This window comes from Hevea brasiliensis, chromosome 5 (assembly GCF_030052815.1).
Source record: "Hevea brasiliensis isolate MT/VB/25A 57/8 chromosome 5, ASM3005281v1, whole genome shotgun sequence".
In the NCBI taxonomy this organism is placed as follows: Eukaryota; Viridiplantae; Streptophyta; class Magnoliopsida; order Malpighiales; family Euphorbiaceae; genus Hevea; species Hevea brasiliensis.
The window spans coordinates 1154205-1292724 of NC_079497.1; the positions used below are offsets into that span (position 1 = coordinate 1154205).

General features: G+C 34.0%; 18 protein-coding genes, 2 long non-coding RNA genes and 1 pseudogene across 29 annotated transcripts; 8 read left to right on the forward strand and 13 right to left on the reverse strand.

The window, feature by feature from the left end:
• Window positions 1-3595: 3595 nt before the first annotated feature.
• LOC110667656 (probable membrane-associated kinase regulator 1) lies at window positions 3596-5618 on the reverse strand. Its single transcript, XM_021828568.2, has 2 exons — window positions 4822-5618; window positions 3596-4272 (listed from the first exon to the last, which is right to left on the reverse strand). The coding sequence occupies exons 1-2, from the start codon at window positions 5400-5402 to the stop codon at window positions 3789-3791; spliced, it is 1065 nt and encodes a 354-aa protein (XP_021684260.2). The 5' UTR covers window positions 5403-5618; the 3' UTR covers window positions 3596-3788.
• Window positions 5619-6432: 814 nt separating this feature from the next.
• On the reverse strand, window positions 6433-7551 carry LOC110667655 (probable calcium-binding protein CML43). The gene has a single exon (XM_021828567.2). The coding sequence runs from the start codon at window positions 7218-7220 to the stop codon at window positions 6624-6626; it is 597 nt and encodes a 198-aa protein (XP_021684259.2). The 5' UTR covers window positions 7221-7551; the 3' UTR covers window positions 6433-6623.
• A 4892-nt stretch (window positions 7552-12443) lies between these two features.
• Window positions 12444-13064, reverse strand: LOC110667645 (uncharacterized). Its single transcript, XM_058147613.1, has one exon. It carries the CDS (start codon window positions 13062-13064, stop codon window positions 12444-12446), a length of 621 nt encoding a protein of 206 aa, XP_058003596.1.
• Window positions 13065-13825: 761 nt separating this feature from the next.
• LOC110667644 (uncharacterized) lies at window positions 13826-15087 on the reverse strand. The gene has a single exon (XM_058146498.1). The coding sequence runs from the start codon at window positions 14723-14725 to the stop codon at window positions 14063-14065; it is 663 nt and encodes a 220-aa protein (XP_058002481.1). The 5' UTR covers window positions 14726-15087; the 3' UTR covers window positions 13826-14062.
• Window positions 15088-17598: 2511 nt separating this feature from the next.
• LOC110667709 (uncharacterized) lies at window positions 17599-21468 on the forward strand. The gene is made up of 8 exons (XM_021828642.2): window positions 17599-18201; window positions 18632-18779; window positions 18895-19045; window positions 19191-19316; window positions 19406-19486; window positions 19891-20083; window positions 20161-20431; window positions 20797-21468. The coding sequence occupies exons 1-8, from the start codon at window positions 18010-18012 to the stop codon at window positions 21033-21035; spliced, it is 1401 nt and encodes a 466-aa protein (XP_021684334.2). The 5' UTR covers window positions 17599-18009; the 3' UTR covers window positions 21036-21468.
• Window positions 21469-22162: 694 nt separating this feature from the next.
• LOC110667710 (serine/threonine-protein phosphatase PP1 isozyme 1) lies at window positions 22163-25979 on the reverse strand. Of its 2 annotated transcripts, none has more exons than XM_021828643.2 (3): window positions 25527-25979; window positions 22744-23303; window positions 22163-22543 (listed from the first exon to the last, which is right to left on the reverse strand). In XM_021828643.2, the coding sequence occupies exons 1-3, from the start codon at window positions 25693-25695 to the stop codon at window positions 22268-22270; spliced, it is 1005 nt and encodes a 334-aa protein (XP_021684335.2). In that variant the 5' UTR covers window positions 25696-25979; the 3' UTR covers window positions 22163-22267. The 2 variants fall into 2 exon arrangements, with proteins under 2 accessions (XP_021684335.2, XP_021684336.2); XM_021828644.2 differs by having other exon boundaries at window positions 22163-22574; window positions 25527-25976.
• A 597-nt stretch (window positions 25980-26576) lies between these two features.
• Window positions 26577-31584, reverse strand: LOC110667708 (cyclin-dependent kinase B1-2). 2 transcript variants are annotated; one of them, XM_058146499.1, is made up of 4 exons: window positions 30972-31584; window positions 27951-28020; window positions 27452-27590; window positions 26577-27134 (listed from the first exon to the last, which is right to left on the reverse strand). In XM_058146499.1, the coding sequence occupies exons 1-4, from the start codon at window positions 31582-31584 to the stop codon at window positions 27042-27044; spliced, it is 915 nt and encodes a 304-aa protein (XP_058002482.1). In that variant the 3' UTR covers window positions 26577-27041. The 2 variants fall into 2 exon arrangements, with proteins under 2 accessions (XP_058002482.1, XP_021684333.1); XM_021828641.2 differs by lacking the exon at window positions 30972-31584 and adding an exon at window positions 28221-29031.
• An 835-nt stretch (window positions 31585-32419) lies between these two features.
• LOC110667706 (2,3-bisphosphoglycerate-independent phosphoglycerate mutase) lies at window positions 32420-36602 on the reverse strand. Its single transcript, XM_058146500.1, has 10 exons — window positions 36408-36602; window positions 36091-36276; window positions 35848-35975; window positions 35107-35257; window positions 34802-35005; window positions 34249-34673; window positions 33782-33974; window positions 33593-33688; window positions 33113-33268; window positions 32420-32787 (listed from the first exon to the last, which is right to left on the reverse strand). Exons 2-10 carry the CDS (start codon window positions 36253-36255, stop codon window positions 32626-32628), a joined length of 1680 nt encoding a protein of 559 aa, XP_058002483.1. The 5' UTR covers window positions 36256-36276; window positions 36408-36602; the 3' UTR covers window positions 32420-32625.
• Window positions 36603-38225: 1623 nt separating this feature from the next.
• LOC110667639 (protein LURP-one-related 8) lies at window positions 38226-39510 on the reverse strand. Its single transcript, XM_021828548.2, has 2 exons — window positions 39147-39510; window positions 38226-39065 (listed from the first exon to the last, which is right to left on the reverse strand). Exons 1-2 carry the CDS (start codon window positions 39420-39422, stop codon window positions 38679-38681), a joined length of 663 nt encoding a protein of 220 aa, XP_021684240.2. The 5' UTR covers window positions 39423-39510; the 3' UTR covers window positions 38226-38678.
• A 3941-nt stretch (window positions 39511-43451) lies between these two features.
• On the reverse strand, window positions 43452-46857 carry LOC110667705 (50S ribosomal protein L17, chloroplastic). Its single transcript, XM_021828635.2, has 3 exons — window positions 46522-46857; window positions 45958-46367; window positions 43452-44019 (listed from the first exon to the last, which is right to left on the reverse strand). Exons 1-2 carry the CDS (start codon window positions 46760-46762, stop codon window positions 45958-45960), a joined length of 651 nt encoding a protein of 216 aa, XP_021684327.2. The 5' UTR covers window positions 46763-46857; the 3' UTR covers window positions 43452-44019.
• Window positions 46858-48200: 1343 nt separating this feature from the next.
• LOC110667703 (probable serine/threonine-protein kinase PBL8) lies at window positions 48201-53207 on the forward strand. The gene is made up of 6 exons (XM_021828633.2): window positions 48201-48653; window positions 48840-49195; window positions 49283-49418; window positions 51027-51163; window positions 51264-51387; window positions 52472-53207. Exons 1-6 carry the CDS (start codon window positions 48602-48604, stop codon window positions 52963-52965), a joined length of 1299 nt encoding a protein of 432 aa, XP_021684325.2. The 5' UTR covers window positions 48201-48601; the 3' UTR covers window positions 52966-53207.
• A 453-nt stretch (window positions 53208-53660) lies between these two features.
• On the forward strand, window positions 53661-54852 carry LOC110667704 (uncharacterized). Its single transcript, XM_021828634.2, has 3 exons — window positions 53661-54011; window positions 54098-54315; window positions 54655-54852. The coding sequence occupies exons 1-3, from the start codon at window positions 53897-53899 to the stop codon at window positions 54718-54720; spliced, it is 399 nt and encodes a 132-aa protein (XP_021684326.2). The 5' UTR covers window positions 53661-53896; the 3' UTR covers window positions 54721-54852.
• A 4471-nt stretch (window positions 54853-59323) lies between these two features.
• Window positions 59324-60680, forward strand: LOC110667702 (protein LURP-one-related 5). Its single transcript, XM_021828631.2, has 2 exons — window positions 59324-60076; window positions 60172-60680. Exons 1-2 carry the CDS (start codon window positions 59780-59782, stop codon window positions 60568-60570), a joined length of 696 nt encoding a protein of 231 aa, XP_021684323.2. The 5' UTR covers window positions 59324-59779; the 3' UTR covers window positions 60571-60680.
• A 411-nt stretch (window positions 60681-61091) lies between these two features.
• LOC110667701 (ethanolamine-phosphate cytidylyltransferase) lies at window positions 61092-66678 on the reverse strand. The gene is made up of 8 exons (XM_021828630.2): window positions 65895-66678; window positions 65610-65797; window positions 65292-65363; window positions 63660-63727; window positions 62904-63024; window positions 61960-62025; window positions 61735-61857; window positions 61092-61538 (listed from the first exon to the last, which is right to left on the reverse strand). The coding sequence occupies exons 1-8, from the start codon at window positions 66439-66441 to the stop codon at window positions 61467-61469; spliced, it is 1257 nt and encodes a 418-aa protein (XP_021684322.2). The 5' UTR covers window positions 66442-66678; the 3' UTR covers window positions 61092-61466.
• A 567-nt stretch (window positions 66679-67245) lies between these two features.
• Window positions 67246-78024, forward strand: LOC110667750 (uncharacterized). Its single transcript, XM_021828713.2, has 15 exons — window positions 67246-67535; window positions 67667-67794; window positions 67920-68052; window positions 69201-69357; window positions 69441-69519; window positions 69840-69880; window positions 70020-70136; window positions 70289-70369; window positions 74927-74989; window positions 75062-75113; window positions 75919-75993; window positions 77120-77167; window positions 77341-77376; window positions 77470-77544; window positions 77679-78024. The coding sequence occupies exons 1-15, from the start codon at window positions 67376-67378 to the stop codon at window positions 77751-77753; spliced, it is 1320 nt and encodes a 439-aa protein (XP_021684405.2). The 5' UTR covers window positions 67246-67375; the 3' UTR covers window positions 77754-78024.
• A 26453-nt stretch (window positions 78025-104477) lies between these two features.
• Window positions 104478-108236, forward strand: LOC110667700 (protein SCARECROW-like; annotated as a pseudogene).
• Window positions 108237-110452: 2216 nt separating this feature from the next.
• On the reverse strand, window positions 110453-120690 carry LOC110667698 (probable galacturonosyltransferase 7). Of its 4 annotated transcripts, XM_021828623.2 has the most exons (11): window positions 120350-120690; window positions 120122-120165; window positions 119985-120029; window positions 119725-119787; window positions 119609-119644; window positions 118112-118196; window positions 117971-118026; window positions 117554-117852; window positions 115547-115904; window positions 114910-115455; window positions 110453-111364 (listed from the first exon to the last, which is right to left on the reverse strand). In XM_021828623.2, exons 1-11 carry the CDS (start codon window positions 120486-120488, stop codon window positions 111089-111091), a joined length of 1947 nt encoding a protein of 648 aa, XP_021684315.2. In that variant the 5' UTR covers window positions 120489-120690; the 3' UTR covers window positions 110453-111088. The 4 variants fall into 4 exon arrangements, with proteins under 4 accessions (XP_021684315.2, XP_058002485.1, XP_021684317.2 ...); XM_058146502.1 differs by lacking the exon at window positions 119985-120029 and having other exon boundaries at window positions 120350-120689; XM_021828625.2 differs by lacking the exon at window positions 119609-119644 and having other exon boundaries at window positions 120350-120689.
• Window positions 120691-122862: 2172 nt separating this feature from the next.
• LOC110667695 (leucine-rich repeat receptor protein kinase HPCA1) lies at window positions 122863-128661 on the reverse strand. Its single transcript, XM_021828621.2, has 19 exons — window positions 128373-128661; window positions 127866-127986; window positions 127666-127737; window positions 127435-127509; window positions 127260-127331; window positions 127013-127174; window positions 126824-126898; window positions 126643-126714; window positions 126471-126542; window positions 126287-126355; window positions 126114-126188; window positions 125947-126018; window positions 125715-125849; window positions 125160-125629; window positions 124914-125066; window positions 124667-124806; window positions 124365-124584; window positions 123901-124136; window positions 122863-123771 (listed from the first exon to the last, which is right to left on the reverse strand). The coding sequence occupies exons 1-19, from the start codon at window positions 128458-128460 to the stop codon at window positions 123265-123267; spliced, it is 2886 nt and encodes a 961-aa protein (XP_021684313.2). The 5' UTR covers window positions 128461-128661; the 3' UTR covers window positions 122863-123264.
• Window positions 128662-131263: 2602 nt separating this feature from the next.
• LOC110667696 (uncharacterized) lies at window positions 131264-133572 on the forward strand. 2 transcript variants are annotated; one of them, XR_009148726.1, is made up of 2 exons: window positions 131264-132842; window positions 133113-133572. It is a non-coding gene; the product is annotated as an uncharacterized LOC110667696 (long non-coding RNA). The 2 variants fall into 2 exon arrangements; XR_009148727.1 differs by having other exon boundaries at window positions 133147-133572.
• A 1136-nt stretch (window positions 133573-134708) lies between these two features.
• LOC110667697 (uncharacterized) lies at window positions 134709-135827 on the forward strand. Its single transcript, XR_002497330.2, has 2 exons — window positions 134709-134831; window positions 135331-135827. It is a non-coding gene; the product is annotated as an uncharacterized LOC110667697 (long non-coding RNA).
• Window positions 134808-137282, reverse strand: LOC131179833 (uncharacterized). 4 transcript variants are annotated; one of them, XM_058146506.1, is made up of 7 exons: window positions 136861-137282; window positions 136587-136754; window positions 135957-136118; window positions 135477-135843; window positions 135261-135374; window positions 135067-135168; window positions 134808-134992 (listed from the first exon to the last, which is right to left on the reverse strand). In XM_058146506.1, the coding sequence occupies exons 1-7, from the start codon at window positions 136936-136938 to the stop codon at window positions 134820-134822; spliced, it is 1164 nt and encodes a 387-aa protein (XP_058002489.1). In that variant the 5' UTR covers window positions 136939-137282; the 3' UTR covers window positions 134808-134819. The 4 variants fall into 4 exon arrangements, with proteins under 4 accessions (XP_058002489.1, XP_058002488.1, XP_058002487.1 ...); XM_058146505.1 differs by having other exon boundaries at window positions 135957-136112; window positions 136587-136763; XM_058146504.1 differs by having other exon boundaries at window positions 136587-136763.
• Between the last annotated feature and the right edge of the window lie 1238 nt (window positions 137283-138520).

A 138520-nucleotide genomic window follows, 5' to 3' on the forward strand; every position in this document is an offset into this window, starting at 1 on the left:
TGTAGTATCAATCATAACATATGGGAGCTGATCCCTATCTGACTCTCTTAAATCCAACACAGTGCCGGTAATTACTCAAGCTCGGACTTCCACTTAATAACCAAATCGAGGGTCCCAGCGAATTACTCAAGCCGTGACTACCCCTCGAAGGAACGGGTCCCAGCGAATTACTCAAGCCGTGACTACCCCGTCCTATCCATAGTCCACACCACATCACACGCACGCTAACGCACGCACACTGCTCCAAATTACCACAACAACATTCATGGCACATTAACAGTTATGAATGCAACATAATTCGTGCCTAGAGTTTAACTACATAAATATATGCATATAAGTGATGCATGGGCATGCTGAACATATAATAATATCGAAATTACAATTAAAATTAATATTTTACTCACCGACTTGACGACAAATTACTTTGTGGCGGGCGGAGGAAGAAGGCTGTCGGCTCACGACAATCATATTACATTTATTTAATACAATCGACTTAATACAAATAAAGAAAAAGACCAATTACGTCCTAAGTCGTGCGAAAATCCGTGAGTCTCCCTATACCTAGGACCTACCAAAACTGAAAAAGGGCTAAAAACGCACTTCTATACTCACAATCCATACATCAACAGTTCAATCATATCACACAGCCCCTCATGGGCCCATCAAATCAATCATTCATCACAATATGTAAAATTTCAATTTAGTCCTTATAATTGATCATTTTTTGCAAAAACTGCTCAAATAAGCTCTAAAAATTATAAAACTCTGCCCCGCGGTCCTTAGAAATATTACTAAGCTATTGCAAAAAGAATCGTAATTTTCTAAACTACCACGAATATTTTATGGATTTTCAATCCTATTTAAGCACTAGAAAATTATGAAAAAGAAAGGTTCGGGTTTACCTTTGCCGATTCCGACTTCGGGAACGCGCTCGGGATGCCTGATAATGGTGGGGTAGCCAAAACCTCGATCCAATTCGGAGACTTTTCCGGTAGCTGGTCTGTCTGGCCGGAAATTCACAGATCCGGACAACTGTCGAATTTCCGCGAATTGAGGATACCTACACGAAGCCCAATAATAATATATAAAAAAATCAGGGGTGTTACAATTATTAATTGATTTTTTAACAAAATTTAAAATACTATTGAATTCAATTGAAATTTAGAGAAAATCAAACCTAATCAAAATATAAAATTTTCAATTGAATATCGATTTATACGAATTAATAAAAAAATGTAATATACATTTTTATATTATTAATTAATTAATTTGTAAATATATTTATACTTTGTAAATATATTTATACTCATTTTATTTATAAAAAATAATAAAAAAATCAGTTAGCAAAGTATTATATAAAATGTTGGTATAAAATTTATAATAAACCTTAAATAGCTATAATACATGGCATAATAATATAAAATTAAAAAATAATAATTATTAAAATCAAAGAGATATGAAAATTAGATATTAGTAACCCAACAAAATAAACATATCAAATAAGAATAAATGTGTAGTTAAATTAATTAATTCAAAATTTGCATAATAATTGAGATTACTAGTTTTCTCTAACTTTACATATATAAAAATAATAAATTTTGAATTTAAATAATATAAAAGATAAAAACCTAAATAAAATGAAAGACAAAGAAAAAAAATTATAATATACCTATAAAAAGAGAGGCAAAACAAAAATATAAATCAAAAAATTTTCACATAATTTGAGATTTTATGTAAAAAATTATTAAATTAATTTATATTTATTTTTCAAATAACAACTACTAATGAAATATAAAAATTTAAATAATTAATTTTTTATTAAACTTTTGTATTCATTTAATGGTAACCATGTAACTTTGATGTTTGAATTTAAATCATAATAGATGAATTATAAATTATTAGGTAGCAATAAAAAAAAATTTTAACAGGCCAATTAACAAAAAATTATCTGCTTAAAAAATTTTTGTAAATATTTGAATGGCCAATCAAAAATTTAAGAGACTAATTAATATAAAAAATAATTTTTTTTTTCATTGATGTGTTATTAATGGTCATAATTAAGAACGGATTGATGTGTTTAGCAAGCAAGAAAAATATGAATATATATATATATATATAAAATTTTTTTGGAACGAATTTGGACTAGAGTTTATGATGAACAGAAGTTCTCCAAAACAGTGCATAAGCATCCAACGCCTACGGACACCAATGACCACCCGAGGGAGGAGCACCAACGCTGTTGATGCGGAATTCGTAAGCCCATTTTGAACCCTTCAACATGGCTTAGTGGGTTTTGAGCTGGGCATTCCATCTACTCTTCTCTATGTGCATTATGTGTAGCCCAATACAAACGTAGGCCGAATTCTCATTTTTCATTCATTCAATTAATTTCTTGGGTTTTTAGTGTGAATTGGTTGAACTGGTCCAGATTACTTTAATAAGAACATAATTGCGACTACCATAGAGTCGCAGCGCAACATCAGCTGCAATTGAAAAGTTCAAGAATGAAGCTTTAGTGCAAGTGAATGTTTTCTCTGCTTTCTGTGATCAAGAACAAAATGGGAGCTCAATTACCCTCTTCATGCTGATGAAATTAGTCCAAGTCTAGCAAGCATTCATGGATCCTCTCACTGCAGACCTCCACAATCCCGGCTATCAGGGCTTGGTTTGGACGTGCTTCTTGGAGGGCTCTCAACTTTGCAAAGATTTGACAAAACAAGTTTTTGAGATGATATCTGCAGAAACGCTTTTCAAATCTCTGTCAACAGTTATTTCTGCAAATCCTCCATTACTTTCAACCTGGCTCTGCCATTTTCTTATCACATAGTATAGTAGACTCCTCCTATAGCCAGTGACACTCATCAGAAGACTTCACATTCTCAAAAGGCAATCAACTTCTTGGAGTGCCCATAATTAACATGTACCTTAGCTTTGTGGGGGAAGAACTCAGGAGCAATGAGCTTCCTCTGATGAGCCCAGTTGAGGGTCATTACCTCTTACGATGCCATTGCCAAGGATTGGCTTCTTGGGTAGGCTTACCCAAATCCAAGGATTTGTAGAGGTTCAGGGGCTTCATCAACTCTGGTTGGCCTGCATACAGATGTTGCTTGTTGCCAGTTACATTACACACATATGTTGCGCCCATCTTTTGAGTTTTAGGGTAGGGGAAGGTGGATTTGGCCCAAGCATTTTGGGACACAGCAGGTTTGGATGCGATTGGGATGTCTTAACCATCGATATGTGTGTAATGTAACTGGCAACAAGAAAGAATGTTAATTTACCTGGCAAACTCTCCTTTTATAATTTTCTACTAAATATTTTTTCTTATAAAATTCTTCTGATTCAATTAAATTTAATTATCCTCAATATTGTTGTTAAATTTTCATATATTAACTTATTTCAAAAATTATTCTATTAAGTTACAAATATTTAATAATATGCTAATGTAGGAAGTTTGAAAATTAAGTATTCTTCAATTTTTTAATATGCTAATGTGGGAAGTTTGAAGTGTTAATCACACTAAACATCAGAAGATTTACTAATTATCCCAGAAAAAAAATCTTTTTTCCCATATCAATTAACGCATTAAAAACAATTAAGAGCAAGCAAATTTTGATTAATTGTTGGCATACAAGAGTTCAAACTTGAGCTAATAAGAGAATTCAGGGCAATTAATTGGGAGGGCAGAACACAATGCATGTCAAAACTCTCATTGTAATGGATTTTAATTTATTGAGAGCATTTGTAATGGAAATTATATATAATAGAGAAGCTAAAAAAATAAAACATTAATCATCTGGGCCGAATGATCTCTTACAATGAGCAATAGCTGCCTGAATATTGTTATCAGTGGCAGCTGATGAACTTGTATAATTTTCAGAGGGAAATCGCTGGTGAATTGGAGAGGACTTAGTTGAACCAGGGCAGCTTTTTGTTCTTCTTTCTCTGCGACCAATGTTCCTAATATTCATGGCTTCCAAGACCCTTCTAATGGAGTCCAAGTTCAGTTCTAACACTCTTGATCTCTTTCCTTGCTTCGTTTCCATTGAACCCTTGTCCATTGTTGGCTTGGTTAGGCTCTGGTTATAGCTCCAGATCATTGTCTTTTCTCGTATTTTTCCCTTGTCATTCGTAGACTTTGCCTTGGAGGCCTTGAGAAATGATGCTAGTAATGTTCTGACTTTCAGCGCTCGAAATATTGTAAAGAAGTTCATCATGGCGCCATTGTTTATTGTTATTGTAGTTGTTGTTATCTTTGATGGTTTGCTTGTGCTATTGGTTCAAAACAAGAATTGAAAGTGAACACTCTGCATGATCAAAGTATAATCAAATATGCAATGCAATACCGTTAACAAGGCTTGAACGAGTGAAAATTATAATGGTTTCTAGTTATTCACCTATCATGATCATGATCATGATCAAATTTTATTATGATAAATAAACCTTATAATAAGAATAAAGAGCCTCAACTATTGTTTTAAAGATGCCCATTTAAAAAACCCCAACCTAATCTTTCCTTAAATTTTTTTTTTTTTACTTTTCCTACCCAACCCAAAGACAATGGCATTTAGTTTTGAAACGTAACAAAGACCCAAAATTAAGAGAGCTTTCAAATGTCAAAATTCTCATTTCTTAGTTCATACTTCATACCTACTTATCTTCTCACATATAATAATTAATAATAAAAACTCCATTAAAGAGGTAATTTCTCATGAAGGAGAGTAAAAATAAAAATTAGAAAAACACTTTTCTTTTACTGAATTGGCTGGATTAATTCACGCGGAAAAGAAATAATATTTTTTAAAAAGAAAGTGCAAATACCTGCTGGCTGCGAGGTCCAACTGGTTGGCGTCTGGCAAACGGCCATCTCCTTGGTCAATCTCCGACGATTCCCTGAAACTGGAAGTGAACGTATTGACGAAGCGGTTGACTGCCGGAAACAATACCTTGCTTCTAATAGTCTTCTGCATTCTAGAATTACAAAGCTTCGACTCCACCTGTGAATTCCGCTGACTTTCTTCTTCCGTGGAGGAAGAGCTGAAAGTATACACCGACGAAGACGACGACGACAAAGACGATGTACAGGAAGTTACAGACTCGCATAACTCCGAGGTTTTTGTTTCGGTGGGAAGGAAAACGCCGGATGAAAACGATCTAAGATGCTCCATTTCATCATCATCGCAGTCCTCTACTCCACGGCCGCCACCAAGATCACCATCGCCGAGATGTGCGGGGTCAAGAGAAATTTCGATAAACGAGTCTTCATCGTCATCGTCTGTCTGATCGTTATCGGATAAGATAGTGAGAGAGGAAGAGGAGTTGAAATCGTAGCAGCTGCTAAATGAGAAACTGTCTTCCAGCTTTGGATCTCGAGATTCAAAGGTTTTGCTTTCCATGATCATAAAGATCAGAGTTCGTCTTGGTTTGGAGATAGGGATTGCATGTATAGTTAAGCTAAAGCATATTGATGCCTACAAAATTCTCGGACCTGAGAAGTGAGACGACTCCCTCGTGAAGGCCGATTATTGGCCGGTTACAATTTAGTTTCGGGTTGGTTTTGATTCAAAGATTTAAAAGTATTGGAACTTTTCCAAGAGAGTTTTCTCAATTTTGGTTTGATTCGATTTAATTTTTTTAATTTTGATTAAATTTAATAAATCAACCTAAATAATCATTGAATTATATTAAAATCAAACCAAATCAAATATAAAATCTTATAACTCGGAGGTCCGATTCCATTTTTTTTAAACCTTTAAATCAAAATTGAATTAGACCGAGCCGGAGAAAAATCTACATGAATTTCCTTAATCTCTCGTGGTTCAATATTGGCGTCTTAGAAGTTGGAATTTAATCTTCTGATTGATAGTGACAGCTATGGCGACATATAGCTATTAGAATTTATGATTATTGAACTACGCTGGATTAAAAATGACTAATTAAAGAGATGGAAATTAAAACAAGTTGAACTAATTAACAATGACCTTGCCCTTCGCCCTCGGCCACTTTATTTTCTTGTTTGTTGAGAAACTTTTGCAGATAAAATCTATCTTCATTTATCCAGCTGAAATTATTTAGCATGTAGCGACATTTAATCACAATTGCAGATGTCAAAGAGAAGAGCCCACATAATTTCATCTCATTAAGTTGACGTAGAACACCAAATCAACCCTGAATTTTAGGTAATTTCATGGGAGGTTCCAAGATCTTCAAGGGATTGGCTTAGACTATAATAACTTAGTAGCTGATAAATTTATTTATTTATTTAACTTTAATTAAAAATTTGCTATTCTTATAACTCAATTTATATCGTAAATTAGTAAAATAAATAAATAAATAAATAAATATATTCAATTTTTAATGAAATTTAATATAATTTTAAATAATGTATGAATTATAAATCGTTACCCACAACAATGGAGAATAGACTGCTACTTACGCACAAAGATGGTTTTTAGCAAAAACTGAAGATGTGTGGATCCTTTCACAATCATAGATTAACATATACATGCATGCATGAAGCCTTACCATCACTACATCAATGGATTCTCTCTCCATGCGTGCCTACTACTCACTACCAAGAAAAGAAAATCCAGAAAGAAAACGAGAGAGAGAGGTTTAATTAATTAAGAGCTGCGAACGATAACGCTTCTCATCATGTCCTTAAATTCGAAGAAATCGACACGGCCATCGTGATTACGATCAACAGAGCAGATCATCTGTTGAACTCTGTCGATCTCCTTAGCTTCGGGCATTCCAAGTTTATTCAACACTACTTGAAGTTCATGTGCAGAAATGTAGCCATCGCCGTCTTCATCAAACACCTTGAAAGCCTCCGACAGATCAGATTCTTCCTGCGTCATTGCATCCTGTCCATCCTCCGTATTCTCCTCGTCGTAGGTAAAGAAGGTTTCATCCAGCGATTGGTGAAGTGATACAAAATCTTCAAACAAAAGGCCATCATTGCCAGGCCTAATGTGAGATCTGATGGTAGATTCAAGTTCGGAGAAGTCAGCATCGAGGCCAAGAAGGCTGAGCGCTTGGCTAAGGTCCTGGACTGTGATCATTCCATCGCCATTCTTGTCGAAGAGGTCAAAGATGCGGCGGAGACGGAGGGAATTGAGGCTAGGGCTACGTAGGCGGAAGGAGGAGCAGGATGAAGATTTCCTGGAGAGGGAGGGCTTGGGTTTTTCAGAGAACGGTGGTGATGCTTGTGCTTCCATAGGGTGCTGTTGGGCACAAGTGGGAACGTGGTTTAGGAATTAAAAGAAAGAAAAGGGGCAGATGTTGGATCTGATCTTACACGTTTTGTGAAATTTCACATTTTCTGAGTGCTATATTATGAGGGATGAAGCGTGTTTAGCGTAGTTGAGAGACTCTTTTGCCAGCCATCCACGACTTTTTCTCATTGGGAGACTTCTGCACCTTTGCCAATTGCCAATTGCCAATCAATTTGCAGTCATTCACTTAAAGTCGAAGCAAAAGCCTAACTAGTGCTGGCCACGGCCGGTTTCAAATGTGGAATCGGTGATTTCGATGGGTATAAATCTGAATCTTATCCTTATCTGTTTCGGTTCCAAATTAATCCAATTTTGATAATAAATTTAATTTTGGCTCGAAATGAATCAATTAATTTTCATCGATTCAATAATAATTTAATTCAATTTCACTTTTAATTGATATTATCCAATTTGAGTAAGTCTGATTCTGATTGTGGTCCTGACGTGAAATTTACCTATCGATTATGTATATATTCATTTAATAAATAATTAATGTTTACTGTCAATATCATAAAGTTTTATGTTATGTTAGAACTTAGAAAGTTCTTTGTGCGAAGACTTTTTTTTTTCCCCCAAAGAACTTTCAAGTTGCGTATACGTTGGTGGCCACGCGTCCACGCTATAAAGCTCCCCATGGGGAAAAGTACATAGTCAACCTTTTTTGTTAATCAGTAATTTTAATTGAAATTAGAAATTAAAATAATACTATTAATATTTTTACAAATGTACTATTCGTTATTATTCTAATAAAGCTCATTTGTTATTCCGACTATAATTTGAAATTTTATGTAATATTAATTTCAAAAATATATGAATATGGTTTTTTTTTTCTCTATAAAAAATGTGATTTTTTTTTTATATAATATGTAGAATAAACATTACGTGATTATGAAAAAGAACAAATGTGCACCAAAAGTAAGCTGCCCTAATTGGTTGATTATTCCATGTTCTAGCTGCCCTAATTCTAGAATATTAAGGCTAATTGTATGACTTTGCGGCTGCAAATACCTTTGAATGCTTTTGAAAACGGGCGTCCAGTTTGAATATGATTGGAAAAGTCAATTGATTATCATCATTTTTTTTTTATGGGATTCTAATATAAGTTTGTTATCGTATAAGAACAATTTTAATAATTATTAAATTATATATTTTATATTAAAATTTATATAAAAATAATTAAAAAATATATAATAAATACATAAATTTAAATATAAATATTTAACTTGTTAACTATTATGAGTTTAAACTTTCTATAACTACACTCTTCTTCATAACTTATTTATTAATTAGAAGATTATTAATTTACTCAATATTTATTCCCGTCAACATTTTTTTAAGAGCTCACAAACTTAATATATGTTTTAAATATTAATACATTAAAATTTATTTGATTTTTAGATTTGGTGGCTAGAAATCACAATACACAATTTTCATGTCATGGATAGAGATTATACCCATATCAATTTTATTAAATCTTTATTAGTTTTTATTCTAATTTAATTTTAATTTCAATTTAAATTTATTATAATTTTAGTTAAATTTAATAATTTAGATTTTTAATGAAAAATTTATGTTAGCTCATAATCACACTAGATTAAATAATTAATTTTTTATTAATTTAGTTTTAATTGATTTTAGTTTAACTTTGAATTAGATAGATTAAATTTTAATTATACTCTATTTGAAACTAAATCATCACTAAATTTATTAATATCTATGAATAAGTATCGTAAAGATATAAATGTTAAGATCGAAAATATATTATATTATAATGACAATAAATGCATAAGAATATCAATTAAAATAATTTGATCACGTGTAAAATAAATAATTAAATATTATAATATAAAAATATAATAAATTAATGATGAAAAAAAGTGAAAAAAAAATAACAAGACTTAAAATGATGCGTAAAGTATAATTATTTTTATATAATATATATTTTTTAAAAGAATATAAATATAAATATATTATATTATGCAAATAACATTTCACTTGTGCGGGTGACAAGAGCGCCCACACAAATGTCATGTGACATCGCATTCAGTTCTGCTTCAGCCTTTAGCAGTTACAGCTTGAAAAGCTCTAATTCCTGAAAACTAGCCTAATTCTGAAGATTCGCATACACGCTGCCGTTTTATTCTCTTTCTATTCTCCTTTTACTCCCTTGTTCCTGTCGCCGCCACCGCAGCCGCCGCTGCTGCAAGTTTTCTATTTCTCCCGTCAACTTAGGTTTCGTTTTTTTTTTTTTTAAATTTCGTTGAGTTCTTTTAGTATTTCATTGTAAGGTCTGGCTACTCTCTTAGTTATGTGGCTAAAGTTTTATACTTTAACTCTTGATTTTAGGGTTCTATCGACTTACTCTCTTTGTGTATGTGGCTAAATCAATTGTGTTGTATTTTTAATTGGCGTTTCTAGTTTTCTTGTGCAAATTGTACTAACATGATGTTTTCTATTTGATTTGGACTTGCAAAATCTCTAACTGTAGGATTCTGTATATTTCAATTGGATTAATTTTCTTTTCCTCCCAAAAAACAACTGATTTTAGCGCATGTTTACTGTTTGGAATAGGTTTACTAATAGCTGTGATTGATTGCTTCTCTATAGTTATATTTTGTTTCTATCATCTTTGTCATCACTATCAGCAATTGTTGTTTTCGTTAATAAGTCTTATGGGTTCTGAGATTTGTATGGATGAAATGGGAAAAGTCAAGATTTATCCCTAAAATCCACAGAAAGTTTGGATGAAACTTATGGTGAAGAAGCTAATATGGCAAAAGTTGACCCATCTCTTAGGCCTATCACTCCTGATGCAAACAAAGAGAATGGGGATTTCCTCTTGGAGCCTAGTTCTTCTCTCACTATGGTGACAAAAATGCCGACTTTGCTAACCTTTGCATCTAAAACCAATAGAAATCAGGACCAGTTCCCCTATATTGATAATTCTAGCAGCCCCAAAACACCTAAAGATGTTGTTTTTGACCCATTTGCTCCAAGTCCTGATGACAAAGTCTTGGCTCCCCAGTCTAAGAAATACTTTGATGAGGCAAGGATCAGTGTTGCTCGAAGACTTAACTTTGAATCTTCCCTCAAAGGTTTGGACCATGCAAGTCCTGGTAATGGTATGGAGTCCATTTTAGATGTGGAGATGTTCAAATCAGTATATGAAAATCTCTTGGAGGCTATTGTTTCTAAGCAAACAGAGAGTGCTCTTGCTGAACTATCAAATATGGAATGGGATTGTGATGCTTGCAGGACACCTCCCTCAGCTTCTCGGCTAAATGTAATTGTTGAAACTTGCCCTGGTGCTCCTTTAGAGCCAACTGGTAAATCAAGGATTATTGATTTGGGCTTATGCAAAAAGCTTGAATTCTAACGGTATTGGACATTATCTGTGCTATTTAGAATATGACACTACACTGCCAACTAATTTTGCAAGTGTGGGTTATGAATTAGTTAAAGGCGTAACTTTTGTGCCTCATATGTTTTCTTAAAGATTTAATTTAGAAGGGAAATTGCTGTCTGACCAAGATTACAGTATAGTAGTAGCGTTGTATAGGAATTTTTGATGCTTTATACCCTTGGAAATTATCAGTTTTTTATTTTCTTAGACAGCAATAAGAGTTCTTTGTTTATGTGCATGTTGTGTAAGCAATATGTTAGCTTGTACATCCGTGAATATGAATGTCTTCCTTTTTCTGTCTGGTGGCATTATGTATAAACCAAATTAATAATGATCTAATACCTTTTTGACTGAAATTGATGATTGTCTATATGTGATTGATTAGAGTGAAGTAATAAGGTAAATGGTGAAGATAACCAACAAATTGTTCAAGAAAGGGGTTCTTTAATCAGAGGGATGTTCAGTTGGGTCCATCATGAACTCAAGATTCAACCTTTTACCACCAGCATAGTTAATTGACAATTACAGAGAGTCAATGCAATGAGATACTGATCAGAAAGACACCTAACAGCTCCTATATAGTATATATCTAGTTTTCTATATGATGTACTTTGATCTCTGAGACTTTGAGAACACTCAAATCAGGTTTAGATTGAGACCTTCATCTCCATTTCTCAAATAAAACGTAAGAACAGTACCATTGTTCAACTATTTGTTTTCCACATTAATGCAATATCTACAGCCTTTCTAAGTCAGTCAACCCAAATCAGTTATGAAAAGACCGCATGATTTGTTTTCTCTGATTATACCATGTTTATGGTCATATACCTAAAGAGTTGCAAAGTGAATATGAAGCTCTCCCTTTCCATACAGAAACTTGGTAGAGGACATAAGAAAAACACTCTCTTTTGTTCTTTCTTATTTTATTTTCCATTTTATCCCGTTAGGCGATGTATTGACAACGCAAACATAAATGCACAATGCGCCAATTTGAAGAATTTCCTTCTCCCAATGTCGAGCATGCACAATGCATCGTTGCAGGTTTAGATGCCTTATTGTTCAATTTACTAGCAAAGCAATAAGCATGAGGCTTCTCTTGATCCACAATGCACCAATCTCTAGTGTTGTTGCCTCCGAAGTGGACTTCAAAATTATTTCGACTTCAAAATTATTTCTTCCAAGAGAGGTGCTTTACATTATTACTACTAAACGGGAAAAACTTACTTTAATTTAATTTATCATATATTCAAAATATACATTTAGATCTCATTTATTTGACATATGATCCCATTTTATATGAATTCATGATAAATTGGATCTACATAAGAATTCCTTTTAGAATATGCTATAGAATTATTAACTCATCTTCATCTTGTTTAAACAGCCATTGTGATAGACAAGATGATTGGCATTTCTAATGCATTTGCACCTTTTAGTTGCGGATATGCAATTCGGCAGCTATAGACATATGCTTGGATTAACAAAAAGAGAAAGAAGAAAATTTTGTTTGCATATGTACAAGAAGTTGTATCTTCTTTAGGTGAGGAACATTCAGCTTTCTGCATCTCTGCACAACTGTACAAGACAAATTGAGCTGGATATTCTAAGAAACTCTATAATACTGAAACCAAATCGGCTTAAAAGGAAAACATTAAGCTATTCTTAATTGACCTCTTTACCATGCCGGGAGGCATAATTGGGATCTAAAACCTGCAGGTATAGATTCTTCAACCAAAGTCACACGCATGTAGCCCTTGTGAGATTTACTCTCGTAACTTGCTCTTGCTCTTGCACTTCTGGTTTTGAATCTTCATGGCAGGAAAAGCAATAGTAAACCTGCATGCAGAAGTAGCAACGGCATGCTTCTTGAATATCCCCAGGAAATTAATCCGACCTGGAATCGTTGTGTGTGTTTCCACTTCAAGCTGTCCGGCCAATATGTCACTAATCAAGCTTTTCTGATTTGATGCTGACTCATCCACCTCTACTGTAAGCCTGCAAGGAATCGTTACTGTCCCCCTGGAGGGTACAAAACCAGGGTACAGATCGGCTTCTCCCACCTGGTTGCCTTGGTATAGAAGCAAACTCTTTCCAGGACCATGCTTGAAGCTGGCGTGATTTGGGTTGTGGACGCGAAGCGTGAGGTTTTGGGTGATATTCAGTTCAGTATTGATAACTGGGAAAGAGATACGAGGGGAGACGCCAACGAGGGAATCTGAGATAAGTTGGACCTTAGGTTCTTTAACCTTGAACACTGTCGAATTCAATGCTGGGATGAGAATGATTAGGAATAGGATGAAAAAGAAGAAGAGAATCGACCCACCAACGATGATGCAGCAACGCCTCCCTGGGTTAGGGAGTCGCTGATCGCCAGTTTCTGTCATTGTTGACATTGAATAGGAGAGTGGTATAATCTTGTTGTGGGTTGCAGGGGAAGAGATGGGAAACAGTTACAGAATTACAAGGTCAGGAATGGGTGGGAGAAGTGGAAGCCATAAATTCGCCGATGGGTCAGATACAGAGAAAGATAGCTTAATGCTTTAAACACTGATTTTTCTTCTTCACATCCAACATATCATGAATTTAAAATAAAATAAAAAATTATAAAATTTAAATAAATTTTATATATTTATATTTTAAATTTATAATAAATCCAATTTAAATAAAAACTCCCCCTTTAAAGATCATTGGTCATGGATTGGTTATTTGGTTGTAAGCAGGCTGCAAGTAATGCCATGGCCATATTTCACAACTGCTATTCCATGAGGAATTTACGGTTGAAGCCCATATAATTTATCAGCCCTATTCCAGAAAATACACCAAGCCTTGCAATTTTGGGGAGCATTGCACTTGCTATACGCAAGTGATATTCGCACAGAACAAAACAAGAATAGAATTGCCATGGCATTGGCCTCATCTTGCTGGAGAGGAAATATTTTCTGAGGCTATTACTTGCTTAATTACCATTTCTTTCTCCTCATTTAAACATTTCGGACATCCTTATTTTGCAAAAAAGTGCAATTACTATAAGCTCCATCCCATGTAATGACAAGTTTTTAATAAAGGAAGTGCATTCAATCGGATCGATTTTGAATCGAACCGGTTAAGAAAAACTAAAAAATGTTAAAATTCAAATTAAAGTGTATATAGAAATTATTTTAATATTATTAATTAAATTTTATTGATTTTAATATGGAAGTTTTTCGATTATATAATGATGTGTTATGTTGCTCTAATAATACAGAATCATCTCATGAACAAGAAAATCTCTACCCTCACGACCAGTAATCAACATGCATCAGGTGTTAAGCTAAATGGCAGAATCTGAACCAGACTTTAATTGATTAATAATCTTAAAATATCCAAATAATATAAGCTTGTTCTACAGCTTCGCCTTATACTTGCAGTCCAGTTCTCCAATCGTGGAATTGGAAAGAAAGACACTGACGTCGCAGGTTGTAGTGGTGTCCGCGCTCACTTTAAATATATTAAAAATCAAAACTTTACCAGAAATCTTGATCACTGCGTTCATAATCAAGACCCCCGACGAAACATCTGTATAGAGCTGGGGATTGTTGAGCAAGCGATCCGCCATCACCGTGACGGTTACATTCATGGGCTTGGTATCGTCGGAGCTAATCTTGCCGGCTGCAATTGGAACTTCCCCAAAAAGTTCGTTTTTGTAATACATCAAAGCAGAACCGTTTTTGTACTTGAAGCCCACCTTGTTTGGGTTGGTGATGGTGAGATCCACGTCCAAGGTCATATTCAGATTGACGCCCATCCTGGAAGGGTCTAAGGAGAAACGCAGGCCATCTAAAGTGATTGAGTCGATGGTGGTGGAAGGATCTTTGGCTTTGAACACTGTAAAAGCTAAGATCACCACCACTAGAACGAAAACGACGATGACGGCCGCTGTTACCCCAAGACAAATGTTTCTACGCCTGTGTTTGCTCTTGGGTTTAGGTAGAGTTTGAGCTTCGGCATCTCTCGTCTCTTTTGCTACCTTTGATGGATTTAAAGCGGTTTCCTCCGCCTTCTGCATCTTTTCTACTCAGGCCTTTTGGTGCGACTCTGGTATCTGTATCCTTCTACAGAACAAAGTTTGAACTCGAGTTTGATGATGGGGTGGGGTTGTGACTTGCTGAATTCTAGGCTATAAATATATGATGTCCTATGACCAAGTGGGCTTAAATTTTTTATACTGTTGCAGGCAGGTGTCATAAGTTGAATCTAGAAAGGGTGTTAATCAAGTCTGATTCAATTTCCTCAGGACTTGGGAAGTCTTAAATAGACTACAACATTAATTGTTGTGTTTAAAATGGGTTTTTGCTCTTGGTCCTATTTTGAAGCAGTAAATGGTATTTTCTTGTGCCCAAAAGCCTCTTCTTAGGAAGATGATGATACTCGGCTGAAACTCGAACCATGGAATTAGGTATAACTGAGGATAGTTAGAAAAGTATAATATCAGAGAATTGAAAGGGATGGAATTGGACAGATCCAATTTGCTGGGAGCATGACTTGGTCTTATGCAAATGTGCGCATTCATCCTCAGTAATAAAAGTTAGGCTCTGTGTTTGATTTTTGGTTTTTTAGTTTCCCACATTTCAAAGTGTTTTACTGATAACTACAACCTTAATAACATCACGTTTCTAATTTTAATTTTAATATTAAAAAATTTATTATTTTTTAAAAATATTTTACAGGTATCTTCAATTTAATACATAATCAATCCGCTAAGAAGTAAAATATTCTTAATAAATATCTTTCCATCACGAGATTAATTTTTTTTTTTTTAATTATATGTGAAATGGTGTAAAAAAAAACTACAAAAATCCACTTATTTTTAGACATTAGGCTCATCGTTGACGCATGAAACCGTGTAAATGAAAAATTATACAACACAATAATATAACTTATGTGAAATACTAAATTAGTAAATAATCTATTATTATTATTTGAATTTAAGTTCATTGAATTGTGTTTGGTCAGATTGGCTGTGCTTCCAGAAGCACCGGTTTCCGGTTCGCTCGGGGCGCTCATCACTTTCTTAATATTTTCGCAAACAAGGTGATGGTTCCTAGTAGTTTGCTGCGCATAGACGATGATGTGACTCAAGACCCTAACCTCCCTAATTTTATATCATAACATAATTTATAAATTATTATCTGATATAAAAAAATAACATATATAATAATATTAATATTATTATTATTATTATAATAAATAAGATAATTATCATATATTAATTTATTTTAATAATATTATTTTTTTAAGAAGTAAAGTAACTGTAAAAAAAAAATAATGATATAAAATGAAATTAAACAGTTCATATAGAAAAAATAAAATTAATATCATTACTAACTAGATTATTTAATCTTTTTATTTTTATTTACTTTATATTAAATTAAAATTAAAATAAAAAAATTAAATTAAAACTACATCGAAAATTTTAATTTTGGTAGTTTTTGTTTAATTTATTTATATATGCTTATTTTTTAAGAAATAAAATTTTTGATCTTTGTATTAATCAACTTAAAGAAAATTAGTATAAATTATTTGATAAAAATGTAAAAAAAAAAAAGTTAAATTCCATAATTGAACTTTGAAGTGGAATAATTTCGTCCTTGGAAAATGATGGAAATCATTCCACATTAAAATACAAAACCAAAGACCTCGGAAAATGATATATCTGTCTTAATTTTATATTTACAAATGCTTAAACGCGTTGCCTTGGAATAATTACAAGTGTTTAAATAATAATTAATGAATGTTTTCTGGTGGGTCCATCTGAGATTTAACATATATTTTTGACTTTAACTATGTCATCTGAATCTCCAAATTCAATTTTATCTAGATGGTTTCTTAAATAAATTATTGTAATCTTTATTTCAATTATAAAAAAAAAATCAATAATTGAGAGTTTATATATATTTTAATATAAATATGGCTGCCTTATGAGTGAGCCTTGTTTAACATAGCAAGCTGCAGTTGGGCCAGCCATGGAGAATTATGCATCTGGTTGACCTAGGCCTAGTGTTCCTATAATAGGCTCTCTGTGGGCCTAAAAGGCCCGTCCCTAGCATGATTGTATATAGACTTTGGGGGGCGAGGTCCAATTCCGACCTGAAACTAAAACTGCACCGACAGTTCCGATTCGAATAGTTGGAAATCATTGTTGAAGGACAATTATACTGCACAGGATATTCAATATGTGAATGGCGTGATCACAAGTCTCGTAGGAGAGCATGCTGATGCTAGAAAATCAGCTGAAAGATGGGCAAGCGCAAACTCCTCTCGCTTGAAGCTGCCAAGGGATATGTGAACTAAAGCAAAGGCGTCCTCCTCTCTTGAAAGCAAAGTTGCGAAAAGATATCAATTATGGAATGCAAGCAGGGCCATGTGCTTTGTTTGGCAACAGCATTCAAAAGCAATAGATGAAGATTCAATAATAGGAAAAGAAATTAAAAAAAAAAGTAAAAAATAAAAAAGTTAATTATTAAATACAAAAGGGATCGACCCAAAAACCAAACCATGATTTTAGTAATTAATCATCCTTTTCTATATAGAGTGAGGGATAAAAAAGCAAATTTTCTAAGAATTTTTTATTTTTATGCTGAAATTATACTTCAAAATCAAATATTTTAAGAAGGGTATTTTCAATGTAAGTTAAGGCTCGCCACTGAAACACTTATAACCATTTTACACGATTTAATCGTATTTTATTTGTTAATAATTTTTTTAAAATATATTTTTTATAAATATTTTATTCTCTTTAAATTTTATTTTTTTAATAAATAATATAACAACTAAAAAAATTAATTTTAAAAAATAGATATTGAAATATAAGTAATCTTAAAAAAAATTCTTTATAATGCTTTTTTTAAATGAAACTTTAAATTTAAATCAAAAGTTTAAATTGAATGAAAAAAAAGGAATATATCAATGGCTCCTCCCTCGATTTTTTTCACTTCTTGTGTGTCGAGATACTCATCTTCCTCTTCCTCCTCCTCACAGTCATCTCGTCTCTCACAGGCACAGTGACTGACCCCAACAGCAAGAGAGAGAAAGAGAGTGGCGTTTTTGCTCAAGCAATTGAATCGATTTCTCTGCTTTTTATATTTCTATAATTTAGGGTTTCTCTCCAGTTTGAGGAGTTGAGTGCCTTTCTTTCTTTCTTTCTTTTTTTGTTTTAGGGTTTCATTATTTGGATCGAATTATAATTGAAGGTGGAGAGAGAGAGAGAGAGAGAGAGAGTGAGAGAGAAGGGGGTGTTGATTTCTTCTCCATCTCTTGGGTGTGGCGGTTAAATACAAGTAGCATAGTGGGATGGAAGGGAGGAGAATATCGGCGAGTCCAAGGCCGTGCTCCGGAAGGAGGATATTAGCTAAGAAGAGGCCTTGCACAAATGGATTTGTCAACACTGTTAAGAAGTTGCAGAGACGCGAGATTTCGTCTAAGCGAGATCGTGCTTTCAGTATGAGCAATGCCCAGGAGAGGTTTCGCAATATGCGTTTGATGGTATCTTATCTCTTTCTATCTCTACCTTTCGGCTTGCATTTTTCACCAGTCTCCGTTTTTCTGTTTTAATCATTCTTAATTCAAATTCTGTATGTCCATTATCATGGGGAAAAGAAAAGAAGCTGAATTGTTGCTTTGCAATTTTTTAAGCTGTTCAAATTTCATTATAATTGTACCTTTTGTTTCAGATTTCTGGGCTATTCCTTGTTTGTTGTTGTGACAAGCTGGTGCCTCTTTTATGAGCCGAAAATGTTACTGATTCATGTTCATTTAATGGTTTTTGTTATTCATATTTAGGTGCATCAGAAAACAAAGTTGTAAGTTATGATCTGGTGCATCTCTTTGAGATGGCGATGGAATGCTCAGTATTATTATTTTTATGTTTAGTTGCAACAAAAATTTTTTTATGTGTTTGGTTTACTTTGATTAGGAAGAGTATGATACTCATGATCCCAAGGGCCATTGTTCGGTAGTGCTGCCCTTTTTGATGAAGAGAACAAAAGTCATTGAGATTGTAGCTGCACGTGATATTGTCTTTGCTCTTGCACATTCTGGTGTTTGTGCAGCTTTTAGTAGAGGTAATAACTGAAATTATGATATTGCAAAGAGATAATAAGTATCATTAAGTTTCCTCATTTGTACTTCATTTTCATGTTAAGGAAGATTACTCTATCTTGCTTTTGATGATTGCAGAGACAAATCAGAGGATATGTTTTTTGAATGTTAGTCCTGATGAAGTCATTCGAAGCTTGTTCTATAATAAGAACAATGATTCACTCATCACAGTTTCAGTTTATGCTTCAGACAACTTTAGCTCCTTAAAGTGCAGATCAACTAGAATCGAGTATGCCAATATCTTCTCATCTTTATATATATATATATATATATATATATATATATATATATATATATATATATATATATTATTGTCATTCTTGTTATTGTATGTATTAAATTGTGAAATTTGTGACTTTGATTTAAATTGTTAGGTATATAAGGAGGGGCAAGCCAGATGCTGGTTTTGCTCTTTTTGAGTCTGAGTCCTTGAAGTGGCCGGGGTTTGTAGAGTTTGATGATGTTAATGGAAAGGTCCTAACCTACTCTGCCCAAGACAGGTACCTTTCCAGTCTTCTTACTTTGTGATTGCAAAATGTTTATTTTTTGAATTCTAACATTATCTTTCTTAATAAACTGTTGTGGTCAGTGTTTACAAGGTTTTTGACCTTAAAAACTATACAATGCTGTACTCTATATCAGACAAACATGTGCAAGAAATCAAAATCAGGTAATCTCTCTCTCTCTCTCTCTCTCTCTCTCTCTCTCTCTCTCTCCTTGGGGGTGTGCATTTCTGTAGTGGTGTGATGCACTTACTCATTTGAAAGACTCATGCTTGGTCTCATTATAATTGTAATGGAGCTTTTAATTATAGGAACTTGTTACTATAATGGAACACTCAGTCTCTAAGGCCTTTGCACGTAGATACTTGGCAACAAACCTTATACATAATGTCTTTCCATATATGTGGCCATTTTCTTGTGATGTTTTTCAGATACTAATGCCTTGTAATTGTCATTCGGTTGCCTGATTGAACGAGTTCTGAATTGTGTGCCACGTTTTGGCCCTTGTTTTGTTCTCTCTGCCTTATATTTGGTCCTCTTACTCGCAAATGTGCTACATTATTTGAAACAGTCCAGGAATAATGTTGTTGATATTCAATAGAGCAAGTAGCCATGTTCCTCTTAAAATTTTATCGATAGAAGATGGCACAGTTCTAAAAGCCTTCAACCATCTGCTTCATCGAAATAAGAAGGTGGACTTCATTGAACAATTTAATGAAAAGCTCCTTGTTAAGCAGGAAAATGAGAATCTTCAGATCCTTGATGTGAGTTATCTATGTCTTTCCTGTTTGCGGCCATTATCATTTCTATGCCAGTAATTATATGTTCTTCCTTTATGCAGGTTCGAAATGCAGAGCTAATGGAAGTTAGCAGGACTGAGTTCATGACTCCCTCAGCATTTATCTTTCTTTATGAGAACCAGCTGTTCCTAACTTTCAGAAATAGAACTGTTGCTGTTTGGAATTTTCGTGGGGAGCTTGTAACTTCATTTGAGGATCACTTGTTATGGCATCCTGACTGTAATACAAATAACATATACATAACAAGCGATCAGGATCTTATTATTTCTTACTGCAAAGCTGAATCTGAAGATCAGTGGATGGAAGGAAACGGTAACTTTTCCTGCTGCCTTTTTGGTTGACAGCTATATCAAGTATTTAAACAGCTTATGATTTGAGCTGGCAGAGTTTGAGAATCTTGCTAACTTATAATTGTTTCAAACTATCAGATTTGTTATCCTCTTTTCCATATAATTCTGAGTGTTATTCTAAAGGAGACGATCATTAGATAATAAAGAGGAACAAGTCTATGTGGCAGAAGTCTATCTGGATAACCTGGTGGTTGCTAAATTTTTGTATCTTAATAGATATTTTGAACTCATTCTGATTGTGTTTTTGTTTGGCTTGTCTTTTTTTGAGATGTACCATGTTAGCACAAGGGAAGTTATTTTATCTCATAATTTGTTTTTTTGATGCAGCTGGTTCTATCAATGTCAGCAATATCTTGACAGGAAAGTGCTTAGCCAAAATAAATGCTGGCAATGGCAATCCCAAAGGTGATGAGTGCAGTGGCAGTAGGTCAAAGCAGAGTCACTCTCCTATAAGAAGTACAGTTGCAGAGGCTTTGGAAGACATAACTGCACTTTTCTATGATGAAGAGCGGAATGAGATCTACACTGGTAATAGGCATGGATTGGTTCATGTGTGGTCTAACTGAAATGGAGCAAGTTCCGTTTGCTCTGAAGATGAATCTGCTATTAAAAGATATTCTGACATTCCTGCAAATGTTAATAGACATAGTCTGGATCATGTATGGCAAATTCAAGAGCTGGTTTCATCATTTCGATCTAGCTGCAATGATTCCTTAATCATGGGATGTTACATCATTATGCCTGCATTACTTCAGCTGATTGGTGGGCTTCAGCGCACTCTATTATTGATTTACTTCAGAGTGAATTGTACCATTAGATATTTTATCTTCTTGTGTAGCAAATTGTAGATCTACTTTTGGGAGTTCGTAGGGTGTCTGATTGAGATGCAAGTTAAATTTGTTTACTTCTTAACATTTTTCAAGATTACGTAACATGTAACATTCACATTAGTTTGTATCGTTTTTGTGTCTGCCAAGTAAAAAAGATGTTTGCTTATTATTATCAGTCTCTACCATTACTGGGCTAACGCCCCGGAAGTTAGATGTTCGGGCAAAGAAGTCTAATTAAGTTGAAGTTACTGCAAACGATATTGTTTTTCCAATTAGTAAGACATCAGAAGGAATGAAAATGAGCAGCAAGGAATTAATATGCCTTTGCAATCTCATTTATGATTGAATTTTGGGCTATGTGCTATGTTCATCTTGGTTATTAGTTGCCTCTTTTTTGTCTCTGTTTTTCTAGGAATTAGATAGTTCTTAAGACGGTTTGCATTAATTCAGTTGGTACTGTACCATGAAACATTCCATTTATTTCTAGTATTAACATACGAGTTGATTCCTCTCCCCCAATTGGCATCAGGAGCATGGCCATATGGTATGAAATTTATTCTCATTGCCTGGCGCCCTAAACTGGAGAAGAGAAGATGGAGTAAGAACAACAATATTCAAGAATTTCCCTTCTCACAAATGGTCTAATTTAAAGTAAAGGCTGTATTAGCAAGATGAATTATTCAGCTGGTGAAACCTTATAGGTGAACAGATGAGAATGGGGGATATTCATGAAATGGAAATGTATTCAAGAAAAGGGTGAAGGACGAAAATGGCAGAGGAAGAAGAAAAAGTGAATGCAGTGCACACTTGGAAGCTTTTGCACCGAGAATGCTGTAAGCAGGTGATCAACTTGGAGGAACAAATATAGGGAATATGCACCCACTTGTTTGTTTCAAAGGTACAAACCAACAGTTGCACATATAAGGGATTATATACACTACACAGCTTTCTTTCTAAAATCATCTCGATTACATGAAGTAACCTATGATACAGAGGCTTATTTTGAATTGGAAGATGAATATTGTACATGTCAAAAGAGACAGAGCACTAGCTAATTTGACTACGGTGGAGAAGAGGTGCTTCCCTCTCGCACAGGAACTATTCCAGTTTTTCTGCTTTTCCTTTCCAGGGCTTGAGAATCTGAAATGAGCAGAGCAAACTTTCATTGACGCACATGAGTGCACCTGCATTGTTAAACTCTCCACAGTAGTTTGGTGCTGAGAATATAGTAACCAACTGTCTGTCTGCAAAGAATTCATATCCATCTTCAACTACCTGTCGATCATTTTCAACAGAAAAAAAAATTTTTTTCGCCCTTCTTTTAGCCATTGTTTTAAAGTGAAAGTTAAGCAGCAAGAATCAAAAACAAATTCGCCCTCAAAAAGAAATTCTTGAACAAAAACATAAGCTAGCAACTAGTTCAGAAATGAAAGAGAATGTAGACCTGGTGAGCTCGGCATATGAGATCAAGATCATGTTTCTTCAAGAATTCAGCTACTTTATCAACTCCAAAGGTATAGGAGATACCCCTATCATTCTCACCCCACCCTTTGATGTCTTTATCAGGATCAGCCCATAGGAGATCACATAGAAGGCCCTGGTCAGGCACATCCACTGGCCTTTCTATTGCTCTGATCTGATCCAAGCTGTCCATTTCTGGTGAGAGTCCACCATGCATGCATAGAATTTTGTAATCGACCACTGCTGCTACAGGTAAACAATTGAAGCATTCAGTAAAAGTTTTCCACAGACGGATGCTGAAACGGCGCTTGCACTCATCATAAAAGCCATATATTCTGTTGATAGAAGCACATTCATGATTCCCTCGGAGGAGGAAAAAGTTGTCTGGGAACTTTATCTTGTAAGCTAGGAGAAGACATATAGTTTCTATACTTTGCTTTCCTCTATCCACATAATCTCCAAGAAAGAGGTAGTTGGAATCTGGTGGAAACCCACCATATTCAAACAGTCGCAAGAGATCTGGATATTGGCCGTGTACGTCTCCTGCATACCCAAAAAAATTCCAGATGGTAACAAGCAATTTGGAGAGGAAAGCACTTATTTTCAACTATCAAAACTGTAACATATATGCCATCTTAAATATCATTCTCGAAGGGGTGATGCTTCACATGAAACATGAATGGCATGCAATTCTTGCAGAGACATGACTTCCCTAGAACTGTACTTGGATGTTGGCATCCATTATCAAATTTTCCTATTTGTCTAAATTATCAATTGAATTTGCAAGTCAAGTTTGTAAGTATCAAGTCATGAACTGGGTTTAGCTCTGTTGAGAGTTCGAGTTTTTTTCTATGTAGATATTGGGAAAACAAAAAGGTACTTGAAAGTGTATTTTGTAACCTATAAAAGGAGCTTTCTGCTGTAATGAAAAGTAAGATGAATTTCCAAAAAATGTGAATATAGCGTGAATATAAACTATAGAGCAATAGAAAAAAAATGTGAATTATACTAGAAGTATTAGCTCTTCAGAAGTAAAGAAAGCACTTAAGAAAATGAAAGTGTGTAAAACCTGTAGACTCGATGGAATACCAATTGAAGTGTGGAAGTGTTTGGGAGAGATGGGAGTGACATGGTTAACTAAACTATTTAATAAGATTCTGAACTCAAAGAAAATGTCTGATGAATGAAAGAGGAGTATTTTAATACTTATTTTTAAAAATAAATGAGACATACAGAGTTGCTCAAACTATAGGGGAATTAAACTCATGAGCCATACTATGAAATTGTGGCAGAGAATTGTGGAACATCGATTACGTCATGACACTTCTATCTCTCCCAATCAATTTGGCTTAATGCCCGGTCGTTCAACTATAGAAGCTTGACAGAAAAATATAGAGATGTGAAGAAAGATCTACATATAGTTTTTATCAATTTAGAGAAGGTTTATGATAGTGTTCCAAGAGATATCTTAAGGTAAGTATTAGAACAAAAGAAGGTATCTATTAGGTACATACAAGTGTTGAAAGATATGTATGAAGAAGTAACTATTGTGCACACAGTGGGAGGGGACACAAGAGACTTTCCTATCTCAGTTGGATTACACTAAGGTTCAGCTGTAAGCCCCTACCTTTTTACATTAGTTCTAGATGAATTGACAAAACACATACAAGAGAGTATCCCTTGGTGCATGATGTTTGCGAATGATATAGTTTTAATAAATGAGACGCGAGAAGGAGTCAACAGAAAGCTAGAGCTTTGGAGAAGTATTCTAGAGTCGAAGGGCTTTAAGTTAAGTAGAACGAAAACAGAACACATGCATTGCAAGTTCAGTAAAGGCCGAACTGGTGATAGGGAAGGAATTAGTTTGGATGAAGTGATATTACCCAAAACTAATCACTTTAAATATCTCAGTTTAATCTTTCAAGTAGATGGGAGATTTAAGAAGAATATTAGTCATAATTAAAGCCGGATGGTTGAAGTGGAGACGTGGCATGAGAGTTTTACTTGATCATAAGATTCCCAGTGAGTTGAAAAAAAAATTTTACCGTAAAGCCACATGACCGGCCATATTATATGTCAACGAGTGTTAGGTAATGAAGGAGTCATAGAATGTTTAGACAAGCAGAGCAGGTTGGGTTGGGTCAGGATAGAAAGAAAAGGATTAGATTTAAACTTACTTAGAGGAGACTAGTAGAACGTAACCTAACCTAAAGTATTACCCATTTCTAAGTATTTAGGTAAAATCATTTAGAGGGGAGAAAGAAAATACATGACCCTACTAAATGTTTTGGATAAAGGATGTTTTGGATAAAGGTTTATATGAGTTGAGTTTTGGATAAATGCTTAGTTGAGTTGAGTTGAGTTATTCCTACAGCTCAATTAGCAAGTTTATTGTTGAGAATGCAAGTAATTACAGGTGAGATCATAGGTTCAATGCTTTCTTCAAACAACCAAGCTAAAAATACGGAAATCAAGTAAAAAATGATGAACAATAACACACATTCTGCTTACTGTCCTACGATTTCAACATATTTGGAGCCTCAAATGTCCTAGCAGATTTTCTCAGCAAAGGTTAGGGAGTCCCGAACCCATTGCTCCCACATACAGTTCAATTTGTGAGGCATTTCCTACGGATAATCATACAAGGAAAACCGAAAAGAGGGGCAAAGGAGCAAGTGACAATGAGAAAGAAGCGCATATGAACAAGACAGGAGAAAAAGGAAAAATAAGGGAAAAAGCAAAAGAATGAAAGTAGATACTACATACCACAGATGTTGATGGGAGCTTCTAGTTCAAGAAAAACAGGCTGGGCGAGGAAGACTTGCTTGGCAGCGAGACAAAGGTTTCGAATTTCAGGCTCAGTAAGCTGAATGCGTTTACCTCTGTTATTCCTTCCTTCCAACAACCTCTGTATTATCCCTTCTAATCCTTCCATTCGACCCAAGAGGAGACTACTTCACTCCTCTTGCTCTTTCTTTCCTTCTCACTTCTAATCTTGATGATGGGTTCTTGCTGTCTGGTTATTTCCCCTTCCTTCTTGACATATTGGCATCTCTGATCCAAGAAATGAGGGTAGAAAGAACTCAGAAAAGTGAAAAAGACAAAGCCAAGTCTGATTTATCTTTTCATTCTTGATTTCTTGACACATGAAAACTTAATCTCATCCTCTATAGAGAGAGAGAGAGAGACAGAGATTACAGAAGAACCGCTGGAGTTGAGATACTTTCGGAGGTTGGGTGAAAAAGGGGCAGATGATTTTTAGCAGCCATTAAAAATTTTTGACACTTTTGTTAGTTTTTACGGTTGTAAATAATGAGGTTTAGCTTTTGCCAACTTAATGGATTTTCCCCCTACTTCAATGGCTACCATACCCATTTCATTTTAGAGTGATTTACATGTTAAATCTTTAAAATATGATAAAATTTATAATTTAACTTTTTAATTTTAAAAAATAATTTGATGTTTAAGATATATTTCTATTAACAAAATAATCATTCAATTAAAATTTATTATTAATGAATTGAATGATGTAATAATTTAATTACTCAATATAAATATAATTTTTTAATTGCAAGTTATTATAACTTAAATAAGTAAAAAATATATTTAATTAAATTAATTATTTTTTTTTCAATTTATTTAATTTTAATTAAGACTCAAATTTGATAACTAACAACTCCTAGAAATAAAATTGATAATTTAGCCAACATGAAAATTCACAACTCAATTAATCATAATTGCAGTCTTAGTCCTCTTAGCTCTCTTTAGCATTTTCACATCTTCAGTTAAATCCAATGCGTAAGCTCAGAAGCAGTCTAAGCAAATCCAGTTAAATTCACAACTCAATTAATCATATGAACTTTATCATATGCAAATGATGATAAGAGTCAACAGAACCAAAAACCAAATTTCTCATTACAATGTGTAGGTATGTGGCCCTCATTGAACAAGTAATAATTGAAATCTCCTCCAAGTGCAGCAGCAGAGTCCACGTAACAGATCCTATAGAATACATTTCAACCACTTTTCCACCAAATCAAACAATTTTAAATACAATAAACCAGAACTTCAATTTCATCGGCTGGCATCTAAGAGTTTAGAGATCGAGTAAGGCACTTGAACATAGATTTCAACGTACAAGTACATGTTTCATATGATAAAGTTCAGCTGTTAAATCACCAAGATGATGAACCAAAGCATCTTTTGAGCAATTCTTCACTACATAGAAGCACATTCCTAAAACACACCCAAGAAGAAAGGTACAACTTCCAGGCAGCAACTTTAAAATTGAGACTTGTCAAGATTGTCAAAATAGGGATGATCCATAGCCACTTTGGCTGATATCCTTTCAGCTGGATCATATTTAAGCATCTTCTGCATAATCCAAAAACAAGAAAATATTAACGAAGAAAACAAAAGATGTAATTTCTGACCATAGAAATATAACGGAGAGGTAGCAAATGGTCAAAACTATCATACATTTGCTTTCTCCCTCATTCCAATTGTGTTAGATTGAATTGAGTACAATAACATTTAAACGAATTACCATAACATTTAGACAAACATATTACAAGATCAGCGCCAGCCTCTAATGCCTTGTTGGATCTTATTTTGAACACTAAGCCTTCAAGTTGCCTTTACTTTCCTAGAAGCTTACAATTATGAAATGCAGTAAAAGATCAAGTAGTTACCGATAGAAGGTCAACACCCTCAGGTCCCAGTGACGGAACAGCGCGCGCCAGGTTTTGGGGCTCCCATTGTGGATAGACATGCCAATCACGCAGAGAAGTTACTCCTGGCCATTGCTTTTCAGTTGGCGTTCCCAACAATCTTCCATTGGGAATCAAGAAATGAGGACTATAACCATGATTGATAATAGAAGATGGGTACTGGAATAAAATGGTAAAGGAACAAATGGAAAATAGATACATGACAACTAAGCAAGCTTAGCAAAAACAATGTGGGTTAAATAATCAGTCTTGAGCATTTGCGAAAACCCAAATATGGGTCAGCACCTAGACTAATCCATTTGATCTAAACAAAACCATCACAGATCATGTTACGATTTTGTAAAATTGTTTCATTAAGTATTCAAGTAGTAAAGGAAATGCAAGTGAAGGACTTGTAAAACCTGAAAAAAAAAAAAAAAGGAAGCAGGCAAGCAGCATTATCACAGGCTTAAATCAATACCTGAAAACATGAAGCAACTGTTGAAACTCAGAGTCACCAGGAAACAGAGCTTGCCTTCTGACCATTTCAGCTGCAAAGAGTTAACATAAAATAAGACTCAGAAATAACAAAGGCAAGAATTCCTCTAAATGAATGTCAATTTAGCAAAACCAGAAATGGTTGATGGAGAATTTCATCGAATAACGTAAAAAAATGAAAAAGGGTCGGAAGCCTTAGGTGCATAATTATCATAGATATGTAATTAGGAAAAAAGGTGAAAAATCGAAATACCGAATATGCAACCAACGGACCACATATCTACAGCGGTAGAGTAATGAGTGGAACCGAGCAAGACCTCGGGAGCCCGATACCAGAGAGTAACAATCTCGTGGGTGTAGCTTTTGAGAGGGACGGTGAAAGCACGGCCAAGGCCAAGGTCAGCGATCTTGAGAACACCCTTATCCTGATCTATCAGAAGGTTCTGGGGCTTGAGATCACGATGGAGGACACCATGGCTATGACAATGGGCAACGCCCTTACAGAGCTGAAAGAGAAAGCTCTGAATAATACCAGGAGAAAGAGGCCTAGGATTAGCGCATTTGCGGTGAGAATCTATAAACTTCTTGAGATCGGTGTCGAGGTACTCGAAGACCAAGTAGAGATTAGACTTAGAAATGGAATTATCCTTATCATCATCGGCGGCAGCGGAGGCATTAGCGTCGACATACTCTACGGAGAGGAGACGAACGACGTAGAGAGATTGAGAGAGCATCTGAAGCAAGGAGACCTCGCGGAGAGCGGTGGGAGGAATGCCTTCCTCGTCCATCTCAAGTCTGGTCTTCTTGAGAGCGACGAGTTGGCCAGTGGTTTTGTCCTTAGCCTTGTAGACCTTGCCGTAGGTGCCTTCCCCCACCTTCTCGAGCTTCTCATACTTGTCCATGGTTGGTTTCTGCGTCTTTCTTCTGAGTAAAACCTAGAATTGAAGCGTCTCAAGGGAGAGAGGAGAAGGAGTGGACTTTGAAATTCAAATTTATAAGACAAGGAGGGAAGCCCAGATCTTGTATAACGGATGGGAGCGTCATTGCTCATTTCTCTTTTATTTGAATTTTAAAATCTTTGTATTCTTACTACACCTCCTTCATTGCTATTTTCTTTTCTTGTTTTTTTTTTCCTTTTTTTTTTCTTAAATCCTACAATTCATTTTTTTTTTTACTTGCTAAAAACATAAACACAGCCCTACAGGGTATCAGCAGAACAAACATTAATCAGAACTTGAGAAATTGCACTCAGCCAATTATAAGGCAACCTATCATCTAATCTTACATTCTATTTGGGAAGTTTTTTTAAGGGGGAGGAAAATAAAGAGTGGAAAATAAATAATATTTTTTTTATTATTTTCCTTGTTATTGTTTGGATAAAAAGAGAGGAAAGAAAAATAGAATAAATTTACAATTTTATCCCATGTATTTAAAAAAAAAAAACTTGTGAAAAGGGTAATTTGATAATTTTAATGTATAAAGGAACACTTTTGTTACTTTCTCTCCAAATTGGAGAGAAAATAATAAGAGGAAAATAAAAAGTTGTTTTCCTTCACCCCTTATTTTCACTTCATTTCCAAACAAGGGAAAGGAAAATAACAATTTATTTTTCCTTGTTTATTTTCTTTCCTCTCCCTTTTTCTTCTATCCAAATAGGGTGTTAGTCTGGCTAAGCAATTAACGGCAACATTTCCTTCTCTCTTTACATGAAGAAAAGAAATAGAAACAAAAAGGGAGCATAATTCCCTAATAGTCAGAATGGACGCTTGAATATCCCAACTAATCAGCGTATCAAGGTTGGAGATAGCTTCTATGCAGATCTCAGAATCAGACTCCACAATGACATGAGTAAAACCTTTGGATTTAGCTAAAAGCATTGCTTGCACAATAGCTGTAGCTTCCCCTATCAAAGGAGATGAATAATCAAACAGAGAAGTAGTACCATCAATCACACTACCTGTATGATTTCTAACAAGAACTCCCACAGCTGCTTTAGAAGAAGTTCCTTTCCAAGCCACATCACAATTTAACTTTACAAATCCTATTTCAAGAGGGCTCCAGCAAGTGGGAGACGTAGAAGGACCTCAAAACTTTTGCATCCTTTCTTGTTATAACTATGTCTGTGAGAGCTGAAGATATTCTACGAGCTGCAGCAAGAGGGTGGGGCACACATCCCTCGAAAATAGCCTTGTTACGTTCCTTCCATATTTGCCAGCAAATAACAGCTATAACAGGAGAGAGATCCTGGCTTAATGAACTAGAATTAACTTCTTCCAAAATTTGAGCCCACCAACTTGCAAAGGAAACAAATCCAACAGCATTTGGTCTCACAAACCAAGTTACTCTAGCGTGATCACACCAAAAAAGAGTATGTTCAATGGTCTCCTTCTCCTTGTTGCAAATTTGACACAGAGGATCTACTACAATCTCTTGCTTGAGCAGATTATCATTGACTGGTGTTGCATTTATAAGGGTTCTCCACATGAAAACCTTAATTTTTAGCTGAACTGGTAATTTTCGAGTCTTCTTCCAAGTAGATTGAAACGTATTTTGGGATTGACCAGGCCTATCATGCTGTTCTTCATAGTACTGTTGCATTAACAATTTATATCCAGATCACACTTAATACACACCCAAGGGTTCATGATGCCAAACCGTGGAGTCCTCACAACCTCTTGGCGCAATAGGAGTAGAGATAATACTTTTAGCTATGTCTGCTGGAAATAGAGCTCAATCAACCTTTCTTTCCATGACAGGGAAGAATGATCAATAAGGTCTGCTACTAAATTAATGTTAGCAAGGCAATTTGATGGTTTTGAGACTCTAAAATGAGGAGTAGAGGGTAGCCATGGATCATCTCAGAGTAAGGTATTGCAACCATCCCCTACATTGTTTCAAACACCTTTCCTGAGGACTTCCCTTCTAGCTAACAAACTTTGCCAAATCCAGGAGTTTCGCCAAGATTTTATTGCATCCCAAAAACTAGAGTGAGAAAAATAGATACCTTTAATAAATCTGGCCCATTGACTATCTGGGTCTGTTAGAAGATGCCACCCTTGTTTTGCAAGACATGCCAAATTGAATTTCTCAAAATCCCGAAAACCCATGCCTCCCATGTACTTTGGATAAGAAGCCCTCTGCCAACTCACCCAACAAAATTTCTTGTCCTCTGCTTTTCTCCCCCACCGGAAAGAGGAAGCTATTCTATTAAGCTGAAAACACAAACTCTTTGGGAACTTAATGATTGCCATTGCATAAGCCGAAATGACATTTAACACAGATTTAATCATCACTTCCCTTCCTGCTTGCGAGAGTAAGTTTTGTTTCCAAGCTTGCGTTTTTGTCTTCACCCGATTCTTTATGAACTCCAACACCTGAGTTTTTGATTTTCCCCAAAAAGCAGGAATCCCAAGATACCTTTCAGTATTGCTCATTTCAGACATTGCTAGAGAGGAAAGAATGTCCCGTTTCAACTGGTGAGGGGTGCATTTACTGAAAAGGATACTAGACTTTATGTCCTGATGCTTCAGTGTATCGTCTGATGATGGTGCTAATGGTATTAGCTTCCGTTCTTCATGCTCGCCCAAACAACAAGGTATCATCGGCAAATAGAACATTGGTTATGGGAGAAGAAAATCTAGCAACCTTTAACCCCTTCAAATTTCTGCTCAGAAATTCTTTGGAAATAAGACTAGATAATGCTTGAGACACCAGGAGGAACAATTCAACTTGTTACTTTTGAGTACTATGAAATACATTTTCATTGGAGGGAAATAAATTAATGAAAATAAATATCATAATAATTAAACAACAAAAATAAAAATTTTATTTTATTATTGAAATTTATATTTATATACACATTAGTTGAATATCAATTCGAAAATCCTAGATCAATTAGAATCGAATTGATATTTTTTTTAATTTCATACAAAATAAAATTAAACTTTTTTGTTTTTCTAAATTGAAATGAAATAAGATTAGAATCAGAATAAATTGAATTAATTTAATTTAAATCATCATTTAAAAAAATAAAAATAAATTTCAACTGTTAGATTAAATCAAATCAAATCGAATAAAAATCAAAATATAAAATAAAATCAAAGTTAAAACCAAAGAAAGCCCCCCCACCACTTAATACGAGACCATCAATTTGAGACCAAAAACGATGATTCCGACTTGAGACTCGGAGATTGAGCTGGAGTCTAAGCCATTGGCAATCAAATAATCATAATTTATCCTGCTTCTTTAAATTTTTATAAAATTCAAATTGACGTACGGTCCCTTCAAAAAGCATTTTTAATTGCATTGTCTACACACAAGCAGTTATTTCGTCCTTCTGCTATCACAAATTCATAATGTTAAACGTATCGTTCCCATTATATACTTATGGATGGAAAGTACGTAAAAACCAGCCAAAAAAGGCAGGCAAGAGAACAACAAACCACAAAAGTATATCTAAAATAAACTATTAATTCAATTCCATCAGATAAAATGACATGTATATCCCAAAAAATCCAAAACAGGGAGGCCAACACCCCCGCAACCATCCTCAAAATTAACTTATTTATCCAGAGAATATGCCCAACATGCTAGGCTTTTGCATTGCATAGTTGCTGAACAAAAATTATGCAAAACTAATGTGAATTTATAAGTTTACGTCAATCGACTACTTCAATCAGGGTAGGCTCATAGTCACAAGGAGCCTCAAACCCATGGAGATTAATCACTGTTGCAGCCACATTAGCAAGTCCACCACTGGGAACATCGTTGCGGAACCTGACACCAGGTGCCAATCCAGGGCCTCCAATGGCAATTGGCACCTACAAGAGAAAAATTAAAATTCAGGAGATCAAATGAATCAGCATTGCAAGATGGATAAACTAACAAAGTGATTCATAATGCGACATTCAATGGATGCCAAGATATTGAAGTCAAGCAATTTTCCAAATATGTTTCCTTCCTGATTTTAATTATACTTAAATTGGTAAAAAGTAAGCAACAGCATTAGGTTCATTAGATTCCATCATACTCATATCCACGTACTCCAGCTCCTCATTAATCATCGTGCATAAAATTGACAAGTACGACTACATTTCATTTAATTGGTTTCCCTTAATATACAGACAATAAGCTAAATAAACTTACCGGCTGAAGGGTGTGAGACGTGAGTATCTGAATGTTGCCACTCTTATCGACAGCAGGTTTCCCAGACTTGTCCCTCTTCACCATGTCCTCAGCATTGCCATGATCGGCAGTAACAACATATATTCCACCAACTTGCTCTATAGCATCAATGATCATCTGCAATCAAAAGTCTCTTTAGTCAGCAGAAAGGCAGTGGCATCATAACTTCTGTCTACTTTCAAAACATAATTAGCGTTTCAAATGTTGTCATCTCTTGTGTTGCTTGCAAAATTATCAAAAAGCCCAATAAGAAACTCAATATTTTTCCACCAAAAGAAGAACCAAGAAGCCAAAATTGGAAGGCACAGAAGTTAGGATCTTCGATACAGATCACCAACAGCACAATTCAACCATCAGAAGAAAATCCAAATATGCAATATCCAATAAATTGAACATTCTCAAATAATGGCAGCATAAATTAATAAAGATCAGTATTTGTACCTTGACAGCATCATCGGCAGCCTTGCATGCCACAATTGTGGCATCAATATCTCCTGTATGTCCAACCATGTCACTATTTGGTAGGTTGACACGAACCTAAAGAAATATGTAAAAGAACAGGTTATTCATTGGTTCTACTTGAACTGCAGGACTAACTTCTAGTATAGCGCATGATTGTACAATAATTACCTGGTGGAATTTGCGGCCAAGGATAGCATCCCTTGCCTTCTCTGCAATCTCTATTGCCTTCATCTTTGGTTTGACATTGAATGTGATTCCAACATCACTGGGAATTTCAACATATTCCTCCATTTCTGGATTAAAATATCCAGAACGATTTCCATTCCAGAAGAAAGTGACATGACCAAATTTCACAGTCTCACTGTTACATAACAAATCCCTTGGTTAAAATAATTACTTCGAGGGCCTAAAACTCATGCAGGATAGAATCAACTGGGGAAAGTAAATTTTACAACCAACTATACTCGCACAGTTTATTATCAAGTCTCTTGAAAATTAAAGCACTGACTATTTTTCACTATTCCACCAAGATATGGCTCTAAAGAAAGTTTATCTTTCCTTTCTAAAGGAAGAAAGAGCATTTTCGCATCGTGTATTATAAAAATAAGATATTGGTGGTGCTAGTGCTGGCTCACCTGCAAGCAAACGTGCAAACACCATTATGGACTAAATATTCACCAGATGTTCTTTCTATCTCCGGAGGAGATACAAGGTAATGGCTTGGAAGCTTCAACTCGCCATCATACTCGAGCATTCCAGCATAACGGATTTTAGGGTATCTGACTCTTTCAAATTTGTCAAAATTCTCGTATTCAAGTGCCTTGGCAAGCATAACCATACGATCTGCACGGAAGTTGAATGTGACAACAGCATCACCATCCACAACTGGGCCCACAGGCTTCCCATTCTCATCAACAATGACAAAAGGAGGTAAGTACTGGTCATTAGCTTTGGGAACTTCTCTTAGTTTCTTGACAGCTTCAACAGCATTCCGAAACTTATGTGGGGCTTCACCAAGGACCTGAGCATCCCATCCTCGTTTCACAACATTCCAGTCATTCTGCAAAAGAACACAGAAAGAATTTATAAATAAGTGGGGAAGATGCCAAAACTTTCAGTTAGGTCCCAGCCAAGGTTACCAGAATTGCCAAGGTCCCAGCCAAGCTGCTTAAAATCTAGACTACATACCTCATAACGATCCATTGTAACATGCATGCGGCCTCCACCAGATGCAATCTGTGCATCAACACCTTTCTCACGTAAATTTGCAAGGTCTTTCTCTAGAGTTTCTACAAAGCCAACACTTGTACCATCTATAACATCGCGTCCATCAGTAAGAACATGAACTCGTATTCTTTTAGCACCATGTTCAGCAGCACCTTTTAGCAACAACTGCACAGAAATAGAAAAAAAAATGAGGAATAAATATGATTTATGAACAAGAAACCCTGGCAAGAGAGAGCTGACAAAAGCTCGTCAACTACAAAACACACCTGCAACTGATCAAGCCTGGAGTGAACACCACCATCACTCAATAAGCCAATAAGGTGTAAAGTACCAGATGCAAAGGATTCCTGTATGTACTTAAATCCCTCTCCATCAAAGATTTTTCCAGAGGCAAGAGCAAGGTCAACAAGCTTTGCGCTGCATTCAAAAGAAAATAACTTCTCAAACATGAAGCTCAGTTGATAAAGACGTATACATCACATCAATAAGAAAATATCTTTAGGAGTCCACTCTTGTAGTTTATAATTCTTAAAATCTTAAGAATGAGGAAAAGAACTGTATAAGAAAATGATTACTGCTAGCTGTTAATATATCAAGTTGGGCGAATTAAGTAAACATTTACGAAGGACAAATTCATTGAATAGGTGATGCCCCTGAGGCACTTTCAGTAAATAAGAAGCAAAAAAGAGAATATGCATAGTGAGTGGCATAGAAAGAAATCAACTAACAAGCTTTCATTGTTCCCCTCAGAAAGTCAGAATCAAAAGAATCCAAGAAGAAAGTTTCACCTAGAATGAATTTCAGAGTGAAGTTCAGACTTCTCAAACTTTGATCAAATTGCACTACCTAGATGATCTATGTAAAAAAGCAATAACCTAAACTAAGCATTCTTTTTGCATACTATATTAAAGTGTACCAATCAAAGCTTGTATAAAATCCACACATTTACTTAAGAGATGCATTAGATCCAAAAGCATAGGAAGGAAGAAGAGGGAAGGGAAATATACCCTTGAGCATAAATGCGTCCAGCGCCAAGAGCGTTGTGACCAACTTCACTGTTGCCCATATCATCTTCAGTCGGAAGACCCACAGCAGTGCCATGAGCCCTAATCAATCTCCATTTCTCTGGAGCAGTCTACAAAACAAGATAATAAGAAACAAGCAAATCAATCCAAATTCTAAAAAGCAGTCATCAATGAATCACTCAATGAATTGAAACATTTCAAAAAGGATCTGAAAGAGAATGATACCTTTTTGAAGGAGTCCATGGTGGGAGTCTCAGCAACATGGATACAGTTATATTTATCAGGTTTAGCCTCACCCCAACCATCCAAAACCACCATTGCAATAATCTTCCCCTTGGGAAGCTTTGGATGATCTGCCAGCTTCCATGTAAATTCTCCAGAGCTCCCCATCTCAATCCACCTCAAAAAGATCTATGAACAAAATCAAATAACCAAAAAAATCTCAACTCAACCAGATATATATACAAGGATAAACCAAATGAAATGAAACCACAGAATATTCAGAAGCAAAGTCCAAAATCCCAATTGCATTACAGCCTCACCTGAATTGAATTGACCGATCAAAGTCTGAAAGTGATTAAAATCAAGCAGCGATACACAGAGAAAACAAAAAACCAGTTGCATTTGCGGATCTGTGGGTTAATAAAGTGAGAAATCAGGGAGTAGTAGATGGAGTTCCGCCGTTGGTTAACAGTAAAAATATGGTTAAGGGTGAAGTTGACTTTTCGCCTTTGGACCTTTCGAAGAATAACTACTTTTCGTCTCGTCGTGCTTCGCACGCGACTTTTCTAGAAAAAATTTCTCGCATTTACGTGGCTGTTTTGATCATCAAGAAACGAATATCCCGGTTTATGCCGAAGTTTTTCTTTACTGCCCCTCACGACATCATCCCACTTACTTTCCATTTTTGACGCCGTTAAACATTTAGAATAACTAAAATATTTCCAATATATTTCTTTCATTTTAATTGCATTAAATAAACTAAAAACAATTAATAAAAACTAAATTAAAAACAATATCTGCCTTCAATTTTAACCATTTTGATTAATCGTGTAGTTTTGATATAAAATTTGTAAAATAAAATACATATTTTCTTTTAGTTAATATATATATATATATATATATATATATATATATATATATATATATATTAAAAAGAGAGTTTCGGCAGCTGGAGATCAGCGAACCGTCTGTTTCAAAGGTTAGGTGCAACAGCGCGTCTTTCTATCTTTCCCTTCCAAGCTCAAATTTTATGTCACCTTCTCTTCTAAAATTGATAAGTAGGTAAAAATAATAATAACAATAACAATTTTATTTAATTTATATGACTTCACCATAGTATAAAAGAAAATGGCAAACAACTGGCTGGAGCTACCAATATGATTTAATTTAAAATTTTCAATAGCAAACATGCGCGCATGCTGTTTGAAGAAATGATTAGTGAGCGAGTGTTCCATGGTTGACTCTCTAGATGACGAAGGCATAAGCACCGATTCTTCCTCTGCATTTTTTGCCCTTTTTTCTACTGGAGTTGCACAGAACTGGGAGATGCATGCCCAGAGATGCATCACCCATCTTGGCTGGGTTGCTGTCTTACAACCACTGCTTGTTTCCAACATTTCTTTTTAGTTCATGAAATCACTTTTTTTTTTTTCTTCATTTGATTGTTATTGTTAGAATTAAAGGGTGTTATAGAATTATTTAATTATCCCAAGGCTTAATAGTAATGGTATACGGCATAATTTGGATAATAGAGCAAAATTTTTCATTTTGGGCCAAGGCCCAATAGAATCATCTTGAGTCTGGATTTAATCTGAGTTCAATAGTTTATGGATCCAAATCAAATTAAAATCATTTTGGAATGACTGATTTCGGTCTTTTTATTTTAATAAACCTTGAATTAAATCATATTAAAATCTGCTGGTTGGTATAACATATAATTTGGTTCGAACAGTTATTTTTAAAGAATTTCGAAAAGAAAATTTCAAAATTTTCTAATGTATATATTATAGAAAAGGTTAAAACCTAGAGATTGCAGAGAAAATAATTCATTTTGCCTAAGTTGGTCATCAAGTAATCTCTTATTTCACTTATCCATGTCATATGATAATAGATAGTAAGCTCAGGTAATTATAAATCTTCTTTACTTCATTAATAATAATAATAATAATGTTTAATATTTTAATTTTATTTAATAATAATAATAAATTATATTTCGAACGCCCGCCTGACTTTGATCCAATGTTAAGGGCATAATGAACATGGCCACATCCTCAGTTTGATCCCTCCTTCCCCACAAAATATATATATATATATATATATATATATATATATATATATATATATATATATATGGTTAATTATATTTTAGTTTTTCTTTTATTTATTTTGAATTTCTACAAAATGAAAATAGCATTATATTACATGAAAAGCAAATCAGCAAACTGACCCCAGCCCTTACAAACAAAAGAAAAACCCAAAAAAAAAAAAAAGGGAAAAAAGGGTAATTCTGTTTCTTGTTCAATGCGAATAAGCATATACATATCCCTACTTGGAACTTGGTTTTTTATTTAAAAGGAAAAAACCAAGCTAAAGACCCCAAAAAAAAAAAGGATAGCAAATTAGGTGGGGATTTCGGAATTTGCATAGAAAAGGGACTGCCGACGGTGTCGGTGGAGAGGCTGCGGCGTCGGAGCTGGTGCTGTTACAACAGTGATCCTTATGAATGCAAGGATTTATTCCCTAATATACTGTACTTGTTCATATTTAATTCATATCTATATCTGATAGTCGGCGAAATTTTGATTTTAGTTTTAGGTGGAGAAGCGTCTAGAAGAACCAAACATCTGATCAAGGAGGATGACGATAGCCATGGCCACCGATGTGTCCATTTTCGGCCCTACAATGAGCCGGAACACGTCGACTCCAAATGCCACTCCTCCAACCGCCTCTTTCTGTTTAATCTCCGCGACCTTCCTCCTATTCTCGTCGTACACCGCGCAGGTCCGTTGCGCGTACGATCCTTCTATTTCGTATACTATGTTCTTTCCATTGCAAGAGCTTCTACTACCGGTTGTAACTGAGCTCAAGTGAGCCAAACTCTTGTTGTTAAGGATGTTCACGTGCTTCCTCATCGAGAAGCGGGGATTCACCGCCGTTTCTCCGTTGTAAACCAGCCAGTTGTCCGTTAAGCTCAGCCTCTGATTTATAAATAAATTGTATAAGAATTTAAACTTCAAACTCAGGATGAATATTAATTGAATTCACAGATTACTACGAACCTTGCGTCGAATGGTGAGGAGAGGCTTGCCGCCGGCATCCATGAGAATGATCTCGCCTTTAGTACCAGAGCCAGCCATGTAATTATCAACTCTAAAAACGAGGTTCCCTTTGGCATCAAACACAGTAAAGCCATTGCAGTTGAAAAGCAAAGACTTCTTCCAAACAGTTAACACAGTTCCATCCGCCTCTAAGTTGGCAAAAGACTTGAGCTTCGTCTGCTCGACGGCAACAGGTGCTATGACTGTATCAGCGATGTTAGGGTGTACCTTCGTCATTACTTTCTCCAGCCTCAGAATGTGAGAGGAATGAAGGAGGAGAGAGAGAGAGAGAGATTCTTTTTGTTGTTATAGAATAGTTGGTGATAAAGGCAAGAGCACCGAGAGCTTATATATAGAGAGAGGAGGAAGCTGGAGGTGGAAATTATACCTTGACAAGAGCAACAGGCGCATATAGGCGCACGATAGTACAAAGTCCAAGTCGAGGAAGCCCCCCATCGTGCGTCACGACGAAAAATTATTTTTAATTCTTTTAATTTTTAAAAATTAATAATTACAGCCGACAAGGATGTATATAAGAAAATTAGAGATAACACTGATAGAAAGACTTAAAAATTAAATTAAATAAATAAAAATGAAAATAAAACCTAAAATATTGTGGCTGAGGACGAATTCGTGGTGGAGAAGCGAGCCGCTGTCCACTCTTTGGTTAGATATTTTCTCATTACCAAATCTTGTAGTAATTAACATTGTTAATCCCATAATTAATAAATTATTATGAATAATTAATTATGTGATTGGAAGGGGCGGTTTATGCAACTCCTCCAATGGCATTGAGCCAGTTTTAATATGGAAAGACTCTTGAGTCTTGACTAATTAATTGTTTAATTATATTATAGATATCTTTAATAAATTAAAGAGTTGCTTAGCATATATGGCATTATTAAGATTGAGTCGATTTTAATTGGAGACATTGTGCATTTTTAATTATTATTATTTTTTTGATGGTCAATTTGAAGTGATGAGAGCTGCAGTGGCAGCTAAAATAAAATTTAACAGTTGAAATTTTATTCATTAAAAAATTTTAATTCTAATGAATAATTTTATTAATTTATCTCTAAAAATTTTCTTTCACATTTTAAAATAATAACTTATCAAAATTAATATTTAAAATTATCAGTTTTATCATCAATTATAAAAATAAATTAAATATTAAAATTAGCATAAAATTGATCTATATTTATTTGATCTTTATAGAGCCAAAATTATCACTAGTTACTATTTATTATAATAATTATATAATATTATTTTAAACATTTAATTAATTTAAAAATATTTTTACACATTTAAACTCTTAAAATTTAATTTAATTTTTTATACGAAACTTTAATTTTTCACTCCAAACGTTAAATAAAATTCTTTAAAAATTAATCTATTAATCGACAAGTAAAAAAACTATAATAAAAGTTGACATGATTTATTAATGTTTTTTTATAATTATTTAAATTTAATAAATTACAAAATTCATAAAAAAAATAAATTGTAGATTATTGTTTGATGAAAACATAATTTATAAATTTTATTAATTATAATAATTAAATAATTATTAATATTTTGGTCTCTCTATTTCTAATCTTACGTTCGACCTATATATATCATCAAATAAATATATATATTCACAATTGCAAACTTAATATTATATATAGGGATATGACATAATGATGATGAATAAACAAAGAAAATGAGAGGACACGCGGCATAGTTCTAGAAGAGGAAGAAGCCAAGGAAATTTTTAATAAAAATAAAATGAAATGTCAAAATCATAGAAGATAATTAAGAGAATAAGGTAAGAGGATCATTTTGATTAAAATTTCACATACTAGAAACCAACAAGGCAGGACAAATTAATACCTGCGGACGTGCTACTTATACAGACAAACAATTTTCACACTATTTTTGGGCGGTAGCCTTATGCTTATTGGTGGACCCTAGCCCACTGCCCATCCATAATTGATATCATTAAATATTAAAATATTTTTTAAATAATATTTAAAGTTTTTTTTTTTTAAATAATGCTTTTTGTCTACCAACCATAACCCCAATAGGCAATAGAGAGTTAAATATGTAGAAACTACGATCCCAGACCATTGAATTCATGGAAGGAGTAGATAGGCATCGTTGGGAGAGGATTGGATGCTCAAGGAAATTAAAAATAAAGAATCGAAGGAGTGGAGGGAGGCGTTGAAATGGAGAAATGCTCATGTTGATGTGATAGAGACACCCACCTACAGATGCTTTTGATTAGTGGTGAAAATGGATATTGAAAAGAGAGATTCACATTCTTCCCCTTAACAATATCCCACCACCATGTCCTCCTCTTTCTCATGTGGAAAAAACTCCACAACATGATTCCATTCTCTAAATTTCTACATCTCTTGGCTTGCAATCAAACAACCAACACCTTTCTCTTCCTTAAAAAATATTTTACTATCAAAATATTATAGAATCAGCTTATGCATTTCGAGATTAAATATCGTCTTTAAATTATTTTAAAAACACTTTTATTTATATCAATCTAATGTATTTATAATAATTTTAAAGTGATTAACAATAGAATTAAACTCTAATTGATAAGAAAAGATGATTTATGTCTTTATAAACTGAACTAATCTGTGGTGGCTAAAAATTAGTTTCAGACTTGAATCGATATTTCAAATTTAAAGTTCAAAAATACTAAAATCAATATTCAAATTTAATTGTGTTAAATTTAACGATAAAATTTATTTTCATTTAAATATAATAAAAAAATTAACCTAATTAATTAGCATTCAATTCAATGTTAGTTTTAATCAATCGATTATAATTCAATTCAATTGCAAATCTAATTTGGATTCCAAACTGACCTTTGGCAGCTAATTTGTTTCATCTCCTCCTCCCTTAAAAAGTTGTTAAGCTTTCTACTTGTCTTAATCAACTCTTAAATAAGTAAAATTATTATTAACACATGTAGTGATTATCATCTTCTCCATGATGCAAACACACTAGATTCTAAATAGGCTGACAAATGGACGGCAGCTCCTCAAAATATCTCATCCAATGCAATAGTGGACTTCAAGAAAATCCCTTATTCTGCATACAATTTCTTTATTTTTAGGAATAATAAGAGGCTAAAAGGGGAAACAAACAAGCGGTCTTCCTTCCCCCTCTCTACTTTTCTTGCTTTCCTCAACAACTTCAAAAAAAAAAAAGTTATACATGTCTATTATCTTTTCCACATTGTGAAATGCTTCATTATGCACACATTTTATTTACAAGTCCCTTTCAAATATTTGAGAAGACAGCAAAGAAAGCATAAAATTACTTCTCGTAGATCTTGTGCCAAGTTTATGCACCTACAATAGGGCATCTTTCTTTTCAAGCCTATACACCTAGGCTTGGGAGCTGTCCTTCTTGGGCTGGAGTTGAACTGGCACTTTCGGTGTTGAAGGTTGGCCGAATGACCCCTCTCGATTTTGATCCTATTTTCGATTTGATTTTGATCTAATTTAATTCAGTTTATCCTGTTTGATCAAATAAGGAAACAGAAGCAGCCAACCTTGGAAAAGTAGATGCAGAAGGGAAACGAGGAAGATGAAGAATTGACATGTGTGCAAGCTATCAGACTAGTCTTTTGTTACTCTAAGCTCAACTTTTGACTTCAAAATGAATTGGGAAACAATTAAGTCTGTGAAGCATTGATTTGGAGGACCGACACCTTTGAATTTTGATTTCCCATGTGCAGAACGCTTTAAAAGGAGACGACAATCAATAAAGCATGCCTTAAAAGTCTTTGAGCATCCTCTACAGAATTTTTAACTTGTAGTTAATAGAAGTGGTCACATAGCCTTCCAAGTAAAATAGAGGTGTGTTCCGTGTTCAATATGAATACAACAATCGTTCCAGTTGCTATAAATGAAGATTTGAACAATCATCTCTTGAAAATGAGGTTGAAAGTGACTGATTCTTGAAAGCAAGAAGAAAACCACTAGATATGTCATTAAAGCAAAAGACAGCTAGTTGCCAGTTTGATAAAAGTCCATGCTGAGCTAGGAGAAAGAGGAACAATAAGGTATCTAAGGAACTATTCTTAATAGACCATATAAACCATACAGGGAAAGAAGGAAAATTAGAGCATATATTAAGAGCACTAAAAAATAGTCTTCCCTTAGGTTAATCGATTAGGGTAGTTTAGTAGGCAACCAACTTGGTCTTAAGACCAAATAGTTGGGATCGAATCCCACCTTTATCAAAACTGTGGTGTATGCATGATTTATTCCCCAAATAGATCAACAATTCATTCTCAGTAGAACCCTTTACTAACATTAACCTATTAACATTACAGGTTCCTGTAAGAGCAAAACATACAACTGTAAACATTTCAGGAAAAAAGAAAAAGGAGAGAGAACAGAAAGATTAGAAAAAAATCAAAGTATACAGAGCAAAATATCTGACATAGGAGAAGGGCGAATTTAAAAGCTTAATTGATCTTTTTAGTATGTGGATATTGAACGAACCAAGATACTTTGCATCATCAAACTATATAAGATTTTTACTAGAATTTCACTGAACTGTTACTGCCATTTTGTTGTACTCTGTTCTACTTGGAATTACCCTAATCATGAATCGCCAACAACAGCACTATGGGCCCCCACTCCAGCAAAATTCACATTTTTGGTTGTGTTTGGCTCAGCATGTGCACAAAGTCTCAGATCCAAAATGCAGGCTGGCAAAAGTGCCCTTTTTTGAGCTTTTCGTATAAGCAAAGCTAAATATTGGAGTCTGTGCACGGAACTCCAACACAAGGCACAAAACTCAGTTTTGTGTAATTGGTAGTAAGCTGGTGAGAGAAAGTGATAAAGGTCATATAAAACATTCCAACACAGAGGAAAACATCAAAATAATCACAAGTTTGCAAAAATAAGAAAAAAAAGAAACAAAATAATTTCCCCTCCAAATTGGGAATAAAAAGAGATCATGTTAAAAGTTTATGCATACTATAATCTATTTCGACATAATCTATAGAGGAGAGAAAGTCATAAAGGTCAACAATAACAATCCTTATTTTCCCAAATAATACAGGAAACCCATTCCTAAATTATTTACTTTTATCCAGAAGAAAGAGGGAAAAAAACTGCAGCATGTATTAAGAAAAAAAAAAATCCATCCTTAGACTCCAAACCAGTAAAAGAAAAGAAGCCACAATATACAAAGCATACTTCAAAGGATCACAAAACCATAAGGTTCTAAAGATTAGATCTTAGAAAGCAAGTAAAAGCTTGCCCCTTCTCTTTTAATCCTTCCACTTTTCCAAAGTTCCCTTGCATGTTTCCAAGTTATTACCACTTGTACAGGATGTATGATCCTTGAGAAGTTACTAAATAATGCACCTCCTCAAACCTTTTTTCCAAAATCACCACTAAATAATGCATCTTGAAATTTTCCACCAAACCAAGAAGCTTAAATATCTCTAAGATGCTATAAAAATGATTAGACAAGATGGCAAGTATTTTCTTCTTCTTCTTTCTTTCTTTTTTTTTTTCCAAGATAGAAGGGGAATATCAGTTGTGTGGTAGCATTATAAAAGCATTAGAGAGCAGCATAGAAGAACCTAAAATAATCATGGCTCTGATGAGGAGTTGGGGGGCACTAATGTTATTGTGATTTTCTAAAAAAAGAAGGAAGCAAGGAGTTTGAAACTAGAACAAAATTAGAAGATAATGAGGACTTGAAGAGGAGGACAATGCAAGGCTCCAGGCAGTGGCCGAGATAACCCAACAAATCAAATTAAGAGGAGAATGTAATGAAACGATTTTTTTTTAAGAAACCCAGAAGACTAAAGGTTAGTGGAAGGAAATTTCATTGTTTGCCTCCAGAGTTTGATTTTCAGTTGTAGGGTTGAGCACTATAAACTCTTGCAAGACAGCCATTTTATGTAGTATGACATACAAAATTTTAGAGTCTTTAGTTTAATTTCTTTGTCAACAACATTTCTTCTTTTCCTTGGAGAATTTTTATGGTACCAGTGAGTGATATAAATTGACCTTGTCTAACAAAACTCTCTCTCAGCATAGTGGGTATCCTATTCCTAGAGGAGAGTTGAATACACAAGAGTCTTCCTTTTGCATTGCAAGGAGACAATTTCCATGCTCATAAAGGGTGTCCTAGGGGAGAGTCAGATGCATTCAACCTTTGCCTTACATAGCTAGGAGGCAATTTTACATGGTTTGAACCTGTGACCACCAAGTCATCATTCAGCATCTTCACAGTTACTCTAGTCCAAGACTCTCTCTCAATTAATGAACCAGCTTCCCATCCTTCATATTTACGTACTGATATTTTCACATATAAATTGTTAGAAATGATAAGAGATGTAGGCATATAATTTGAGAGAAGAAAATATTATTAGCAATGAATAAAGAGATGGCCTAGCACAGAGAAATGCAGTGAGATAGCACTATATCCAGCCATTGGAAAATGTTGGGATAGGTGTTGCAGCAGTAGTCAAACAAACAACTAGCGCAACCCACTAATGTATCACTACTGCTTAATGTCCAAAAGGCACAACGCAAGTATAAAATAAAACAATTCAGTGGCATCAATGCGCATCTATAAGCCACATTCGAGCCATAAAATAGTAAAATCAAAATATACCAGTTGACAGTGCATGGTTCACTCTAAAAAAATGTAAACATTCACAAAGACAGGTGAAACTACAGACGATTAATTTGAGAATATGTTCAGTTGTTAACAAATTGGATTTAAGAAAAGCAAATACCTAAACAAGTTCTATATATGCCATGGGTGCATTGTCCCCTCGCCGCGGCAGAGTTCTAATAATTCTGGTATATCCACCATTTCTGTCGCCGTACCTGTCCGGGACCTCCGCAAACAAGGCATGGACGATCTGCTTTTCATAAATGAAGCCCAGAGCTTGTCTTCTCTTGTGGAGAGACCCATCCTTGGCCAAAGTAATCATCTTGTCAACATACTTTCTCATGGCGCTGGCCCGAGCTCTAGTGGTTTTGATCCGTCCATGTTTAAGCAGCTGAGTAGTGAGGCCTCTAAGAAGTGCCCGGCGTTGGTCAGGAGGCCGATTGAGCTTTGGAACTCGTCTGCCGTGTCTCATGGCGAAAAATCGAGACCCATTATCAATAGAGGGGAACCCATGTTCAAAACTGGTACACTCTATTCGTAGAGGCAATCAAAGAAATGAAAGGAACATCAATTGTGAAGATCAGCGAATCCAAATTGAATTACAGCTACAAACGCAAAATCCAGAAAAGAAAATTAACCGGAAATTAATAGGAGGGAAAAAGTAGGAAATGAAAAAAAAAATTACCCGAGAAACCAATGGAAAGGATAGGGTTTAGAGAAGAAAGACCCGTGAAGGAGCGGAGAAAGAGGGGCTGTTGGCGGCGGGAGAGGCAGAGAGCACGGGAACGTAAAGATGGGAATCGCACTGCGGCGGTGACTGAAGAAGAATAAGAAGAAGAAGGAGAAGGGAGTGCTGATATTAGAGATGCCATGCTCCATCTCCATCTACTATCGCTCCCACAGGCCGCTGCCATTGCCATTGCCATTGTTTTCTTGCTTCCACTCTGCTACTACTACTACTTACCATCAACAAAAATAGTAGGCTGTGAGCTGTGAACTAGAGGATCAGATGAAAACATGGATAAGAGTCAGGAATAAAAGCAGACAGCAATTGCTTCTGTGTGTCAATTTGGGCCTCTTCCAGCCCATCATTTTTCTGCAAATGCCGGCCCAGCGGAATATATTTCAAATTTCAAATGCTGTTGAGATGAATTTGGATTCCAAAATTCAACCACTTTATATTTTTTTACTTTGGTTCGAACCAACTTGCAGATTATATTTCCTTTCTCAAGTAATTTTATAAGTGTATTCTTCCACTGTCTGGTTTAAGGGTTAAGTGAGTAATATATTAGCCTGATTTAATTTATTAGTCGAAGATATATTACTCACTCATTAAAATTAAATTCGAATATCACACTACCAATAAAAGATAATAAATGAGAAAGTATTTTTAAAAATAAAAAAATATGATATAATTAAAATTTTATAAATTATAAAATAATAAAATGAAAATATAAAATTTTTAAACTATTCCAACACACTTAATTGATGGTTTTGTAAGCTGGTGATATAATAATTATGAAATCATCATTTCACAACCTTAACTTACTCTTTCTTTAAGAAAAATTTTCTCAAATAAGAAAAAAAAAATAATATTATGTATTAATTTATGGCAAATCATGATCAAAACAAAGGTTAAGGTGATATTATGTGTCAATTAGTGGTCAAAAAATAATACAGAGGATAGAAGAAGTATTGCAATTAGAAATAAAAATAGATAAGTTATCTATGAAAGTTATTATATTTAAATTTAAATTTAGTTAATATCCTTAAAATTTGATTTATTTTAAATTTGATTAAAATTTATTTTTAATTACTTAAATATGTCATAAATATAATTATTATTAAAAAAAAATCTAAAATCATTTAATTTTATATATCTTAATTAATAAATTTATATAAAAAATTATTTTTATCAATAATTTATATTTAAAAATTTAATAATCTCATAAAATATTTAAATTTTATTTTATATAAAATAAATATATAAAAATTTATAAATATAGTTATAAAAATATATTTTATTTTTAATTAAACATTTAAATAAATAAATTTAAATAACATACACTTATTGTAGATATTATTTTTTAAATTTAAATTATATTTTAAAATCAATTATTTATTACTCAAAATCTATCGGGCAACAGATAAGCGTGGAAAGTGACCAACAATTAGTTACCAACTGTAAATAGAGGAATTAAAAAAAAAAAAAAAACTGTAAAAGAGAAAAGAAAAGAAGGATCCATGGACCAACTGGTCCTACCAACTTTTTGAACCAGCAAATAGGGGTGGAGGAGATTCACACAACGCTCTCCCACTGTCCATTCTGATTGCAAGAAAGACTGCGACAAAGAGAGAGAGAGAGATAGAGAGAGAAAGAGAGAAATAGAAACTTTTTTGGATTGGAATAAGCTTACTGTAATTTAGATACTATAAATATATAGAGAGCTACTGTATTGTCTCAGTGTGTACTGTGTAGAGCTTTGTTTAATAGGATAGGATAATAATAATTTCACCATTAAAAGATCGGGTACAGGGTGATAAAAAAAATTAGAGCAGGGAGGGCTGGGCTTGGGCGGTGGGAGAGGGAAGGGAAAAAGCACCTAAAAGAATGAGAGTCTGGGCTACCAGCAGGATAGCCATACTAGAACTACAACTACTGCGTCTACTATTACTGCTGCTACCAGAGTCACTGCCTGTTATAGTCTTTCCACTGCTTCTGCTATCAGGTTCCACATTCAGTCACTTTCACACCAACCAACATCATGGGCAACTGCGGCACTAGAGAGGAATCTGCTGTTGTCTCAAATGCTCAAGGTCTGTCCAGATCTGGGGCTTTACCCTCAATTCTGTACTTCAAATTGACTCACTACTGAAAAATTTCATGCCTTTTTTTTTTTTTTGTGATGTGGGGTTTTCAAATTGTTTCGAATTGAATTCTGGGTATGATTTTTGGATTTGAAAAAGATTTTCATTCATGAGAGTGAATTTTTTTTTGGGCAGTTCAACAGCAGCTCCACCATATGTTATCATCATCTTCTGTGGGTGTTAGAAATGTCCCCTCTGGGAAGAAGCACAGTCGGTCTGTATCAGATCTGAGTGATCCTTCTTCTACCCCGCGAAACTTTGAGGATTCCAGGAAGAATGCTCTTCTTTATACCCATGTTATTGACTTCACTTTATATGAACTCGAGACTATAACTAAAAGCTTCCGCTCTGATTACATTCTGGGTGAAGGTGGATTTGGGACTGTGTATAAAGGCTACATTGATGAGAATGTCAGGGTTGGCCTCAAATCTCTCCCTGTTGCTGTCAAGGTTCTCAACAAGGAGGGCCTTCAGGGCCACCGCGAATGGCTTGTGTGTGCTTCCTTCTTCTTTTCCTCATCTCTTTACTCTTGTTTCTCTCTTCTTCTTCTGACTTCATGAATTGCAATATTATTCCAGACGGAAGTCAACTTTTTGGGACAGCTTAGGCATCCTAATCTGGTGAAGTTGATTGGATACTGTTGCGAGGATGATCATAGATTACTTGTTTATGAGTTTATGTTCCGAGGAAGTCTTGAGAATCACCTCTTTCGAAGTATGCATTCATACTTCTTTGTAATCTTTGCTTTGCTTTTATCACTGACTGTTCATTAATGCTTCTAACCGTCCCTCAGTCCCCTTTCTTAATTTTGGATAAAAATATGCATTTATTGGATGTTTAGAACAAAATGTTATATAGAACTTTCCTTCTTTCGTGGCTAGATCAAAGTAGAGGCTTCTTAAGGCTGAAAACTGTGTCCTTTGCATTGACTTCATTTCTTTGACATGTGGCAATAATTGTGAGCAGAACTTCATGCATTGATAAACATCTCTGTCCGATGATTTTGGTGTGCTTTTGTGACGAACGAGATATCTTGCTTGTCTCGGTATCATGTCTTTCAATTTCATAAAGATGAGCACTTTTTTCCCATGATTTTATCTTTCCGCCAAATGCATGATGTGCTTTTTAACCTTTTGCTTTCTACTAATATATTACAACAGTTATTTAAGACAGCCTCACAAATTCAAAATCTTTTCTGATAATGCTTTAGTCTAAGTTTCTAATTGACCTCAATAAGTTAAGGTTGTCTAAGGAACTCTCAGTTTCCTTGTGTTGCAAACTTTCATGGGTGTAAATTTGTTCAGGACTAGGATATAAGTCATATTGGCTCTTTTTTCTTAAGCCCCATCTCTTCTGCTTCTTGTTGGCCTTTATTGTTGGTTCTTTTGCAATCTTTCGTGCCTTTGTTTCTTTTCTGGCCGCAGATTTCTCTTTGTTTAGCAATCAATCTATAGGAGATGTACGTGTCAAATTCATCATTTTTTGTTTGGGGTTTTGGGGGGGGGGGGGGTGGTGTGGTGGGTTTTCTCCTATACACTTATCTTTCCAACAACTTAGCTTCTTATGTAACGGAATTGAGTGAAAACAAGTGTACTACTTGTTATAGCAATCAATGAAGAGGTTGACTTGCATGTGAGGCCAAGATGCTAGTCTGATTCATGTATAACTGAAACAGAAAGTGATGCTAAGACCAAAAAGCTGAAATGAGAGACAAACAAATAATATTACTAAAAAGAGAGCCATGGTGGATTCACCGAAGTCAAAGGGCTCACTTAGACATTTAAGGCATAAGCATTGGTTGAACCTTTTGTTCTTTATGTGGATAAGGAGCTCTGTCATCAACTTCATTGCATTACTCTTCACAGGGCATTCTTACTATCCACTGTGTGATAAACTGAATATTTTTTTTACTATTCTCTTTTAATGATTATATTGTCAATAATTGCATGTGACTGAATTCTAAAGTCAATATCACCACTTGGATTTACCAGGAAAAAGTTTTATGACAGCAAGAAAACACAGTTGCCCTTGCCTATTTACCAAGCTATCTCCTAGGAGGAAGATGAATTACAATTTGAAAATTTAAGTCATCTATTGCAATGATGGATGGATTATTCTTCTTAATCAAATGATGCTACGTGGTGATATGAAATACATGATGCATGCAATTGTTTATGATTTGTTGGGAACTCTGGTGCCAATTGAAGTTTATTGTTTAATTCTAGTGACAAAGTTATATAAGTATATAGCACTGTACATAGTATCTTGAATGTTAGTGTTTTCGTTAACTTGAATTTATATGGCATTTTATGAGCCTTACAGAAGCAACTGTTCCATTGTCTTGGGCCACAAGAATGATGATTGCTCTTGGAGCTGCCAAAGGGCTTGCTTTCCTTCACAATGCTGAAAGGCCAGTTATATATCGGGACTTCAAAACCTCTAATATATTATTGGACTCTGTAAGTGGTGTTTCTTATGATTTCATATGTGAGAATTTTATTGTGTTTTCTTGGTGCAGCAATAGTTTTTTACTGACACTAGTTCCCTATGTATCCACAGGATTATACAGCCAAGCTATCTGATTTTGGGCTTGCAAAAGCTGGGCCACAAGGTGATGAGACTCATGTATCAACTCGAGTAATGGGTACCTATGGTTATGCTGCCCCTGAATACGTGATGACTGGTATGCCCTCCACTCTCTTCCAAATGCTTGACTTATTAGCCTCATTCTATGGTTTTATAAGAAGATAAAAATATCTTTTCATTGAAGACTTAACTAATCGGGGATTATTTGGATATGTTCCAAATATATATGGGGAAATTGCACTAGTTCTAAGAGTTACTTGATAAGGAATTGGAATTCGTGTTGGGTACTGTTTGATATCAGTGACAGTTGAAAAGTCAGCAGTTTCTTTCTTCATCCTCTAAAAAGCAATGATCTTAACTTTCAGGATTAGTTGAGTAAAAAGGAAGTTGGAAATTTGAAAAGTAAGCTTAGAATGAAAGAAACACAATCAATTATCAAACATACAGCGATATGGCTAAGTTTAATAAAAATTCTCAATACTCAACGCTGCAAAATGTTTGGAGAATGCTCAAATCCCTGATAATGATGCCAATAATAGCAAATACATGCAGTGGATAGTATTATAACAATAATTTTGAGAGGATATCCTATGTTGGGTTATAACAAAGATTTTCAGGCGGTTGTTTATTCACTAGTGGATGAAGGAAGAGAAGCAGCATATGTATAGCAGGTAATGTTTGGAGGAAAAGCCAATGGACTACTCCTATTCTTTGCGGGATCCTATGTTGGGTTAATTAAGGTTAAAAATTAACAAAAATTTTCAGGCCTTGGCTTATTCACTAGTGGGCGAAGGGGGAGAACTAGTATATGTATAGCAGATAATGTTTGGAGGAAAAGCCAATGGTCTTCTCCTATTCTTTGTGGGAACCACTGACGTGTGAAATCTTTGAAGGTGTTTTGATTCCCAACTCTACTACCTCTTTAACGTTGACAAGTGATGTGAACTTGCCCTATTAGCGAATTCTTCTTTGCTCTGCTATTTGAAATTTTGAAATAAATTCATGCACGATCTGGGTGTCTATCTCTGTTATGGTTTCATTATTGAAGATCTAATTATATCTGTGTTATTTATGGATAGGTCTAATTTTCATGTTTAGTGTACTGCATGGTACCAGTGGTATCTTTATGTTACATGCACATGTAAGGTCTCTCTTCTTAATCAGATTTATGTGATTTGCAGGTCACTTGACTGCAAGAAGTGATGTATTCAGTTTTGGAGTTGTTCTTCTGGAACTATTAACAGGAAGGAAGTCTGTTGACAAGACAAGGCCCAGCAAGGAGCAAAGCTTGGTAGATTGGGCCCGTCCAAAATTGAATGACAAGAGAAAAATGCTGCAAATAATTGACCCTAGATTGGAGAACCAGTACTCTGTAAGGGCAGCACAGAAAGCCTGCAGCTTAGCATACTATTGTTTGAGCCAGAATCCGAAGGCAAGGCCCTTGATGAGTGATGTAGTTGAAACTTTGGAACCTCTACAGTGCAGTAACGATGGTGCTACTGAAGTCTCATCAATCCCAACCCTAGCAGGTGGTGCTGGTGCATTTGCAATGGGGGGAGTCCCTGATTATCGAATGCGCCGTAGATTTACAAACAATGTTGGTCCTGGTTCAAGTTGTCGGTCACCTAATCCTAATTGCTCCCCAGGTGGTCCTGCAGCTTGTAGGGTTAGATGATCAATGTCAAACGCTATGTATTTGGTGTGCTTTTTCTCTCCCAACTGTCTTTGGGAATGACAAATCTGATTGTTAAACCATGAGTGCATTTGCTTCTTGGTATTTCTTGTACATTCTGTCATCCTGATCCCCCCCCAGATGTTAATTGTTGCTGTCTGACTTTGTGCTTGTATTACTTTTCTAGTGTAAGTTTTTTTAGCAATGGAAATTGCCAAATGAAACTAGCGATTCCTGTGCAAAAAGGGAAATGACAAATGGGAGATATAGAAACAGTTTTTCTTGTCCAGGAAATGGCCTGTATATGCTACCCGGTACTAACAGTAAGGTATGCAGGTGGGAAATGTTCTTGGTGCCCAATCAAGATTCCTGATTGATATCTGGTGGAAATATTCGTAACTAACGGTTGATAATCTTTTTTGATCTAGCCAGACTTTCCAATTTCCTAACTGCAATCCCCATTTAACAACCATGAATCTTTGGCCTGTGGGTTCCTTTTTTTTTTTTTCTTTTTTCCTTGTTGGTTTAAAAGTAGACCTTTTATGTCTTGATTTTGTTCTTGAATCTTGAAGCATGATGCAAACCTATGCTTGTCTCGGTTTCAGTGAATTCATTTCTCTGGTCACGCATTACCTCCAGCCTTTGGTGGCTTTTGAACGTTTTTCTTTTAGGCTTGAGGATGCATAGAATTGGCCCAATATCAACAATTCTATATCCAATCAGAGGTTTACCAACTAATACAAGATAATATTTCATATGCTTGTGTATAATTGGCCTGTCCTTCGCATTGTCTCCATCATTGGCTTCGCATGATCCATAACAGCAAAAAATATCTCATTGACCCGTCACTCTTTTCCTCAGCTTTGCACCACACAAATTTTATTCCCTATTCACTTCTTTCTCTGTCTGTGTTCCTGTCTGTGTCCATGTTCACATGAGCCTATGCGTGTGTATTCCATCCGCAGTGTGCAAGGTTGGGATCAGTCGTACTATGAAACTACTGTTATTATTTTTTCTGTTAATCCCTCTCTTGATCATTACTACTCCTGGTAAGTTGATTTCTGAGCAAGACCTCGATCTCTATTGATCACTCTTGTGGCTGCTAATGTTCTCAGTAAAACATGGTTACCTGCAGCTGAACTGTTGCCGGTCCAGGCATCAGCAGCAGGGGAATTCCAGCCTGTGGAGCCGACTGAGTACCGGTTAATCGCGGCAACAGTGCGAGGACGAAGGCTGGCACCCTTCCAGCTGTGCTTGTTGTGCAAGTGCTGTGCTGCTGCTGCTGCCACTACCTGTGCCACCATGCCTTGCTGCTTTGGCATCGATTGCCAGCTTCCTAATAAGCCTTATGGGGTTTGTGCTTTTGTACCCAAGACTTGTAACTGTACCTCTTGTGCTTCCTAATCTTTTTTTTTTTTTGTTCATTTAAAGAATGCTTCCAAGCCAACAACTCGATTCTCTGCCATTACTTAAATTTGATAGAGACATTTGCATAAATAATTGTAGAAAACAATTTGATAGCTGCTGCTATGGATACCAAGTACAGAAGTACATGGATCACCCACATGTCTGAATCCTGAATTTTTTTGGGATATTTAAAAATCAAAGATTGCAGGCGTATGTTGTGTTTGATTCAGAATTCTGGGTTTTAGCTGTCAAGGGTTTTTTCTTTAATTTTCTTGTTTTTGGTAGAAAAATGGAGCTCAAGAATTGAGAAAAGAAAACAAAGCCAGGGATGACTATGATTTTGGTTCTTGATGTACCAAGAAAGGATCAGAGGAGTTCTTTTTGGTGATGCATAGATTGGAAGATCTTTCATTTCTCTTCTGGGAATGATTAGAGAATTGTTTGTCTTAAAATATGCAAAATTTAAGATATGTTCTTGTTCTACTAGTGTATTTTGATTCAATTGATTTGAAATTTCATGAATAGCTTGGTGATAAACAAGCAGAAAAGTGGTTAGACATCAAATAGCCCTCTCTTTAGGTTAGATAAGCAAAAGCAAAGGGCAAAAAAATCATAGATATTATATAGGCATTCAGTTGGTACTTGCGCAAGTATAAATTATAGGTTTAATGTCTTGAGCCTCATCCCAAAAATTAATTAAAAAAAAATCAAAATTCAATACTAATTATGCAAATCTATAAAACATTTGAATGCTAAGTATAGAAAACCTGTCATATGTCTTCTATCACTTTCCACAGCTTCCTGCAATTTTCCACTGCTGTCCAGGAATGAAAAGAGAAAGGTTGGCAATGGCAACTGTCTTTGTTGATGGGTATGTGCTATGCTAAGCTATGCCAAGGGATTAGGATGGTTTAATCATAGAGCTAATGGGTTGGACCTGATTTTGCCAGACTTGCACTTAACTATCAATTTTGATTTTGTCCATTTCCTTGTCTGGTTCCTTTCATTTCTGCTTCAACTATTTCTTCACTATTCAAGAGACTTCGAGTTGTTTAGCATTAATGTTAAACTGCTATCGAGAAAATCACTTTTATAAGTATATTAATTATAAAATATTAAAAAATAATTTAAAATTAAATTAATAAATTTTAATTATAAAAATATTAAAATAATAAAATAATTTTTTTTACATTATTTTTTTCAACAGTATCTAAATAATACTTTTATTTAAAAAAATAATTTGAACCTTATAAACTCGGCACTTTCTGACCTTTACCTCACACTCTTCAAGTCATATTCTCTCTTGCATTATCATTATTAGGCTTAATGGATGAAGAAGGCCAAAAATTTGCATGAATTCCTAATTTTAGACAATTCTTTAAATTTTTTATATTATAAATTAATCTGTAAAATTTATTTGCAATAGTAGTTAAAGGGTTAAATTAAATTAAAAAAAGTTGACAGTAAATTATAATATAATAAAAATAAAATTTTATTTGATTAAAAAAATAGTTTATTAATTTAAATTTATTTATTTATTATATAAAATATATTATATATTTATTTTTAATTAAAATTTTATAATAAAAATTATTTTGATTGATTAAAATTAATTTAGAATTAAAATAATAATTGGGAAGCCCACTACTACTAAAGTAGAAAAGGACTTCCACCACATTAATTAATTTAATGTAGAAAAATGAAAGGCTGTTTATGTGAACATCATTAGCTGCTTTTTATCCACAATTTTACCATAATTAATTTGGTACAAATACAACACAAAAGTTAAAAAGGCCATCTGTTCTTTGCCTCTTAAAGAAGCCCACAAAGTGCTCCTTCCTTTTTTCTGTAGTCATTATAATTAATTAATTAATTAATTAATAGAGTTCCCTATCTGTTGAACTTAATTAATTAACTCATCCTCACGTGTTAATCACAATTTCAATCTCACCGACGTGGTCCACTATACCATTAAGACGATGTAATTGTAATATAATTTTTGTGAGAGACGACCATTTTTATTTGATTTGTCAACTCTACCTTGCTTGATTTATGATTGTCTGCATAATATGAAATTATTTAAATTTAAATAATTTGAAAGTTAATTGAAAATTAATTCATTAATTTATAAAATTACCTTTAATTTTCGTATAGCTTAAAAAAATTATTTTTATTTTTACATAATTTTAAAAAAATATAGTTAATATAATTAAATCAATAATTTTTTTTTCTAATATACCTTTCATTCATTTTATACCGTTAAAAATTCAAGAACTCGTATTGTTTTTCTAAATCTTAATAGGTGTAAGGAGTAAAAAGATCTTGAGTTTGAGTCTCCCATCAATTTAATGAAATTTTTTTAAGAATATAATTATTGAATTATCATTTCTTTTTGTGTTGATAGATAGAGAGATACATATACCCGATCAGTGAGAATATATCTTTTTAATAAAATTATTATAATTTTAGTAAGACGTGGAATCTCACATAATATGCATACGTGTATCTTTCACATTCAATATGAAATCTCAAAGGATTAGCTCACGAGGCCACTTGGTTGTAGATTATATGTGAATGATTCAAACGCACACAACACCTTTTATGAGCTATGACCTTTATTTTTCCGTGTCGATAGGGAGAGCATATAGGTAATTTGGTGATAGTATATATTTCTTAATAAAATTCTAATAATTTTATTATATAAATCACACACATCTTTCATATTTGATGTGAGATCCGAAGCAACGTATATTAAATTAAATTAATGTCTTATAAGTAGCATTAGCAGAGAATTAGGTTAGAGGCGTGTAGGACATAGTTTTTAATTCACGGGTAGGGCCCATTATCCTCAGCATTCCAATACTCAGCCGAATTCAATTAAATTTTTAATTAATTATTTTTTTAATATTTAAAATATTAAATTCTCTCTGTATTTTATACATTTTTAAATTACATTCTGCTAATAACAACAACCGAGTTCAACTGTTGGGGATTAAATGGTTGTTTGTGGAGAAGGTGAGAGTTTCATTAACTGTTTATTTTTTTTTTAGGAAATAAATATTTCTCTTTTTTCTATTAATTTAGAGGAAGAAATATTCTTATCAAGTTAGATTTGGAAAGGATTTGGGTCTAATATTCTCCGAGAAGTATAACAGTATTCATCACTAAATTGATTAATTTTGATTTAATTTTAATTTAATCTTGTCAACATGATTTGATCGATTATGATCGATTTTAATTTAAATCGATTTGATTTTAATTCAATTTTCATTTCAAATCGTCCACCGCCATATATATAGTTAATTAATTTAATCGAAAGAAAATGACTTGAAATGATGGTGGGTGGTTTATTTTGATGGAGAAAGTGTGATGCATGAGACTCATGAGTTAGTGCATTGGTGACTCAAAACAAGGGGCACTAATCCAACTTGCTTATTTAATTATCTATTAAAACTGGTATTTCACTTGCACTAATCTTACTATCTGTCATCATTCTAATCTCCATTCATTTCTTGTTCTTATATTTGCATAAACTTATTATGAAGACCGTAATTTTACTGTCTGATAATTTTTTTTTACCTAAATCGGATCTATTATAATTCACTATAAACTCGAAATATAAGTTATTTATTTGAACCCATTTATCAAATACATATATCTCGCATACTTATATCTTGACTTTATGATAAACTTAATCTAAGTAAGCATTTTTTAAAATTTAGGCTCCATTTATTTCACGAAAAATATTTTCCTGAAAAATATTTTTCGTATTTTCTGATATTTGGAGTATTCAGAAAAATTGGTTAATGGAAAATATTTTCTTAGTCAAAGGAAAAAATAAGTTATTGTTAAGAAAAATGGCTTATATTTTTTAAAAGAGAAAGTCATTTTTCGTTTTATTAATTTTGATAGTTCTATTAAAATTTAAACACATTTATACATACATGAAATAAAACACATATCATTAATTTAACATTACATCCAAACAAAATAACGGAAAATATTTTGATGGAAAAAATTTTTTTAGAAAAAAATTTTTATGAAAAATTCATATACAAATTATTTTTTGTAAAATAAACGGAGTTTTAATGTGTTTAGATAAATAATTCTAAAATACTCTCTAATAAATCAAATACTAATGGCTCTAATGAGTAGGGGACAGCTTCAATTAAAAAGTTCAATTCAAACAAGTGTGATCTAGAGAGTAGCAATGTACCATGCATGTTTCTACTGTCATCTTCTGTGGCTGAAGAATTTCATGAATGAAGACAACAGGAAAACACCATTGTTCCAACTTAAATCTACAGCTATAGTCTGCCTTATAGCTTTCAAAGTCTTTTCTCTCAGCAAACAAGTTGATATATTTTTTGTTAAAAGAGAACCATAATTTCCTTATCAGGACAAAAATGAATGTTGCACATGAGCTTTCAAAACCCTTCAAGATTGCCTCCTCATGATTCATATGAACTAGCTAAGGTTAGAATTCAAATTACGTTTCTTAATTATTAATTATATTTTTTTGTTGATTTGATCTCAGCAAAAACTTGAATTTGAAGTCTCATGACACTTAAAACGACTCTAATATCACTTAATTAAAATTCATTGATATCGATTATTTTCTTTTTAATTTTAAAATTGATCACTTTATTTTAAATAAAATTGATCACAACAAAATTCTATTCATTAATGGAATAATTACAATAATCATGATGCATCAAACACAGTTGCAGCATTTTGGCCCCAGTGAAATATATCACATACTTATGATGTCCAACTAAGAGTTGAGAAAGGGAAATGATGGTTCCTCATAAATCCTAGACCATTTCACTTTATGGTGACCCAAAATAACATAATTATATACAAATTAGTTTCAAATAAATTAAAAAAAATCCCATTAACAAAATTAAATCAAACCCATCATTTCAATCCATATTCTAATTAATCAGATATCATAATATAAGCATTGAGGATAAAACCCACTAGAGGTCTAAATCCTAAAGAAATGGGCACCCAGCAAACATATGTAAACAAGCTTTTTCTATGGTATAGTATTATATTACTAGGGCAACCCAGGATTTGGAGGAAAAAGCTGGGTTAGAGGAAGAGTAAGGTCAGCGATAGTGGCACAAACTAGCTAAGACAGGGACCTACGTAAGTGGTTGTGCTAGCCACTGAGGTAGACATCCACCCGAGACATGGGTCTCTCTTTCCACGTACGTAAAACAAAGTCTTGAGTTTGTAATTCTCTATAAATAAATTAAACAAGCAATGGAGCAAAGCCAACCCATACTTTTACCTTCTCATTGATGATAGTATAGCCAACCCACAAGCACTACTTGTCCAAGAAAATAACTTCACTTTTCTTAATATTCTTTCCTTCAGCATTTCTTCAAAAGATTTTGATTCCACCATGTCCAAGATTCATCCTACGGAGAAGAGATGTAGTCAAGATTTGTTCTTGAACGAGAAAGAGATGGTTGTTGATGATGGAGATGGTTATCAACATCAACGTCGCAATCCTTGTGTGCTCACTGTATGGAAGAGATCTAGCATGAGTTTCCAGGGCACCGATGGTTTCACTGTCTTTGATCCTCATGGAAGATTGGTTTTTCGAGTGGATAACTATTCCAGAAAGAACCGGTATGGAGGAGGTGGTCTTATTCTCATGGATGGAGTTGGCAACGCTTTGCTCTCTCTGAAACCTCAGGTATGTAAGCTTAAGAGTATCCTAAACCACTAATGATATAAATAGTACATTTTTAGGGGGCAATAAGCTTAATTAATGATTCTATATATGAACAGACGCTGAGCATGCAATATCAGTGGAATGCATACAGAGGAGAAGATGGGTATGGAAAGAATCCAAAGATGAAAGTGTTCTCAATGAGGAGCACATCGGTGCTTTTTCACACTGGCAAAGAGGTAGCAGAGATTTTCATGGGAGGATTTACAAGAAAAGGACAGATACCAGATTTCAGGATTGAGGGATCATTCAAGGCTCGAGATTGCAAGATCAAGTCTTCTACTGGAGAGTTGGTAGCAAAGATGGCTAGGAAAAGAGTGAACACTACAATTTTGCTGAGCAATGATGTGTTTAGCCTAGTAGTACAACCTGATTTTGACACTCAACTTATTATGGCATTTGTAATTGTATTAGATCGCATTAGCAATAAGCCTTTTGCTCCTGTTTTGTGTTCTTAAATCCATTTTTGTATAAACAAAGAGAGTAAACGCACATAGAATATCTCATTGATGCAATTTACACTTTTTACAAGTGGGATTTTTCCCATTGAAAATTGCAAGTTATTATACATTCTGTTTTAACCATAAAATAGTTTGATTTCCATCAACATCAGAGAATCCAAATGTCAACAATGACATACTCAGCGTGCAAATTCTTTAGAATAATATGTTGAATAAATTGTCTTCAAGTAAGGTTTGACAGACTACTCCAAATAGAACTTGGCGTTGACAGGCTGAACAAATGTTTACCCAACCAAACACAGCTTGCCACCAACGAAAAAGCCTTTTGAAAGGTCAAGTGTGAGCTTGGTGGGTGCATCAAAGGTGAAACCAATTTGAATTGTCAACTGCATACTGTGTGTTGTGCTGCTGGTCCAATGGGACCCCTTCTAAAATGCCAAGTTCACACTCGACGCCTCTGCTTTTTCACTTAGCATATGATTTTGAGGCACAAGAGAAACTATTTAGGAGTCAGGATATGAATAAATAGTAAAATTTTCCATTATCGATGCCGAAAAAATAATTTCTTATCCATGAAGATAACTGAACCTATGAGATGCATGCCCAGCTGCTGATGCTCTATCTAATAATACATAGCTTTCCTAATAAAATCCACATTTCAATTCGTCAATTTTGCTATCAACGCCTTGGATCTAATTCCAAGGGCCGTATTAAGAACCAAAAAAAAAAAAAAAAACTTCCTATCAGAACTAACTCATCAATTGCATGTGACCTTAACAATTGGATTGCAACAAAAAATCACAACCCCACATAATGTTTGTACAGGTTATTCCCGCGACTCCTATAAATATTAAAAGCAATCACCAACTGTCCATGTGTGGTCCGATCTCAGCTCAATCACCAGATACGTACGTCTTATCTTCATAATACCTCTTCTCACTTTCTGTCTTCTTCTCATTACGTTTCTGCATAGAGATGACCTTTATATTAGATTGAACAACAAAAACAGGAGGTACAAGCACATAAACTGTGCCGCTAAAACCACTTGTAAACGTGGGCGATCTATCTTCCAGCTACTTCTCATACGTATCCTTTTGTATTTGGCATGGATCATATTAGTTTACCGACTATTTTTACATATGATAGAATCTGGAAGTAAACCTGGTATGCTTCATGATTTGCTACAATCCTCCTAATTATTGTGGTAGTTGTAATATCCAGAGGGCTTTCCAATACTTTGAAGATACCCATACTAATTGGAACAGAATATGGATTGCACAGTTCCTGTAAGATCAAATGGTACGTCACACAAAGAAATGCATGTTGCAACTCCACAATTATTTGATAATTTCATTCATCAAAGTTAGCCAAGTATTTGCAGTTTACCTTCTCATACTCAATGTTCTCTGCTACTGTTCCATGCGCTACTAAAGAGATGTTAAAGGTTGTTATCTGCAACCACCAACAATATACCAGTCAAACAAAAATAAAGAGTGACCCAGCGCACGAAGCATCCCACACTTGCAAGCTCTTGGGAGAGTTGATGCATGCAAAACAAATGATGTTGATTAATCACAAAATAGTGACTAGAACCATCAAATACAGCAACTACGAAAAAGAAACATGAGAATTGTAGTGTTTAATCTCACTCCAGAACTACACAGCGAAATTTGCTTCTACATGTTTCAAGTAGAAATCATCACCAAACAATCTGAGCAATTCAAACAATTTCTTTGAAACAACAGAAGACAACTAAAAGTGTTTTGCATCTGACTCAATAATTACAAAGAGAAAAAAACTGATTCCACATGATTCACCTACAAATCAACGCCAAATAATCTGAGCACTTCTAAGAGTCATTTTGCAATCTGTCCCCATGAAGGCAAGACCAGAATACAGAGAAAATACATAAGCATAATTCCAGTTCAAAAATCACATAGTAATTTGTTAAAGTGTAAGGTTGGCATTTAACAACACAAACAACCTCTGAATGTTTTGAATAAAAGCAATTTTTACCTTCAAGGATCATTTTTGATCTTTTGTTCATAAAAATTTCAGAACATTCAGAAACAGTTTCCTACTGCTTTTTGCAAATGGATGTAAAAAGCTACATTTCCAAAAAGCAATTCCCGACGGACAGATAAAATTCCATGCATATAATTCTCTAAAAATATGGGGAAGCACTTAGTCGAGTTGTTAAAGTCTCAATAAGTCCAACGACCTAGGATGAAATCCTGCTGACACTTTTTTTTCAAGATTAGGTGAGAGAGGAGGTGAAAACAATGCAAACAGAAAAACTAGAGCAATAATAGAATAAATGATATACTAACCATGTCTTTAGAAACTTCACTTGGAGCACCAATTATCACCTCATCCACATATCGACAAGCCAAAACACTTAAACTTCTTTCATGAAGATTCATAATAGGGCGATGCACACCTCTTTTAGCACTGCAAAACCAGTTTAGCAGAACAAAACTTAGATATTACTCAACTAACTGTGGCGTAAAGTACCACTGGCAGATGTCAATTTTAAATGCTATCTAATAATGAACGATATATTGTTAAAAGAACTTATGAAAAAAATAAGGTTCATGATATCCCAAGAATGAATAAAAACATAAATATTAGAGACAAATTAAAATTAGCAATCATCTGAGAGGAAGTTCTTATAAGCTATGGAAACATGAGGCCATCTTGCCATCATAGATTCATTGCATATGCCCTGTGATGCAAGGAACCATGCGGTTTCAAGTGCAGAGTTTTCAACGATATTCCTGGGAATTAGAGATACTTCCTCTAAAGTTTTTAACACCCTTACAAATTAATTTTCAGGATACAGAACTCAGTGAGCACACCGAAATCAACTATGCTAAAAAAATGTTGATTAACATAACGTCACCCCAACCCTTCATAACTTAGCAAGAAGAAATAAACCTAGAAAGAACTTATAATCAGCCTCTCTTCTAATGTATGAAGTGCAATAAAAATGCATCTACCGCAACGGAGATTTCAAGAAAGCACACACTTGCAGAAGTACGAAAATAGCAGTTAAGAAGATCATAAGACAATAGGAAGAGTGATACCTGACAGTCTGATCATTGTGTATTCCAACAAGAAGAAAATCTCCAAGCCCTCGAGCAACCCTCAGGATCTAAATAATAAAAAATGGTTAGCAAACACATGAGGTCCGCACCAACTACTTCAACTAAACAAAGCCTTAATCTAAACTTCAAAAGAGCTACATGAATATTTTGGCACCATTCCATCTATGACAATATCCTGTACTCGGAATAACAACCTTTTCCTTCTATTTCTACAATGCCTTTTCAGGTCTTCCTTTTCTTGTTTTATTGCTTTATAGGATACTTCTCGTCATTATTCACTGTTTAAGTCCACTAGAATATATCCTAATTTTCTGTCATCCCTTTCATTTGCAAATTTTGAGTTGCCAGATCCAACCACGGCCTAAGAGAGTTGACTTTCCCTCTTTCTATCCTCAATTGGTGCCACTTGTCACTTTCACACACTTTAAATATTTATTCTACGTCTTCTAGTACCAGTGTACCACTCATCTTGCTTCACATGCTTTTGAACATATAACTATTACAACACTCAACACTAGACTCCATAAATCACACAATCATTGAGACACAATTTTCCATTTATCTATCTCTAATTTTACAAAAAAAATTCTTATCAGCATCAGTGCATCAACCTTCTTTATGAATGATTGATCTTATACATCAACATCATTTTATGGAACTGTTAATGGTATCAACATCATTTTTTGGAACTGTTTATGGACCTTTTTGCTACTTATTCTTTCAATTTTCTATTGTGATTAACTTGCATCCATAAACTTGTTTTAGTTCTATCTAATAAAAAATTGAAAATATCCCTCAATAAATCTTAAGTCAAAATCCTCCCATATGATCATTTCAACAACCAAACCTATGAATCTATGACGATCAGCAGCCGCATATAATATGAAACTTCACCTAGAATAAATCCCTATAATTTAACTCCATAAGATTTAGAAGGACTAAATAGAGGAGAGTGTTAAGTGCAAGAAAGAGAACACAGTCCACAGGAATCAAAGATAAATTATAATTATACCAGCATTCAGAGATAGACAAAAGAAGGTTAGAAGAAATGACAATTACTTAATTGATATTATATTTAGATTTCAAGAATTTATACCAAACCCAAAGAAGCCAAAAATTCCAGGATCAAACTGCCCAAACTCGCATTAGGGGAAATAATTTATTTTATTTTAATAAAAGCAAATGTACCCCACAAAAATTAAAAATAACAAAAAAAAAACACAAAGTAAAATTAAAAAGTAAAAAAAATACCCAAAATAATTTTTTAAAAAATTAGTTTAAAGGCTAAATGACCTAAAATAAATTCCAAAAGACAGTTTGTTGGAAAACCTAGACCAGCCCAAAACTAGGCAATCCAAAACCTCAACCTCAATCTCAACCCAATTGCTTTCTCTAACCAATATGTTAAATAAGTGCTCAGTGATCAATTCCAAATATTTGTATAATTAGACTCATAGCACAAAGAAGCTTAATGCTCAGATCAAGAACAAAGAAAGTAATACTTATGAGTATGAAAAACTGCAAAAATAGATTCTCTCAGTCCTAGCACCAGAGCCAAGGGAAACCATTTAAACAAAAGGAATTAAAATAGAGCTTATTCATACAATATACCTCAACATGTCCAGCATGAAAAAGATCAAAAGCACCGTCTATATAAACTATGCGGGCATCAGGACCTGGCCCCTGCAACCAGAGTTTAAAAGTTCCATTTCGCAGAAATTAAACAATGTCTGCCGGAGCAGAAATCATTTATAAAGGTGAAGACCCACAACGAGGCCCAACTTGATATCACTTGTCTAATTAGGAGCATGAAACTTTTCCAAGTGCAGCAGAAGATGGTTAAAAGGAATTTCATACGATATACGGTAAAAATCAAATAAACACAAAACAGAAAAAACGCTTTTGGGGATGAATTGTAATAATGCATACCTTGCCATTGGAGAACTGAACAATTCTGCGAGAAGTAGGAAGAAAATGAGAAACGCGAGTACCAGCTCTAGTTCCAGATCCACGGTCTTCAAATTTCGGGCTATGACCATGGCTGAAGTGCCTTTGCAAAGATGAGTGATTGTGATTATCACTAATTGATCTCTCTCGCGTACACAGTAACATTCGCCCTGTTAATTTCATATAATTGATTCATCAAATCTTTCTTCAACGATTCAAATCAGTCATATAATTTTGTACACAAAAAGAATAAACGAATAACAATACCAACTATATCGGTGCTTGAGACTCCTTCGGTGCGCTTAATCTGCTTGTAGCGGCTAGCCTTCTTCGCAAGGGCATAGGCATCAGTTCCATCAGGAAGAACACAAGGGTCATCCCCATGGATGATATAATCGATGTCACATTCTTCGAAGAGCTTCTTCATGAAGCCTTCGGTGATTGCATACGGCGCGTCCGGAATCACCTCGTCCACCCACTTGACGGCTTTAACCATGATCATCCTCTCGTGGAGAGGCGTAACAGGGGGACCTTTATTCGCTATGATTTCCGCGTCGCTCACGACGCCTACCACCAGTTCGTCCCCCAGAGAGCGAGCTTGACGGAGTGCATTGCAGTGGCCGTAGTGCATCATGTCGAAGCAGCCGTCCATGTACACGCGTATCTTCTTTTTCTTCTTTCCCCTGATTCTCCTCCATTGGTTCAATTCATCGCCTTTCAAATACAATCCTAATAGAGAAACCCCCAACACCACCACCAGCCACGTCGCCACCATCTTTTCCTTCTCCGATTGGCCGCTAGCGTCGGAAGCCATTGCTTGCAAAAAAAAAAATAAAATAAAATTCCCAAATGCTGCGTCTATTCTATGAAATGCATCTTCCTTCGAACAATTTTCCCACCAACCAAACCGATTTGCCTTCACCTTCACCTCTCCTGAGACGGTTTAGGGTTTCCCTTTGCCATTTCTGTATCTGAGAATTGAAATGAACATATCTGAATTTTCGCATGCCCGTTGAATTTGAAATTTATTTTTATTTTTAATAATTGGATCTAAGACTCAAAAATTCACAGTGAGCTATAAATAAATTATAAAATTATTTATTTATTTTTATTAATTTTATATAATTTTTATACATATCAAATTTATAAAATAAAATTTTTATCTTTTAATTTATTTTTTAAAATTTTAATATATTTAAAATATTATAAGAATTTATATCAAATTACTAAATTTGCACATAAATTCCACATCTTCAAAAAATTAGTTTTTTTAAATAAAAAAATTATTTTTTTTCTTAGCAATGTATAAATTAAAGCCATTGAGCCATAATTACTCAAAATTAAAAATTTAGAATGTACATATTTATTTTTTTAATTAGAATAAATTTTATTTAATGTTTATTAATGAAATTTAATTCATTAAATATTATAGTTATATTTCAATTTAAATTTTATATAAAATATTTTAGTTTCTTTTTCACATTTTTTTATAAAATTTCTTTTCACATTTTAAATCAATAAGTTTATATTTTACTTTCTTGACAATTTTTTTAGACTAATATTTTATTAATAATTAAATAAATAAAAATTATTTAATTTATTTATGAATATTGAGGTGTTGGCTGGGACTAACAATTTAATTTGATCTCATAGGATTTCGAATACATCTCCTCTACGTCGCGGGCATTGGTTAATTTGATATTTGATCGGAGGAGTAATCGTCGATTCAAGACCAGAGGGACCTGAAAATGGCATCCACCGAGGGTCTGGTTCCCATAACCAGGCAATTCCTCGCTTCTTTTTACGACAAATACCCTTTTGCGCCTCTCTCCGGTGACGTTTCTCGTCTTTCCTCTGAGATTCGCTCCTTGGCCTCTGATTTGCTCAAAGACTTTCCTTCCTCACAAGGTTCTTTCTCTTTTTGTCTGCATTTTCTCCTTATGTGTTTTCTTTTTCTTTCTCGTTTTCTTTTCTTTCTCCTTATGTTTTTCTTTTTCCTTTTCTTCTCTTGCCAATGACTGCTTCAATTGTGATGCCAGGCGAAAGGCTATTAGTGGAAGAAGCGGACCGTCAGCCTGTTCATAAAATTGACGAGAATATGTGGAAGAATCGAGAGCATATGGAAGAAATTCTGTTTTTGCTTGATCATTCCCGCTGGCCATCGGCAGTAAGGCTTCCACTTTTTGTTTATTAATTTATTTATTTTCAATCGAAGCATTCAGTTTACTCCACTGTATGAATCTTTAAGCGTAAATAAGCATTTGGGTACTTGCATTTGTTTTGTAATGGCAGCTTCGACAGCCATCCACACCTGAAGATAGTGAACTTGCTACTGATTTTAGCAACATGAGAGACAAGTTTCACAAGACTTTTAAGACACTGGAGTCTTTCCAAGTCAAAAATTCTGAACGTGTGTTTAATACAGGTGGGCCCTTTACTTGTATCAATCTGAATTGAACAGACATCTGGTTGTCTATGTTTGTTGATTGTTCTTGATTCTTTTGAGTTTCTTGCAAATCTTATTGGGTTCTCATAGTTATGAATTCTATGAGGGTTTCATACTCCTTAGTACATTTTCTTCTTTTACAATGTCATGCATGCGATGTCTCGTGTGCAACACGACCATACTCTTGCTTCATTTCATATAATAGTGAGTAGTGATCGTGCTTTTTAGTACTGTGATTTTATGTATTTTCTTTTCTTTTTTTTTTTTCTTTTTTAACTTGTTGGTGTGTGGTTGGCAGTATATATTTCATTCAGTTAGCATACCTCATGCCTCGTGGAAATATGGGGGAAAAAGAAATTGTCAAATTGGCCTAGGACCCAAGGGCATCCTTGTTGATATTGGAAGTGTTAGGGTGAAATTATTGACGAATTGTGGATTGGCAGATAAAAGATACTTGTGATTTAGCGAAGGCTAGGGGAAGAATGATGGAAAGGATAATTGTACATGAAACTGGGGCTTTAAAGAAGTTTCTTGTTTAATCTTTGATGTGTTTATGTGATTGGTCAGCAAGAAATGAAGTCATTAAATGATTGGTTAAAGAAGATACTGAAAGACCTCCATACGTAGAGTTAGAGGTCACAACTGGATGCATTGGCCTTGAAGTGCATGTATGTACCAATAACTTCTAAGTAGCATGAGAATATTTTTTGTTTAAATTGTTGGGGTTTTTTACTGGTTGACCATAAGCACCATCACATCATACTTGGGCACGTACAGGTAGTAAGTGGTAACTGTTTTTTTTTGTTAATACTCAAGAGCTATATGCAAAGATTCATAATTCGGGTCCTAAATCTTTTAGGGTTACTTGGCGTTTATTAGCAACTGGGTCTTACTCTTCTTGGATCTTCATGCATGTTTTCTCTCAAGTAGATTGTTGATGAAGATTCTGACTTTTTACTAATTTGTATTGAATTAGTGATAGGCATAGCACACTGATCAGATGTGCTTCTCTTTATAGCATGTTGATTCTTCAGCTTTGCCTACAAAGATTAATTGTGCAGGCTGCTAGCCTACTACTGGGGTTGTGTATTTTCAGTTTATTAAGCTATTTGTGAACATGGTTTCAGTTATGACCTACATGCCTCAAGATTTTCGGGGAACACTTATCAGACAACAAAGGGAGCGTTCAGAAAAGAATAAGCAAGCAGAGGTTGATGATTTGGTTAATTCTGGTGGAAGCATACGTGATCGCTATGCTTTGTTATGGAAACAACAAATGGATAGGTGAGGCACCTTGTTTTTCATTGTGGCAGTTGTGGTATGGACTATGGTGATCTGATAATATGTGCTTGTGATTATCCTCTCAGGAGGAGACAGTTAGCACAGCTTGGTTCTGCAACAGGTGTATACAAAACTCTTGTAAAGTACTTGGTAGGAGTTCCACAGGTATGGTTTTCTCTCTTACCCTTCCCAAATTTTTCTTTGGGTGGACTGGACCAGAATTGATGTGTACTTATTTCCTCACTCCTTTTTTTATGCATGCATGTTATTTATGTATATTTGTGCATTTTTTGGTGATGAAATTATTATTATAGTCTTTCATTTCTGAAGCTGAAGATTGACAGTATTCTAGTCTGCCTAAACGATAAATCTAAAAAATTGATATGCATTTAAAATATCTATTTGGCCTTCAGAAAAATGTACATAATTAAGCTTCACTATCTTCATAGAACTGATCTCCTTGTATATCCCCCCCTCTGGTGCAGGTTTTACTAGATTTTATTCGGACAATAAATGATGATGATGGGTATGCCCTTCATGTTTTCAGGACTCTTTGATTTCAAAATAATACTTAATCATGGTTAGGCATAAATGTGAAGTTAGGAATGATCATGTAGTAGTTCTCCAATCAATAATATTAAATAGCTTAAATCTTCTATTTATAGGCCTATGGAAGAGCAAAGACAGCGTTATGGACCATCTTTATACAGCCTTACATCACTGGTTCTTTCTATTCGACTTTTCGTTACACTATCATGGGGGAGGTTTGAGGCTAGTAAATTGTGAGATATCTACCATTCTTTGTTGAGTTTACATTCTGAATGTATGAATTTTCTGTAATAAAAAACTACTTTTTATCATCTCATTTCCCTAATGTTGTGACCTTCCTTTGGTTGCTTTTCTGCCTTGGCACGTACTATATTTAATTGAGCAGAAACGGGCATCAAGTTGCTATCTTGAAACAAGCTGTTGATGTCTACACCCATGAGTTTGAAAGATTTATAAACTTCATCAGGTATTGCTTCTGCTTCCAGCATTTATGGTTTCTGTAATTTGTTTCTTTTCAATATTGATGGTGCTTCTATTTATAAATTGTTGTTTTTTGGTATATACAACTGTGATTATGTTCTGTTGATAAATTTGCGAACCCATTGAAGGATGTCTTCTGAGGACAGTCTTGGCTAAACATCAATATCTATCTGTTTTTTCCCAAGCATGCTCCCTTCCATAAAGGACTTTGTTTTTCTTTCTTTGGATCCAATGAGAAAGGAAAAAGTAACAGAACATGCTTGGACTAATCTACATCTGTTTTATGGCAGGGTGGGTCTTTGTAAAATTGGAAATTTAGGGCTATTGAAAAATGCTAAAGATGCTTATGATTTGTGGACGAAACTAAGTTTTATTTTTTAGGGCCATATTTGTGGCAGAAAGTCAATATATAGGTCACCGGTTTTCAGGAACAGGAGTTAATCATTGGATGGAGGATATGTTTTGGTGGATTAATTGATGGTGAAAAGGGCTTGGGAGATAAGGTTTTGGGTGGTTACTATCGGGGCTTGATTTATGGATGAATAAAGCAAGAAAAAGGGAATTTAGAGGCTTCCTGGCTGATGTGAGCCGTATTTAGAGTTGGATTGCTGCTTGATGGAGGAACAAATTAGTTCACGAGGACAGGTCCTTACAGATGAAATGACAAACTAAGGATTTATTTGATTTGAAAATAAACTAAGGAAGTTGCAAGATTTGAACAAAGGCAAGGCAATGGTAGACCGTAGTTGTTGATAACATAATTCTGATAAGTGAAATCAGAGTTGAGGAAACCTGAGCTAAGGATACAGAACAAAAACTGAATATATCCCTTGCTAATTTAAAAACAGTAGGGTCAAAGGAGGTCCTAGATTCATTGGACAAATATAGGTGTGATTCAGTGTGATTATTTTCAGTTTTTGGGTTCATGGGAAGACAGAAATTAGAAGGATATGCCCAACGGAAACAAAGCATGGAAGTGAGCTTATGGAATGCCATGTGATTGTGATGTTCCTGTTAGGCTACAGGGTTTTATTCTTTAAAACTGTGATTAGGTCGGTATGATTTACGATAAGAAACACTAGGCAACAGTAATGTGGCATGTCTGTAAAATGAATGTGATGGATTTGGGAATGTTAATAAGTATGTGTAGAAATATGAGTCAAGATTGAATAAGAAGCGAGTGCATAAGAAGTCAAAGTTTTCTTCCATGGAAATTAAGTTGAAGCAGGATGGTTTAAGTTGGTTTGGTTGCATTTAATAGAAACTTATGAATGCAGTGTAGCAGGTTGAAAGTGAACAACTTGGGAGACGGAGTGAAAGCATTGTGTAATAGAGTTGATAGATTAAATTATTAAAAAAAAAAAAAAGAATCGAGGGGGTAGACTAAAAATGGCATACATTAATGCAATTGCAAAAGTTGAAAGTGGCACACACTGATGATAAGTTCGGTTAGGTCATTTAAAAAGGTTTGACAAATATTCGGTATAGTCAAAGGGTTCATTGATGTGGAAAGTTGAGTCTTTCAAGTTGTAGGAGTGTAGAATATGAAAGAGAAAGAGAGATGAGTGGAGCCAAAGTGATTTGGTTTGAAGCTGTGAAGAGTGTTTTAATATCTTAGCAACCCTAGGGAAATTTAGCCTAAACAGAATAAAAGGGAGAGAAAAGGATCAGTATAACTGATTCTGTTTGTTTGAGGCTAAATCATTGTTCAGTTGGTTGAAGAAGCTAAGATGATAGTGTATGAAGTAGAAGAGAACAGAGACCAAGAGAAAGAAAATACTTGCACTGGTATGCATGCCTTCATAGTCAAATAGAAATGAGCAATATCTATCATCAAAGGTCTTAGAAATTAGAGTATAATATGGGGAGGTATAGAGATTCTGCTTTTCCTTGTCTTATAATTTTGCACTCTAGAAGAGAATCTGCCTCTATTTTTTTGAAAAAAAAAAAAAAGGAGTTTGTACTCAAAGAAATGAATAGAACAATTGATGTAGAACAGCTAAGAACATAGAACAAAACAAAGACCAATCCTTGAAAAAGAGAACTAATTCTCAATAATTTTATTTAAGCTTAATAATAATCGTAATCCAAAACTACTGAATAATAGAAAATTAGTTCTATTTATAGAGTTTATAACCCTAATCCAATTAGGAATAGAAATCCTAATTCAACTCTAATTAGAAATACTAAATAAGATAAATTAGGAAATAATAGACCTAATAATAATAAAATTCCTAAACAATAAAAATTCTTTAAATTTCTTAATTCTATAATAATTAAAATTCCTAAATAAAATTCTAAACTTCCTATTCTGTATTATTCTCCCTTTGTTGGAAAAAACTTGACCTCGAGTCTTGAAGTGCGAGAGAATCAGAATCTGTATTAGGAGAACAATCAACTCTTCATTCTTGTATGGTAGCAACAAACTTGAAATCAAGCACTTCATGCTTTCCTTTGTATCTCTAAAAGGATTTGGACAAATAAAACCAAGTTTATTAACAGTTGAAAGGCTCTTTAAATCATTAGTAATAACTTGATTTTCTTCAATCTCCATTAAAGTTTCCATGGCTTGAATAGCCTCATCAGTTTCTTGCTCTGGAACAGGCTCTTCAATAGGTGTATGTTCAATACTGAAATCTTCAGATTCTTTAATTTTAGATTCTTCAAGTTGTTCCTTTTCAATTTCATCTTCAATCTCAAGTTGCTTTTCCAATTCAAGCTTCTCTTGTTGTTCTTCTTGTTGTTGCCTTGCTTTTTCAAGACTTTTTACCTTTATATTTTCAATACTTTTTATTGTGTCTAACTAGGGGTGTGCAAACGGTCGGTTCGGTTCCGAACCGAACGAAACGAACGAAAAAAAAAAAAAAAAAAAAAAAAAAAAAAAAAAAAAAAAAAAAACGAACCGAATTAATCCGAAATTATCAAAATTATAAACCGAACCGATTAAATTTAAAACCGAACCGAATTAATCGGTTCGTTTCATTTTTTTTTAAAAAAAAAAAAAACCCACCCCTATATCTAACTGTTCTCTCAATTGAAACAATTGTGCTTCTTTCCATGCTTCAAAATGTTCAACTTCTTTATCCTTAACTTGTTGATGATTCTGTTGACCATGATACTCAATCTTACATTCTTCAAGTGCTCTCTCCCTATTTTGTAAGATTAATTGTATATCTTGATACTCATTAAATAAACTGTAAGGAGTATAATTAGAACCATCATGTAAATCTATCAAATAAGACATTTCATCAAGTTGTTCATAATAGTTATCGATTTCGGCTTGTATTCTTTGAATTGTATCCCATAATTCATCTGATTGTACCTTAGAATCAGTAATTTAATTATGTAGTTTTTCATTATCGGTCCAACACATGGTATTCAAATTAAACATGCATACCTCATCCAAGAAAATTCCAACTTCTCCCTTTAGTTGTGGCACAACTGCTGTTGGAGAGTGATGTAAGAGGCAAAGGAGAGCAACAGAGAATGGAATCTAGTGCAACACTACTCAGAGTAAGCTGCATGAGATCTATTTCAAGCTGTGGTGGTTCAAGAGTTGGATCTGACCCAACCTAAAAGGACTTGGCGCTAGGGGCGGCGGACAGTACTTTCGGCAACAAGGATAGGTAGATCGGTAGTCGGAGAAGGGCTTGGGAGTTAGATGGCTGGAAAATCTGTTTCTGGCTTATTTATTTATTTTTTTTAATGAACAGTAAATTAAGCAGTATATGTTTTGAAGGCTGAATGAAAATTTTGACAAGGAAAACGAAGGAAATTTTGAAAGAGGTTAGAACACAAGTTGAAAGGTTTTTGAAAGTTTGCTGAAACTATGGAAATTTGGATTGAATTTAGACTCTTATACCAAAATTAATGTAGAACAGCTAAGAACAAAGAATAAAATAAGGATCAATCCTTGAAAAAGAGAACTAATTCTCAAAAATTTAATTTAATCTCAATAATAATCATAATCCAAAGTTACTGAATAATAGAAAATTAGCTCTATTTTTAGAGCTTACAACCCTAATCAAATTAGGAATAAAAATCCTAATTCAACTCTAATTAGGAATACGAAATAAAATAAATTAGAATATAATAGACCTAATAATAATAAAATTCCTAAACAATAAAAACTCTTTAAATTTCCTAATTCTATAATAATTAAAATTCCTAAATAAAAATCTAAGCTTCCTATTCTGCATTAACAATCCTTCAAAATTCTAGATTTGAGACATTTTAAAACAAAACAATCAAACTTAGCCTGGTTTGAGATCAAATGTGAACTTCACACAACCTAAGAAAAGCATTAGTTAATAATTTTATGAAGATAGTTCACTGACATGGGCTACATAAAATAAGTGATCATTTGGAGTAAATTAAAAAGCATTATTGTATTGAAATTTACTATATGGTTCTGCTGCTATGTAGCGTACGAATCTGCCTTTTCTGCTGCTATGTAGCGTATGAATCTGCCTTTATTTTATAATGTCTGCAGTTCAAGGAGAAATATCGTCCATGTCTAATGACTTGTGTGTTTTTTTGTCAGTGAGGTATTTGCAAATTCTCCTTTCTTTATTTCAGCAGAAGTTGCTGGTACACTAGATGCAAGGTAAGTTTTCAGAAGTTTGTTGTAAATCAGTAGCTGTGTTTTTGTTTTAATTTTTTATTTCGTTCTCTACAGGACGAATGATGAATTCAAAGAGATAATTGTTCCAGCTGGGAAAACCCATGAGGTTTGTTTGGAAGTTTATTTGAAGATATTTATATTTTCATTCCACTAGTTGCATTTGCTAGATTTCTTCACTTGTTAAACACGTGTTCATGAGAAAGTGCTTCTTGATAGAAATGATATATTTTCACACACATCCAAAATGAACATGAAGCTGTTACACAGCACATTTACTGGTTGTTCACAATATTTTCCAAGTGTAACACAATAGTGAAAGCATGGAATTGACCTTGTAAATAATCTGCTAGGTATCCCATAATTGTATTTTTGTAACACTAGTTGCATAGAATGTGGGAATCCAACAGCTTACAGATTAGCAATTCTGTAAATAATGGAGAGGAAAACAATGTATAATAAATTGCTTGATGAACTACTTGCCACAGTTCAACTGGTTTGGTTTCAAATGATGATACTTTTTCTTTTAACCTTAATTGCCAAACAGTTAATACAACCAAATGCCTCGGATTCTTCAGAACAATAGCTTTAGTTCAATTAACATTTAGAAATCTCATATTTGGTTATGGCACTATAGATTTTCAAATTTACCTGCTACACTTCATTCCTGATAGAGTCCAAGCATGAATATATAAGAGACTTCTGTGGGAAGATTCAAATTTCTATAATATTCTATCGGGTTAGACTGGAATTAGTCCAGTTATACGTTTAAATATATTGTAGTTTAAATTTTCGGAACAATTTTTTCCCATTTTTGAAATTTGATTTCTGTAGCTGTTAATGATATTCCAGTGTTTGGAAGTTTTATACATGTTCTTAAATATTTGACATTATTAATTGGATTTCCTTTATAGGTTTCATTGTTAGTGGACTCAATAAACTCATACATTGCTTGGGATTTCTCTTTGATGCAAGGCAAGATGAACGTGGTATGATTCTCAAACTATTATCTGAAGCATTGTTCTTGAATTCTAATCATGTTTCTATTGATCCTGAACCATCTTTAGCTGCCTCTCGAACCTTTTTTTCTTGGGTGGGTGGGTTTGGGGTTGGGGGTTGTCTTTTAGGCCAGACTTATAGGTTTTTTTTTTTTAAAAAAAAAAAATCTTTTCCCGGCCATCTTTTGGGAATGATTTCTAGAAATTTATTTTCTGTATTTTTTAATTGTACTTTGACCCTTTTTTTTTTATTATTTTTTTTTATGGTGCCATGAGATCTAATGATTTCACTTAATATTCATGAAAACTTCTGAGGGTTTCATGAACAAAACTCATGCTTCAGAGATTGTGTTATCCCTTTATAGTCGTCATTTATAGTTTGAACAAGCTAATTTTTTCTAATTTTGAAAAAAAATTAAATGTCATTGGAAATATCAGTGAACACGGGATCTACTACAAAAGCAGATTGCCCATTGACTAACTACAGCCTCAATCAGATTGCAGATTGACTAAATACGGCTTATTCTTGTTTTGCCTTGCTTGTTTGGTTAGTACAGTCGTGTGATTGAAGGGGAAATGGTGTCAACTGTTCATTGAAACTTTGTAAGATAAATTTGCCCTTGGCATTGAGAAAGCAACTACTCTAATACCAGAAATTCTATTTTCTGTTGTTTGTTGTAGGATGTATTAGAATAACAAAGCAGTCACCTTGTTAGATTCATCTCGTTTTGGTGATAATTCTACAAGCATTGTGGTTGTTTTCTGGCATCACTAATGGGTGTTTTGATTCTATTTTTCTCTTGCACAATAGAAAAGATGAAGCATTCATTTTTTTTACTGTTCCCTCCATTGCCTTCATTTCTTTATTTATGTTAAAAGAGGTGTTTTCAGTGTGAACTGCCATTGCCTTGAATTCTTCTTCCTTAAAATTAAGTAAAATAAAATCAAGAAACCAATGGGGACTGGATAGTTATTCACAAGGGTCAAAAGGTTCAGTGAAAGTGGAGCCTGGATCCTATGGTGATTTCCTTATTGCTTCATAATGATGCAAATGATGCATTGCTTTTTATCACTCTCTGGTCTTCATCTCATTAGTCTTACCATCATTACTTGTCAGGATATTGGATTTAGTGTGGAACATGTGGATCCTCGTGGGCAAAAGACTGTAAGTTAAACTTGAAAGCATATACTATATCTAGTGTTCTAAGTTGATTTTCAATTGCGCGAAACTTTCATTTTTTATGCTGCAAAAGATTGAGAAGTTTCCTGGTTTCCCAGATCTTGTTTTCGTTTTCTAGTCTTTCATTAATTTATATGTTTTTTTCTTGTATTGTTCAGCTGATATTACCTTACCGCCGATATGAATCTGACCAAGTGAGTTCCTGCTGTGGAGTTTTTGTTTTACCATGCCTCAGAATACGATAGAATGCTTTCAATCCTCATCAATGGCCCTAATATTCTTTGCAGGGTAACTTTTGCACTTGCATCGCTGGAAACTACAAACTGATCTGGGATAATTCATATTCAGCTTTTTTCAAAAAGGTAGGAAGACATATTGAACTTTTAGGAGAATTCATTTAGGACAGTTTGTCATGGCTAGTAGGGAGTTGCTGTAATTGATGTTTGACCAACCGCTTGATGTTTAACATATTTCTAACATCGATTCGTTTCACTAGGTCATCCGCTACAAGGTGGACTGTATACCTCCAGTCGTGGAACCAGTGCAATCTACAAATGAAGTGGAAGGATGAGAGGATCCTTAATGGCTTAGCATCCTGTCAAATGATGCTTTAGCGATTTCAATCAAATTCATTTGTACTCTTTATCATTTTTTTTTTTCAAATTGCATCTGGTTAGAGAGACTTGTTCTTGTTTTGGCACAGATGGTTGAACAGAAGCATAGTAACTGTTGTATATTACCTGGAAGTTGGCATAACCCATTCTTCTTACTGTTGTAAATTGTAACATTTTGTAACAAGTTCTAGACTCAGAGAAACGGATTTTTCTCCCTTGCTCCTATAACCCTTGTCACTCTCTTTCTCTCTTTATTTTTTATTTTTTATCTATTGATTAAAAAATGATACAAGCATACTGCATAAAAAGTTAATCAATTCTTTTAAATTTTTAAATAATTAAGAAAAATTGTTTTCCAATAAGTAAAACAAAAAAAAAGATATTTAAATAATTGAATTAAAATATTTAAATAATTTTAAAAAAAATGTTAAAGTTTAAATTTAATTTTCATATACCAAAATTTTCTTTTTTATCTAAGGATATATTTTAAGATATTGTGTTTTTCATAATATAATGATTAATTAATTAGTTTAATTAAATAGAAAGATTTAATAATATATAGAGATTAAATAATTAGTTTTTTTAAAATAGAGAGACTAAATAATAATTTGATTGATATTACTAATTGAAAATTTAACGGATTGACTAAATAATTTAATAAAAGTAAAATATAAAAATTAAATAATATATTTTTAAAAATATAAAAATTAAATAATTAATTTTATTAAAATATATTGGTTAAATAATTATGACCAAGTCTAGCTAGAAGCAATGTTGAAGACAGCAAATATATAGGAAATTTTCCTCAAGAAGGAGAAACTTTCCTGTTCTGTAGTTTGTACTGTGGATGGGCCGCAGCCCAAGTTGAAGAAGAACACCGTTAATGGGTTGGGCTGGATCGAGAGTAATTCTTTTAATTCATAACAAGTAAAAGGGTACCCTTTGGTATCATCTGTTTAAATGCTTTAAATTGTTTTTAACAATATTTAAAATATTAATTTTTCAAAAAGCATATTAAAACCATAATCTCAAATAAACTCTAAGAAAATATTCCATTAATAAAAATATTTTGTTTGATTTTGATTAATTTGATTTTGATAAATAATCATTTTTTTTTCTTTTTTCAAAAAAGAAATTCAATTTAGACTCAAAAACTTCATGATCAATTTTAATTTCTTGTTTCAATATTGAATTGGATAAACTTGATTCTAATAATTTAATAATCAAATGTAAATTTCATAATATAAGAAATTATAATAGTCTCATTTTTTTTCAATTTTATTATGTAATAAAAAAAATTTTAATTAATCACATATATAAACATAATAGTTAATAAAATAAAGAAAAAATCATTTCAACAAATAAATACAAAATATATATAACGTATGTGCTGACGAAATATAACAAAGGGAAACATGATATTGCTGCCATGTCTCCACAAGGTGATTAAAATGAGTAAGTGTAGTTAAAATCTAGGGCTATCTGTACTCCACAAGGAGACATCAATTTGGTTATCTTTCTTCTATCTTGTCTTTGGCTTTGTAACCATTCTCTCTTTGTAATCATTTTCTATTACTTAATATCTATCTATCTCTCTTTAACTATATAATCGTTATATTTATTATATATATTGAAACTGTAAAAAAAAAAAAATAGTCGGGAAATTAGAAGAGTTGATACTCAAACTTCAATCTGTCAAATGAGTAATATACTTTCAACTACTAAATTAAGTCAAAACAAATAATAATAAAAATAACTCTTCGGTGTGCATAAAAATTTCTTGATGATGCATATCTTGAATTTGTATTTCCTTAGAGTTAAAAAATGGTTTAACCCTAGTCATCTCCTTCTCTAAACTTTCTTCCTCATTTTTTTTTTCCATTGTGAGTTTTCTTTTAACTTCGCCTAAGTAGCTTGCGCTTAGCCGATCCCAAGCCCGGATAAAGGAGGAGGGTTGCGGTAGGTGACAACCAGCGTAAAAATTTCGTCACACCTTATGATATGGATTCAAATGATATAAATGTTGGGGCGTCCTCTACTCACGACGCGCTACATCGGAGCCCGGGTGTAGTGAGAAATATGCAAGGGTGTAGGGCGTTCATCGAAAGCGACGAGCCATATCGGCGCCCTAGTGTGGTGTTAAGTGAGCAAGGGTTCCCACATCATGGACGGGTGTGGGTAAAGAAGTTAGTCTATAGGACAGATAGTAGAACAGATAGTGGAACAGAACACAAGATAGACATAAAAAACATTAGAAGATATTATAAAAGGAGACCAATTAGGAAGAAGCAGGATAGGAGGAGGATCAGGGTTGGTACTTGAAATATTGGATCACTTACAGGAAAATTAATGGAGCTTGTGGATACCATGGAAAGGAGAATGGTGAATATTGCTTGCATTCAGAAGACCAAATGGGTAGGAGAGAAAAGTAAGGAAGTGGGTAATTCAGGGTACAAACTGTGATTTACCAGAAAGGAGAGAAACAAGAACGGAGTGGGCATAATCATAGATAGGACATTGAAAGACGCAGTAATAGCTGTGAAAAGAGTAGGAGATAGAATTATACTAGTAAAGCTAATACAAGAAGGAGAAACAATAAATATAGTTAGTGCTTATGCCCCACAAATAGGATTAGACAGTGAGAGTAAACAAAGGTTTTGGGAAGATATGGATGATTTAATGCAAAGCATAACGAATGAAGAGAATGTTTTCATTGGTGGAGATTTGAATGGACATGTAGGAAGTGATAAACAAAGTTATGAGAATGTTCATGGAGGTTTTGGTTTTGGCAGTCGAAATGAGGAGGGAAAAAGCATTCTGGATTTTACTATGGCATACGACCTAATACTAGCAAATACCTACTTTATAAAAAGAGAGTCACATTTAATGACTTTCAAAAGTGGGCAACACAGAAGCCAAATCGACTTCCTCTTAACCAGGAAGAAAAATAGAGTTCTATGCAAGGATTGCAAGGTCATTCCAGGAGAAACTTTAACAAGTCAACATCGGTTGGTGGTCTTGGATGTCAAGTTTAGGAACAATTCAAGTAAGGTCAGAAGAAATAGTATTGCTCGAACAAAGCGATGGGAGTTCAAAAGAGTAAAGCAAATGAAGGTCAAAAATGAGCTTCTCGAGTCCGAAGTATGGAAGTTGGATATGGAGGCCAATGATATGTGGATACAGATAGTATCAAAGATTAGAGAAGTAGCTAAAAAAGTACTTGGAGAGTCTAAAGGACATGGACCACCCTCAAAAGAGAGATGGTGGTGGAATGAGGAAGTACAAAAAGCAGTGAAGAGAAAAAGGGAATGGTATAAGAAATTACCTAAATGTGATAATAATGAGGCATATGAACAGTACAAGATAGCAAAGAAAGAGGCAAAAAAGGCAGTTAGTCAAGCAAGAGCATGGGCGTTTGAAAAGTTATATGAGAAACTTGGAACTAAAGAAGGGGAGAAAGATATTTATAGATTAGCAAGGAGGAGAGAAAGGAAATGTCAAGATCTGAATCAAGTTAGGTGCATTAAGGATAAAGAAGGAAAAGTGTTGGTGAAAGATGAGAACATTAAAGAAAGATGGAGAAATTATTTTAATGATCTCTTTAATAATAGTCAAAATGGTAATGGCGTGAATATAGACTATAGAACAATAGAAAAGAATGTGAATTATACTAGAAGGATTAGATCTTTAGAAGTAAAGGAAGCACTTAAGAGAATGAAAGTGGGTAAAGCCTGTGGACCTGATGAAATACCAATTGAAGTGTGGAAGTGTTTGGGAGATATGAGAGTAGCATGTTTAACTGAATTATTTAATAAGATTCTAAACTCAAAGAAAATGCCTGATGAATGGAGGGGGAGTATTTTAGTACCTATTTTTAAAAATAAGAGAGACATACAGAGTTGCTCAAACTATAGGGGAATTAAACTCATGAGCCATCCTATGAAGTTGTGGAAGAGAGTTGTGGAGCATCGACTACGTCATGATACTTCTATCTCTCTCAATAAATTTGGTTTCATGCCCGGTCGTTCAACTATGGAAGCGATCTTTCTTATTAGAAGCTTGATGGAGAAATATAGAGATATGAAGAAAGATCTACACATAGTTTTTATTGATTTGGAGAAGGCTTATGATAGTATTCTAAGAGATGTCTTATGGAATGTGTTAGAACAAAAGAGGGTATCTATTAAGTACATACAAGTATTGAAAGATATGTATGAAGGAGCAACTACTATTGTGCGCACAGTGAGAGGGGACAAAAGAGATTTTCCAATCTCAATTAGATTACACCAGGGATCAGCCATAAGCCCTTATCTTTTTACATTAGTTTTAGATGAATTGACGAAATATATACAAGAGAGTATTCCTTGGTGCATGTTGTTTGTGGATGATATTGTTCTAATAGATGAGACACGAGAAGGAGTCAATAGAAAGCTAGAGCTTTAGAGAAGTACTTTAGAGTCAAAAGGTTTTAAGTTAAGTAGAACAAAGACAGAATACATGTATTGCAAGTTCAGTAAAGGCCAAACTGGTGATAGGGAAGGAGTTAGTTTGAATGGAGTGGTACTGTCCCAAAGTAATCACTTTAAATATTTAGGCTCAGTCCTTCAAGTAGATGGGGGATGTGAGAAGGATGTTAGTCATAGGATTAAAGCCGGATGGTTGAAGTGGAGACGTGCCACGGGAGTTTTATGTGATCATAAAATTCTCAATAAGTTGAAAGAAAAATTTTACCGTACAACCATACGACCAGCTATGTTATATGGTAGTGAGTGTTGGGCACTGAAAGAGTCGTATGCGTCTAAGAAAAGAGTTACAGAGATGAGAATGTTAAGGTGGATGAGTGGCTATACTAGACTAGATAAAGTCCATAATGAGAGTATTAGAGAAAAGGTAGGAGTGGTGTCAATTGAAGATAAGTTGAGAGAAAGGAGATTGAGATAGTTTGGTCATGTGAAGCCTAGACATACGGAGGCTTCAGTTAAACAAGTAGAGCACATTAGGTTAGAGGATAGAAAGAAAAAAAGGAGTAGACCTAAATTGACTTGGAGGGGAATAGTACAACATGACCTAGAAGTATTACACATTTCTGAGAATTTAACCCAAAATCGTTTAGAGTGGAGAAAGCGAATCCATATATCCGACCCAAAATCTTTGAGATAAAGGTTTAGTTGAGTTGAGTTGTGAGTTTTCTTTTCTCTCTTCTCTAAACTCTCTAGAATACAAATTTAAGATATGCATCATAATTTTGCTGTACTAAATAGTGAGATAGGGATATAAATATTAAATAACGAGATAGAATGTGTTCTTTATGAATGATATTGTGGGTGTGGGATAGCCACGATCCACTACCTTTTATGCAACATCAGTCTCCATTACCAAAAAAAATAATAAAAAAATGAACTTATTTTTGCAATGTGAAGTGCAGGATATATGCATTATTATGTGTTAACCTGATTTAGTTCTGATGTTGATGGCATATTACTCTTCTGGCAAAATCATATTCAAACCTATCTCTTTTAATCTAGCAATTCAAGTCTTATGAGCTGAAAGAATCCAAGTATGATACTAATTTACTAAGTTATTCCCACCCAACATCAATAGGTTTAATACTGTAAGTGTAGCGTCCAAGTCACTTGTACCATTGTATTAACTAGTATAAATAGTGTACAGAAGATGAGTATTGGCCTAGTAGTTACATGTGACAACAAGTACAAGAGAGTACAACAACATCATAAGATACGATAACAATGCATTTGATAAGTTTGAAACACATACACATTCACATTGATTGAAAATTTCATCCAGTGTGTGAAATTTAGACATGAACGGATGGAAGCATCAAGCATGTATGCTAGCTAAGCTAAGCTAGCTATTCTTTTCATATAATATATAATAATGGCATTGGAATAGCAGAAACTTAGAGAGATTTTTTGACCTATAGCTAAAAGCCGTATCCACTTTCCTGTATAAAATTTGAAAGCTTTGCCTTTGTTTTGATGCAAAGGTTCGAATGTTTGGTACTGTCTGTTTCTCGTCTGTTTGCTATCAATATGTGTTTATCGTTTGTGCATGAATATATTTTAACGTAAACAAGAAAAGAGAAGTAAAAATAAATAAATATATACAAATAAGCCATAGGTTTCAAATCAGTAGTCATGGAATTGAAGACATGGGCATGCCCTGTCGAGTAAGTGTTCTTGGACTGCCTCACTCTCCCAGATACAATGGCCAGTCTCTCTGCTTTCTTGCTCTATAAACAGTGAAGAAACAACCAAAAACTTGGAAAAGAAGGTTTTCAATAATTTGCTCATTATTGGATACTTATGCTTAAAAGTTTGCGAGTGTTTGATTGTATTATTTTTCCACTATGTTTCTATTTATATTATTAGAAAAGAATCCAACCCCAACTCTCTGTATCTCTCTCCCCACCTTCCCTTTATTTGATCTATCTTTTCATTGCTTTGCATTCACTTATCAAGACTAGAGATTACTACTCATCCTTCACATTTAGCCTTTCAAGTTGTCCCAATTTCTTCTATTAACATAATCATCCTTTCACCTTACCTGAGTTGAGTTGGTTTGATAGCTAAAGATGTATTAATCCCATTATTTTTACTATTAGTGTTATAAAGGACTTTTAAAAAAATCAGCTTGTTCATCTATGGCTCGTAATTATTATCTTAATTAAATTCAATTTGATCGAATGATGAACTTAGCACATTAATTTAATGGTTTATTTGATATTATTATTATTATTATAATTGCTATTGAAAAAAATATCTCCTTAATATGTTAATTATAAAATATTAAAAATTAGTTTAAAATTAAAATTTAATATGTTTTATTATAAATATTAAAATAATTATGAATTTATTTTTGAGATATCTAATTATTTCATAAGGTATGCATATTTACTGTATCTAATCCAAAACATAGTGTAAAGGTAATTGCTACATAACGAAGATCTCTAGTTTAGGCCTCATTCGATATTGAGTTTCAAGATTAATATATATATATATATATATATATATATATATATATATATATATATATATATATATATATATATATATATATATATATATATATATATATATATATATAAATTTTTAAATTTCATTAAAATATTATTTTTATATTTTTAACATTTTTTAATTAAAAATAACTTTTTTTCAATCACTCTGTTGCTTAATGCACAATGAGTAAATTTGTAATACTCCTAATTTTTAAATAATTATTTTATATGTAAATATAAATATTTTAGTCTAATCTCTAGTATTGTGGGCTTTGCGTAGGCACTTTTATTTTGTAGCAATTCGACTATCGCCTGAATCTGTAATTTTGGACCGAACAGATAAGCTGTTGGAATCACTTTGGAACAAGATCAAAGTTATAGGCTACTCCACCATTTTCAGATGCCTCGGAAGCATTCCAAGTGTCAGAATTGGCATGGGTAAACCCGACCCTGAGTTTCTTCAATTTTATAGTGCCGAGTTTAGAATAAAATTTCATAAAATATTTGTAGATAGCTAAAAAATTTAATTCCTTTTACGTTAACTCTATAATATTACTAAGGACTGCAGAACAAAATTTGAAAATTTTTAGAGTTAGCTAGAATGACTTTTGCAAAATATCTGTTTTAAGCCTTATAATTGAATTGTTAGATTATGTGAGATTTGCCTGAGTTAGAGGGGCCATATGTTATTGATGAGTTGTGATTATGGGAAATTTAGAAATTAGAAGTGTTATTTGAACCTTTTTGCAGGAGGGGTAGGTCCTAGGTATTGGGAAAACTCTGCCAAATTTTCGGCAAAACCTTAGTGTTGTCTTTTGATTCCCTACAGCCTTGTTTCAAGTTGTTTAGTAATAAATTTTGATATATTGTTTAAGTGAGTCGGGACAGCCTTCTTCCTCTGCCCAGCCACCGCAGTAGCTTGTAAAAGTGTCGTGAGTAGATATTTATTTTATTTATAATTTCAATATTATTATATTTATGGCATGCTCATGTATCACTTATACTTATATTTATGTAGTTAAATATTCGGCATACCCTCTTTTGCATTTAATCATAATGATATTACTTTGGTTGCTGTGTTTTGATAATCTGGAGTTGTATGTGTGAGTGGTTGTGTATGTGGTGTATATGGAAATGGGTAGAATAGGTAGACGCGACTGGAACTTGACTCACTAGGAGCCGATCTTTATTATGGATAAGTCGGGGTAGGCACAGCTTTGAGTTGATCTCGCTGGCCCCTGCATATGGATTATTAAGCAAAAGTCTGGCTCAACTTGATCTCGCTGGCAGGTCTTAGATTAAGAGAGCTGGTAGGGGGATCAGCTCCCCATATATGTATGTGTGAGTATGGACTTGACACAGGTGCGTGAGTGCTCTAGATTATCCTTGATGTGACTCAATATGATTTATTTGACTTGTATGAAAATAATGCATTTCATTTCTATGGATGCATTAGAATTAGATAGTTATAAAAATTGTATGTAAAATAAATATTTACTCTCTGAGTCAAACGCTGTTTACTATTTTTCCAGGATACAGGAGAGCCTTAATGTGAATGACCGGTTCCCTTCCTCACAGGTCCACTTATGTTCATTTTGTATAATTTATGTAATCATGGGAAGTTTTAGAACTCTGCTTGTGTAGGGGTTATTTAATTTGATTTGGGTTGTAAAAGATTATGTCTCTTTTCTATTGAAAATTTGTAAACTTCTTATAACGCTTGTGATGTTGAATGGACTGGGTTTATGGCTTGGTTTAAGGAAGTTGAGCTCCCATTTGATCTTATTGTGATTTGTGGATGATTGTGAGGGTGAGCTGAGCTCCCCAATGGATTGGATTTTTGTGTTTATAAGTCAGGTGAGCCAAAAACTCTCCGTTGGATGGTCTATATTATAGTGGGACTCTGTCCGGTTGTTTCCTTGAAATTGAGCCAAGTGTGGGTTTATGTTTGGGTTGAAAGATAATTAGGCTTACTATGGGCTTCAGGGGCCTTATACTTACTCAAGTCCTAGTGCCGATCCAGCCCGCGAGTTCGGGTCGTGACAATTATGGTGTCAGAGCTTAGGCTTTAGATTCATGGGAAAGTGTGCACCTAGAGTTGTCACATGCGGAGTATAGGATTATGTTTCATCTTCTTTTGTAACTCCTTGTTTTTAACTTTTGCGTTTTACCTCGGGTAATATAAGAGTGCTTCAGTTAGTGTCTTGATTTTCATGGAGTACATAGAGATGTGAAATAAAGTTAGCAGACATGTTAAGAGCTGCCATGAGGATATGTACTCTAAGAAATACTATGTTTCTATCAGTATGGGTTTAAGTGGCATGCTTATTTGGTGCATGTAACACCCCTATGTTCAGTAGTTCCGTACATTCCACTGTTTTAGTGACTAGTGTCTGCCCAGACAGTTGGGATGTGTAAAACCATATTTAAGTCACCTAGAAAAGCCATGAATGAAAATTAACAACAACTACATGAAGGTAAAATAGAAATGAAGAAAATAAAGTATAATGGGTTAACTGAGCCGAGGCCACAGTGATGGGTGACTGAACTGGGAAGTGGCTGCGAGCTTAATCACTACTCTGATTTCGTGTGGGACCTTGTGGCATCTCAGGCCTAAGGATTATTGCGAAGCTAATGGTAATTTGAAAACCACAAAAAAGAATAGAGAACTAGCTCGAATAATTGAAACAGACTTCAGAAAGCAAGTCAGGGCTGTTGGAAAAACAGATCAGACCGATAAAGGGCAAAATGGTCCATTCACCCTTAGAGGTGACTTTTGACCTAATGATCCATTAAAATGTATGAAATTAAAATTTCATAAAAGAATTACAAACATAAAGATGTGTATGGAAGGGAAGAAAAAAATTTTCAAAAGTTAAAATGATTATGACATCATCATTATGTAAGGATGACATCATAATAATTTATAATTTTAAATTAAGAAATTTGGGGATAAATGTTAACATAAAATGACAAAAGAAAAGGAAAAAAAAATTAATTGCTATCTTCTTCTTCATCATCTTGTGCCGCCCTCTCTCTCTCTAAAATTCTCTCCCAAATTCCACCATTAACAACCTAATCCAAGCTTTCAAACTCTCAAACTTAACCCTAATTTGATAGTCTCTGTTTCGCTATTTTGCAATTACCACAAGTGCACGTATCGCTAACAAGTAATAAAGTGATAAGTAGAGTATCATTCCCACAAGGAATTTTTGTTTAGCAAGTACCAATCTACACAGAAATATTAACTGTCTAGGCTATCGAATACTTAGGGAATAAAGTTTGTTAACTTTAAATACTAAAATGGTAAACTTAAAAAAAAATGATTTATTTGAAGTAATTATGGAATTAAGATTTCACACTTGAATCATACTAGGGATGTTATCTCGTTTATTTACTGAATTGAGGATCGTTTTCCTTGATGGAAATCAATCCTAAGCTATACTAGATCCTCTCTCAAGGCATCTAGGGTGTATTCTAATTAACTCGAACCCTACTTTCGTGGTGATCAAATCAATTAAAATCATTTAAGACCTTTGACCAATTTTTAGGTTCCACAAAGGTATCAGCCTATGTCTAGGTCAGAATTCCTAGGTTTAAGATCTCGATTTTCTAATGTTAATCTTCACCTTTCAGTCCTTCAATTAACATCTATAATCATAACTAAGTGGGTACCAACACATAGCATGCATTAAGATCTTAAAAAATAAAATCAAGAAACGAATCTCAAATCCAATAAATAAAACTCAGTGTTCATCCATAATAATAATTACAAGAGCTACTCTCCCAAATCCAGAATAAGAAAACTACTCACTCATGGTGAGTTCAGCAAATGTCATGACAAAAAAAGTAAAAACAATAAAAAGGGAGAGTTATGCAAAAGAAATAAAGTAATAAAATTCTGTCTAAGGAGATGAAACGAAGGAACCAAAGAGAGTTTCAGCTTTGATCTTGCGGAGCTTCAGCTGAAAGACTTCTTTTGGTACTGATGTAGAGCACGACAACAGTAACCTTCAGCAACATTCCTGACAACAGTGGCCGACCTCTTTCCTGGTGTTTTTTTTTTCTATTTATATTGGTTGCCCTAGGGTTAGGTCATTTTGAGTCCGAAAGACTTTAGGAGTCTCGTTCGAACCAGAAAACAGGAGGGGAATTCGAGTCAAAAAACAGGCTGTAGCATAGTACACGGCCCGTGTGTCACTACACGGGTCTCGCAAAGTAGGGCCGTGTAACTTGCTGGAGGAGAATCGCGTGGTCTTGTTTTGGCGCAGAAAGTTACACGTGTCTGTGCCAACTACACGGGCATGATTACACGGGCCGTGTACTTTTGTTCCCATAAGGTTCTTCAAGCTTGCGCTCGGCAGAGACTTACACGGGTCCCTGCAGATTACACGGGTCCACTTACACGACCCATGTACTTTGTGTTTCTCATCGATTATCTTGGCTTTCTTTTGGCAGGGAGTTATACGGGTCTGGTGCTTGGTTTACACGACCCGTGTACTTTGTATCAGCAGCAATTCTTTGTCTTTTTACCTCTCCAGGCTTTTCTTTGCACATCCATCCTTTGGGGCTTAACCAAAACACCTGAAATAATGCAGAAAACATGAAATTAAGGGCTTGGCAATAGAATTTATGAAAACTAATGAAACCAACTATTGTGCATGAAAATACTTGTCTAAATGCTATGATTTAGAATACAAATGTGCTTAAAAACATCTATACAATTCAAGTGTATCAGTCTCTCCACTAAAAACCCTTAATTAGACCTTGGTAAGAAAGATTGAAGAGAGAAATTCAAGGAAGAAGTGGGAATTAAGATGATTGGAAAGCTCCATATAAGGTAAGTCTTTCTTTCCATTTAAATTGAGTATTATGTATGGAGATGGAATTAAATAAGTAGGAATTTACATAGGAAATCAAGAAATCATGCATGTAGGAACCCTAGGAAATTTAGCCAACATGTGGGAATTAGGGTTTGATGGTAATTGATGGTATTAAACATGTATTTATGCTTGAATGAGTGTGTAGATGTAAGTGGTACACTTTAATTTCATGAATTATGGCAATTGGACATTTAGGGTTCTTGGTGATTAGGGTTTTAGGGAAAATTGGGGATTTTGATGAATTGATGACCAATTGACATTGTTGATGCTTAAATTGGTCAATTGGTGTGCTTATAAGTGTGATTGAATGTATGGAATTGAATTGAAGTGTGAATGTGGTAATGTCCAAATCTAGACAGCTTGACCCTTGCTCATTCACATGACTATTACTAAAATTCTATTGCTCCAATTGGTGTGAGGCCAATTGAAGATGAAAATTAAGACCCAAAACAACAATTTTTATATGGAAACCTTGCCCTAAAACTGACCACAAGTTAATGTAAAATTAGGTTGAATCCGGATTAGGTACCCTGCCATTGGACAAAACTGACCATATGAACAGTACATGTTCAAATAGTTATAACTTTGTGTAGAGAGGTCCAAATGACCTGATTTTTGAATCATTGGAAAGCTTAGACATATTAGAACAACTTTCATGAAGAACAAAAACCCAAATTCTGATTATAACCTAGTCAAATTTCCAACTAAAATTGGCTCACCAAATCTGCCAGAACCTAAATTACCCAGAATTTCTGGGTTTTGACCAATCCGGCCAGCCTTAGTAAAAATAGCATAACTTGAGTTACAAAACTCCAAATGGAGTGATTCAAAAAAAAAAATTAAAGCTAAGATATTAAGAAACAACTTTAATGAAGAAAAGTTGGCCAATTTTCCATTGTAGATAGGTCTAATGGAACAGTAAACTTTGGAAACAAAAATTTAAAATTTGAAATTTCTCTTAGGGAGTTTTGAATTTCAATAAGCAATCAATACCAGCACAATTGTAACCCAAAATATGGTATGTGAGTGTAATTAGAACTAATATACCTATTAAGTACGAAAAAGTCAACATTTTACCTAATTGGTCAAATGAATAGTAACCCCATAATCTTAAATACAAAGAACTCAACTTAGAAGACCTTATAAGTAAATTTTAAATGCAAAATTTAATTGTTAGAATTACTGTAAGAAATAATTGGGAATGAGTATTGAAACCCTTTAAATTATGTGTTTCAGTTGAAAAGGAGCCATCTAAGGAAGGGAGAAGTGTGGACTAAGACAAGGCTAATATAAAAGATTTGTGCACAATAATTTTTGATTTCTTGTTTGCTACTTGAAAATTTATTTGAATATCTATAGTGAATAATTTATACTTATTATGGCTTTGAGAAATGTTGTGCTGCCTATTTTACAAATGAAAAATTGGAATGAAAAATGCTTAGTGATTTGCATGAAATGTTTGAACAATATGATTTTGAATTTGGTTTTGGATTCACACTTGGCATGGCAATATCATTGTGTTCCTCCTCCATTCATGGGGTTGAGATTGACTATGTTCCTCCCTCTCTAGCTTGCCAGTCTGAGATTGAGATTGGACGAGTACTCATATAGCTAGCTAGCCACCTCCCTCATTGATTTCAATTAGTGAGGTTGAGATTACTTTGTCGTGGTGTACAACATGGTATTGTTTGAAAATTTTGTATGATGACCTAAGTTATGTTATTGATTGGCAATATTATAATTTATAAATTATTTTGATAACATGGTATTATAAATGTTGACATCAATTTCATGAAATGTGATTGTGAAATGATTTAAATATTTGTTTATCGATGTATGCTTTTCTGTTCAACAATTTTAAATTTTTATTGTGCACCACTGACTAAAATTACTCAGTGATAGCTTTTTATTGCTATCGTAGATAGGAGAAAGAATAAAGTAGCAGAGTGAGCTGCTATAGTGGCGAAGAAGCATCTTTTGAGGACTTTTACGGGTATAATATTTTATACCCTTGTAATTTCTTTTGATGTAAATATTTTTGTTCACATGTATCTATTGAACTAGTCGAGCAGTTGTACTTTAAAGTTTGTATTAATAATATTTTTAGTTTTCCTTTCTGTCAATTGAGACTTTTATATATAAATTGAGTTAAAATTAATGATAATGAGATTTATTGAAAATGTGTTGCATTGTGTTGATTGAAATGAGTTGGATTGTTGAGATTAATTGGAGTTGTGGTTGAGAACTTTACTAGAAGTGTTTTTAACAAGTTTTTGAAGAACTGCTTTCTCAAATTGCAGTCGGCATTCTGTCGAAAATTTTCTAAAATTTGCAAAAATAACGAATTAATTAAAAATTTAACTCATAACCTAAACTCCAATTAATGGCTTTTTAATAATGATTTAACATCACTTTACATCTTAAAATGAATTGAATTTATTTAAAATCCCTTATAGTGTATTTAATGGGTTATCGGTAGGCGAAGTTTGGTAAATCATTAGATATATTACGGGATCATATTATGCCTTACAGAGGGGTAAAGTATGATAGTGCAAGGCACAAGGACATAAAGGTGATTTTTAGCAATATAGCTGCCTTAAGTGAGAGTGAGGGTACCATTACTGGCAGTCATTGGTGGATAGCCTAGTCATAGTAAGTTCATGCTATCAGTGGATTCAAGAGAGATAAGAGATCAAGAGATCTAGTATGTCAGGATATATCATAGTAACTATACAATATTCTCAATGCTTGTGCTATAAGATGCATATTACAGTACCAACATGGGATTATTATGTAGAGCTACGTGTTTCCTCGTGGTGCACCCTGATTAGGGTATTTGCAAACAACCTCTGTTTTGGTACAGTTATGCCATAATAGAGTTTTATATCTGTAGAGGAGTTGGAAACTCTTAGTTAGGGGTCTAAAGTCAGAATATCGAAAGGTCACAATTGGATGGTAACTAGAATCAGTGACTTAGTTACCCTAGCATGAGTTAGAGTTACATCAAGAGTTGCCATTAGACTAGAGGTTTCGGATTAGATGCAAGGTAAAGGTGACACCTATAGATTGTGATCATCTGGTCTTCAGTGTGAGATTTTGGACAGTTTTGGCATTACAAAAGGCATTTTGCCTAAAGCTTAGTAAGAATAGTATGCCCTGCGTGTGTCAACAAGGTGCAAGTACAACCCTACTACTTACAGAAGGTTGAAAACTGTGAAATGATGATTTAAAGAGTTGCGGTATGATAAGAAGGTAAATAATCTAACATTATTTTGGGTAATTAAATGGATAGGTAAAATTAGAATTGCTATAGATCCCCTCCTTGAGGTAGCAGGTAGTAGTATATAGTCCAAAGGGATAGGACCAGAGATCAAATAGGGAATGTATGACTGCTATTCCCTGAGTTCATCCTTAGCTTCGTATTGCTCAAGACAAAAGTATACTTCAAATAAAGAAAAAGAAAATGACAGAAGTTAGCATCGATAAATCATAAAATATGTATATATAAAAAAGGGTGTAGAAGGAGAAGATTAAATAGTTGGTTCAAATTAAATAGTTGGTTCAAATGCAGCAGAAGAGATAACCTAAATGCCAGTAGAAGTATTAGCTAAAATGAAATGAGGACTAAGTTTGAGTAACATCGAGGTATAGATGACATGATAGAAATAGTGAAAAAGGTATAAGTTTCTGACAGGACAGTCAAGTTAAGAAAGAGAGTAGAGCTAAAGAATAAAATAGTCAAAGTTTGGATTCAAGTAAGATAAAAAGAGTTAGTTAAAGAATGAACTGAAAAGCTCAGATTAAGATAAGAATGGGAAGAATAGAGCCAAGATATAGAGGAGGCAAATGTGGTTCTAAGGAAGGTAAATGAGATCAACAGAAAGGTAAGGATAGAGAGTTTAGAAATGGAAGACATTAGGGATAACGTTTGTTAAGGTACAGAACCTAGAAGTGCCAAACTTAGAGCAGGTCGTAGTTGGTGTAGTGCTAGGAACCTGAACTTGAAGCTTAGAGTTGTAGAATCTGGATTAGACCTTATCTATTTTCTATCCCCAAGTTATAATAACAAGGTGATAACATAATAATCCTTTTGGTTGTTAACAGTATGAGGAAAGTTAGGTGAGGTGTGCAACCAAAGTAGGTAGTAGCTGTAGAGTGTGTTGTGGTAACTTGAATTGTCTTATAAGACAAAGAAGCAAAGTCAGTAGGAGTAAGCTGAATAAAAGCCAACTTAAGGGATTTATATGTGCAAGATGAGGAAAAAGAATGAGGGATAATGTTACAGAGGCTTGATGTTAAAATTCAAAATGGTGAGGCCTAGAGTCTATAATTAGAGTTGGATAGATATTTTCAGTGTAACTGATAGGATAATTATGTAAAAAAAAATAATAGTATGATAATATGTAGCAGAACACTAGTAAAGGTCAGAATAGGACAATGAGGGTATAGATGTAATTATAAGTTATTAAGAAGTATATGGATTAGAAGAGTGATTATTGGTAGGATTTGAGTATATCTGAAAGAATCTATCTATTAGTGCTTTATCTTCCAGAACATAACCAGGTATAATGTGCATTAGACAAATAATAATAAGTATAAAGGACAAATAGAGAATAAAAGAGATTATAAATTTCAAGATGATATGTTGGATGGGGTAACAGTATAACATGGATAGGTATAACTGATATCTTATGATAAAACACAACAACTATAAAAAAGTAATGAAACTAAAAAGGAAGACTAAGGGTATGAGCTAAACCTTGTTTATCAAACAATGGTATACCATAAATGGTGGGAGAAGATTTCTCTTTCTTTCCAATTAGCTTGTGTTTCGATTTTAGGAGATTATGTTAAAAAGAGAGGTTATGTCAAAGTGACCCAATTAATTGAAAATTTGATGGGCGTTAGTACGTATCCAATCTTCTGAGGCAAAAATGATGGTAAGTACTTACCTAATGTCAAAGATGAAAATACAATTAGGATAATGATCGAAGTTAGATCAAGTTAGTTACCAAGGTTTGTAACCTTTCTAAACTATGAGCTGGAGGAAGTGCTATTTGTGGATAAGTTATAGTGGGTGAAATTATTGCTGATGGGTAGATTTAAGACTGAAGTCTGGAAAGCCATGGGCAGTATGTGTGGTTGTATTAAGGAGAATGAACACGTGAAGTATCTTGATTGAAATTATAGCCTAACACATTTTTCCCACAACCATGTTAGTTTAGGTGAAACTTATAGTTTCAAGGGCTTCTATCTAACCATGATAAGCAATTTTCTACAAAGGGTAGTAGGGAATGATAATCGTCTAATAGTCAAATTGGGAAAGGAGATACAAGAAGAATTTTCTATGGGCAATTACAAGTGTTACATGATGTGAAGGATGTGCTGGTAGGAGCCAATAGTGAGGCTAGAATTCCAAAAGTAATGGAACTAGTAATCAAGATACGACTAAGAGATAAAAAAAACAAAAAAAGTCAAAGTAGATGTTGGGATGGATATCCTTAAAGGAAAGGCATAAGGGTGAGATAGGACAAAGGTTAAAGAATAAGTACAATAAGTTGGAAAGATATCAACACTAGCAGAAACAGAAAAAAAAAAAAAAAAAAAAAAGGGGAAAGTGGATAATATCCAAAGGATAGGTGAAAAGCTCAGTATAGTTGGTTACAATGATGAGGATAAGAAGGAATAAGTACACTAAGGACACACTAAGGGATGTTTAAAACAAATTATGGTGAAATGGTAAGATAAAGGAATAATGGAGCCTCGATTTAAGTACCAATGTATAAGGAAGCCTATCAGATAGTAAGAAGTTTCAAGTAGAAGTCAAGGAACTCTCTTTTCAGGAAATGAGTAGACTGGGTAAAACTCTACACAACTAATTACCTAAGATAGGTAGGAATTGCTACAAGGAACTCTTTGGTGACACAAAGTAAGTTAAAAGCTTACAGTATCATGGAATTAGGAAGGTAAAAATGTTTTTAGTATGGGAGGATCTAGCTAAAGCTTCAATGGCCAATAGAATTAGCAATGATCTTGGGTAAGGCGCATGCAAAAGTAGTTATTTCAGAAGGGTGTTTCATGAGACGTTGTAAAATAGACAATATGAGTCACATCCTTACACCACAGGGATTGGTAATAAAAGGGAACAAAGGCTAGTGCTGCAGGATACCATTTCAGAGTGTAGAAGAAGCATAGCTAGTGTAGGTACACTTGGCATTTCAATGGAACTCTACATGACTAGTTGCATAAGATGGACAAGAGTTGGTCTAAGGACCTTAGTAATGACACAAAGGAGATTGGAAATTTGAAGTATCATGGGAGTGAGAAGATGCATAGGTATTGACCATTGAGGTCATAGAACAAGTAGAAATTTCGAATAAGAAGCCTATGACAGGTGCTATAGGAAAGCATCTCATAGTATAGGATAAGGAACATAAGTTATGTCTTTGGGAAGTAGAGATTGTTGAAACAGAGGAATGGGGACTGAAGTCATTAAGAGATACGTTAGGACACAATGAAGGAGAGGTAAGCACCAAAGCTGATTGAAGTTATGAGATATTAAGTCAAGCGCAGTGGAGGTATAGTGAGTACTGAAGATGTCAGAAAAAGATTGAGGGGTGGTTTGAGGTACAAGTTTCGCTATGAAATGATGATGATTGTTAGGACACTACAGCAGATAAAAGAGTTATGCAGATCCTAGGCGAAAGGATTTAGAATTTGTAGTGGGCGATTATGTATTCCTGAAGGTCTCTCCGATGAAGAGAGTTATGAGATTTGGGAAGAAGGACAAGCTCGCATCCCGATACATAGGGCCTTTTGACATTACTGATAGAGCTGGAGTAGAGGGCTATCGGTTGGAGTTACCACTAAGCTTTTCTCACGTCTACCCAGTGTTTCACATTTCCATGCTTAGGAAGTACATACCTAATCCTTCCCGTGTGTTACAACCCAATACAGTGGAGTTGAAGGAAAACCTAACCTTCGAGGAGCAGCTAGTAGCTATAGTGGACTTTCAGATGAGGCAGTTATGGTCAAAACAGATCCCTATGGTTAAGGTTTTGTGGAGGAGCAAATTAGTAGAAGAGTGTACCTGAGAGTCAGAGTAGGACATGTGCAATAAGTACCCATACTTGATCATCGTGTAATCTTGTAATTCTTTATTCGGCCCTGTGTAAAATTCGAAGACGAATTTTCTAAAATGGGGAGATAATGTAACACCCATAATTTTCAAATAATTATTTTATATGTAAATATAAATATTTTAGTCTAACCCCTAGTATTGTGGGCTTTGCGTAGGCACTTTCATTTCGTGGCAATTCGACCTTCACCTGGATCTGCAATTTCGGACTGAGCAGAAAAGCTGCCAAAATCACTTTGGAACCGGGTCAAAGTTATAGGCTATCCCACCATTTTCAGACACCCCGGACCCGTTCCAACGTCAGAATTAGCATAGGTAAACTCGAACTCCGAGTTTCTTCAATTTTGTAAGAAGGGTAGGTCCTAGGTATAGGGAGAACTCTGCCAAATTTTCGGCAAAATCTTAGGGTTATCTTTTGATTCTCTATAGCTTTGTTCAAGTTGTTTATTAATAAATTTTGATATTTTGTTTAGGTGAGCCGGGACAGCCTTCTTCCTCCACCCAGCCACCGCAGTAGCTTGTAAAAGTGTCATGAGTAGATATTTATTTTATTTACAATTTTAATATTATTATATTTCTGACATGCTCATGCATCACTTACATTTGTGTAGTTAAATATTAGGCATACCCTATTTTACATTTAATCATAATGATATTACTTTGGTTACTGTGTTTTGATAATCTGGATGTATGAGTGGGTGTATATGTGGTGTATATGGATATGGGTAGGACAGGTAAACCCGGCTGGAGCTTGACTCGTTGGGACTCGATCCTTATTATGGATAAGTCAGCGTAGGCACGACTTTGAGTTAATCTCGCTGGCCCCCACATATGGATTATTAAGCGAAAGTCCGACTCGACTTAATCTCGCTAGCAGGTCTTAGATTAAGAGAGCTGATAGGGGGATCAGCTCCCCATATATGTATGCGTGAGTATGGACTTGACACGGGTGCGTGAGTACTCCAAATTATCCTTGATGTGACTTAATATGATTTGTGTAACTTGTATTTCTAATGATGCATTTTATTTCTAATGATGTATTAAAATTAGATAGTTATAGAAATTGTATGTAAAATAAATATTTACTCTTTGAGTCAAACGCTCACTCCTATTTACTATTTTTCTAGGATACAGAAGAGCCTTGTTGTAACTGACCTGTTCCCTTCCTCATAGGTTCACTTATGTTCATTTTGTATAATTTATGTTATCAAGGGAAGTTTAGAATTTCGCATGTGTAGGGATTATTTAATTTGATTTGAGCTGTAAAAGATTATGTCTCTTTTCTTTTAAAAATTTGTAAACTTCTTATGATGCATGTGATGTTGAATGGACTGGGTATATGGTTTGGTTTATGGGAGCTGAGCTCCCATTTGATCTTATTGTGATTTGTGAATGATTGTGAGGATGAGCTGAGCTCCCCCATGGATTGAATTTTTGTGTTTACAATTCGGATGAGGCAAAAACCCCCCATTGGATGGTCCATATTATGGTTGGATTCTGTCTGGTTATTTCCTTGAAATTGAGCCAATTGTGGGTTTATGTTTGAGTTCAAAGATAATTGGGCTTACTACAAGTTTCGAGAGCCTTATGCTAACTCAAGTTCCAGTACCGGTCTGGCCCACGAGTTCGGGTTGCGACAAAATTAATTAATCTTCCTTACTTTTTATAAAGAAGGTAATTGTAACCCTTTGTTTGGATGTTAATTTGGTAGAAAGAAATGGAGAAATATTAAAGAGAAAAAATAATGAGAAAAGAAAAAAAAATATACATTTGGTAGGAGCATTGGAGAGGAATTAAAGAAAGAAAATGATGAGAAATAAAAGAAAAAAAGAGAAATATAATTTCTCATTTAAAAGAAAAGGAAAATAACTATTATACTTTTATTTTTTTTTTTAAATCTATATATTGTTTAAAGAGAGGAAACGATGAGAAATAAAAAATAAATGAGAGAAATATAATTTCTCATTTAAAAGAAAAGGGAAATAATTATTATACTTTTATTTTCTTTTTTATATCTATATATTATATAAGAATATTTCAGTATTTTAATATAAATAATAATAATTTCTCTCAATTTTTCATTAAATTGTAGAAAAATATTTTAGATTAATCACAACGAGTTGAGAAATAAATTTTCTCTTTTTGTTTTCTTTTTTTCTTTAATTCTCTCTATTGGTATTTAAATAAGAAAATTTAAAAAAAAATATTTTTTTTCTTTCCTCATTGATATTTAAACAAGGAAATTTAGAAAAATTATATTTTTTTTTTCACTCCTTCCAATTTCTCTCTATCTGAACAATGGGCAAGGGAATTGGCTTACTGCGAATGCTTGACTTTATCATGGTAGAGTGAATTACAAGAAGCTCAAGCTTCCTCTTCTAGGCATTCGCTGGTTGGCAGTCAATGATTTGATGGGAGTATCTTTACCTTGCGGGATATCGATTAATTAGAATCTAGTTATTGAAATTCTTCCTTTATACATGGAAAAAAAAAATATGTATATTATATTATATTTCAATTGTGGTCCACATTATTATAAAAAGTAATTTAATATATAAAAAATTATAAATTTGATAACAAAGATTTAAGAAACATTAAAAAACTCTACAACATAGATTTGAAAATAAATATTTTATTTTCTCTAATATGATTAATTTTCATATTATAATTTTATAATTATTTATTTTTTTTATTTTCTCTAATATAAATAATTTTCATACTATAATTTTATAATTATTTATTTATTACATATTATATAATATCATCAATTTATTAAGTCAAAACTAATTTTATTTGCGTCGATATAATTCATTTAACAATAAAATAATTTAATTTTATTTAAAAATAAAAATACTAAATCAATCACACTAAATATTAATATAATTTATTATTATTACAATATATAAAGTGGTAACGCTTTAGATAATATAAAATATATAAATGAATTAAATAAACGAAAAGTTGAAAGATTGAATAGTAAAATTTGCAAGTTGAACTTTTTCAAAAATAGATTGCCATCTTTCTTGGACAAAGAGGATTTAGGGCTATAGGCAGGCATGTTTCCCTTTCACATTTTTCATGTGTAAGAGACAAAAGATTTAATTACTTCATAGGTTTGTAAATTTTAAAAATAATTTTAAAAAATTTAGTTTGATTTATAAATTAATTAAATTTATTTATAAATAAAAATTTTAAATAAATTAATATTTAATTTAATTTATAAATTAAAAAAATATTTAATATTTAATTTAATCAGTAACTCTTATTTATAACTTATTTGCTTATTTTAAAACTACTCTTTGACTAAGAAAATGATTATATGATCCTAATAATTTTTAAAAATATTAACACTAATCTTATTTTAATAATCATAATACTCAACGATATATCATTTTTAATCATTTTGATAAATTAAATTCTTTTTAAAACACCATTTAACTAAACACTTAATTAATTTTAGCATTCAGAAACTAATCATAAAATACTTGTAACAATAAACATGAACAAAAAGAAAAAAGATAAAAATTTTGCATATTATTAAAGAATTTGTTTCAGATAAGAGTATAGATATATTATAATAATATTAATTATAAATAAATTTTATTAAAATAAAAATATATTTATAAATATACAATTAATTAAATCACACAAAATAATAAACCAAGTCTATTCAATTTGAGATCTTTCAATCTTAAGACTTTAATTTTATCATTAAATTAAAGTTTCATTGTTAATTATTAAAAATCTGAAATTTAGTAAGAATTACGTCTACATTAATTCATATTAAAATTAACATTAAATTAAATTTTAATATAATTTTTACTAATACATCAAAAATATTTTTTTCTCACAAATAGTTCTAATGATTTATAAATTTTTTGGTATATTATTTTTTGAATAAATATAATTTAAATATTTTATACAATTATTAAAATTTTAAAATATAAATTATTAATAAAAATATTTTTATATAAATTATTAATTAAATATAAAATTAAATAAATTTAAATATTAAAAATATTATTTAAATTTAATAACTTTTTATGAATATCCTATTCGTCCTGGTCTCAAGAGATTATGGGAGAGGGAATGATAATTGAAACAATAATTGAAAAAATAAAACAAAAGGGGGGCACGTAGCAGATTACCTTAAAAATAAATAATCACGTGATGAAGTGTTAAGATTTGAAAAAAGAGGGAAGAAGAGGGGACCACCATCACAAGTAGAGACACTGGAAATCACTCTCTCCCTTTGAAAACGACTGATGAGGACTCCCATCTTTGATAACATTTGGCCCTCTTGATATTTGTGCCCTCTCACTCACGTGCTCTGGTTTTCTGGAGATGACCTTCCCTCCCTCCCTCCTCTCCCCCCAAAAGCCATTTCTCTTTTACTTTGCTTTTTATTTAAAAATTTTTTAGAGTTTCCCACTACTTTTAATTATTATTAAATAAAGTACAAATATAAAATTAAAAAAATAATAAATATTTTTTTAATTTTGTCTAACTTATTAAAAAAGAATAGATAAAAGTGAATTATTAAAATTAATATTAAATATTTGTACTTTTTTTTTGTTTTACTACTACGACTAGCAGGGCAAAATTTATTTTCTTTATCCTCGTAAAATGTGTGGGATTTTGGATTTGAGGTCAAACAAGGCCAAATATAAAAAATAAATAAATAAATAAATAGGGGAAAAAAAGATTTTATGAATAATGTAATGATGCTTCCTCAAAGCAATATGTCAAAAGCAATGGGTTCATTTTTGGGAACTCAGGCTTAAAAGTTACTTCACTCTTGTCCTCTCTTTTCTAACCTCAGCCCACAGGCGAATCAAAATGGATGTCGGTGAGATTCAAACTTTTAATTTAATTAAAATATTGAATAAATCTTATTAATTAAATTAATTTTTTTATTAATTTCGATGAATTCTTTTTTAATAATTTATTAATTATTTATTTTAATATTATAATTATTTATTAATTTATTCATGTATTTTAATGGAAATATATATTATATATCAACTTAAGTAATCTCTTTTATTCATTTTTATAAATAAATAAACAACATTTAATTTTAATGACTTGCAGGTATATTTTAATAATTATTAAATTAATATTTATATAAAATTAATTAAAAATTATATAATAAATACACGAAAATATAAATACATATTTAATTTAATGATCGTTTTCATCTTTATATAAACCAAAATTTTTTATAATTATATCTTATAATATTTGAGTTTAATTTGGATTAAAATAATTTATTTATTATTTATCTAAAACGTAGTCAAATAATATTAAATTATTAGATCAAACTCATAAGTTTAAGATTGATTGAATAGGGAGTTGAGTTGAGCACAACTTTCAGAAGTCTCAATTTCAAATTCAAAATTGTAAAATTGATGAATAATTTAAATTTTAATTTAATAAATTGAATTTAATTTAAACGTGATTTAAGAGAGTAAATTGGAGTTTAGAGATTTGTGATTATGTAGAATTAATTAATAGTGTAAATTATAACGGCGTTTCCATTAATTAGAATATCATTGGCTTTGCAGTTAACGAAGAAAAGCAAACAGAAAGTGCGATGCGACGTTTGCAATCACTGATTACTTTTTAATTTATGGAAGTTTATTCTGAAAGTGACCCTCTCAGTCAAATTCATTTCAATTCAATCCACTTAATTTACAACCTTCCAAATTTCATAATACAAAAAAATATTTATTAATCATTCTTATTATTAAAATATATTAAATTTAATTTATCCCTAATTAATAAATTTACAAAATTTAATTAAAACCTCCATAAAATTAATTTAATATATAATTTCACCGCTCAATAATCGATATAAAATATTGCATTGAACTCATATTATATATTTATATCAAACTTAATTTGTTTTTAAATTCATTTGATTTATTTTGAAAAATAAAATAAATTATTAATGAATATAAATTTTATATTAATCTCTCACATCCTTAAAGATAATCAAGTGAAAGAATCTCTTATTTTCCTTTTAAACCCTTATTCTATATACAGAATATCTGATTCTTTACTAAAGAATATGTACAGACTTTTTACCTTGATCATTGTGCTATCAGATCTATTATTGCTGAATAAAATGTCACTCTAGAGATTCCTTCTCATTTTATCCCTCAATAGAAAAGATAATAGTACTATCGTTTGCACTTTGAAATGGTCATAATGGTCATTACCCTACATGAACGAAGAGGACTATCAGTTACTGCTAAACTCTCTTTACTAAATATTAGATTCTTCGAGTATGTACACGCTTGTAATTGGTACTTGCATATCTACTATCCATGCTAGCATGCTAGCAGTGTGGTACTTTTTTTTTTTAATTATAACATATCTCTGTAAGATTGAATGTTCTTTTATTATTCACTCTTATAATTAATAGTAAGAATAAAACAGTAATACATATAATAATTAAATAAAATAGTGAAAGACAAGCAGGTTGGGTTATCCACAATGAAAAGTTGTGTTGCAAATAATTTATTAAGTTAAAAAAATAGGCAAAATCAACTCAAGAATTTTAAGCACAATCGTTTATATTTGGAAGGATGCGGCTTGTGGATGTTGTCCTTATTATTTATGTTAACTTCTTCTTCTTGGTGTTTCTAAAACCTCAATATATCCCAAATAATACATTAAATTTCTTTTTTGGATTAATATTTTTTTAAAAAAATTTAGACATCAAACCCACACCGCCAATTTCCAATTATTATTAATAATTTTTTTAAATTTAAACTAAAATCTTATATTTTTTCAGTAAATTATAGGTATTTTCTAATTCATTGAGTTAAGTTTAATTTTACTCACATAAGGAAGACTTGAAAGTAAAGAACTTTCACATTTTACTTGGGAAGAGATTTTTTGAAATAATGAGAGGTTTTTCAAGGCTTAAAAACTTTAAATTTGTATTTATGAAAAATAGAAAATTTTTTAAGTATAATTTTTTAAATTTTGAAAATCTCAAAAAATCTTTATTTTTCTCTACTAAATTGATGGGTTAATAAGATTTTCTCTTTAAAATCTTAAATATTTTTAAAAAAATTTCTTTTCTTACTAATCACTAAAAAAATTGAAAAGATTTTGAAAATTATAAAAAAATCTTACTTTATAAAACTTTATTTTACTCTAACTCTTCTTAAATTAAGGATTAACAAAAATTTTCTTTTAATCGAACACTTGATCTTATTTAAGGAATTCAAAATACTTTATCACTTATATTAACTCATTAATAAAATCTTACTTTTAATATCATTAAATTTAAAATTATTTATATATACAAGGAAGTGAGATTTATATTTTTATGTTTTGAATTTAGAATTGATTTTTTTTTTTTTAATCTGCAAAACATTGCCCCTTGGAGATGTATAGAGATTAGAGATCCAATTGAAATGAAAAGAAAGAATCCAAAAAGAGAAGCAAAGCAGCAAAAGAATAATAAATAAGTATTAAAGACTAATAATAATAAAACAAAAGGAAAAAGATCAGGCACAGAGAAAGAGCTGTACATAACACAGGGGACGAGGATCATAGAAATGGCCGTTGTTTGAAGACGTCAAACAAGCAACGACGAACCACAAGCTTTTAAAAAAAAAAAAAAAAAATGCTCCGTCATCTCCATCTTCAACATCTCACTCCTCTCTTGCTTAGCGTTGCTTAGCCTCCTCTTAATTCTTATCACCTTTCGTGCTTCTTCTTCTTCTTCTTAGTCTTCTCTCTTTGCATTCCTTTTGCCAGCCAATTGATAATATTAACAATGAACATGCTTTCCCTTCACTAAAGACGCATCGCTAACAGCCACCAGCATGAACATCTGATAGCACCACCAACACCACTACTACCCACCATCCTTTTCTTTATTTTCCTTCTCTTCTTGGTTATCAAGACTCTCAGAAGCATCCAAAACCCGCGTCTTTTTTATTATAATATTCAGTGGAGAAAATAAAATTAAAATAAAAGAAAAGAAAAAGAAAGAGATATAGGTTCACAGGAGGTCGTGTTGGGGCTGAGAGAGAAGAATTCTAACGGAGCGCGCTCTGTCTTGATCTTTTACGCAGTTTTCTGCTTTGGATATGCTCTCTCTTACCCTTTTCCATATTATATATCATTGGCAGAAGCAGCAGCTGCAAACTCTTCTTTTTACTGTGAGGATCAAATATCAAGGCCTGGTTGCAGTTTCTGGATCTCTGTTGTTTGAGTTGCTTTCTGCTTCTACCTGTGCCCATTTTCATGACTGCCTCTGGGTTGTTTCCTGAGAATGGTGGCGATGCTATTTTAATGGAAGCAGCAAGAACAATAGAAACAGCCCATTGTCAATTAGCAACATCAATAGCCATAGCAGCAAAGAAGAGGAACCCATAAGAGCAATCGAAGGGAAAGGAAAGATGGTGAGAAAGAGGATGGCTTGTGAGATGATGGAGGTGCAAACAACAGACCAAAACCAGACGAGTTATCGAAGGACTTGTTGTGGTGGCACCACCAATTCTCTTCCAGAAGACAATATTATTGGCTGCACCTCTTCTTTGACTAATATTATTAACCCTAACCAAAACCAAAATCCAAATCCAAATCCAAACCCAAACCCAAACCCAAACCCAAACCCGAATCCATACCCAGTGCTCAACCACTCCGCAATGACTATGCTACCATCTTCCACCAACTTGACACATATGACGTCAGGAGAGTCTGTGTCTGTATCTTTGTGTGGTTTTCTATCCTCAACAGGGACAACCAACTTTTCTTCCAATGACTTCCTCTCATCATCACCTCAGCTCCAGGCCCCAGCCGTTTGTGGCTTCTCTGGTTTACCCTTGTTCCCGTCAGAAGGAGAGAGACACCGAAACACCAACGAACCCGTCGTCCTTAGTACTTCTAGTACCACTACTGCTGGTGGTGGTGGTGCTGCCACTACTCCTTCCATGGAAGACGCCTCCGCCACTGCCTGGATTGATGGCATCATTAAGGACCTTATCCATAGCTCCGCCAACGTTTCCATTCCTCAGCTTATTCAGAATGTCAGAGAGATTATCTTCCCTTGCAACCCCAGTCTCGCTTCCCTTCTCGAGCACAGACTCCGTTCTCTAGCTGAACCGATACCTAATTATCCGGCGGATAGGAGAAAGAAGGAAGCTTTGCCGCCTAGGGACTGTAGTAATCAAGTGCAAGCCTCTTCCGGGCTCACTCTTAATTTTGAAAATGTCACTAGTTACACCTCGTTGTCGGATTCTCCTGCGGCTGTGGCTCCGGTCAGTCAGTACTCCAGCTGGGGATCCACGCAATCGCTGGTCTGCCAAGGTAACAACCAGCAGCTACACCATCAAGTTCAGCTCCTTCATGATCAGCAACAGCAACAAGGAAGCCCCTCTTCTACTTCGGTGGCACCACCTCTTCTTGCATTGAATCAAGGCCGTCTACAACAAAAAGAACATGAAAAATCTTCATCAGCAGAAACAGAACAAGTGGCCAATACCGGGATAGCGACGACGCCAACGTCAGTAGCTGATGCTGCTACTAGCGCCAGGGAGAAGAAGGAAGAGTTACAGCAGCAGAAGAGGGATGAAGAAGGTTTGCACCTTCTAACCTTACTCCTCCAATGCGCGGAGGCAGTCTCGGCGGATAATTTCGAGGAGGCGAACAAGATGTTGTTAGAGATCTCGGAGCTCTCCACACCTTACGGGACGTCGGCACAGCGGGTGGCAGCGTATTTCTCTGAGGCAATGTCAGCGAGGCTGGTGAATTCTTGCTTGGGAATTTACGCTACGCTGCCATCAATGCCGCTTAGCCACACCCAGAAGATGGCCTCAGCGTTTCAGGTATTTAATGGAATCAGCCCTTTCGTAAAGTTCTCTCATTTCACGGCAAATCAGGCGATACAAGAAGCGTTCGAGAGGGAGGACAGGGTGCACATAATAGATCTAGACATCATGCAAGGGTTGCAGTGGCCGGGGCTATTTCACATCCTAGCATCAAGGCCCGGTGGACCTCCTTACGTGCGTCTGACAGGGCTGGGGACCTCCATGGAAGCTCTGGGGGCAACTGGGAAACGTTTGTCTGATTTTGCCCAGAAACTGGGCCTCCCTTTTGAATTCGTTCCGGTGGCCGAAAAAGTTGGAAATTTAGACCCAGAAACGCTAAATGTCAGCAAGAGGGAGGCCGTGGCGGTGCACTGGTTGCAGCACTCCCTCTACGACGTCACTGGTTCTGATACCAATATGCTCTGGCTGTTGCAGAGGTAAAGATGAATATTCATTTTCACGTTTAAATTTAGTATGCTAGTCCCTATATAATGAATTACACATGATCCCAGGACAAAATCTCCTTTTCTTTTTCCTTTTTACTTATTTCTTTATCCATTAACATCATTTTCAATGCTTGTCATGATGGTATAAAGTTTAAACCACACTCCCACTATTCATCTCTTCCTTCTTGCTTAATTTTGCATATAATTAATAAAGATAGAATTTTTTTTTTCTATGCAAGAATCGATATTATCGTGTGTGATGAGGTTTAGATTCTTCTGGGTCATAATAAGCTCAAGAATTGAGCTTGCTGTTGCAGATTGGGGCCGAAAGTGGTGACAGTGGTAGAACAGGACCTGAGCCATGCGGGATCCTTTCTGGGCAGGTTCGTGGAGGCCATACACTATTACTCAGCGCTGTTCGACTCGTTGGGAGCGAGCTATGGGGAGGAGAGCGAGGACAGGCATGTGGTGGAGCAGCAGTTGCTTTCTAGAGAAATACGCAATGTGCTGGCTGTTGGAGGGCCTTCCCGAAGTGGAGAATTGAAGTTTCATAATTGGAGGGAGAAGCTCCGACAGTCTGGGTTCAAGGGAATTTCTCTTGCCGGAAATGCAGCCACTCAGGCCACTCTACTCCTGGGCATGTTCCCCTCCGACGGTTACACCTTGGTGGAAGACAATGGCACTCTCAAGCTTGGTTGGAAGGACCTTTGCTTGCTTACTGCTTCGGCTTGGCGGCCGTTTCATGTCACCACCACCAATGCCACGGCAATGGCAACAACCAGCATCCATCATCAAAACCATCATCAGCGATTTGCTACTGTGTAGTGCTGTACCTGTGGATCAGTGGGCTGAGAAAGTATGGATGATGGATGGTGTTATGAGTTAAGATTGTTGTATGTACACGGTACCAATTTGATAGAATAGTTGCTTCTTTCCTTCATAAGTTTGGTTATATTATTTGTCAACTTCATCATTGGAGACATTGAATGTGAAATTCTCCCAGGAATTTTGATTTAGCATGTAAAGTAAGAGAAAATCTTCATCTTTTTCTTTTGCCCTTCGAAGAAAAAATGTGAACTCGCTGCAAAGTAAAAATTATAAAAGCACGATTAGATTCAACTTAAAGTGGGTCTGATGAACTTAAAATTGGGTCTTATGTAATGGTGAATTTGTATTAACCATATGAATGGATCAAAGTATTCGATCATTGAAGACGACAACACGGGAGAGATTCACTTTGAAAGGATCAGCCGAGGAGATTGTCAAACAGAGTTGAGGGTACCATGATGCACCTAAAAAAATTAAGTTCCAAATTGGAAATTTCCACAAGGTAATTAGAGAAAGAAAGAGAGATAGGAGAGAGACAGAGAGAGAAATGAGACAAAGATTTCAGAGAACGTGAGGGTTGAGGACTGTGGTACTTAGTTCAGATTGAGATTCTTGTTAAGAAGTGTCATCAGTGTCCTTTTAGTTGATCACGTGAATATTTTCCTCTCCTCCTTTTTCATAATCTTCTTATTCTGTTTCTGCTGTTTTCTTTTTCTTACTTTTTCTACCATGTCGTTATTATTGTCATCTTTTCCAATTTTTCTGGTAAAAAGATTTCAATGGATCTTCAAACTTTTGTATTAATCCACAGAAAACTAGATTTTTTTTTTTCATTGTAAAAAAAAAAAAAATTGAAAACTTTTTGTCTAAAAAAAATTAAGAAGCATATCGGAAAATTATACTATACTCTCAGTGTACCACGTGGCATATATATGATGTGGCAGCCCAAGCAAATAGAATTATAACACATCAGCTCATTAATAATTTAATAAAATAAATGTCACTAATTAAAAGTCCGATTAAACAACATCAACTTTTTTTTTTTTAAATTATTAGCAATACATGCTATTTTTTGGGTAAATTATTAGGTGCTGCTGTATGTGTATTTTTCACTTACAAAATAGTAAATTTCATCAAGAATGCAAGTGCTTAACGTATCATCTTTATAGTGCATCAGGTTTGTTCTATAACTTGCTTTCTATTTTTTTGTGCATATTCAAAGTATTCTCATACTAGCTTTGAGGTTAAATCTCTTTCTTAAATGATCCTAAAGACGAAATCCCCCATGTGTTTAGAATAGATAATTTTATAAGCTCTTTGGTACTTAACCGGACTAACTCTGTTGGGTCAATGCATGCTAATTCCTCAACCTATAAGAATATATCCTCAATGAGAGAAGGAAAATTTTTCCTATGCATGAATTTTTTTTTTTTTATCTATATTTAAGTATATATTTAATCAATTAAAAGAACTAGTAAATCATGAAATTATTTCATTTTTAAAGACAATCTATCATCATTTTAAATAATATATATACATGAAATAATTGTATACATCTTAATGTAGAAAAAAAACAACTCTGATAGAGAAACCTAACCAACAATCAAAAATAGAGGGAACAACATAAAAATAAATACAAAGAGAGAAAGGAATTTATATGTATATAGTAAATTAAACTTCGATTCAATTTACATTTATAAGCAAGCTAAAATTTATTGACAAAGAAGGTTCTTAATTCATAGAGTTGCAACAATAAACTTTATTCATTTATTTTTTTTTATTTATTCAACCCTAATTAAGATTTAAATTTGAATTCAAAACCTTAGAATATGACTTCATTATTATTATTATTTTTTTCAAAAAAAAAAAAAAGACTCCATTATTGTTGTTAGCATTTTGTGGAACTGCATTATTAGTTTACTAATTTGATCGTTTGAGGACCATTAAATAACAAAAATGACTTGTCATTCAACATCATGGGGGTCAATAAGTAGCCGTTATAAGGGTGTAAAACCTTGATTTGATGAATCAAATTTCAAATCTTCAATATCTACTGAAATTATAAATCACAATTTGGAATGACAAGGAATAGAATATTTGCGGAAATTGCTACATCTGCAGAACAATTTTTATTACATTTCTTATCAATTAAACAATTAATTATCTTAAATCAGCAAATTAATGGCTATATTAGATGTAATATGCAATTGAATTTAATAAGTACTTATTATTAGGCTAATTAAAACAAAAGATTCTATTATTGTTAATGCTGTAAACCGAATTATCCTACCGCTTCTGCTTGAACTTGGAGAGGCTTTATTCCACACAGGGTAGACCCGCCAATTGGACTAGATTGTGGGCCTCTTCATATTAATTTGCTAACCGAGCCCATAGAAATATACCTTTCTAGTCACCATTAATAGATCCAAGGAATCACATTCCTCGTATCATATAATTAGCAACATTTAGCAATTGCTTGGGAAATTGTATCTGGGTAAAACTGAAAAGTCATATTTTCAGGAAAATATACTAATTCAATTGATAAAAGAAGAAACTCATCATTAGTTTCATACAAAATGTAAAAATTAGCTACTGACTTTATCATTAAAGAAAAAAAAAAATTGTAGTTCCGATTCAAATAATAGAAACCTCAGGAAAAGAATTGACTTAGTATGACAATCAAAAGACTACATACCTTCTAATCCATCATTTACATCACGAATGGTAATTCAAACTTCTTCATATAAACGTAAAGGCCTTCATATAAACGTAAAGGCGTACCTTTTCCTTGCACATGATTGTTGTTATTGTCAATCAGATTTTACCAAAATAAGAAGTAGAGAATTAAGTTGCTTCCTCTCACTCCTTGAACCAATAAAATCACATTTCATACAGCCAATCCTCCAGGCCTGGCAACTGTAGCCATCCCAAAAGTATCCGTTCCCTTCTGCTTTGTTAGAAAATAGAAAATAGAAAATATTCGACTTTTTTTTTTATTTACCAAAAAATCAGAAGGGTATAATCTGTCACCGGCTGCCCTTTCATAACCCAGCTCAGAAAAATCCTCAGCACCAAAAAAATAACCATTTACACATGCTTCTCAAGCCTATATTTTCCAGAAAACATGGCAACCCGACAACTGACTGTCATTAATTTACATTGCACTCCCCCAAGAAATGATCATCTCGGTTCAGAAAACTACTCCAATAACGTCTATACTTAGGGATTCCTAGCTCCAGCCAGGGTTTCATTTTTCCATTATAGTGCAATATTGCAGCATTCTTAATGACTTTCACATCAAGCCCATAATCATAACCCATTCCCGACAAAGCCCACACATTATCAAGTGCATATATTTGGTCCTGAAAGGTAAGCAAGCTTGCACTCAGTGCAGAAGCTTCAATTGATTCTATCAGCTTGCTAACCTGCTTTCAAAAAAAAAAAAAAAAAAAAAAAAAGATGAAGAAAACAAATCAGAATTACAAATGCCTAATCAATTTTTTTTTATCATTTAACAGACCAGAATAACTCCGCCTAAGTAGTTTGCGCTTAGCCGGTACCAAGCCCGGATAAAGGAGGAGGGTTGCGGTATGTGACAACCAGCGTAAAAATTTCGTCACACCCTATGATATGGATTCAAATGATATAAACGTTGGGGCGTCCTCTACTAACGACGCGCTACATCGGAGCCCGGGTGTAGTGAGAAATATGCAAGGGTATAGGGCGTTCACCGAAAGCGATGCGCCATGCCCGCGCCCAGGTGTGGTGTTAAGTGAGCAAGGGTTCCAACATCATGGACGGGTGTGGGTAAAGAAGTTAGTCCATAGGACAGATGGTAGAATAAATAGTGGAACAGAGCACAAGATAGACATAGAAAACAATAGAAGATATCATAGAAGGAGACCAATTAGGAAGGAGCAGGATAGGAAGAGGATCAGAGTTGGTACTTGGAATGTTGGATCACTTACAGGAAAATTAATGGAGCTTGTGGATACCTTGAAAAGGAGAAGGGTGAATATTGCTTGCATTCAGGAGACTAAATGGGTAGGAGAGAAAAGTAAAGAAGTAAGTAATTCAGGGTACAAACTGTGGTTTACCGGAAATGAGAAAAACAAGAACGGAGTGGGCATGATCATAGACAAGACATTGAAAGACGCAGTAATAGCTGTAAAAAGAGTAGGAGATAGAATTATACTAGTAAAGCTAGTACCAGAAGGAGAAACAATAAATATAGTTAGTGCTTATGCCCCACAAATAGGACTAGACAGTGAGAGTAAACAAAGGTATTGGGAAGATATGGATGATTTAATGCAAAGCATACCGAATGAAGAGAATATTTTCATTGGTGGAGATTTGAATGGACATGTAGGAAGTGATAGACAAGGTTATAAGAATGTTTATGGAGGTTTTGGTTTTGGCAGTCGAAATGAGGAGGGAAAAAGCATCCTGGATTTTGCTATGGCATACGATCTAATACTAGCAAATACCTACTATATAAAAAGAGTCACATTTAGTGACTTTCAAAAGTGGGCAACATAGAAGCCAAATCGACTTCCTCTTAACCAGGAAGACAAATAGAGCTCTATGCAAGGATTGCAAGGTCATTCCAGGAGAGGCTTTAACAAGTCAACATCGGCTGGTGGTCTTGGATGTCAAGTTTAGGAACAATTCAAGTAAGGTCAGAAGAAATAGTGTAGCTCGAGCAAAGTAGTGGGAGTTCAAAGGAGTAAAGCAAGTGAAGTTCAAAAATGAGTTTCTCGAGTCCGAATTATGGAAGCTGGATATGGAGGCCAATGATATGTGGATACAGATGGCATCAAAGATTAGAGAAGTAGCTAGAAAGTACTTGGAGAGTCTAAAGGACATGGACCACCCTCAAAAGAGATCTTGGTGGAATGAGGAAGTACAAAAGGCAGTGAAGAGAAAAAGGAAATAGTATAAGAAATTACCTAAATGTGATAATAATGAGGCATATGAACAGTACAAGATAGCAAAGAAAGAGGCAAAAAAAGGCAGTTAGTCAAGCAAAAGCACAGGCCTTTGAAAAGTTATATGAGAAACTTGGAACTAAAGAAGGGGAGAAAGATATTTATAGATTAGCAAGGAGGAGAGAAAGGAAATGTCAAGATCTCAATCAAGTTAGGTGCATTAAGGATAAAGAAGGAAAAGTGTTGATGAAAGGTGAGGACATTAAAGAAAGATGGAGAAATTATTTTAATGATCTCTTTAATAATAGTCAAAATGGTAATAGCGTGAATATAGATTATAGAACAATAGAAAATAATGTGAATTATACTAGAAGGATTAGATCTTCAGAAGTAAGGAAGCACTTAAGAGAATGAAAGTGGGTAAAGGCTGTGGACCCGATGAAATACCAATTGAAGTGTAAAAGTATTTGGGAGATAAGGGAGTAGTATGGTTAACTAAATTATTTAATAAGATTCTAAACTCAAAGAAAATGCCTGATGAATGGAGGAAGAGTATTTTAGTACCTATTTTTAAAAATAAGGGAGAGATACAAAGTTGCTCAAACTATAGGGGAATTAAACTCATGAGCCATACTATGAAGTTGTGGGAGAGAGTTGTGGAGCATCGACTACGTCATGATACTTCTATCTCTCTCAATCAATTTGGTTTCATGCCCGGTCATTCAACTATGGAAGCGATCTTTCTCATTAGAAGCTTGATGGAGAAATATAGAGATGTGAAGAAAGATCTACACATGATTTTTATTGATTTGGAGAAGGCTTATGATAGTGTTCCAAGAGAGGTCTTATGGAATGTGTTAGAACAAAAGAGGGTATCTATTAGGTACATACAAGTATTGAAAGATATGTATGTAGGAGCAGCTACTATTGTGCGCACAGTGGGAGGGGACACAAGAGATTTTTCGATCTCAATTGGATTACACCAAGGATCAGCCATAAGCCCTTACCTTTTTACATTAGTTTTAGATGAACTGACGAAACATATACAAGAGAGTATTCCTTGGTGCATGATGTTTGCGGATGATATTGTTCTGATAGATGAGACACGAGAAGGAGTCAATAGAAAGCTAGAACTTTGGAGAAGTACACTAGAGTCAAAGGTTTTAAGTTAAGTAAAACGAAGACAGAATACATGCATTGCAAGTTCAGTGAAGGCCAAATTGGTGATAGGGAAGGAGTTAGTTTGAATGGAGTGGTACTGTCCCAAAGTAATCACTTTAAATATCTAGGGTCAGTCCTTCAAGTAGATGGGGAATGTGAGGAGGATGTTAATCATAGGATTAAAGCCGGATGGTTGAAGTAGAGACGTGCCACGGGAGTTTTATGTGATCGTAAGATTCCCAATAAATTGAAAGGAAAATTTTACCGTACAGCCATACGACCAGCTATGTTATATGATAGTGAGTGTTGGGCACTGAAAGAGTCGTATGCATCTAAGATAAGAGTTGCAGAGATGAGAATGTTAAGGTGGATGAGTGGCCATACTAGACTAGATAAAGTCCGTAATAAGAGTATTAGAGAAAAGGTAGGAGTGATGCCAATTGAAGATAAGTTGAGAGAAGGTAGATTGAGGTGGTTTGGTCATGTGAAGCGTAGACATACGAAGGCTCCAGTTAGACAAGTAGAGCACATTAGGGTAGAGGATAGAAAGAAAAAAAGGGGTAGACCTAAATTGACTTGGAGGAGAGTAGTACAACATGACCTAGAAGCATTACATGTTTCTGAGGATTTAATCCAAAATCGTTTAGAGTGGAGAAAGCGAATACATATAGCCGACCCCAAATTTTTGGGATAAAAACTTAGTTGAGTTGAGTTTATTTAACAGACCAGAGTGCAAAGTAAAAATAGGAACCAAAGTTCCTTAATCTAAAAGTGATGGTTTGATTAGAGATGTGCAACTAGTTGTCATAAATGATAAGAATTGCAACAAAATATTCAAAGTATAATTGTATACCAAAAGAAATGTAGAATCAATCTGTCACCTGTTGTCCCAGTTTCCGATAAGTTTCAGTAAGATCCAGCTCTCTCCACCTGGCAAGATCAATTACATTTAATCCAGACATCCAAACACAAGAATTTTTATCAAAGCTATTTTCACCCAAATAACTGCTGAGCTGACTCAACCGCACTGAACACAATTGCAAAGCACCATTTACTTTCCCTCCCATGTTGAGATTCCATAAATCAGACAAATCTCGCTGCACGACAACATCATCATCCAGAACCACAACTTTCTTCAAGTTTTGGAATATATATGGAAGAAGATAGTGAGCATGAGAAAAAACAGATATGTATTCTGTTTTTAAATGAGTTGCAGATGGACTATCAACACCAAGAAAAGAAACATGAAATTCCACAGGCAAGAACATGCTTAACAAAGCTGCTTTATCATGATAGTCTAGGTCAAGATGTTCAATGTTCAACACTTGAATGGAGGCTTCTCTATAAGTATTCCTGAAGAACCACAACTTCATTGCAAAATAATTTTGTTCATCTGTCAGCACATGAAAAACCAGATTGCCACTATCCTGCAAGCATGTAGAATAACCCATTAGTATTAATATTATAATTGACAGGCATTTAATAGTGGAAAGTCCACCGAAGAATATCAAAACATACTCTCGTATGTGTAACAGTTGAGTTGATAACAACCGAAGATGCAAGTATATTATTGGAGAATATAACATAGTGATGCAATGTAGGGTCTGAAAATTTCTCAGATGGAGAGGGTCGCATATCATGTAAAGAAGAATTGAAATATTCAACAGTCAGTTTCATGGACAGACAGTGAAGACTCTTTGGCATGGTTTGAACTGCAAGCTGATAGAGGAATGCACTCTGCCTCATGTGAAAGTTAGCTTCATCCTCAGTCATATCAAGTATTTGTCTCAGTTTCTTGTCAACATTATGACATTCCACAGGGAATGTTCTAGCTTTGGCTGTTGCAAGCTCCATCTTCTGTAACTTCTTCTCAATTCTGATCAAACAGGCATGAATCATTAGTCTGGCTAGTCCAACTCAACCTAAAAATTTAAACTTGCAAGTGAGGGGCCCAAGAATAGTTTTATATCTCTAATACACTCCGCACACGAATGCCCACTGGTTTTGAAGCATGAACAAGAAGAGGTTCACTTTACATTGTGCTGAAATATTTAATTAATAAATGGGGGTGATCAGAATTCGAACTCTAAACCTTTTAATCTAAGAGAACCTGATATCATGTCAAGAAACTCAACCTAAAAGCTTAAGTTTATAGGTAAAAGCTCCAAGAATAGTTTTATCTCTAATACTTCTCATAGGAGGTAGAATGAAAAATAATCTTCTCAAGGTGGTAAAACCAAAACCCCAAAAGGAACAATACACTTACACACAACACAGCTTAGAGGATATATATATAAATATATACACACACCCACACACACACACACACACACACACACACACACACACACATACAAGTCTAAGATGAACCCTTTAATTGGCAACATAAAGTCCATATAAGAATATATAGTTAAAACAGCTTTATCATGTGCAATGCTCATAGCAGAAACAAAAAGGTTTTTGGGAAAATGAATATATGGTGAAAATAGGTTCAAACTCTTATGTATGTTCCATTTCCAATGAAAAAAACATAATACAAGCATCAGGCAATGTAAACACAACCCCCAATGCTGGTCCAAACTAAAGAGGGCGCACAAAATGGCAATCAAGAAATGGTCCTATCCTTGGAAAATTTTCAGAAAGTGGTCCCTTTTAAAGACTTGAACTCCATGCATAGAAACATAGACAAAAATTACACCAGCACTACAATTTTATAGCAGATAACCCGCTGTGCTGGTGAAATTACATAATCAAACACCCAGCATACAGAAGGTTTGCACCTGTTTTTGCACAGTCTGAATGAAATTTATCTCATATATGAAAAACAAAAAAACTCAAACAGAAACCATGATGAGTTTTCACATTTTTGTTTGTGTTTATCTCAAGCAGAAACACAATAAAGACAAGTTATCCAACTCATGCACAGTGTTATTGAAGGCGAAGAAAGGCGCCGGGCAAGGCGAAGTTGTCCAACATTTATTTATTTATTTATTTTTTCAGTAAAAAAATAACCCTAATAACTCCTTCGCTAAGTTCACGCCAGCAACACTCTTATTATTATTTGTATTGCTTATGCTATGAAATTTCAGTTTTATAGCCTCACTTTTATCTTATACTTAAGCTAGAAATGCAAGTACAAACTACTTTCTATTTCTCTTATATTACTATAGTGCAAATAACATGTTTTTTTCTTTTCAATATTCCTTTTTACATATTAAATTAGTTAAACGTATGATATTTTTATGTTATATATATAAAAAATTACGGCAGTGGCACCTCATACCTTTGTGGCGCCTTTTGCCTTAATAACACTGCTCAGGTGCACACAAACATTAATTTCTATTAAAAAAAGAACAAAACATATGAACTCTGTGAAACAAGCAAACGCATGATATCCATAAGAAGCATTAATTCTAAAATTGCAATCTCAGCACACTTTTTGTCTTCCTACTTGAAACAAAAAACATGATTAACAGGTTGCATGCTCAGAGGATAAACATCACGTAAAAACTTGCTGCCACTTACTGTGATGGAAGATCAGTATCTGTTGTACTTTCGCTAAGAATACGCTCAAATTCTTGAATATTTTGTTTCAATTCTTGAGATAACTTGTTTTGTGCTGGAAGTTTAGCAATGCTTGGAAAATATGCTCTAGCAACAAAAAGCTGGTCCTTTAATTTTTTGATCATAGAATCCTTCATATCTTCTCTATGTTCCTCACGCCATTTGCAATAACTGCCAAATCTCAGCTCACATAAATTTTCGGTGTCCTCGACTACATTTTTAGTGGATTCAATTACTTCTGCAGCACCAGCTTTATCATTCTGCCACAGAATAATTAAATATATATATATATATATTAGAACTCAAAAGCATCATAATTAACCAAAAAAAAAAAAAAGTTTCAGTAAAACACTTAATCCCCCTAAAATGCAAGCATACATTTCCAACTGAAAGTGGTTGCGGCAAAGAATGACGTGGCACTGGGACTGGGGTACCTGTTAATTGTTAGGAAAAAAAGTTAGTCTTATACTGGGCAACAATTATCTAAACAACACTTTAAGAAAATGAGCTCAAGAAGACCTTTCTGTTGTTGTTGGCCATCATGCTTTACATCTGTAGTGCTACTTACATTTCTTGCTTCATTTGTATGATTTCTTAAGGCATCCTGAATAAATGAAACAAAAGAAAACACACCAGATTAAGCACAATCTTAGATGCCTTTAGTACAGACTCAAATAAAAATCATGACTAGGTATCATAAGCTGCCTCCAAACAGATGCACCTCACTTCCTTGAGAAAAAAGTAAGAATGAAATGAGACACTCCTTCAAGGTTGAAAAATAATGCATCTATCAAAAGAATCAAATAATGCACATTAATAAGTCTAACACAACAGGAGAAAAATGCTGCACTTCTCGTAAGATTACAAAAGCCAATTGCATATTTTAATTTGTAACTTCCAATGGATTATTGGATCCCTTATAGCTGGCTGTAAAAGTGCAAATAAAAGTCCAAATTTGCATCAAATCAATCATAAGTCCATTTTCCACAAAATGAAAGGCAACGATATCGTTTACTCCAACCATTGAGAAAGCAACTACCAAAGATATAAAACTAAAGAAGAACATAGAATGCTTACATCCTCTATCTTCTGAGTTTTACCACGTTGTAAGTCTTGGCCAAAGTACTTCTTTCAGAGAAATCTTTTTAAGGGTAATGAAATGCTTATTGCTTTTACTGGATAGTATTTATTTTTTTAATGTCCTCTTTGCAATTCCTTCCCACCAAACTATTCCCGCAAATACAAGATTTTATATTAATGATCAGTCTGATTATGTTATATATCAATTCATATTGAGCATCAAAAACCTAAGAACATCAAGGGTCTCACATATTACATCAGATAATTTAAGTTTTTCACACAACATGAGAGAGCAATGAATGATAATAAACTGTAAAGAACAAATTTCACTAGAGACCGTACCTGTACAATTTTACATTGCACAAGAACAACGTCATAATATATATTTCGAGTTTAAAAGACAGTATTTATTGTTATGCATCACATCATTAGATTGAATGATGAAAGCTGAATAAATACACCTTATTTCAAACAATTATTTTAACCAAGAAAAATGCTGATTGGGGTTTCTCTCTTTTTGATGTATGATGTAGTGCATTCGCAATTTTTTTTTTTTCTCTGATGCTGAGTCAAGGGTACGAAAAAATCAAAAGGTCTTGGGTATTCTGCTCTTTTTGGCATGGTGTGTTTGATTGAAGCATAATGCAAAAATCTTTAAGAATCATCATTCATTGCGCCATTATTATAGGAATAGAAGGCATTTGGCTTCTTTAACAGTTTTGAAGTTATATAGCAGACTTGCAGGGGTCTTCAAAAGCTCTTTGATATCACTTTAGATTTTCTTGTTTGTTTCTTTATTTGTAGGAGGATTTCTTATCAAACTTAAACTTTCCTGAACAACTATCAATGTTAACAATTTTTTATTACCATATTAAAGTTTTCAACTACAAGACTGTAAGAATATCGCTGGAAACGTTCAACATTCTATACACTTACCCACAAATTGAAGTACATGATCAACCAGCTATGCAACTAGAAAAGCACACAATAGCACAGTAAGTATTGACGTCAAAAAAAAAAAAAAAAAGGAAAGAGAGAATTCATTTCCAAACCTCTAGATTTGGAAGGGTTGGCCCGAAATGATCTATAATTTCCCGTATTTTTGATTGGTCCCTCTACAAATAAATAAAATGAATGAATAAAAAGACTAGCATAACAACTAACTTTGAAAAACAAACTAATAATCAAAGCTCATTTCCTTCTGTTAGTTGGGGTGAAGAAATGCTTTAAAAAAATTGGAAAATGTAGTGGAATTTTCAGAAAACTTTCAAAGTTGTTAGTAAGGCATTCATTCGATTCAGAAATGAATTACCTTATAATGGGTCAGAGAATTGCTGTGATCAGCTCTAGCACCATTCTAGTTTCGAGTAAAACGAAACAGCAAAAAAAAAAAGTCTGAAAAACGTTGCTATAGTATCATTTTATCATTTAAAAAAAATAAACACTCACTGAACCCGAATCAGAACTAGAACTTGACCGATCAGAGACGTAGCCTGCAGAAGTGGAAAAATATCAACAATATAAGATGTTCGATTGCACATATTTAAGAAATCTGAAGTGCATTCAAGTGAGGATTTGCAACGCACTATAGTTTAGGTCAGGATCTAAGAACATTCGATGAAAAAAGCAAAAGCAATTTATTAACGGATCTAAATCTAGAAATTGAGAGAAAGTTACCAGAAGAGTGAAAGCCGTTGTAAAGGCCGAGCAAGAAGACCAGAGGAACAAGCATGGAAAAGACAACGAGGAAAAGCACGCCTATAACCAGACACTTCCATCGCCTTTTCCCGGGATAAACCCCGCCTCCACCTTTCATTTCCCTCCTCCTCCGCCTCCAGGTCCGCCCTTCTCCTCCACCTTAGTAATCTGCACCTCCGCCGGCGCCGAATGCTGGGGGGTGTGAGTCGCGGACAAGCAAGCAGGCACGGAAAAAATGGTGTAATGAGATGAGGAATGAAATGCAAGAGTGGGTAGAGAGCAGTGAAGAAGAGAAGTGGTGCGGTGTGGTACATTTAGTAATTATTAGCGAAAAATTATAATAAACTAATTAATTAATTGATAGATTAATCACTATGCAAGATAAATTAGAAATTTAGTAAAATTTATCTAAAATATAAGGTGAGAGAAGTTTATACACACCACAGTAAGTATCCTAAGCCTAAACAATTTATAATAATAATAATAATAATAATAATAATAATAATAATAATTATTATTATTATTATTATTATTATTATTATTATTATTATTATTATTATTATTATTATTATACTACTCTATTAAGAGATTGGGATTAGATTAAAGAGTTTCAGTTTCAATTTTTATTTTAATTTGATTTTGAATAAATTTAATTGTTAAAATTTTTTGAAAATTTAAAATAAAAAAATATTCTCGAGAAATTAACATGTGACATCCTTATTATATTGTCACGTGATATTTTTTATTAAATTTTTTTTATTTTTAATTAATTATTTATTATTTTAAATTATAATTTAGTTATTAATTTCTAATTTATAAGTAAATTATAAGTTATTTAATAATTACACTCTTGATATTATAATAAATAGTCATTATTATATAGTAATATATGTATATATATATATATAAATAATGAAATTTTTATTAAAAAGTTTAAGAGATCAAAATAATAAAAATGAAATGTACAATAATTAATAAAAATTGAAGATATTATATTATTTTTATATATTAAAATGAAAAATATATAAATTAAAATTATTAATAAACAAATATATTAGCACAGACAATTCTCTAATTTTAATCCAAATTAGACATCAATTTTTATTATTTTTTCTCTAGCAGAATATAGAGATTGTCTTTTGATTTACTAGAAACAAAAGAAGAATCAGTAGCGAGGGATTCTTATTTATACAAATGGTACTTCAAAATTTTCCTTAGTTTTAATCCAAATTAGACATCAATTCCTATCTTTAATTTCAATCAATTTGAATTTAATTAATTTTGAGTATTTAAATTCTAAACTATCTCCAATATAATCAAAGACAATAAACTCAGGAAAATTCTTACCTAAACTCAAAGTATTTTCTATGATTATTTTGATTTAAACTTACTTTCTTAATGATAGTAATTAACAAAGTAAAATTTGCTTTGTAAAAAACAAATTTACCATAAAAAAAATCTCTTTACATTATGATATTTATTAATGAATTACGAAATTTTTTAAAAGAAAAAAAATGGTATTATCATTACTAAAGGAACTAAGGTGTGCAAACGGTCGGTTCGGTTTCGAACCGAACCGAACCGATAAAATCGAAAATAAAAAATTTTAAAAATCGAACCGAATCGATTGATAAGAGAAAACCGAACCGAATCGAATCGATAAATCAAAATTTATAAAATTTCATATTTTTAACAGTAAATCTAAATAATAAAAACATAAAAACAAAAAAAATTAGAAATCAAAACTAAAAAATCTTAAGGTTCGGTTCCGTTTTTTTTTTTTATTTTGATTTGGTTCGATTTGGTTCGATTCAATTTGATTCGATTTTTTTATTTCCTATATATATTAATAATTTCGGTTCGGTTCGTTTTTTTGATTTTTTTATGAAAATAACCGAACCAAACCGATTAACCAAAATTATCAAAATTATAAACCGAACAGAACCAATTAAATTTTAAAACCGAACTGATTGAACCGAATTAATCGGTTCGGTTCAGTTTTTCGGTTTAAACCGAAAACTGCCCTCCCCTAAAAGGAACGTTCTAGAGATTAGAACCCCCTTCTTTTTTACTCTTCTACATACATTTTAGAAATAAGTCATTTATCCTTCAATGTCTATGAACTACAACAGTGTTATTCATCAGTAAAGTTCATCTGTTAAACCTTCCAGGAAAATTGCAGTCATACAATGACAATGCGATTTCGATGCTTGTAAATTCCTAGTTCAAACAAGAATCTGTGTTTGACCAAAACGAAGAAGATAGATCAATTATCATCTTCATGGTCTGTAAAGGAAAACATGAGATGAATTCCTGAACTAAAGAAAGCCAGAAAGAAAGAAAAGCAACTGGGAGTCTGCAGTCATGGCAGCAGGCTAGCTGCAGAATATTAAACTTGGCACTCACCAAACTGCAGATGCTATGAAAATACTCCCTTGCACGAGACTTGGAATGTTAATCAAAAGAAGGAGAAAGAAAAGAAAAATGGCAAGTTACATTTTGAAGTCTGAATTTAGTTTTTATAAAATGGTAATCATAAACCTCTCCAACATATTCCCATTAGAGTTCCTTTCTCATATTCAGAATTGTAATTACAATACAAATCTCACACTCACTACTTTAACTAAAAAAAAATCAAAGAAAAAAGAAAATATTGGTATCAAATAAATCCTAAAAGCTGTGAAATAGCATAACAATTGAACCTAATTGACATAATAATACCATTGATCAAAACAATTTTTAATTAGAAAACCTGACAAAAAACTTTCTAATGAAAAAGACCTGACAACAATGGCAAATAGTTTTTATCTTAGCACATGTATATATATATGTATAGAAAGAAGAGAGAAAAAAGAAGGGGTGGGTGCGGGGGAATCCAATGGAAAGCATATGTGTTACTTGGGCTCTACTTTTGCTGGAAGTGAGTAACCTCCACTGTAATCAAAAGCATGTAAGTCATTAACATCCTTCTTAGGCACATCATTGTAAGGGTGTCTTGGAGCACCTCTTGAAGCTCCAAAGTCAGTCGCAGATGAGGAAGCTGAGGTTGAGTTTGTGTTCATTCCATCATTTTGTAATATAGTCTCTATTTCCTTCACCACTTCACTCATTGTTGGACGTTCTGCAGCTGATTCTTCCACACATTGCATAGCCAAATCCACGATCCTTCCAAACCCAACAAGATTTGTAGAGTTTCTAATGGCTGGATCCATTATTTCCTTCAACCCATAGTGTTCTTCATCATTTTTGTCCATTGCCATTCGTACTTCGCGAACAATGTACTTTCCTTTCTCAATTGGTTGCTTGGCAGTTACCAGCTCAAGCATTACCACACCAAAGCTATAGACATCACTCTTTTCTGTTAATTGTTGAGTCATGTAATATTCAGGATCCAAATAGCCCTGCAAATAAACAAAAAATTTTACATACAAAAAATTACCAAATCAAATGCTATAAAGTCTTGTATTTTTGAAACTGTTGCTCAACGTAAACATCTAGAGGCTATATTTGGAGATTTTGCAATTACTCACCAGGGTGCCCTTAACTTGAGTTGAAACATGCCCTTTTGTGCTGTCTGATACCAGCTTTGACAGGCCAAAATCTGCAACCTTTGCAGTTAAATTTTCATCCAGCAGAATGTTGGTAGACTTGACATCTCTGTGGATTATAGGAGGATCAGCAAGCTCATGTAGGTAAGTTAGCCCTCTAGCTGAGCCAAGAGCAATGCGAAGTCTCCTCTTCCAATCAAGATGAATGCCAGATCTCCCTGCAATGTGTTTTATACAGATGATTTAGATATAGAAATGGTATGACCATGTGTGATTGCGAAAGGAACTGTCCTGGAGATAAAAATACCAATTAGTTTTTTACTTTTCTACATGACATTTCAACAATAATTGGTTATCCCTTCATTGTCTGTGAAGTGCTAAAATACTTGGAATATAGGGCAGTGTTCTCAATATGGAGGCACGTAGTTGAACAGAAGTGGACGTACCTGACAGGCTTTCCCTGAGTGTTCCATTGGCCATAAATTCGTACACCAGCATCTGTTCTCCTTGTTCAAAGCAAAAACCAACAAGGCCAACAAGATTCTTGTGATGTACTCTCGACAGCAATTCAATCTCAGTCTTGAACTCTAGCCCACCTTGCATTGATCCTTGCTGAGCTCTTTTGATTGCCACTACTTGTCCTTCAGAAAGCATTCCTCTATAAACCTGGAGAGGAAGTGTAAAAGGTGACTCAGCAGTAACTTGGAGAAAATTTTCATGAATCATAACCAAAATCTTGAAGATTTACCTTTCCATAGCCTCCAGAACCTATCTCATTACTTTCAGAGAAGTTGTTAGTGCACTTCTTAAGTTCATCGTAAGAGAACCATCTTGCTCCCTTCAATTGTGGTGCGCCTCCACTGTCTTTTCCACTTGGAGCCCAAGATGCTGGAATCCATGATATATTGACCAAAATATTTCTGATGATGCCTTTGGCAAGTATACTGGTGCCTACTTTAGTGAAAGCAAGATTAAAAATCTCATGTAGTACTTACCAAATGGTCTGCTTAATCCAAGAGCCTTTTCTGCACGTTTCTTTTGCCGAATTGCATATATCCCTACTCCGAAAAGGCCTAGAACTAAAAGGGAACAGCCAGTTACTATCCCGGCAACTGCACTAGAGTTGAGAGAAGTTCCTTTATCTCCATCTGAAACATGTTTGTGTTGTTCTTATCAATGTATCATTCTAAATGTTAGCATATAAACTACATTCATAACTAAAGAATAGACATACAAGTTACCTGGAAAGGGGTAAGGTGATGCAATAAAAAGATAGGGTCCAAAATCTTTGGGAGGCTTGTAGGTTTGATTACTCAAGTCAAACCCTATCCTGATAATTTCTGTCCTATTAAAATATTTTCCAGTAGGGGGAAATAGTGCAAGCTGCACCTGAAGATAGTCATCAACATTGAAAAAGGGGTCCTGAATAAAAACTGAACCAGGCGTCAGGCCCAATTTTACCCAGAGGCTCATCTCTAGCTCTTGAAACCTATTCACATCGGATGAGTCCTTGAAGGAGGGTGCTCGGAAGTACAATGTCCCTTCATAAGGATATGCACATTCACATCTCTGAGGGCTGAGCTTCTGCCCATAAGGGCATTGTGGATTTCCACATTTAGTCACGCTAGTGGAGTAAGCCTTAGAAGTCGGCTGCTGGAGTTGACAGTAATTAGTATTTGAGAGAGCAGAGCATACAGGATTTCCTACAAGTCTGAATACAGGAGAATGGAGCATGGTAAATGGAAGACACAGACAATACAATTTAACGCAAATTTTAGATCCATGAACATTCTCACATTAGTGTACTTGTGTACTGAGCAGTTAGTGTCACAGAGGAAATATTATTGTTCTGCAGATCAACAAGCTGAAGTTGTGGACCAAGGCTTTCACCCATGTCCAGTTGGCCACTGAATGCATTGTTTTTTAATAACCTGCCAAGGTTTTAAAAGAAATAATTGGTTTCTTTTACATCCCTGAAAATTTATTTAGTGTGGTCAATCAGTATTCTGTACTCAAAATCAAACTCACACTTGCTCTATCTGCTGGTAACTGAAGATTTTTGATGGTAAAGGCCCTTGAAGAGACCCGTGCTCTATAACCCTGCACACCATGTTGATCACAGAATTGCAAAATGAGTGTACACAATATCCTATTAAGTTTCCAGATGTTTCATTTCTGACCTACTGACGACTTACAACGTGGTCAACGACGGTAAGGTGGAGAACCATTCTGGAGCTTCTTGTGTGACAAAAGAGTTATTGCTAAGGTCCCTGTGGAGATAATGCATTGATCAGGATTATTTTAAAATGACAACACAATAAGTTGAAGAGCAGTAAACTGGAAAGCAACTTCCATGGAATTTACTTACACATAATTAAGGCTAGTCATTCCAGTTAAGTTTGGTAATGGGCCTGTCAGCTGATTGCGTGCTAAATTCCTGAAGGATAACATAGAATAGCGAGGGAGAAGTTAATTATACGCTATTAAGTTTCAACCAACTAAAATCAATTTCTTCTCAAAATATGTGTATGCATTTGTGTACAAGTACTCACAATTCGACGACGCTTGTAAGATTGTTTAAATTTGTTGGGACTTTTCCTGTTAGAGCATTTCTATCAAGTCGACTGCAGTAAATCAGATTAGTCAGAATCCTGCTATATATCTATGCAGAGGACAATTAACGTTTAGTCAATGACAGATGAAACTGAGGCTGATTTCACTCACAGAACCTCGAGTGTCTGAACTTCTCCTATCGAATCCGGGATAGTTCCATTAAGTTGATTTCCATCAAATAATCTGTCATTAAAGAATCACATATAATTAGAAGGTTAGAAGAAATACACATACAAAGAGAGAGAGAGAGCAGAGAGAGAAACGAAAACCTACGGGTGGTTGTCAAACTTACACATGTATTAGTACCATATCAGAGCTGAAAAGTTGGGAGGGAATGGGACCTGAAAGCTGGTTCTTGTTGAAATGGCTGCAAGTTTCGCAATATTTAGCTATTATTCACAGAATATTCATCTGCTTAATGGTGCTTATGAATACAGTTTATTCATTTCATACTGGAAGGGGGATGGAAAAGTTTACTCACAAGTGCTTCGCCTTTAGAAGGAGGTCCAAGCCTGGAGAGGTGGGTGTTGAAATTGGGATGGTCCCTGTCAACTGATTTTCTGCCAAGTCTAGCCAGTAGACATTGGAGAGTTTTCCCAAAGAGGGAGGGATGTTGCCGGTCAAGTTGTTTGAGTTCAGGGCCCTGTGAAGAAGGATAGTGTTGAATAAAATGAATGAAGTAAGAACAGCCCGTTGATTTTCATTATAGTTTTTTACTATACTCTTACAAGAAGGATAACTCAGCAAGATTGCCCAGCTCATCTGGAATATTACCGGTGAAACCACAACCAGCAAGGATTCTGAAAAATGATAGAAAAGGCAAATACAGCAGTTTTAATCATGGAAGAATTCAGGTGCGTGAAAAACTAGATCAATAGAAAGTTGTAACTCAATGGATCTTACAGGATGTTCAAATTTTGCAGATCCCCTAAACGTGGAGTTAGAGATCCTGTGAGTTCTGGGTTAAATGACAGGTCCCTGTAATAAAAATTATAAAATAGTCTCACAACATGGAGTTTGAGAAAGAAATTACTTAATTATTTACTAATCTAATTCAATGACAACTTGGAAAGTTTCAAACTTGCTCCTGTTGTTTGCTTTTTCAGTTCAGGGAAAAAGGAGAAAAGCACTTACAAGGATATCAACTCAGTCAGGCCGCCAATATCACCACTTAGCTTCCCTTTGAGGCTCATGGTTGATAAACCCCTGAAAGAGGAAGGGGAAAAAAAAAACCCTTGAATGGTTAAAGTGAAGGTGCTTAATATGACATCAAAAAGAACAGGAACAGCTCATTATGATAGATGAGATCAGGAATTGAATTCAGAAAAACCCACAGTGCAGTCACCCTGGAATCCTTGCATGTAACTCCTTCCCAGGGTGTTCCACATGGATCTCCACTGCCCCAGCTCGGTGGAGTATTTTGCCAGGCATCTTTCAGGGACTGGAGAGCTGCAGCTGCATCACCAGAAAAAATAATCATATATGCTGTTTCTCAATATATCAGAAAATTTGTGCTTTATATAAGGTATCTATTTTGAATGTGCAACAGTACTAAAGATGCCCCGTATAAACAGAATTAGATTTTGATTTTGGATGACCATTTTCACAGAACACACAAGACCATCATAGCTTTCTCCTCCATGTTACTGCAATTCTGAAAAAGCAATAGCTACCAGCCTACCACACCATCACAAAACTAATTTGGTAATCACTAGAGTATTAATTTATTAACGAAGTTCATTTATTAAACTTTCCTGGAAAAATGTATTCATAGAATGACAATAATAACAATGCAAACAATAATCTGTATATGATCAAAACAAAGAAGATAGATCAATTACCATCATGAGGGTCTGTAAAGGAAAAGATGAGATGAAATCCTGCACTAAAGAAAGCCAGAAAGAAGAGCAACCAGAAGGCTGCAGCCATGGCAGCAGGCTAGCTGCAGAATGTCAAGCAAAGCAGTCACCAACTACAGACAGAAAAACCAAAAGACCCTTTAGTCAAAGAGTAGCACAGGAGGTGCCGGCCTGCCACATTTTCTGGAAAGTTTAGGTGGGTGAAGAAGGAACGAGGAAGCAGATTACAAGGTTAATGAATTGAGCTAAAACAATGTAACTCTTGACCTGACCTGCTTTAGCTTCTTTCAATCAATTTGTCTTGTCTTAGAAGCGACTCTAATAGCTAACCATCACCACTAACACCACCATCATTATTATCATCTAATCTCTCATTGTTTTTTCTCTTTTATGTTTTTCACTCTGCACGTCTCTTTCATAATCATTATAAAAACATTTGTACGTTTACCGTTTCCTCCGCCCCTCCAACAACAACAATAAGCTTTGATAATTTTGGTTACTAAATTACTAAGCATCTTTATGAACGGCCCAATAAGAGGTATTGAGTATATTTTAAGTATACCCATTTTTATTTTTTGCAACCTTACCATTATAATCATCGTTGTCCATCATGTTATGATACAATCAAGCATAACCCACTTCAATATTGTCTTTGCTTTAAATTACAACTATGCTAATATGTTTGGTATGAGCTAATTAAAGCTGTATAGAATATCAATTTTCATAATATAAATAAAGAAACATAAATAATTAATTAAAATATTAATTTGAAATTGAGGAAGCAGGCCATGACAAATATGAATGGCTAATCCAACCAAGAAAACAATGGGATTTATGTTGTAATGTTTATTAATTAGCATTGCCATAGAAAAAAAAAATGAATTGTTTCTTTCTATCTCTTACTCGTTTTTGCCGCATCCACTGTCTTGTATTTTTATTTGACCATAGTAGCCGAAGTTTAAATAAAAAATATTAATTCTATCATTAAAAATTAAAAATTTTATTTATTAATATGGAAATTAAAATGCCCATCAAAATTCAGTTATTAATAAAAATAATAATAAAAAAAATATACCAATGAACTTTAGCTCTCTTGTTTTAATGTCATCTCAAAGACCATAAAATTACGAATTCCAGCTCATATATATATATATATATATTATTTCGTGCATTGAGTTATTATTTTACTAATCATATTATATCCCATTATAACTAGTTTTTTAGAGAAAATTTAGTATTTTATTAATAAAAATAATAAAATAAGTACAACATCATATTCTCATGAGAGAAAAAAAATATAAATATAAATAATTAAAATATTCTATTTAAAAATAATTATGATAGAGTAAAATAATCTTTTGGGTAGTAGTTGATCTTTTTTTATTTTGAACCATAAAAAAAAAAAATTATGTATTACTATCTTTTTGAGAATTTATTACTTCTATAGCTAACAAAAAATATGAAACCATCAACCATTAATAGAAGAATATGCCACTTCATTGATAGAACAACAATATTCATACTTGAGTCTCTAATCAAAAGAGATTAATGATGCATGTTGTATTTCAAATTGCCAAATAATTCATTTAAATATTTAAAAAAAAATCTCTATCTTTTCTTAAAGACGCAAATTTAATGAGAGAAACTCAAATTTGTTCCAAACGAATACAGATCTAAGAGATTCTTAAAAAATACTAAAAAAAAAAAAAGGGAAATTGATCTAGGAGTAACCATTTATGAAAATTCACCTGTGACTGCCAAAACAAAGAGATAAAAAAGAGAAAAGAAAAAAAAAAGAGAGAAGAGAGGAGGAAAAGGGAAACAAAATGAGATAAGAGGGTCCCATTATAACTAGTTGGTTATTGATTAATTCATCAAATTGCAATGTAACTCAAACCCTAGGGGTACACTAGAAGTCTATGTCAGAAAATCATATCATACCCAGCAATGATTGTGAAAGCAAGAGAACAATGTCATAGGAAGATTGGTAGTGGAGGCTTCACTAAGAAACAGAACAATGCCAACAAATGCGAGAAGCAGAAACACTTGGAAATAAAGTGTGACAAGGATGGGCTAACTTCACCTTGTATGATGTCTATATAAGCAACGCACAATTGCTGAATTGCTTCTCCTTGACTTAATTATCTTCACACTCTGAAGAGTTGTCTCAATAACGAATTACTATGGGTGGTGATGGTCTGATTCAGAATTGGATCAATTTAATTTTAAATTAAAATTGGATTGAAATTCGAATTGATTAAAATTAAGTATAATCAAAACAGAATTGTTTAGTCTTATTTTTAATCAAAACAAAAGAAAATTTAATCATATTAGAATCAAAATCGAAATTAGAACTAGAAATTTTTCACTTCATTTATTTTTAATCCCCTAGTTCTAAAACTCAATGTTGGTTCAGTTTTGATTTTGATCCAAAATTAAACAATGATCGCCTGATTTCAAATTTAAATTTTTATCAAAATTAAATGAGCTAAAAAAGAAAAAATTTAATAATTGTGGATTTTGAGAGGAGAATTGGAGCAAGGCTTCCCTACAATAAGAACTTTATGGACTCATGACTCGAAAGAGACCGAAGAATCAACTATTTGTTTTTTACTGTGATCATTTTCTAGGAAATTTCATGGATTCTGACTGGTGATTGCCAACTTGGCCCAAGAGTCAGAGATTTCGACCGTTCGATGATGTGTAAGATGAAACTTAGGAATGATGAGCCAAGCTGAAGTCTGACCCAGGCCCGGTCCAAGTATAGTCCATACTGTTGCTCAGAGAGCGGGTTGGAACCGGTTACCATAACCACAAACCGGGTCGAATATAATTGGCCCATTAATCAAGTTGGGCATTTGGCATTATCTCAGTTGTCCTCTCCAACTTTCCCGGTGGTCATTACCCACAACTCTGCCATGGCGGCAGCCACTGCTCCACATGCGCCTGCACAGGCGCCCAATCCCCTTTCGCCACGCAATCACTGTGGGTGCCTTCCGGCGCGGCGACTTTGACAGTTTCGCTACGGATGCGTGGTGCAACGCTAACGACGGCTTTGAAGTGAACAGTTGATATTTGAGGCCAAGAAGACCACCGAGTATTGAACGCTGATACTCCGTGTCCCGCCTCCTTACTTCTGTAGCCCAATCTGCCGCTGACCTCGCTCTTGAGATTGATAGAGAGCTGGAGATTGGTGTTCAGTGGCGCACATTTTCCATAGATTTTGTTAGAAATTGGCCTAGGGTTTGTCCTTTCTGTTATATGCTTCTGGTTTCAACATTAATTCCCTAAATTGTCCAAATTTGTTGGGAAAGGAAGTTCATTTTCATCCAATATCCGTGTCAAACTCATTCCTGGTGGATTATTATTGTTTGTTTCTCAGCCTCTAGGTGTTACCAATTTATTGGAAACTATCTCCTCCTCCAAATGACAGCAAAAACAGAGTTAATACCGTTTGCTTGAATTCGGTTTATTGGTGTTGCTTATCTTACCATCATTGTTGTTATTCTTGCTGTACAGGAGGCAGCTTAATGATTTTCTGGATACCCCATTAGGAAGGAGTTTTGCTGTGAGTATAATCTCTTTATACCTATAGTACTTGTGGAAGAAAATTTTTCTCTTGGTGGATATTAGTATCTCTCAACCATGATGTACTCTCATTTCTGAATCATTTGAATAGCTTTCTGGGCTTTTGGATAAACAATATGTTAGCAAACAACCTTGGCAACTTTTTCACGGTTATGTGGTACTGTTAAAGGAGTTTTACTAGTTTGTGTGCAATTCAAAGTGGGAATATTATGAATATAGATATGAGTAGTTGGGTAGCTTCTGTTATATGCGTTTGATATAAAAAGTTTGTTTCAAAGTGGACACTGTGCATACCTGTTGTATAATATTATGGATAAATTGAAAAGTTTTAGATAGCCACATGACTGAAATTCCACGTCTTCAATTGATATTGGCGTGCTAAGATTCAAGAAAATTATCTTCCTTTCATGGGGGGGCACAGGGCATCTTATAATGTAAAATGATAGTTGTTTCAAACTTCATTCTTTAGCCACTTTTCTTTATGAATACAGTTTTTGTTTAGCGTCTTTGAGAGAATATAAAACAAAATGTTTTCATTGATGAAGTTAGTAAATGAATAGCTTTAATAGCCAGAGTTCATATTGATTTTTCTCATGTCTGTTTATGGGAGTTTTCTTCTGTCCTTTTGTGGTAGTTTTCTGGTTTTAGATGGCATCTTTAAGTTCATGTCATGCAGTTTCAATTATATGTTTTTATTATTATTTTTTTTAAATACTGTCCTTGTAGACTATTTGCTATTTTTCTTCCTCTGGGTATTATCCGGGACCCGGGTGGCTGTTTGGCTTCTTGATATTTGCTACATAGATTCTGCCATTTGCTGCACCTCTTCTCATTAGGACAGCAACAAATAATCTTGTCCTTAAGGTATAACATCATCATCGCTGTCAGAATTAGATGAGCTTTTTTGTTGGTTTTCAAATGTGTCCCTAGGCAAGTTTAAGCTGAAATTGTTTGGTTTTTCTATTTTTGTTACAAGAATAAGGTGCCTTAAGTAGGCTACACAAGATGGCCAGACTATAGAGCTTTAATTTGAGTCAAGATAGAGATAGAATCAACCCATATGTGCATGTGTTCTGTTGAGCTGCTTTTTGCATCAACTTCTATCAGTTTCTTATTGACAATAAATAACTACAGTGGTTCGCTGGCCTTTTATATCAAAATTTGGCAGGGGGCTTGCCCAGCATGTAAGAGGCAGTTTGTTGGTTAAAAAAACCAAATAATTCATTGTGCTACTTGTGGTAACATTGTGTGGCGGCCAGAAGAGACTTTTTGCAAGAGGTGATGGTAGAGGTAAAAACTGATCAGTGTTGAGTTTGAGTACAAATGACGAGATATGCTTGATGGATGGTAGTGGTTCACTTTACGCAGACTCTGGTCTTTGGAAAAAATAGTGTTTAGTCTATGCACTAGATGTTTAGACCTCAAGCTTTGTCATTCGTAGATAGCTTTCTCATCTTCTGGGTCCTCCTCTAGGATAGTTGAATTATTTCCATTTGTATACTTTCGTACACCCAGTTTAGAAACTAAATTACCAGACTTGAAAAATGTACAATACCCTTTGTTCATAAATCATGGCAGAATAACTTTTCCTTACTGTGCAATGGTGTGGCCAATGAGCTAGGAAAAATCTTTTGTGATCAATAGATGCTGTGTTATGAGGGAGTAAATTAAGGACATGCTTTATATGTTAGTGTCTATCTATATGACATTAAAAAGAAAAAAAATCTAATTGGATGACAGTTGAGTTTAATTTGCAATCTGTTTAGTAAATGTTGGCAAAGAAACAAGCAAAGTATCAAGTAAAGAAAAAGGAAATAATAATTTTATTTTAAGTGGGTCCTGAGAATAGAAATTGGTGTAAATTGAAGGACTTCCTGGTTGACTAAATGTAATCGATCAACAGTGATTAGCAGACATAAACTTACTTCTACAGGCATTCTTGTTATTGAATCTTTGACTAAATGGGAACCATGTCAACAATCACCGATCAAGCAGGGAGTTGCTTGTCCTTTCAGTGCCCATGTTTCTTTCTTTCTTTCTTCTTTTTCCTAAAAAAAAGTTTCTATCATTATTTTTTGGCAATAAAAACCTCAAAAGCTGCGATCATGTTGACTAGTGATTTTTTGAAAAAAGTGTTCTAAGGAGATTGAAAAATAGAGTTTCATATTCACATGTTTTTATTTTTCAAATTTTATTTAAGATTTAAAAATTAGTTTTAAGTTATTTTTTTTACTGTTTTCATTTATAATAATTTTTTTTTATAAAAAATAATAATAATTTTTTATAATCAAAATTATACCATAACTTTTCATAAATAAAATTGAATAATTATTTAAAAAATATTTATATATAATAATAATAAATTAATCATATTATTTATAAAATAAATAAATAATACACATTAAAAAATTTTTAAAAGTTTAAGTAAGTTTGTTACTTTGCCGGGGATGTGAACTACTAAACCGAGTTATCCATGCAGTATCATATGACAGCAAGCATCAGAGAATGTGATGCTATACAGATAATCGCTAGCTGTTGCTTTCATTATGAGGAATCCATTGCGTAAGACTTGATGGAGGATTAAGTAGTCTCCCTGCTATTTTATCAATACTCAGTCCTTGTATTTCACTAGCCTGCTTCTCAGTGGCAGTGCCATGAAACTCAGGAAATTACTCTTTTACTCTTGTGAACAGAAATTGCAGTTTTCATTGCAAAGGCAGGTAATTCAATTGTCTAGTTAAGCTTGCTTATTAATAATCACTCACTCCCTGCAAGTCTAGCATGATGTCAAGTCTGAATTTTAACTACAGGAGAAGCTGGTAGATTTCAAATGCTTAAACCTCATTTTACATGGTAAGAGTTGTGCATCTGTAAGAAACTAGAAATGCTGGAAATCCACACAAGTAATTGTTTTTTGTCTTCAAACAGCAGCTTGATGTCTCCACCATTACATTTTATGCCAAGCAAGTAGTAGCCTTGAACTTTCTTTTCTCTTATCACTTGCAGAATTGTATCTGAAAAAGGTTGAAAGCTAGTATCAGCATCATAAAAAATAAGTTACAAATGTAGGAAGCAGATTAGGTCTTACACTCCTCGGAAGTGGTTAAGACTCCCATGTACTTCTTTTCAAGGCACAGCATCAATTGTCTATGCTTCAAATGGATGGAAACCAACCTAAGTACTTTTTGTTCTGCAAATAAACATGAGATAGTGAGTCACATAAACGGAATAATGCACAGAAATTGAGAAAAGAAAAGCTCAGAATTCTAAAAGCTGTTCTACCAGAAGGGGTGATTATTGATAATTTAGCAGCTAATTTAACTGGCTCTTTGTTCCTGTCTGGGAATTGCAGGATGGAAGTTGCTCTTGATTCGAGGGTTGCAGCTCCCCTTAAACCTGGCAACGCATAAAGCATATATGATTCAGACGTTTGGATTTTCTTCTTTCTTCTTTCACGGTAGAAGAATATCAGTGCAACATATGATTCATAAACATTACCTGTTGCAGCAGCAGCAGTAAGAGTAATAATGTCAGCAGGGGTTTGAATGGTCAGGCCAGAGTTGACAGCAGAGGCAACATCTGCTCTATGTGCACCTACTGATTCTGCAGCTTCGGCACAAGCACTGGCTAGCAATGCAGAGGCACAGGCAACCCCATTACTTATTTTCACAGTTTCATTGTCCATATTCTTTTCTATTTCCATGCTGTTGGTGGCTGCAAAGCCAGCAATTGCTGCAGCCAGCCGTGCCACAGAAAGTGCAGCATGTATTTTGGCAGTGAGGAGTCGAACTTCTTCCTTCTTCTTCTCTCTTTTCCACCTCAATATACCAGTCAATGAATTTTCTCTTAGCCAACCCTTAATGCGCTTTAATTTCGTTTAGCAAAAAACAAAGGACAGTAATTAGATAAAAACAATGTGTTGAGCTTCTGTTGGAGATGAGACAGAGAAGATGAGTAGAAAGTGAGTGATCAATATACCCATATCAGTTTTTTGTTGCTTTGAGCTGCATGTTTTTTTCCATCATCTACTTGGAATATTATTCCTTCCTGCTCCCCTAAAACATCACTGTTATGATCTACCTTCTCTTCATGCTCCCCTATTTGTCTTTGCTTGTGATCATCAATATCCAATATCTGTTTCTATCAGAACACATATTTTCAAACTGTTATGACTAGCACAGAAATTCAAGGCACACACAAATAAAGTATAGAGAAAAGAAAGAAAACAAATGCTAGATTTATGTAATTTGACGGTAAAATTTACATTCACGGGCAAGACGTGGTCAAAAAAATCCCACAAAAGAACAGAAAATACATTATAATACAAACCAATTAGAGAAATCACAACTGTTTAAGTTGGTTAGTTATAGTTTCCTATATTGCATTAAATAACATGACAAGTACACCTGAAAATAATTAGGGTTATGGGTTGAATTAAAAAACCAAAAGAAATATATACTTTTATTAACATCTTAATATGATTTTTTATTATTTTTTGTAACATTTTTATATCATGGTAAAGAATGCTAATCTCACATGCAAATGATTCGAACATAGACATATGCCTTTGCATGGTTGACAGGAAGCAAAAGTAACTAGATTTCTCACATTGGATGATGACAATGTCTGTAGGAAGCCAGAGGCAGTTGGGCTCCATGATCGACATAGAAACTCCATGGCGTGCAGAGGGATATTCAAAGACTCATAATGGTAATGTTTAGTTCTTGTTGCCATTATTTCATCATTTGCCCTGTTCCAACACCTCTGCTCAAAAAGCTTCGCATTCTAATAAATTTTAATGATCAGAAAATAAATTCTGCAGAAAGAAAAAAAGATTAGACAGTTTAGTAGAAATCACTTTTATATGTTAATTAAGACTCACCTTATTAGTTTGTAATTGCTGCTGAGTTTTGAAGGAGACTCTTCCTTGGGTCAGTACTCCTCCTGGAAGTTCCTCCATATGAATGCATGCAAGATTCAACTTCTAACTTGCAAGAAACAAAGTTATCTACGAAGGAAAGTTATGGAACTTAAAACTCTACTTAATTCCAAAACAGACGAGTTTCTGCAGAAACCATGCACGTATCTACCAAAATAAAAAACAATACACATTTGGATATCTTTTTCTAAGGGGAAAAATCAAGAACGATAAGATGGCAAGAAAATAAAAACAACGAAATACATATACAGTAAGGGAAAAATCATTGAGCTGATAGAGTTTCTAAATCAGGAAAGCTCATGGGAGCCGTAAAAGAATAATATGAGCAGGATATATATAATCCAAACTGATTGAAAAGAGGAAAAACTATAATGGGATGTTGTTCCGTAAAGTAGAATGCCATAGGCAATTTATAGCTATAGCTATAGCTACTGCATGCAGCATGCTTATGCAAACTTACGCACATTCTACAAGTGGAAACCATGCACGTGTTAGGGACTAGCAATTTGCAAATTCTCAGGAGTATTATAACTCCACCATCTTCGAAAGGTGAGCATCTTAGAAGCTTAACAAATACTCAAAGAAGATTAAACAATTAATAAATAGCTTAATTAATACTAATCTTTTCTCTAAACTTCTTTTATCATGATGATGATATTGATACTCACATCCAAGGTTGAAAAATCTTGGGAGGGGACCAGCTTAGGCCTATTGAATCCGTGAACTGGCAAGTGAATATACAAGGAAAAAAAGATTACCATAATAGAATTTGCAGGCTCTTGCCTTTGATTACATATCGGTTTGTGGAAGTAGGAAGCCTTGGTACTTGTAGCCCACTAAATTACCTGCATTTTTTTATTTGTTTCTTGCATTTTGGTTGCTGCTGCACCAGCCCAGTTGTTAACTGGACCATTGTTATATGGAAAGCGGTATGCAGCAGATCGCGGTATGCGCGAGAGTGTGATACTTCACTTGATTATATGCTGAGTACTTTGAGATCAGGCTTAATCAATACATTATGGATTCAGAACATGAAAATTTTTTGTCTAAATTTAATTTATTATAGATTTAAAATATAATATTTATGTTGAGTTTTCAATAGATCATTTTAAATCTATAATTCTCACTTATTTTACTTGTGAATCTTTGAATTCATAATTTAAGAAATTGTAAAATGCTAATTTTTAATATTTACATAACATAAATTGCATAAATTTGCTTAATATAAAATTTTTAAAGTGTATATAGATAATAATACATTTCTAAAATTAATAAATATTTATATTAATTTTTGTGTAATTTTAAATTCCTTAATTAATAATTTTTTTAATTCTCTATAGCTTTTTAATTTTTAAATTTATAATAACAATTTAATGCCTATTTATTTAATTGTCTTGAAAATAATGGTGGTAATTTAATATTTTAATGCGTTATCTTCGAAAAGAATTGTAATCTTTGAATTAATAATTTTTGAGCCAATAACACAAAAAGGTGTTTTGGGCCACAAGCTTCTTGATGGACTACAAATTTTGATGTGCTGTATACGAATTACACGAACACTAACCATATATACACCCTTTCTTCAGCTCTCTCTCTGCTTCGA

What these genes read in the sequence shown, in the direction of transcription:
- LOC110667656 (XM_021828568.2), bottom strand. Translation starts at nt 5,402, where the DNA reads ATGATCATGGAAAGCAAAACCTTTGAATCTCGAGATCCAAAGCTGGAA. An exon ending in TTGGACCTCGCAGCCAGCAG is followed by an intron (nt 4,273 to 4,821) that starts GTATTTGCACTT and finishes TTGAACCAATAG; the next exon opens with CACAAGCAAACCATCAAAGA.
- LOC110667655 (XM_021828567.2), bottom strand. Translation starts at nt 7,220, where the DNA reads ATGGAAGCACAAGCATCACCACCGTTCTCTGAAAAACCCAAGCCCTCC.
- LOC110667645 (XM_058147613.1), bottom strand. Translation starts at nt 13,064, where the DNA reads ATGACAGAAACTGGCGATCAGCGACTCCCTAACCCAGGGAGGCGTTGC.
- LOC110667644 (XM_058146498.1), bottom strand. Translation starts at nt 14,725, where the DNA reads ATGCAGAAGGCGGAGGAAACCGCTTTAAATCCATCAAAGGTAGCAAAA.
- LOC110667709 (XM_021828642.2), top strand. Translation starts at nt 18,010, where the DNA reads ATGGAAGGGAGGAGAATATCGGCGAGTCCAAGGCCGTGCTCCGGAAGG. An exon ending in TGCAGATCAACTAGAATCGA is followed by an intron (nt 19,046 to 19,190) that starts GTATGCCAATAT and finishes TTAAATTGTTAG; the next exon opens with GTATATAAGGAGGGGCAAGC. An exon ending in ACCTACTCTGCCCAAGACAG is followed by an intron (nt 19,317 to 19,405) that starts GTACCTTTCCAG and finishes TGTTGTGGTCAG; the next exon opens with TGTTTACAAGGTTTTTGACC.
- LOC110667710 (XM_021828643.2), bottom strand. Translation starts at nt 25,695, where the DNA reads ATGGAAGGATTAGAAGGGATAATACAGAGGTTGTTGGAAGGAAGGAAT. An exon ending in AGCTCCCATCAACATCTGTG is followed by an intron (nt 23,304 to 25,526) that starts GTATGTAGTATC and finishes TTGGGTATGCAG; the next exon opens with GAGACGTACACGGCCAATAT. An exon ending in TCATATGCCGAGCTCACCAG is followed by an intron (nt 22,544 to 22,743) that starts GTCTACATTCTC and finishes AATTCTTTGCAG; the next exon opens with ACAGACAGTTGGTTACTATA.
- LOC110667708 (XM_021828641.2), bottom strand. Translation starts at nt 28,869, where the DNA reads ATGGACAAGTATGAGAAGCTCGAGAAGGTGGGGGAAGGCACCTACGGC. An exon ending in CAGTTGCTTCATGTTTTCAG is followed by an intron (nt 27,591 to 27,950) that starts GTATTGATTTAA and finishes TCCCAATGGAAG; the next exon opens with ATTGTTGGGAACGCCAACTG. An exon ending in AGGGTGTTGACCTTCTATCG is followed by an intron (nt 27,135 to 27,451) that starts GTAACTACTTGA and finishes TGGATTATGCAG; the next exon opens with AAGATGCTTAAATATGATCC.
- LOC110667706 (XM_058146500.1), bottom strand. Translation starts at nt 36,255, where the DNA reads ATGGGGAGCTCTGGAGAATTTACATGGAAGCTGGCAGATCATCCAAAG. An exon ending in CCATGGACTCCTTCAAAAAG is followed by an intron (nt 35,976 to 36,090) that starts GTATCATTCTCT and finishes CTTGTTTTGTAG; the next exon opens with ACTGCTCCAGAGAAATGGAG. An exon ending in GGACGCATTTATGCTCAAGG is followed by an intron (nt 35,258 to 35,847) that starts GTATATTTCCCT and finishes TTTTGAATGCAG; the next exon opens with CGCAAAGCTTGTTGACCTTG.
- LOC110667639 (XM_021828548.2), bottom strand. Translation starts at nt 39,422, where the DNA reads ATGACGAAGGTACACCCTAACATCGCTGATACAGTCATAGCACCTGTT. An exon ending in TCCTCACCATTCGACGCAAG is followed by an intron (nt 39,066 to 39,146) that starts GTTCGTAGTAAT and finishes TTTATAAATCAG; the next exon opens with AGGCTGAGCTTAACGGACAA.
- LOC110667705 (XM_021828635.2), bottom strand. Translation starts at nt 46,762, where the DNA reads ATGGCAATGGCAATGGCAGCGGCCTGTGGGAGCGATAGTAGATGGAGA. An exon ending in CCTTTCCATTGGTTTCTCGG is followed by an intron (nt 46,368 to 46,521) that starts GTAATTTTTTTT and finishes CTCTACGAATAG; the next exon opens with AGTGTACCAGTTTTGAACAT.
- LOC110667703 (XM_021828633.2), top strand. Translation starts at nt 48,602, where the DNA reads ATGGGCAACTGCGGCACTAGAGAGGAATCTGCTGTTGTCTCAAATGCT. An exon ending in TGTTGTCTCAAATGCTCAAG is followed by an intron (nt 48,654 to 48,839) that starts GTCTGTCCAGAT and finishes TTTTTTGGGCAG; the next exon opens with TTCAACAGCAGCTCCACCAT. An exon ending in CCCTGAATACGTGATGACTG is followed by an intron (nt 51,388 to 52,471) that starts GTATGCCCTCCA and finishes TGTGATTTGCAG; the next exon opens with GTCACTTGACTGCAAGAAGT.
- LOC110667704 (XM_021828634.2), top strand. Translation starts at nt 53,897, where the DNA reads ATGAGCCTATGCGTGTGTATTCCATCCGCAGTGTGCAAGGTTGGGATC. An exon ending in CTTGATCATTACTACTCCTG is followed by an intron (nt 54,012 to 54,097) that starts GTAAGTTGATTT and finishes GGTTACCTGCAG; the next exon opens with CTGAACTGTTGCCGGTCCAG. An exon ending in TTCCTAATAAGCCTTATGGG is followed by an intron (nt 54,316 to 54,654) that starts GTTTGTGCTTTT and finishes TGTTTTTGGTAG; the next exon opens with AAAAATGGAGCTCAAGAATT.
- LOC110667702 (XM_021828631.2), top strand. Translation starts at nt 59,780, where the DNA reads ATGTCCAAGATTCATCCTACGGAGAAGAGATGTAGTCAAGATTTGTTC. An exon ending in TGCTCTCTCTGAAACCTCAG is followed by an intron (nt 60,077 to 60,171) that starts GTATGTAAGCTT and finishes ATATATGAACAG; the next exon opens with ACGCTGAGCATGCAATATCA.
- LOC110667701 (XM_021828630.2), bottom strand. Translation starts at nt 66,441, where the DNA reads ATGGCTTCCGACGCTAGCGGCCAATCGGAGAAGGAAAAGATGGTGGCG. An exon ending in TTCATGCTGGACATGTTGAG is followed by an intron (nt 63,728 to 65,291) that starts GTATATTGTATG and finishes TTTATTATTTAG; the next exon opens with ATCCTGAGGGTTGCTCGAGG. An exon ending in GTGAAGTTTCTAAAGACATG is followed by an intron (nt 62,026 to 62,903) that starts GTTAGTATATCA and finishes TGGTGGTTGCAG; the next exon opens with ATAACAACCTTTAACATCTC.
- LOC110667750 (XM_021828713.2), top strand. Translation starts at nt 67,376, where the DNA reads ATGGCATCCACCGAGGGTCTGGTTCCCATAACCAGGCAATTCCTCGCT. An exon ending in AGACTTTCCTTCCTCACAAG is followed by an intron (nt 67,536 to 67,666) that starts GTTCTTTCTCTT and finishes TTGTGATGCCAG; the next exon opens with GCGAAAGGCTATTAGTGGAA. An exon ending in ACAATAAATGATGATGATGG is followed by an intron (nt 69,881 to 70,019) that starts GTATGCCCTTCA and finishes TTCTATTTATAG; the next exon opens with GCCTATGGAAGAGCAAAGAC.
- LOC110667698 (XM_021828623.2), bottom strand. Translation starts at nt 120,488, where the DNA reads ATGAAAGGTGGAGGCGGGGTTTATCCCGGGAAAAGGCGATGGAAGTGT. An exon ending in TGGCCAACAACAACAGAAAG is followed by an intron (nt 118,027 to 118,111) that starts GTCTTCTTGAGC and finishes AACAATTAACAG; the next exon opens with GTACCCCAGTCCCAGTGCCA. An exon ending in ATCGGAAACTGGGACAACAG is followed by an intron (nt 111,365 to 114,909) that starts GTGACAGATTGA and finishes TTTTGAAAGCAG; the next exon opens with GTTAGCAAGCTGATAGAATC.
- LOC110667695 (XM_021828621.2), bottom strand. Translation starts at nt 128,460, where the DNA reads ATGGCTGCAGCCTTCTGGTTGCTCTTCTTTCTGGCTTTCTTTAGTGCA. An exon ending in CAGTACACAAGTACACTAAT is followed by an intron (nt 125,630 to 125,714) that starts GTGAGAATGTTC and finishes TCCTGTATTCAG; the next exon opens with ACTTGTAGGAAATCCTGTAT. An exon ending in ACTCAGGGAAAGCCTGTCAG is followed by an intron (nt 124,137 to 124,364) that starts GTACGTCCACTT and finishes AACACATTGCAG; the next exon opens with GGAGATCTGGCATTCATCTT.
- LOC131179833 (XM_058146504.1), bottom strand. Translation starts at nt 136,938, where the DNA reads ATGGAGGAACTTCCAGGAGGAGTACTGACCCAAGGAAGAGTCTCCTTC. An exon ending in AGCAATTACAAACTAATAAG is followed by an intron (nt 136,764 to 136,860) that starts GTGAGTCTTAAT and finishes AAAATTTATTAG; the next exon opens with AATGCGAAGCTTTTTGAGCA. An exon ending in ATCAATAATCACCCCTTCTG is followed by an intron (nt 135,169 to 135,260) that starts GTAGAACAGCTT and finishes GTTTATTTGCAG; the next exon opens with AACAAAAAGTACTTAGGTTG.